At 43.8% G+C, this 137,171-nt stretch overlaps 30 protein-coding genes across 30 annotated transcripts in view; 16 read left to right on the forward strand and 14 right to left on the reverse strand.

Moving 5' to 3' along the window:
- Positions 1-6,485: 6,485 nt before the first annotated feature.
- K441DRAFT_668395 (uncharacterized protein) lies at positions 6,486-7,343 on the reverse strand. The gene has a single exon (XM_067649998.1). The coding sequence runs from the start codon at positions 6,895-6,897 to the stop codon at positions 6,670-6,672; it is 228 nt and encodes a 75-aa protein (XP_067498418.1). The 5' UTR covers positions 6,898-7,343; the 3' UTR covers positions 6,486-6,669.
- Positions 7,344-7,660: 317 nt separating this feature from the next.
- On the forward strand, positions 7,661-8,899 carry K441DRAFT_690325 (uncharacterized protein; the record flags this gene model as incomplete). The annotated part of the gene is made up of 5 exons (XM_067652375.1): positions 7,661-7,757; positions 7,990-8,015; positions 8,085-8,135; positions 8,177-8,384; positions 8,604-8,899. The coding sequence occupies 5 exons, from the start codon at positions 7,661-7,663 to the stop codon at positions 8,897-8,899; spliced, it is 678 nt and encodes a 225-aa protein (XP_067498419.1).
- A 669-nt stretch (positions 8,900-9,568) lies between these two features.
- Positions 9,569-9,967, reverse strand: K441DRAFT_681505 (uncharacterized protein; the record flags this gene model as incomplete). Its single annotated transcript, XM_067651482.1, has 2 exons — positions 9,569-9,854; positions 9,933-9,967. The coding sequence occupies 2 exons, from the start codon at positions 9,965-9,967 to the stop codon at positions 9,569-9,571; spliced, it is 321 nt and encodes a 106-aa protein (XP_067498420.1).
- Positions 9,968-11,535: 1,568 nt separating this feature from the next.
- K441DRAFT_708571 (uncharacterized protein) lies at positions 11,536-14,579 on the forward strand (the record flags this gene model as incomplete). The annotated part of the gene is made up of 9 exons (XM_067653786.1): positions 11,536-11,562; positions 11,644-11,717; positions 11,944-12,251; positions 12,312-12,590; positions 12,703-13,043; positions 13,080-13,349; positions 13,388-13,937; positions 13,971-13,985; positions 14,545-14,579. 9 exons carry the CDS (start codon positions 11,536-11,538, stop codon positions 14,577-14,579), a joined length of 1,899 nt encoding a protein of 632 aa, XP_067498421.1.
- Positions 14,580-17,444: 2,865 nt separating this feature from the next.
- On the forward strand, positions 17,445-19,034 carry K441DRAFT_668403 (uncharacterized protein). The gene has a single exon (XM_067649999.1). It carries the CDS (start codon positions 17,566-17,568, stop codon positions 18,589-18,591), a length of 1,026 nt encoding a protein of 341 aa, XP_067498422.1. The 5' UTR covers positions 17,445-17,565; the 3' UTR covers positions 18,592-19,034.
- Positions 19,035-19,738: 704 nt separating this feature from the next.
- Positions 19,739-20,671, reverse strand: K441DRAFT_586183 (sphingoid long-chain base transporter RSB1; the record flags this gene model as incomplete). Its single annotated transcript, XM_067644618.1, has 1 exon — positions 19,739-20,671. One exon carries the CDS (start codon positions 20,669-20,671, stop codon positions 19,739-19,741), a length of 933 nt encoding a protein of 310 aa, XP_067498423.1.
- An 881-nt stretch (positions 20,672-21,552) lies between these two features.
- On the forward strand, positions 21,553-22,489 carry K441DRAFT_668405 (uncharacterized protein). The gene has a single exon (XM_067650000.1). It carries the CDS (start codon positions 21,626-21,628, stop codon positions 22,010-22,012), a length of 387 nt encoding a protein of 128 aa, XP_067498424.1. The 5' UTR covers positions 21,553-21,625; the 3' UTR covers positions 22,013-22,489.
- A 589-nt stretch (positions 22,490-23,078) lies between these two features.
- On the reverse strand, positions 23,079-23,303 carry K441DRAFT_737371 (uncharacterized protein; the record flags this gene model as incomplete). The annotated part of the gene is made up of 1 exon (XM_067654324.1): positions 23,079-23,303. A coding segment is annotated over one exon (225 nt), but the record flags the coding sequence as incomplete, so codon positions are not given.
- A 6,658-nt stretch (positions 23,304-29,961) lies between these two features.
- Positions 29,962-32,258, forward strand: K441DRAFT_645904 (cytochrome P450). Its single transcript, XM_067646808.1, has 4 exons — positions 29,962-30,723; positions 30,781-30,971; positions 31,023-31,445; positions 31,493-32,258. Exons 1-4 carry the CDS (start codon positions 30,171-30,173, stop codon positions 31,823-31,825), a joined length of 1,500 nt encoding a protein of 499 aa, XP_067498426.1. The 5' UTR covers positions 29,962-30,170; the 3' UTR covers positions 31,826-32,258.
- On the reverse strand, positions 32,177-33,004 carry K441DRAFT_454007 (uncharacterized protein; the record flags this gene model as incomplete). The annotated part of the gene is made up of 1 exon (XM_067641721.1): positions 32,177-33,004. A coding segment is annotated over one exon (828 nt), but the record flags the coding sequence as incomplete, so codon positions are not given.
- A 451-nt stretch (positions 33,005-33,455) lies between these two features.
- K441DRAFT_586213 (glycoside hydrolase family 16 protein) lies at positions 33,456-34,857 on the reverse strand (the record flags this gene model as incomplete). The annotated part of the gene is made up of 5 exons (XM_067644620.1): positions 33,456-33,727; positions 33,811-34,227; positions 34,333-34,392; positions 34,441-34,637; positions 34,691-34,857. The coding sequence occupies 5 exons, from the start codon at positions 34,855-34,857 to the stop codon at positions 33,456-33,458; spliced, it is 1,113 nt and encodes a 370-aa protein (XP_067498428.1).
- A 7,180-nt stretch (positions 34,858-42,037) lies between these two features.
- On the forward strand, positions 42,038-43,225 carry K441DRAFT_700224 (uncharacterized protein; the record flags this gene model as incomplete). The annotated part of the gene is made up of 3 exons (XM_067653234.1): positions 42,038-42,376; positions 42,430-42,554; positions 42,616-43,225. The coding sequence occupies 3 exons, from the start codon at positions 42,038-42,040 to the stop codon at positions 42,920-42,922; spliced, it is 771 nt and encodes a 256-aa protein (XP_067498429.1). The 3' UTR covers positions 42,923-43,225.
- Positions 43,226-43,851: 626 nt separating this feature from the next.
- K441DRAFT_690341 (uncharacterized protein) lies at positions 43,852-46,549 on the reverse strand (the record flags this gene model as incomplete). Its single annotated transcript, XM_067652377.1, has 2 exons — positions 43,852-45,762; positions 45,812-46,549. The coding sequence occupies 2 exons, from the start codon at positions 46,547-46,549 to the stop codon at positions 43,852-43,854; spliced, it is 2,649 nt and encodes an 882-aa protein (XP_067498430.1).
- A 594-nt stretch (positions 46,550-47,143) lies between these two features.
- Positions 47,144-48,235, forward strand: K441DRAFT_668410 (uncharacterized protein). Its single transcript, XM_067650001.1, has one exon. The coding sequence runs from the start codon at positions 47,248-47,250 to the stop codon at positions 48,058-48,060; it is 813 nt and encodes a 270-aa protein (XP_067498431.1). The 5' UTR covers positions 47,144-47,247; the 3' UTR covers positions 48,061-48,235.
- A 676-nt stretch (positions 48,236-48,911) lies between these two features.
- On the forward strand, positions 48,912-50,871 carry K441DRAFT_586307 (ArfGap-domain-containing protein; the record flags this gene model as incomplete). Its single annotated transcript, XM_067644626.1, has 6 exons — positions 48,912-49,026; positions 49,093-49,138; positions 49,208-49,330; positions 49,381-49,425; positions 49,478-49,583; positions 49,642-50,871. 6 exons carry the CDS (start codon positions 48,912-48,914, stop codon positions 50,869-50,871), a joined length of 1,665 nt encoding a protein of 554 aa, XP_067498432.1.
- A 210-nt stretch (positions 50,872-51,081) lies between these two features.
- K441DRAFT_300942 (uncharacterized protein) lies at positions 51,082-51,952 on the reverse strand. Its single transcript, XM_067641034.1, has 3 exons — positions 51,913-51,952; positions 51,734-51,842; positions 51,082-51,604 (listed from the first exon to the last, which is right to left on the reverse strand). Exons 1-3 carry the CDS (start codon positions 51,936-51,938, stop codon positions 51,446-51,448), a joined length of 294 nt encoding a protein of 97 aa, XP_067498433.1. The 5' UTR covers positions 51,939-51,952; the 3' UTR covers positions 51,082-51,445.
- A 669-nt stretch (positions 51,953-52,621) lies between these two features.
- K441DRAFT_300996 (HET-domain-containing protein) lies at positions 52,622-54,299 on the forward strand. Its single transcript, XM_067641035.1, has 2 exons — positions 52,622-52,914; positions 53,330-54,299. Exons 1-2 carry the CDS (start codon positions 52,860-52,862, stop codon positions 54,154-54,156), a joined length of 882 nt encoding a protein of 293 aa, XP_067498434.1. The 5' UTR covers positions 52,622-52,859; the 3' UTR covers positions 54,157-54,299.
- A 2,770-nt stretch (positions 54,300-57,069) lies between these two features.
- K441DRAFT_586501 (NAD(P)-binding protein) lies at positions 57,070-58,220 on the reverse strand (the record flags this gene model as incomplete). Its single annotated transcript, XM_067644631.1, has 3 exons — positions 57,070-57,547; positions 57,598-57,849; positions 57,907-58,220. The coding sequence occupies 3 exons, from the start codon at positions 58,218-58,220 to the stop codon at positions 57,070-57,072; spliced, it is 1,044 nt and encodes a 347-aa protein (XP_067498435.1).
- A 4,508-nt stretch (positions 58,221-62,728) lies between these two features.
- Positions 62,729-63,212, forward strand: K441DRAFT_668421 (uncharacterized protein; the record flags this gene model as incomplete). The annotated part of the gene is made up of 3 exons (XM_067650002.1): positions 62,729-62,840; positions 62,871-62,888; positions 62,943-63,212. Coding segments are annotated over 3 exons (252 nt in total), but the record flags the coding sequence as incomplete, so codon positions are not given.
- An 8,652-nt stretch (positions 63,213-71,864) lies between these two features.
- K441DRAFT_668422 (DUF500-domain-containing protein) lies at positions 71,865-73,855 on the reverse strand. Its single transcript, XM_067650003.1, has 5 exons — positions 73,728-73,855; positions 73,569-73,672; positions 72,389-73,452; positions 71,944-72,334; positions 71,865-71,889 (listed from the first exon to the last, which is right to left on the reverse strand). Exons 1-4 carry the CDS (start codon positions 73,768-73,770, stop codon positions 72,313-72,315), a joined length of 1,233 nt encoding a protein of 410 aa, XP_067498437.1. The 5' UTR covers positions 73,771-73,855; the 3' UTR covers positions 71,865-71,889; positions 71,944-72,312.
- Positions 73,856-78,009: 4,154 nt separating this feature from the next.
- Positions 78,010-79,831, reverse strand: K441DRAFT_668424 (uncharacterized protein). Its single transcript, XM_067650004.1, has one exon. It carries the CDS (start codon positions 79,346-79,348, stop codon positions 78,275-78,277), a length of 1,074 nt encoding a protein of 357 aa, XP_067498438.1. The 5' UTR covers positions 79,349-79,831; the 3' UTR covers positions 78,010-78,274.
- Positions 79,832-79,971: 140 nt separating this feature from the next.
- K441DRAFT_668425 (putative translation elongation factor EF-1 subunit) lies at positions 79,972-83,326 on the forward strand. Its single transcript, XM_067650005.1, has 7 exons — positions 79,972-80,201; positions 80,265-80,285; positions 80,354-80,485; positions 80,534-80,647; positions 81,449-81,490; positions 81,542-81,724; positions 81,776-83,326. Exons 1-7 carry the CDS (start codon positions 80,105-80,107, stop codon positions 82,993-82,995), a joined length of 1,809 nt encoding a protein of 602 aa, XP_067498439.1. The 5' UTR covers positions 79,972-80,104; the 3' UTR covers positions 82,996-83,326.
- Positions 83,327-83,491: 165 nt separating this feature from the next.
- On the reverse strand, positions 83,492-86,448 carry K441DRAFT_681520 (uncharacterized protein; the record flags this gene model as incomplete). Its single annotated transcript, XM_067651483.1, has 4 exons — positions 83,492-83,673; positions 83,747-86,101; positions 86,152-86,256; positions 86,334-86,448. 4 exons carry the CDS (start codon positions 86,446-86,448, stop codon positions 83,492-83,494), a joined length of 2,757 nt encoding a protein of 918 aa, XP_067498440.1.
- A 208-nt stretch (positions 86,449-86,656) lies between these two features.
- K441DRAFT_690338 (Phosphotyrosyl phosphatase activator) lies at positions 86,657-88,254 on the forward strand (the record flags this gene model as incomplete). The annotated part of the gene is made up of 3 exons (XM_067652376.1): positions 86,657-87,306; positions 87,359-87,710; positions 87,766-88,254. 3 exons carry the CDS (start codon positions 86,657-86,659, stop codon positions 88,252-88,254), a joined length of 1,491 nt encoding a protein of 496 aa, XP_067498441.1.
- Positions 88,255-88,902: 648 nt separating this feature from the next.
- On the forward strand, positions 88,903-89,915 carry K441DRAFT_681522 (uncharacterized protein; the record flags this gene model as incomplete). The annotated part of the gene is made up of 3 exons (XM_067651484.1): positions 88,903-88,915; positions 89,073-89,390; positions 89,758-89,915. The coding sequence occupies 3 exons, from the start codon at positions 88,903-88,905 to the stop codon at positions 89,913-89,915; spliced, it is 489 nt and encodes a 162-aa protein (XP_067498442.1).
- A 3,654-nt stretch (positions 89,916-93,569) lies between these two features.
- K441DRAFT_586230 (cysteine proteinase) lies at positions 93,570-96,679 on the forward strand (the record flags this gene model as incomplete). Its single annotated transcript, XM_067644622.1, has 5 exons — positions 93,570-93,944; positions 93,999-94,185; positions 94,237-94,504; positions 94,553-94,889; positions 94,943-96,679. 5 exons carry the CDS (start codon positions 93,570-93,572, stop codon positions 96,677-96,679), a joined length of 2,904 nt encoding a protein of 967 aa, XP_067498443.1.
- Positions 96,680-101,875: 5,196 nt separating this feature from the next.
- On the reverse strand, positions 101,876-105,394 carry K441DRAFT_668431 (TPR-like protein). Its single transcript, XM_067650006.1, has 6 exons — positions 105,287-105,394; positions 104,194-105,233; positions 103,519-104,083; positions 103,135-103,467; positions 102,425-103,081; positions 101,876-102,365 (listed from the first exon to the last, which is right to left on the reverse strand). Exons 1-6 carry the CDS (start codon positions 105,304-105,306, stop codon positions 102,131-102,133), a joined length of 2,850 nt encoding a protein of 949 aa, XP_067498444.1. The 5' UTR covers positions 105,307-105,394; the 3' UTR covers positions 101,876-102,130.
- Positions 105,395-105,908: 514 nt separating this feature from the next.
- K441DRAFT_690344 (uncharacterized protein) lies at positions 105,909-107,304 on the forward strand (the record flags this gene model as incomplete). Its single annotated transcript, XM_067652378.1, has 2 exons — positions 105,909-105,933; positions 106,112-107,304. The coding sequence occupies 2 exons, from the start codon at positions 105,909-105,911 to the stop codon at positions 107,302-107,304; spliced, it is 1,218 nt and encodes a 405-aa protein (XP_067498445.1).
- K441DRAFT_668436 (dipeptidyl-peptidase III) lies at positions 107,242-109,959 on the reverse strand. Its single transcript, XM_067650007.1, has 8 exons — positions 109,745-109,959; positions 109,482-109,683; positions 108,633-109,425; positions 108,535-108,584; positions 108,044-108,482; positions 107,914-107,987; positions 107,832-107,855; positions 107,242-107,713 (listed from the first exon to the last, which is right to left on the reverse strand). Exons 1-8 carry the CDS (start codon positions 109,861-109,863, stop codon positions 107,327-107,329), a joined length of 2,088 nt encoding a protein of 695 aa, XP_067498446.1. The 5' UTR covers positions 109,864-109,959; the 3' UTR covers positions 107,242-107,326.
- A 27,053-nt stretch (positions 109,960-137,012) lies between these two features.
- The window catches only part of K441DRAFT_301461 (uncharacterized protein), a 639-nt gene continuing 480 nt past the window's right edge, over positions 137,013-137,171 (forward strand). The window contains exon 1 of the mRNA XM_067641036.1: positions 137,013-137,171. This exon is cut by the window's right edge and continues 480 nt beyond it. Coding sequence (XP_067498447.1) covers positions 137,124-137,171 — 48 coding nt within the window. The 5' untranslated portion in view covers positions 137,013-137,123.

Below are 137,171 nucleotides of genomic sequence, written 5' to 3' on the forward strand. Positions count from 1 at the left end.
TAACTAGCGGAGTGGTTGCCTAATAGATTAACTCTAATTGTATTCTAAGAATTACTATAAGAAAGAAACTACCTAGGTAGGAACTAAGGGTCCTTAAATATATAACCGTACTCCTATAAAATCCTTCTTATATGTAATATACGTATGCTCTATCTACTCTGTTACAGATCCCGCAGATTGTATAGATTATATAGATTACGTTATATAACCTTGGTTACCATTCCTCGTCATATAGCTCTATTGGCTCCATCCTGGACCGTGCCTAAATTAACTAACTAGCTTCTTTTAACTCTTCTCTAAGTAGCCGTAATATTATACTTAAAGCGTCCGTAACAAGAGTTCCTTTACGGCTTATACTACGAGCTCTATAGTCTCTTTATCTTTAGTAAAAAGGAAAGCTTATACTATAAAATTAATAACGTGGCTAATATAGTGAATTTAGTAGTAAATAGCAATCTAAAAATGGAAGCGCTTTTATAGAATTTAATAGAGCTTATTATTACTGCCGTGGCTATTACCTATATTTAGTATAGTTAGTAAAGAGCTTAATAGTAGTAGAGGTAGAGAATAGAAACCTACTAGTAATATAGCTAATCTACTTTATATTAATCTTATACTCCTTAAGTACCTTAATAAGTACCTCTACCTATTACTTACTACTATAGCTTTCCTTATACTCTTATAGAGCAAGTATTGCCTTTAAGAGCTACCTAGCTTTATTAATAAAGTAAAGTATTACTACTTAGAAAGCTATCTTATTTAGTACTATCTAATAGTTAACTATAAAGTAAAGCTTTAAGAGAGCTGTAGAGAGATTCTTTCCAATAAGATCTTTATAAACTATAAACGTTTTACTAAGTAGTTAAGGCACTAAGTTTCGCGACTTTGTAAGTAAGCCGCCTTTGCCAACTAGTATATAATTATAGATATATAAAAAGGCCCGGAACTTAGGCCATATAATAATTAAATAAGGAAGGTTATAAGTAATAATAAGGTAGCAGAGAAAATCTAAAAAGTCCTTGCTTACAGCCTCCTTAAGGATTTTTATTACTTTTAGATCCCTTTTAGTATTATCTAGTTCCTATTATTTTGCGAATAAGGCAGCTAATATAGCTTTAGTATTAACGTTAGCTTTAGCCTTCTTTACTATATAGAAGATTCTATACTTAGTTTTTAGGTAACGCCAGAAAGTAGTAGCGCTAGTATTGTCCTTTAAGCACCGCTTATAGTAGAAGATCTCTTAATTAGAATTATCCCGGTTAGGTTTACTAGCTAGAGGCTTTAATAAGGCGTAAGACCAGAGCTCCTTATCCTCTCGTAACTTCTTCCTTTTGGTTTTAGGTGTGTTAATTTGGTGGTGAGGATCCTCATGGGCAAGCGTTATATTGTTAAACTTACGCGAATTATAATTGCTAAGGAGGGAAATCGTGTCAGTTTCTTCTTCTCGTGGTTGCTTTTGGGTGGAGGCTTGCGTAGGTATGCGTTGTAAGGAAGACATAGTAGGTAGTGATTGAAAAGGAGCTCTAGACGAAATACGCGTTAACGCATATGCAATAACTTTTCTTAAAAGCCCGCACAGACGTTTTTTATATGTAAAATAGCAGGCTTGGCGCTTTTTAGTTAATACCGACCATATTATGGACATGTCTATGTAGCTAAGCGAGCACTGCAGCAGCACCCCTGCATCTTAGCAACACTAACATCATTAACATTCACAAAATTAAGCCTTGCTTGCTTGCTTTCTATATTAGTCTTATTTAAGAGCCAATACCTTATTTACTTAATTTCTAATAATTAATTGTTGCTGTTAATAACTTAACAACCTATACGCTCGTCTAAACCTTCGCGAATTATCCGTAAAAACCTTAAAAACTTAACCAATAACGACACACTTGACGAGCTAAACTCCTTAAAGGTTACCTACCAGTCTCCCTCACCTTCCCCTACACCTTTAGGCGATACGCCGGCGTCACAGTCTCCATCCTCTATAATGGCGCCTCTCTCCGCGGCTTAACGCGAGACTTTAGCCGCTAAAAAAGCTAAAGAACGGCTTTAGTAACTATATAAGGAGGACCTAAGGATTAGAAGAGCTTAGGTAAAGGAGGTTAAGAACTAGGCAACTAACTAGAAAATAAAACTCCTTTAGGAATAGGAGGACCGTACCAAAATACTACGCGTTTAAAAAGAATAGGAAGATTAGGTGACTAAACTCTATATATTAAGCCTCGCTACGGTAATAGCGAGATTAGCTACGGCAGTATTATCCTTAACCCCAATTAATAAACTGGGTAAGTTACTCCTATCTATAGCTAATATCCTAAATACCTTCCTCCCTAGCGTCCTAAATAAAGAGATACTTAAGGTATTTTAGGGTACTTTCTTACCTAATAACCTCTCTTACCTTTAGATACACTAGCTCTGGTCTAAGCCTTAGAATAATATCCTTATTATTAATAGCGTTCTTTTTATAAGACTAAAAGAAGGGATAATAAAGGACTACCTATCCGTTAAAGTGTGGGTAGAGGGCTTCCTTAACTATATAATAATTTTAATTATTATATATAAGAATCTTTCGGTAGATCTTATTCCCTAAATACTTACCTTCTATAATTAAGTTATCTAGCTATCTACTACCTACTAAATTGCTCCCTTAATAACTATGGCCTTAAAGCACCACTCTATAGTTATTTAAAAGAATTAGTTAGAGCTAGCTAACTAAAAGATCTCCAGTAACTTCCTAGATATTTATTGCAATCCCAGTACTTATAAATCCGCATCTATCTTAAAACGCGCGTAAGTAAGCACTAATATCTTAAGGACCTGTTATAGCTTTAATAGAGGGAAGTATAACCTAGGTAAGGATTACAAGTTCCCGCATACCTATAGTAAGTACGGTGGCCTATATACTGCGAGGAATTGCAAGTAGTAATTACTAGAGGAAAGTGTTAATAAGGAAAAAGAAGAGGAGGAAGAGGATTTTATTAAGCTATACCTATACTCCGCTAAAACTATGCTCTACCCTTATAGTACGGGTAGGCTAAATACTATACTATTATTTCCAGTCTTCCCGCCCTCCTCTCCTCTATAGGACTCTCCCTCCTCCTTAATTATTTAAGCGTGGGGGCGTTATCTATCCCTATACCCTAGTAACCTCTAACGTAATATTATCGGTATCCTAAAGTTTAGATACCAGATTGGGGTAGACCTAGAAATTAAGCTCCTCTCCTAAAAGAACTAAGCCTTAATAGCTATAAATACGGTCCTAATTTTAGAGAAGATTAGCGCCGATCTAGATATAGGCAGGATTATAATAGTAACGTCTCCCGTTATATCCTTGCCGCTAGGTTTAGTACCTAAAGCGGATAGGGGATAGTGCCGTATTTATAACTTATCCTTACTATCTAGCCGATCTATTAACGACTTAATCCCTATAGCATTTGCTATACTATAATATTTAATAGTTAATTAGGTTCTCTAATACGTTATATATATAGGCCGTAGTTATATAATTATTAAAAGGGATATTAAGGACGCCTTTCGGAATATCTTATTTTTTATTAAAGCTTAACGCCTTATAGGGTTCTCCTAGAAGGGTGTAGTGTATTTTAAACATTGCCTCTTATTCGGCCTTTAAACTACACCCTTTTTATTTAATCTTTTTATAGAGGGATTCCACTAGATACTTATCTAATATATCCTAAACACCGCCTTAAAGCACTATCTAGATAACTTTATCTTTATACTCTTTAACGCTTTTATCCTCCCTTAATTGCTTAGTATATATAACTAATTAAGTAATAAATTAGGCATCCTATAAAACAAATTAAAGAATATTAAAGGCACTATGGTTAAAGTCCTAGGTTATATTATAGATACTCTAAAGTCTAAGTTACGTCTTTCTCCTTTAAAACAGGCTACTATAATTAAGGAGATTAATAAAGCGTTAAGTAGTAGATCTCTAACGCTAGTTTAGAGTTAAAAACTAGCTAGTAGACTCGCTTAGAGCGCCTAGGTAATTAGGCTTAGGTATTTATACAACTGCTCTATCTAGGAGTTTATCTCTACTTTTATAAAGGCAGGTAGTTATCCTTACTAATGGCTAACAGCTAAACTTCGCTAAGACTTGTTATAGTAGAGGGATGCTCTTACCCTTTTAAATGGTATCCTCTTCTTTAATAATACGGATTAAAAATAATTTTATCTCTTCTTAGACGTATCCGGGATTCTTAATTATAGGGCCTTTTTCTTCCTTAAGGATTCTTAAGGGACAATATAGCCGCCCTATTTAGTATCTCTACCCTAAGACGATTCTTTAAGCTACTACCTTAATATAAAACACCGCCTTACCCTAATTAATAAGCGGGAGGTTTAAGCGATTATAACCTTATTCTAGCTCTAGGCAACGCAGTAGAAGTATAGTTTAGTCTATATCTATACGGATAATATAGTAACACTCTTAGGATTCTAGAATATAGTGGTAAAAGGACTAGGTAATTACCCGCTCCGTAAAATCCTCTAACTAGCCGTAGCCTACAATATTACGCTCTATATAGAGTAGGTTTCCTCTATAGAAAACGGGCTAGCTAATACTCTATCTTGTTTTAATTGTGATAGGGTGTTATTACTATACCCATATTAGGATACTTCTAATTTACTATTACTATACGCTTCTTTATTATATTTAATCTAACGCTAAAATAGGAGACCTAGTTCCTCTTAAAGACCCCCTACCTAATTTCTGGATTAAGGTAAAAGCCCCCTTAGAATACTTCGGCTAACTATTATAGTATAGCCTCTCCAATGGAACAAGAGATTTATACTATCCTATAATTAAGAGTTAGGAGGGCTACTGCGACTTTTACGAAGCGGTAAAGTACCTAGCGCCCCTTTACTACCTAGGAGAATAGATTACCTAATAGATCTTTAGTAATGCTAGTCTAGGAATAAGCTATATTAAGCCTACTATAGTTAGAGCCTATATCTCCGTAATTTAATCCTACTATATTAACGCTAATTATAACACCTCCGTCTTTAATAATCCTATTATTAAGAGGATCCTAGACGGTGTAACATTTATAAATCCCTCTATTATAGCTAAAAGATTGCTAATTACCAAAGATATTCTCGCCTAATTAGTTACCCTAAATGCCTAATCCGTTAAGGATCTTAACTTTAACGCTGCCGTTACTATAGCCTTTACGGGATTCCTTTATTTAGGCGAGATTACCTACATTAAGGCTTAGAAAGATAGCTACGCCTTCTCTACTATAAAATATACTAGAAATAATATAACGCTGGTAGAGGACTATATAATATTATATCTAAAGCGTAGTAAAACGGATATTAATTACTAAGGAGTCTTAATTATAATTGCCGCTTTAGGGCAACCTAAATGCGCAGTTTAAGCTATAAAACACCTATTTAAAAATAACCCCTAACCTAGAAACGCCCCTCTCTTTTACTTTAAGAGATTGGCCTTTATAAGCTACGCGGTTAGAAATAAGCTAAAGTATAAAGTTGCCGCTCTCGGCCTCTACTCTAAGCTCTATAACAGACACTCGTTTTAGAAAGGTGCTGCTTAATATACTTAAGATAACGGTTTTATAGACGGCTAAATATAGCAACTAGGCCGGTGGTCCTCACAAGCGTTCTAGCTTTACTATTTATTATCCCTAAAAAACCTATTCTGGCTAAGTATAAACTTCTAACGTAGAACGCCAATACCGTTCTTATTATTACTCGCCCTAGATATAATAGGCGAAGGTATTTAGGCATAACGGCGTGTAGGAGTGCCTATTTTAGCACTCTAATACATTAACTTAAATCTCTCCTTTCCCCCCCTTTTTTATTTTTATTTTTTCTTCCCCCTATTTTACCTTGTATAGTACAGGCGCTGCGCTTCTAGGTCTATAGGCATTACGTTTAGTTAAGGTAGGGCAATCCCCTATAAATAGCCTTACGAATATACCCATTCTTAATTAATACCTTTAAGCCCGTACCCACTAATTAGATTAATTAATCCTCTTCTCCGCAAGCGTATAAATAATAGATGGACATGTCTATATGGCTAAGCGAGCACTACAGCAGCACCCCTGCATCTTAGCAACACTAATATCATTAATATTTACAAAATTGAGCCTTGCTTGCTTACTTTCCCTCCCACTCGCACCTTTTTCTTTGGTTGCATATTTTGGGCTTTGTAAATAGATACTGCAGCGATATACTTGCGCACGGGTCCATAGGCATCACGTTTAGTTAAGGCAGGGCAATCCCCTACAAATGGCCTTGCGAATATACCCATTCTCAATTGATGCCTTTGAGCCCGTACCCACCAATTAGATTAATTAATCCTCTTCTCCGCAAGCGTGTGAATAATAGATAGGAAAATTAATAAACAACTTTCTTAATATTAAAGTTTTATCACCATATTCTATTCCTACCCGTTCTTACCACAGGTGATTATATTAATTATAATTATGATTAATTAGATTATATAGTAATCATAACTTATATAACTAATAAAAGTATTATATGCATCCCTATTTATGAGTTCTGCATTGTGATCAAATATCACCACCAGTTATATATGGCTCATTTGTTTTCCTCCCATACCCTGGAACACAAGACTTTATAAACCACTCTACCCAGACGCTTTTGCATCCCACAATATCAAACCTCGCTCGTCCTGAAGTTCTTGCCCAGAGCATTCCGCTGAGGCCCTGGACGAGACGGGCTGTGCAGGGATTTGCATGGATGCGGAGGATCTCGTGCGCGGAATCGAAAGTAACGGTACGAAGCGTGTCCGGCAGAGCACGGAAGGCTTGCCGCCATTCCCAGCATAAGGGTCGATGCTAGGTCCACCAGTTCCTCTAATCTCGTCTGTGGTGAGTTGCACATTTTCTAGTGGGCATAGAAGAATAACGCGTAGATGTTGTAACCGTAGAGGTCGGTCGGTTTGGCCTTTGAAGAGAAGCTCGGAAGTCTCCTGATCAGTACCGAGAAAGCAACGGGGGACAGCCGGCAAGCGGAATATAGGGGTACCATTCTCAAACCAGGTAGTGAAATTTTCCCGACGGAGCTGATGGGAAAGTTTCAAGGAAGGACAGCGTGTATGTATTAAATTATTTGTTTCTGGGTTGACTTCGACAGGAATCCAGTATCTTGGGAAACAAGACTAAATATCTGACGACGAAGCTCAAGAGGAAGTCGGGCAAAGGCACCTAAAGGGGAAGAAATATTAAAAGCCGACTCAACCATCTCTTTAGCTAAATATACTATATCTAGATATATGAAGTTTACAGAAGTAGAGATCAAATATAATTACTGGAAATGAAGTGTAGATGCAGCAGGCGGTTCCGTAAAGTCTCCTTACTAAGCAAAGCACTGCATCATCATGATCTGCCGTTCGACGCAAAGAGGTAAAGGCTCCGAATTTGTCCGAATATCATCTGTATTGGCCTAGTCCACGAATCAGTGTTATTGTTCATTTGGCAAGCCGCAGTCTGGTGAGTGAGCTCTGGTGAGTGAGCTGTGGTGCCGTAAGCGGGGAAATTCCCAGGGACCGAGGACCCTTACTAGTCAGCTGCAATAATACAAATATGGCTTCCTTCAAGTGCTCCATTCGTGAGAATCTCTTACATCGCTGAATCTAGATTTAAAGATGGCTTCTTTTAGTCCGCAGTCAGCTATCACTCCGGCTCTTACTCGTCTACGGCAGGTCGCATTCGTAATGGAAGATCGAGAGGGCCAAGTACCTCGTGGGAGGTTGGTAGAAGTCCGAAAGTTAGCAGACTCCTCATTAGGCATAGCGGCTTGGCAACCCTAACTTTCCTGCCCAGTGAAATTTCAATAGGCTGAAGATGCGAGACTGGCTTACCTGAAGCTGTCTGACCGGTCAAATTTAATTTCGGCCCTGAACCGAATATGACTTGTTATACAAATATCCATGTGATTGCTGATGCTGAATTTTTCCATGGGCAAATGTTCTAGGAACTGAAGTTGTCTATGTCGACCCGGTAGCGGGACAATAGGGATTGAAGAACTTCCTAGGTAAGATCGCCTCATCACCCATGTATATTCTCAAGTGGAATTGCTACTACCATTTTGCAGTTACTGTAGGCGGTGATGTTATCGAGGTATATCATTTGTCTCACCTTTCTCGGCCCTCCTGATTGAGACATGGGTCGTCTCGCCAATAAAACAGAATACAACTGCTGGCAGGCTTCTCTCAAAACGCGGCGAAGGTGGCTATATGGTCATAATGCAAACTGAGGATGCTGCTAGACGGCGGGCATACATTGAGCCAAAGGGATTGGGCAGAGTCATTTTCAGCCATGAACAAGATAATGCCCTCTGTGTTCAATATCACCCAAAGGGAATAAAAGGTGCAACATCAACCTGTACGGGCCTACTACCATAGCTAATGTTTTTACTAGGTGGAGTGATGCCCGAGCTCGATTCTCACCGCGCTACACCTTAGAATCCCAACCCTGTAACATTCCGCTTCTCTCCGTGGCACGCTTGCGGACCTGATTACAGCTCATATTCAGCTGCTATGAAGCGACGATCGCATCTCCACCTTCATGGCGTTGTATGTTGACTAGCACCAGGAGACGTGGACCACGAAGCCGCGTCGAGGGAATGGGAAGACATATTCGGGATTCCGCGCAGCCGAGACCTCTTAGCATTCACCAATGCTCAAATGGGATTTATACGTGGTGTAGGAGGGCAGCCAGATGGACTGGCGTCTATTACGACCGGCGTAGAGGGTCGGGATGAATTCAATGCTATCCTGGACAGGGCAAGGGAAGAAGGGCTATGTGGGGATGGGTGGATAAACATACTTGGTGTGAAATTGTATTTCACCTGTATGGGTGAAGGAGCTAAAACGAAACTATAGCACACCGCAAAGAAGCTCTGCTCTGCAAGTTCCTGTCCCTTGTGTGTTTCAAAAATTGCTCACTCTGGCAGCTCATCAGAATGTAATGTTACTGTGAAGACGATGTGTAGCTGAACGAATATTCAGAATCTTGGATGAACCTGAGCGAGTATTGGCATATGTTTTGGATTTTCTGGAAATTCACTAAATGCCGCCTATCACGACACCGTAATCCACGTGACTTTGAGATTGGCCATATCAAGACCACCAGGCTAACGATAGGAGTGGTAAGAATATGGCCAAGTCTCGAAGGCTACGACCATACATTAAGTCAAACAAGAAATGTCGGTATTCTGAGTTAACTGTTCACAGCTTATAACCCCCTAGGCCAATGCGGCTGACGGCATTGCTTCAAATCCATCATATTAGAACTAATTAGCAACGGCGGTCTCACTAACCGTAACCGAAGTGATTCAGCAAGAGCCACCAAATCTTCGAGAAGGTGAAGAATCTAGGTTACTATTCATATATCAAATAACCTCTGAGTGACTCACGGTGAGTTCACAAGAACTCGCAATGTAATGAAGAAGAGTTAAAGATCTAATCTAGTAACAGGCAGATCCTTATCGTTCCATACTCCCGTCCGTTGTAAAACCCTGGCCCTGATTTCTACCCGTCAGCTTCCATCCACTAACTTGAGCCATCTCCTTCTCTGGCCTGCGTATGGCTTTGAATCAACATGCCACACAAGCATCCCTTGTAGGTCGACAACTCCCCAGTGTCTGGACGGCGGAATAGAGCATACTGCTCGTGGGGTCCTTCGTTGAGGAACCGGTCCATTGGACTCAGTCCTTGAGTACTAGTACTCTGCGTCATTCGAAGGACTTGTGTATGGTAGGGGCAAGTGCCTGGTGGGCCGTCGTTCACAGCTTGTGCTGAGCTTCCTCTTTGAGCGCCTTGTTGTTCGGTGCGAGCCCTAGAAGACCGTGTAAGCTCCGACCACTTCAACGCAGCATAGCTGAAAGGAAAGATGTGGAGCAGGGTGAGTACTTACGCTGTGACATTGTTGTTCTGATTATCTGGAGCCATCAGGATAGAAGAGGTGGGACAGAATCGTGGAGTGATAGAATTGAGTAGCAAGAATGAGGGTTGGATCTTGAGGTTGGAAGACTTGAGATTTTTGAAGCATACGGTTTGAACTCAGTGGAGGGGGGCAATTTCCTTTAAGTATCTCAAGATCTAAGGAGGGGCCGGGCGTACGATGATGATGGCAGGGCATATCCCTCATTGCCCTGCACGGGTGAAGGCAAAACTGTCCACGTATGTTACGTGGATCGTTCGAAGGAGACGGCTGAACTCGAATTTCACGGATTTACTTGGGCGGGAGCCATGATCGGAGATGCTGACGACTGGGGAGGGTTGCGAGAGGTGGCTTTACACATTCCCATGCATGATTGGGCCGGCCTTACCAGACTCTGAAGTGAGATTGGGTATTCGTCTTTTGCTTTCCTCGGCAAACATGGTATAGTGAATCATGCTGCACGGCGGAGGTTGGACCCAAGGCATATATTTTCCTAGACTTCCATCTATTATTGGACTTGCCTTTTACAATTCCTGTTCGGATTGGATAGTCTCCTTTTGTATACCTGGGCAACCAGACCGCGGGAAATATTTCGAGAAATAAGACACCTTCTAAGATCTGCCCTGTCTGATTCTTAGCATCGGATTGGGCATTCTTCTTTTGTCGGCCTAGGCAGGCAGGGTTCAGTAGAATTAAACGCAGCTAGGCGAAGCTTCGCATCAACCATTCCGCCAGGTGGCTGATCCTTTGATGCATAGCCGTGGGAAATGTCTCAAGAGTTGCTGATAACTGACAATGGACTAACCTTCACGATACAGGGTCCGGCGCTTCAACGGGTTCTCCTCTCTTTTATTGGACATGNCTCTTCCTTCTGCACACTGGCGCTTCCATGGCGGCGGGCAGTGTGCAACCCTTCCCCCACGACGATGGTCGGTCAAACCTATGATCAATGTGTAGAGATATCTATTGGGGAGTCTTCTTTTGTTCACCTTGGCTTTACAGGGGGCAGGGGCCTGTGCGTTCTCGCTTGTCTGCGCCTCAGATGTCCGGATTGCCCTTTTTAGGTCATGTTTGCATTTTGAGTGACAAGGCAAACCCGCAGCCTTGTCCCATATGTCAGCCGTCGCCGCTGACTCTCGTGAGTGGCCGTTCTCCTTTTGCACGCCTTGGCAGACGGTTAAATTTTTAGGGAGCGGGTTTGCGTCAGCCATGCACCGCAAAAATCCAGATCCCACACGTTACGTCTCCTCTCTGTCACAACTGCTCCTCTAGCTTCTCCAAACTTCATTGCTATTTAAGATACTAACAAGATCCTTTCTACATCTTCCCCGCCCGAGGGCTCCTTTTACTTTGGTAAAGCACGACCGTGCACCGCTCTTTGAGATAACTGCCAGGTTGGTTCAAATCCTCTTCCAACGGCGCAATCCTAATATTATAGATGGAACCTACACGCCCGCAAGGTTTTGCTCAAGTCAATGGTCGTGATGCTCCGGAAGATCCATGGGAACTTTGGAAGTCGACAATCGAGCAGCTTTGGATGGTGGAGAATAGGAAGCTCCCTGAGATTGTCAGCCTTATGAAAGACAATCATGGATTTGATGCAGTGTGAGTTCATCTTCTACCCGAATTGGGTTGGAAATCTTCATTGTAATAGTTAACACATGAATGATGCGGGGGTCACCAGTACAAATACCACTTCAAGAAATGGAAGTGGAAGAAGAGCCCTCCGTCGAAAGCAAAGTCGGCTATTGCGGCCTAGTTGCAAACGAGAGCAGCGGCGGGAAAATCATCTACTGCTATCACTTTCCAGGGAAGACCGGTTGATTGAAAGAATATACGACGACACCTCAAGGAGGCTGCTCGGAAGGATGTTGTCTTGAGTCGTGACTTGGAAGCAAGCCAACAAATTTTGTTCGGCCCGACTCTACCATTTGGCAATAGGATGTATGATCTAGTAAGCAGCAAATATTGTCTTTTCCCTTAGCGTTCTGACAAGTTTTAGATTCCTGAATTGGAATTTGCCCTATGGTGCGTTACGGTTGTTACGAGGAAAAGAGATTGATCGCCTTTCACCTTTGGGCTACACCACAACAACACCTCAGAGCAACATCGCGATTGCTACACCACCGGCAGGTGCTCCTTCTCCAAATGGTGTACACTCGCCAACCTCAACAGCTCTGAATATGAAGAAAGCAGTTGATCAAGTCCATCTTTTCATTAGCGGTCGGCATCAAGATCTGATTCGATCCATGGGCACGGAAGAAAGACAGCAAGCATGCTACGTTGCTCTAAGTCATGGACTTTTGCTAATATAATAACAGGACAATGTCCACCTGGCTATACCAGTTTTAGTTTTTCCTTTCAAAACTGCGAAACACTGGGGCCGAGGTCCGCGAGATTGGACAGCAGAAACCTTAAACTTTGGGACATACCAAGAAACCGTACAAATATCCTTGTCAAGCACTCCGAGCATGATTATGAACGGAAATTCTGAGCAATGGGACCACTCTGAGCTATCGCCATTCAATGCCAGCGCATCACATATATCATCCAGACCATCACAAATACGTCGGTGGGTTATTCATGTAACTCAGGATGTGGAAAATTATGTTTCTTCACCTCCTCAGGAGAGTAAAATTCAGGATCCTCAAGGCGAGACTACCTAGACCGGCTGGCCCAACGCTTGGCATCAGCCGTAGTTCCAGGAAAAACTCCGGAACGGCCTCGAAAATAATGATTTCAGCAATAGAGACGGAATCCCTACCGGTTGCACTCCCGCAAGCGGTGAAGGCTGCGAAAAAGTCTCCTAACGAAATGCTCCAAGAAGCATTTGGCTTCAGTATTATTGGTCGTAACATTGACCTAATGGGTGGTCTTCTAGATCGAATCGAGTTGTCAAGCATAGATGCCAGTGGGCATTATCTACTCCATATGGCAGCAACCTATCTTGACGGATTAAGAACTTGTTGTGATATCCTAGATTTACTGCTTAATAGAATCGAGGCTGTGTTTGGAGCTGCAGATAGACACGTCAACGGGCTCTATATCAACGAACTTGGTTATACTGTACTTGACAGTTTGATGGTCACCATTTAAAGTCACATACATCTGTGACTCCAGGTGTTTGATGATGCATTGAGAAGTGAGAAGTGTTCCATAGCAGAAGATATCGACATCTGCGGACGCTGGGACGCTGACTCTGATTGTATCCGTGCTCGTCTTGCGGAAGGAAAATCAACGATACCTTTTTCCTGGAAACACAAATTCTGTCACACATCAGCCCAAGCTATCTGTCAACCGATAAAATACGTCCTATTTGGCTTCGCCAAAAGGACCGGTCTTTTTGGGCCAATTGGGCGTCGGCACTATCTGCCACTCCATTTCGATGCTGTTTGATTACTTGTGGCCCGAGTGGCTCATCCACCAAGCATTGCCCCCACTGTGGCCTTAAAACGCAGTCGCGACCCCTACATACCCTAGTTATGACCCCGTTCTACCTTGCTCGCTCCGGATGCGAGGATGAGGATCTTTTCGGGATTCTGGGATGTTTGCTGGGTCTTGTTGCAGGGGGTGCCGATGCCTCTTTGATGGCCGACCTATCGTTGACGTTACCTCTTGGGAGGGAAGTGCCACCGAGCTTTTGCGGCCACAAGGAAATTTCCCCAGCAGATCTTGCTCGCGGCATTGCCCCTTATTTTCCTGCCCCTCTGCCTTTCAAAGCCGACGTCGGCTGGCGGTTATTCTGTCATATTATGCGGCAATGCGAACAAATAAAGGAAGTGGAGCGGATGCAGCCCGGAAATATTCCATATCACCAAGGCTGCGTTTTAAACGCTGACGACTGCAAATACGGGAAGAAAAAGATTTTTATGCAGCATTCTCACCGCCACCAGCACCGATTTGGAGAAAACAGAACCTTAGCCATACTCTGGGCATCTGTGCAAGCGGAACTTGCAACTTATAGACGCCTTCGTGAAGGTGAGAGCTGACTGTCTGAAAAGATTAACTTAGAAATAATACTTCAAAGTCTGGAACTTGGGCTCGAGCCTGCCATCAGGCTAGTGGAAGAAGGCTTGATAAAGCCTTTCTGTGTTTGCGGTCGACTCTATAGCCAGGACTACCGTCGCCTCGCGGTCCGGGAGATAAGTAGGCGTTACCTTGCGAATCTTGATGTGCGGGGTCGTGCAACATACAGGGTATTGTACTTCTGAAGGATTGAATATTATATTGCGACATTCGTCTCCTAGGTACTGAATGGACTACCTGAACTGTTCCGGTTTTTAGATGATGCTCTACTTAAGCGCGATGGCAGCTTCCTATTGTTCATTTGCTCTTGAGTGGCTGGCCACGGAATGAAACAGAAATTAAAGATACTTTGAAAGAATTGGTTATAGTAAGTCTGACCGTGGTCTTGTATTTATTTACGATTAAAGGCAGTGGTAGATCGACACTCCTAATTGATACGCGCACACCCCCAAGTGATATACTGACCACCCCTTGATTTAAGATTAGCCCCCACCACATCTAGTTAGAACGTCACGTGTGTCTAACTCGTATCACCCCCCAAGATTATCTCATGAATCAGACCCCCGGGGAGAAATTGCGCCACGACGTAGCTAAGGGCTAGCGCTACGCTTGTGGACCTTACCCTAGTCCTATGGACTCCTGGACCAATNAGATCGCACCGAGAGGAATTTCTCCCCAAGGGTCTGAGAGCTTATGGGCGCCCTTTATATAAGAACTCAATGTTTTTTATTAGGCGACGACTCTTCCATTACAACGCTGTATCTCAACCCTTTTATAACGTCTAGTTATTATAAAAATACTATAAGGTAGGAGCTCTTTAATTTCTCTATCTATTGCAATAAATAACGACGTCGTAGCTATATTAGTTAGTCGTATTTTCGTTNGTCNTATTTTCGTTAGTTGTATTTTCATCGGTCGCAAAAATCGTCAGTCGCAAAACTCGTCGGTCGCAATCTTACCTCACTGCTCTGCTCGAAGCTCTGCACGAGGCTCTGCTCGAAGCTCTGCACGAGGCTTTTCTCGAAGCTCTGCACGAGGCTTTTCTCGAAGCTCTGCACGAGGCTTTTCTCGAAGCTCTGCACGAGGCTTTTCCCGAAGCTCTGCACGAGGCTCTGCTCGAAGCTCTGCTCGAAGCTCCATACCTTATATACTTCTCTACGTCTAATTATCTCTAAAATACTACAAGCTAAAAGCTCTTTTTCTTCTCTATTACCTCTACGTTATAGTAATACTATAGCTCTATTTTATAAGAAGTTAGACATAGGCAGTTGGTTATTTTAGTCTATTTTATTGCAATCTTGCCTTACTACCAAAAATTACATACTTCTCTATGTCTAATTATCTCCAAAATAGTACGAGCTAAAAGCCCTTTGTCTTCTCTATCGCCTCTATATTATAGCGATATCGTAGCTTTATTATATAAGAAGTTAGATATAGGTAGTCGGTTAGTTTTGGCCTAAAATCTACAAACATTCAATTCCAAATCTAACTTAACTTTTGCGACGATGTATCTCGCCTCTTAATACTCTAGGTATAGGGCTATAATATATATTTTTAAAGATATAATTACCTAAAGAGCCTATTACATCGAANAAAGTATTAATAACTATTAGTTGGGCCTTAGTAGAGCCAGTTAAAGTTAAAATACGCGATCCAAAACAATCAAATCTCACCAAAGCGACGCCCATAAGCTCTCAGACGCTCCGCAGAAGATTTTGCTGGGTGACAGGGGTGCGCAGGGGGCTGATATTAGTGCGCTACCCTGATTGGTCTAGGAGTTAGCAGGAGGTCTGTGTCACCGGAATAAATCTTTTGCGGAGCGTCTGATTCATGAGATAACCCCAAGAAGGTGTTACGACTTCCAGAGTTTGCAATTGATGATACCAACGAGTTTGCGAAAGGGCAAGGCTATGCGGTTACAAAACTCCGATCTAAAACTGACAAGCAGACACCACCAACCGTGCGTAAAATATGGCTTGGGCGTATCCCATGCGCCATTGATATAGGCGTAGCGCCCTAACGGCGCATGGGATATTGGCACCTCAAAAACGCGCTTTACAAGCTCCCGCATGACAGTGTCCTTTGACAGGCTTGTAGAGGTCGGGGGGCCTTGCCCTTTCAGCAGGGCTTTGCTGAGGGGTTCCTTTTGGTGCATCCCGACTTTGATTTGAACTCTACTAACGTAGCTTATGGGCTTTTGACGGGTTTGAATATCAAAACTAATGCCTCAAATGCTCAATTGCAGGCATTTTCTTAATAAAAGCCATCACGCAGCATTATCTACGATATTAATAAAATGAAGCTTTGGTTTTATATAATCAAGGCCTTTGAGCCGTTGCTGCCTCAAATGTAATTGTAGATGCCTCTGCCGTCAATTGCGCAGCGATTGCAAGCGCTTTGGCTGACGCAGCTTGATCCCTGCCTAAGCTTAAATAGGCAAGCGGTAAGATCATCCGTCAAAAGCCCATAAGCTACGTTACTTGTACTATAATTGAAATTAAGACCTGGTGCAGTCACAAAAGTTGCATTTTGAAAGTTTTGATTTTCGTGATGTTGATGCATACGAGTCAAACACACGTGACGTTCTAATCAGATGTGGTGGGAGTTTATCTCATAAATCAGACGCTCCGTAGTAGATTTTAGTTACGGAGCAGGGGAAGCACGTTCCCCCCCTTTAACGGCTCCCTATACCCCCCTCCTAAAATCTTCTAAAGAGCGTCTGAGAGCTTATGGTCCTAGCTTTGGTGGTACTTGAATGTTTTAAGAGCCAACTTTCGTGTCTTTTTGTATACCATAACTTAGATATTCTAGTTATAATATATTTGTTTGATGTAATAGATTCTTTAAGTATTTATCTCCTTAGTTATATACATTATAATCCTATATTTATAATAATAAGGGGAGAGATACAGCGTCGCAAAAGGTGACCCTAAATTCTCAAATGCATCCAAATTTTGCGATTTTGGTAGATTTTAGACGGATTTTGGCCATAACGCGACCGACTGCCCATGTCTAATATTTTATATAATATAGCTACNACNTTNTTATTTAATGCAATANATAGAGAAGCTAAAGAGCTCCCACCTCGTAGTATTTTTATAATAACTAGACGTTATAAAAGGGTCGAGATACGGCAGTGAAAAAGGTGACTTTTGGTATGTTTTGACGCTCCGTTACCACCAAAGCGACGCCCATAAGCTCTCAGACCCTCGGTGGAAAATTCGTTGGTTAATAAGGAGCAGTATGCCCGCCCGTGCGCGTAGTGCACGTACCAACGGTCCACCGAGGGTCTGATTCATGAGATAAGTGGGAGTTAAGCTAAATCAAGGGGGGTGTCGTTGTATCAATTGGTTAGGGGTGTCGATCCACCACTGCCCATGATTAATGGATCGACTAAAGGGAAAGGCCGACATAAGGCCGAGGGAGCTTCCTCGTTGCTGACTCCATTACATACCCCTCTCGAGCTGCAACTTTCGCGCTATCTCGTATTTCGTATTCGAAGCAATAACTCTTACCTTCCTTCCCATGGCTGGCATCATGGCTCTATTCAAGGAAATAATGCTGCTTCCTTACTGCAACCATGGCCACCGAAACCATCCTTGAGGCTCATTGCCTCTGCAAAATCTCTAAGTTCTCCATCTCTGTCTCTAACGAATCGCTCCCTCTGCCTACGCATCTTTGCCATTGCTCAATTTGCAGACATACTCACGGTACCCTCTGCGTCCTCCACGCCCCAATCCAACCTCCAACGGTCAGCCTCACGTCATTTACTGTCTATGCGTCTTCTGAGAATGTTACACGATACTTTTGTAGCACTTGCGGCACACACATGCTCGACTACGCCAAGAGTGACGACCAGTGGTACATTGCAGCTAGTGTAGTTGAAGGTCCGGAAGCGCTATGGAAGTTTTCAGACCACTACAATCTAGGAGGGACAAAGGATGGAGGACTCAGCTGCTGGCTCTCTGAGGTGGACGGAAGAATAATGAAGAAGTGGGTAACATCCCCGACAAATCCAGAGTCTGAGACCGGGGATTGGGAAGATGCTGTCACATTCGCGTCTAGCGGACCTCCCGATGAGAAGCTGCATGCATATTGCCACTGCAAAGGCGTTGAATTCTACATCGCCCGTCCTTCTGGAGACGTCAGCACCGATCTGCCTCCTACCCTTACATCCTCCGACAAGACGAAATGGTATGCCTCTAACGACGTCTGCACGAGCTGCCGCCTCGCTTCAGGTTGCGCTATTTGCCAATGGGCCTTTCCCACCGTCTCTCATATAACTCTAGCCGACGGTTCGCCGTACCGACGCGTTTTTGGGACTCTGAAGGAATATCACAGCTCGCCAGGTATCTCGAGAACCTTCTGTGGTCGCTGCGGTGCAGCCTGCGCGTACCATGCGGATGATAGACCGAAGATGGTCGATATAGCTGTTGGGCTCTTCGATGCGAAGAGTGGAGCTAGGGCTGAAGATTGGCTTGAGTGGCGGACACATAAATTGTCTTTTGAGGAAGATGTTGTCTGCAAAGGGCTTGTGGACGGTTTGAAGCTAGGACTCAAAGACTGGGCTCGTGGTAAGGACGGGCCCAGCTCTGAATCAAGCTAGTAGCACATCAGCCAACGAGCGTAAAATGGGACTTTGCTAAGGGTATGTCGTATTGGATCAAGTAAATTTTTGCAGGGCAATTCAGTCCTAAGCATGTTATGGGCAATGAATAAGAACTTCTAAGGTTGTGAGAATCCGTTGTAGTAATTTTATTCTCGTTAAACAAATTATCTAACCCTTTATATCTGCTTGAATTGATTGGAGGGAAGTATTTATTGATGATTTTTGAGATCTTCTATATTCTGTTAGCATACTTGATTTTCCAGTGGCAGCACGTATTTGTTTGCTCTAAATGGTTATGAATTCCTTGCTTCAGCTGATATGCAAAGCCACGTCTTGTCTAATGCGAGTATTACGCCATTTCAATTCCGCCTTGTCACGTCCTTTGTGCATGTCTCGGCACTCGTATAGAACCCTTCTAGAAGCTCTAGCTTTGTTGCGCCCATCAATCTTTATGCGTTGGTAGAGAATTCGTATTTCTTCAGCTCTACTTCTAGACACCTTCACCGGCGACGGCACGGCCTATAAGACATACAGTTGTTTCTGGCTTGGCCTCTTGAAAGAGAGTCTCGGGTGTTGGGACAAATTTCGTTTTCCAGCACCTCTAGCGCCGCAGCTGAAAAACTTTTCATCAAAGTCGTGAGAAGTCAGCGCAGGCTGAGAAGAAACACTGGGTTAGTAAATGTGAATCAGCCTTGGTGGCTTGATCGTGCAGTGCTCGGCAAGTGATTATCTTACCTGAGGCTTGCCGATACTTGAAGTCTTAAGTTGTCCCCAACCCAAACTATCCCAAGACATTTCGCGAAGTCTAATACGCTGAAGACATCTGCAGAGCTTCTGAGAGTGTCAGCAAAATGCAATTATTCACTGGCAGTACTTTGAATTGTTGAAACATTGGAAGTCATGGTCTTCGTTTTGGTAATGATAGTGATGAGGAAAAAATTAGCAATTTCATTAAGTGCATTATGAGATATGGATGGAAATGCTCATGCAAGTGTGAAATATAAATCTTTCTGGTATCACCGAAACAGGAAACTGCATCTCTACATCCATCCTAAACACTTCAACGCCATTTTATCACTCTAAACCTTAAGGTGCAACCCTCTACTAATGAATAACAGGTAGAAGTATTCTCCATACAGAAAAATTATACAGCCATGACCTGCTCCTTGCCGAAGCTGTCATCGGAGACGCTCTTGGCCGGAGTGGGCCGCTTGGATCCCATGGTGTTTGAAAGGGCAGGGAAGCAGTAGCCAGGATGGAAGATTGTGAGAGCGGCAGTCGCAATGGTGATCATGACACCGTCAAGGACGATGAACTCAGTTTCGTTGCGCATGATATCGTTGCGCCAGCCACCAGACATCTCTGGGATACGGTAGATGCATCGAGTGAGGATGGTGATGTATGCGACAACGACACCAGTGAGGAAGAGCTGGAACTTCAGGTCATGGCCGAGCGCTGTGGCGGACGCAGAGAGTCGGCTGCGGTTGCAGTAGACACGGACGAGGTACTCGGTAAGGAAGAAGCCGAAGATGGCGAGGACGACGACTTGGAAGATGATACCGGCAAGCATCAAATCGCTTCCAATGTTAATGGCGTTTGAACCGTGGGCGGCACTGGCAGCAGTCCCTCCACCGGCGCCCTGGAGGACGAGGGAAAGTATGTCGCAAGAGATGAAGATCCAAGTGTACCAGTCTGGTCGTATGTGGGAGAACTCTTCGCCGAAGGAGTAGACTAGGTGTTTCAGAGTGAGGTAAATGCCGGCGGAGATAAAGGCTGGAGCAATGATCAAGCAGCAGATCTGTATGTTGAAACCGGCGGAGCTGAATGGGTTGCTATGCATTAGGATTCGTCCCACGTAGCCGATAGCTTCGGCGAGTGCGCCCAAGCTGAGCGCGATCATGAAGGTCCATGTTCGCCATCTGATGCCCTGAATGAGCTGGGCCACCAAAGCGATACCGAAGAAGGCACAGAAGAAAGCATTGGCGCCCAAGCTCGGGTAGTAACCGTAGATTGTGCCTTCGACAGGACACTCTGGGGTCACCTTGGTGCAGAAATCAGGGGCGGAAGGAGCAACCATTTTGGAGGAGCCGGGGATGTTTGTGTTGGAGATGTGGGATGTGAGATGCGGAAAGGGAATGATTTTCAGAGGAATAGTAGAAGCTTATTGATGAAGAGATGATGATGAGAGTAAATGGAGAGATGAAGTTGTGGATCAACCCCCGTTTAATGCTGTTCAGAATGATTAATGGAGGTGGTACCAGACCATTTTTATAGCTAGAGATTGCTCACGACGCAATTTCTGATGCACCAAGAAAGGCACAGCCCTAGGGCCGTATGGGCGAATATCAAAACTGACAAGGACTGACATTTGCCCGGCACCATGGTCCAATGGGCACAATTTTGGATCAAGGTGCTGACATAGCCCCCAACAGAGACTTGGCTTGAGTACCTGAAGCCGCCTTGAGATCGCAAGCTTCGTCGAATTTGGTATGTACGTGAGTTGTTTCGGACGTAAGGCTGACCAACGAGGGGCGAGTTTTTCGACGCCCAGTGGGGCTTTTGTCTGGTTGGTGCGCAAAATCATTCTACCTTTGGCAGGTCGATGACGACGCTGGAGGCTTGGTTGGCGCATTGTTGCAGTGAGCTTGCGCAAGTTTCCACTTCGCTCACCGTGTCATGCCAGATTAGATCTCACGCGGAGGAACCTAATGGCCGGATATTTGCGCCCTGCTGTGTTTCGACCCAATCCCAAGTAAACTCTCGGGGAGAAATACCTTGGTGTAATATGATTGGTTCAGAACTTGACAGGACTAGGGTCTAGTGATTTGATTAGCTTAGGAGTCCACAAGCGTGGCACTAGATCCTTGGCGTCACGCCGTGGCGGGATTTCTCCCCGGGGTCTGATTTATGAGACAAAATTTATTAATGTTTGGATAATGAAGTTTCTCCTACGCTACAGTTCTTCCAAAAGGTTCTTCTATAATTGAATTTCAACCTAGTATATCACAAGAGTCTCTCCTACGCTAACGCAATGGCCCAAGTCGTTGTCGATTCATGGCTTTGTTGTCAGTGTGGTGGCGCTAACTTGATACCGCTTATGGAAGGACACTGCCCTGTATGTGGCCACGAGATGTGCTCTATGTGCTTGGTTCCAGGTGGCTCCTACGATGATGGATATGCGACAACTGGTCGAGAATGTGATGCCGAAAGAGAGGTGTATAATGACGCATCTGTGTCTTCTGATCACTCTGAACGGGAAGAGGTAGATATTGGGCCATTCCTAGACCCAGGCAGCCACTTCTCTTCACTTGAGACTCTCGAGGTAGAAGTAGTGAGGATTTGTCCCACCTCCCGATATTCTTATTCAGACGGCATTGTCAACGCACGAATCGATCGCGAACACGGTGCTGGAATTTAGACCAATCTTTGCTCGACGAGGTTAATTCCATACCACCCGGGGATGAAGCGGATATAAAGCGCAAACGCAAGAGTACTAGACGCAGATCAACTCAAAGCAAGTCGATAAGGCAGTCTCACACCGTACTAGAAACAGTAATCCAACTTCATCCAGATTCTGTGGCATGCTTAGATCTAGATAACTCCCTGCACCTCGAGTCTTATCTCCGCATTAGCGAAATTGGCTCCCTGCATATTAGGAATAATGGGGAAGCGCAACTGGCCGTCTTCAAGAGTGGTATGATGGCAACGATCTCGGAGTTGGCAATCTGCGCAAGTCGGGCAAGTCGGGGCCACACACATTACGAGCTGATTGACGATGAAATTGCAACACGCAAGACCGCGCGGGTTATTGTTATTTAGCTTCGCCAAACAAGGATTCCACCCCCCTCCCTTTTCCCCCAACTATCACCTTAAAAATAAAAAGTCTATATATGTCCAAGTTCGTAAACCTCCTTACTGGGAGGGAAGTGTTTCCCTCCCATAGATGAATATAGTGACTTGAATCTCAAACGCTATTGAACAGGACGACTTGTCCAACCCTTATCACTCTTTGTCCTTTCTTTGGGAGCTGCTTTCAGTTTCTTAACGCGTTCTGTGTTAAAATTTACGGCTTTTGTAAGTCCCTTAGTCTCTACTTTTTCCTCTTCCCCCTCTGCATCTAAGCAGACTTGCTATTAAGCAAGCAAGCCAAGCCGGAAAGCCTTAACTTACTAGCTTGAAACTTTTCGCACCTAAAGCTGGCTTGCTTGGCTTGATAGGTCGAAACAGTCGGCTTACTTGGCTTGCTTGAAGGCTTGTTTAATTTTATATAGAAATTTTAGAGTAATGTATAAAATTAAGCCTCCAAGCCACCGATTTAGCTAAAAAGCTCCTCCGCAGCCCTAATTTATAGTTATTATAATATTGCGAGGCTTGGTATAATGGTAAGGAAGGCTTCGATAAAAAGGCTTCAGTAGGGAGAAAATTTCTACTATTAACTCCAACGGTTAGCTACTAGTTATACTAACCGTGGTGAATTTACTACCTTAGCTATTAGATCTTTTAAAGCCCATTCTTATATAGCTGCGATTTCCCTGTAAGGCAGCAATGATATGAGGGCGAAGCTTCAAGCAACGCGGCTCTAGTAGATTACCAACTTCACTAAACGCCCGTTCGCGGTCGTCGCCTATAGCCCGTATAGTTAATATATCAAGAGCCATCTGTGCGAGCTTTAGCCGAGTCGTTCGCCCCTGCCACCAGTAACGTGGGTCACCGGGTTATGACGGTCCACGTAGTTTGTCGAACGTTAAGGTCACTATCAAGTACCACCTTATGACTCACACCCTGTTTCTTGCCATCGTATGTCTTACTATCTATTTTCTATTACCTATTCATTACCTATCACCGACTGAGTGGCAATGTCGACCTGGTAGCGATTAAGTAATAGTTCCAAATCGTCGTTAGTGTTGTCGTCAGTGTCGTCGTTAGTTTTTTGCCCTAATGCTATGTATATAGAGAGCTTTTAGAGCTAGCTTTAATTAACAGAGTTCTTATAAGTGACTTGTCCGTCTAATAGTTATAAGCCTGGGCCATTTACTACATTATCTTTAATTTAAACCCCTAATTACCCTATTGTTAACTAAACAGTAGAGGCTTTAAAATGTCCTCTTAATAATCCGAAACCCTTATTACGACGTATACTGTGATTCTAGTAGGCCTAAACGATTAGGACTAATAGATTAGTATAGTTAAGTATAGAGCTAACGGTAAGAGTATATGGGAGTATATTAATCCGGATATTAAGAAAAATAATCTACCTAAATATAGAGCGATTACTATTAGTTATTAATCCTTAGAAGACTACGTTCTTAGCCCTTAATAAAGGCGAAAAGGAAGAGCTTTAAGCTTTATAAAAATTATATAACTATGCTTATAAGCAGTATAAGAAAGAGGAAGTAGCCCTTAAGTCTTTACGCACCTATATTATTAACACTATTTCCTATAACTACATTAACTATACCTTTAAAGGAAATACCGTCTATAATATCCTTGTGTTACTTAAGCAGGCAGTTACTTTAACTAATAACGCTTAGAAGGTTAATCTAGCTACCTAATATTTAAAAATAAAGAAAGCCCTAAAGAGTTAGAATATCGAGAAGTGGCTCTATAAGTAGGAGAAGGTGTATAACAACTATAAGAAGGTTAAACTACCTAAGGTAGATAGTAATCGACCAGTTAAGGACTTCGTGTATACCATTAAATCTGTCTTATTAGGATAGTTAGAATACTAGAAAAACAAATTACAGAACTTTAAGAGGAAGAAGGAAAAACTACCTACCCTTTAAGTTATTATTAAGGTCTATTAAAATTATTATTAATTAGACTTAGCTTAGAAGGCAAGGAGCTAGTAGGGCTCCTATACAGTAAGCTTTAAAGGAGAGCCAATTAATAAGCCTAAATTAGAAGATAAATTGGAAACTAAACCGGAAGCTAATTTTTTAAGAAGGATAGATAAAAAGGAATAGACAAAGCCGTGTCTATGCGGATTGCTATACCTATAGAGGAAATGCTTCTACCTTATTAAGTTAATTCAACTATTAGGTTAAAAACTAAATAACTTAAAAATATAGTTAGTAGAGCAAAAGCTTACTAAGGCTTTACCTAAATTTAAGGCCTTAATCAACCGATTAAGGAGCTAAGCCTTATCTAATAAGAAGCTAGAGAATATAAAGAATATAGAGTAGAAGAGCTTACCTAGTAAACTATACGGAAGCTTTAAAGTCAATTAAGCTAGAGCTTATATTATATCTAATTACGCTCTCTATAATAGTATAATTCTTAACCCTATAACAACCCTATATATTATTAATAACTAAGTAAGATTTATAGGTAATATCTAACTAGCTAGTAATTAGTTATATATAAAATCCGGTATAGAAACTATTAAAGGCTTTAGAACAGCTAAAGTTACAGTTATTACCCCATTAGGAAAGAAGAAGATTTATCTAAATAAGGCTATATATATACTAGGATTTTATATAAATCTAGTCTATAATTAAAGACTTAATAAAAAAGGTGTCTTTTGGTATAATAAAGGCAACTACCTCTACCGTTACAGTGGCGAGAAGTTTATATATTGCGGATATTACTATAGTTAGATAACCCTTAAATATAACGAATTAAAGCTAAGGACGGAGGACGCGTCCTTTGCGGCTAAATTAACGAAACCTCTACCGAATTAAAAGGTAGACGGACAACTTTAGTATAGTCAACTCGGATATACAGGAAGTGCTACTATTAAGCAATTACCTAAGGAAGTAACTAGGGCGATTCTATAAGGCCCTATAACAATTAAATATAAGACCTATATAGTTAGCAAAGCTTATAAGATTATATTAAGAAGAATACCTATAAATAAGGCAATAAGGCCCTTCTACCATATACACGTGGATTTAATTTAGGAAATTAAAGCCTATAATAGACATAAATATATAATACATTTTCTTAATAATCTGATATAAATAAATAAGGTTAAAATATTTACGTAGAAGTTATTAACCACCTAAGCAATTATTAAGTATTATAATGTAGTTAAGCAACACTACGGCTTTAAAGTCGCTATAATTTATATTAATAACAAGTTATCGCTTAGAAACAAATTCGATAACTAGATAGCTAAAAAGGGTATTATAGTAAAGTACTTAGCTCTAAGTACACTAGAACAGAACGGTCCTACGGAACATTTTAGGGGGGTAATTATAATAAAGTCTTAATATATGCGAATTAAAGCACGACTACTAGAAGAACTCTAGCCTAAAGTCTTTAAAGTAGCTGTTGGTTACACAAGGGGGATATCACGTAGCTACGGTTCGTAGATAGTATGATAATTGTTCTATATTCTTCTTAAAGAAAGGGGTAAGGAACTTAAGGTTCCTCACCACGCTAGTGCCGCGGCGGCACGTGATGGCAACTTGCCGCATGTAACGGCAACTTGCTACACATGACGGCAATATACCTCATATAGTGACCATTTGCCTTTATTCCCAACAGTAGCAGCGTATATAATAAATAGGATACTAAGCCGACGGCTTAACTGGAAAACGCCCTTTAAAAAGCTTTAGTTAGTAATAGGTCTCTTACTAACTAAGCTAAATATAGCTTACTTACGTGTCTATAACTGTAGAGTATACCTACTTAAATATAACATTCCTTATACCTAAAAGCTTACTCCTAGAGCCTATATTAAGTATCTAGTAGGGTATAATTTAATGAATATCTTTTAAATATATATACTAAGCGAAGGGAAGGTAATTTATACTAGAGACGTTATATTTAATAAACAACTTATTTATAATAATAGCCAGCTAAATCTAGTAAATTTACTTTAGAAGAAAGCTAATTAAATACTAGAAGTAATTAACGTAATTAACCCTAATAGGACGCTCTAGGAAGACCTAGTAGATGACATAAGTAAGGACAATAAGATTCTAAATAAAATTTAAGTTAAAGATAATGGAAATCAACGCGTGGATTCTCGTGGAAATTAGGACCGTAAGGAGCTAGATACTTAAGGCGATAACGCAATTATAGTAAACACCTCTAAGACTAATCCTTTACCTGGCCTTCCTATACTAGAATTAACGCTAGAGCCTTAATTGATTTCTACTAATATAGAATCCTTAAGCACCTCTAGATCCTCCGCTCTATTAACCTATTAACGCCCTAGTTTTAAGTACATTGAAATTAACCTAGAGGAGTTAAAGAAGAAAGACTTAGCTAAGGTCTCTAAGGATAATATTATATAAGGAAGAAGATTAAAGAAGCTAATAAAGCAAAATAAAGCCTATTTAACTTACCTTAAAGAGGTAGATACCTTCCAACCGTTTTAAGCAGCCTTTTATATAGGGCTTAAATATTAAAGGAAAATATATTATAATAAGCTTCTACTTCTACCTAAGAATTAGAAGAAGCTACTAACTTACTAGTATAAAGTAGAGTTCCTAGTAGCCGCTATAAAGGAGTATATAGACCTAGACAATCGTAGAACATTTAAGGTCGTAGATAAAACACTATTAATTAAAACGGTACCTATTATCTAGGTATTTACTTACAAAATAGATATAAATAGATACCTAACAAAATTTAAAGCCCGACTTTGTGTTAGAGGTAACCTATAAGAGTTAATCTATAAGGACACCTATGTAGTAACTCTAGCAGCCAAAGTCTTTAGAGTTCTCGCAGCAATTATTACAGCATTTAATTTGGACGTTTAGCAAGGCAACGCTGTTAACGCGTTTATAAACAGCCTAATTAATAAGATAGTCTACATTAAGTGTCTAGATAGATTTGCTATTAAGGGTAAATATTTACTACTATATAGAGCTCTTTATAGACTTTAATAATTGCCACGTCTTTAGTATAATAACTTTAGCAATTAACTCATTAAATTAGGGTTAAAGCCCGTTAGTGGAGAGCTGTGTTTTTACTATAATAACTTACTAATTGTATTCTTTTATATAGATAATATCTGCGTCACCTTTACTAAAGAAAATTAATTAGAGCTCTAGAGCTTTAAGGAAGTACTTATAAAGAAGTATAAGATAAAGAACCTAGGTAAACTATCCTAGTTCCTAGAAATTTAAGTCTTAAGAAACAGAAGTTAAAGAAAGCTATAGCTCTATTAAGACTCCTATATTAAGAAGATTACTAATATATTTTACCTAACTAATATACGTTTAGTTAGTACACCTATAAGTACTAATAAGCTTCTACCTAACCCAGAGGAAGCTTTAAAGTAGGAGATCTACATCTACTAAAGGATAGTTAGATTACTACTCTATATAACCTATATTATAAGACCTAATGCAGCTAAAGCTTTAAGTAAGCTATTAGAGTTCCTATAAAACCCCTTATCTCTTTACAACGCTATAGCTTAACGAGCGATTATATACCTATATTAGAATAGGACTTTGGCGATTAAATACTTAGGACAAAATATAGGAAGTTAAGCCTTTATAGGGGTAAGCGACGCGGTATTTAGAGACGATTTAATAAGCAGACGTAGTATAGAAGGATATTTGTTCACCTTATTCGGAGGAGTAATTAATTAGCGCTCTATAAAGCAGACACTAGTAATAAAGTTAAGCACAGAGGCAGAACTTACGGCTCTATCCTATATAGGAACTAAGTTAATTTAGTAGAGTCGCTTCTTTAAGGAAATTGAGCTATCCTTAGATAAGGAGCAAATAATCTACTGCGACAATTTATAGACGATTTAACTGCTTACAAAGGACGGATAAGAGCTATCTATAAAGCTTTAATACGTCGATATATACTACTACTAGCTACGCCAAGAAGTACATAATAGCCGAATTAGAATTAATTGGATACCTACCGCTACTATAGTCGCAGACGGCTTAATGAAGGCCCTACCGCGTCAGAAGTACGAGGCGTTCGTTTAATAATTGAATCTCGTTAATATTAAGGATCTAATTTAATTTAATTTAGATAATATTTTAACAAGGTAACTCTATAGGGGATTTCTTTAACTTAACACCAAATTGGTATCGTGACTTTTTCTATTTTCTATTTAGCTGCTCAGTCAAGACTAAGCAGCTAGGGGGGTATGTCGAACGTTAAGGTCACTGTTAAGTACCACCTTATAACTTACACCCTGTTTCTTGCCATCGTATGTCTTACTATCTATTTTCTATTACCTATTCATTACCTATCACTGACTAAGTGGCAATGTCGACCTGGTGGCGATTAAGTAATAGTTCTAAATCGTCGTTAGTGTCGTCGTCAGTGTCGTCGTCAGTCTTTTACCCCAACGCCATGTATATAGAGAGCTTCTAGAGCCAGCTTCAATCAACAGAGTTCTTATGAGTGACTTGTCCGTCCGACATAGTTATGACGGAAATCTAACCGCATTTAGAGTTATGATGGAACACCAAAATACTGCCAAATGCCGATTTTCAGGCAAATCGCTAGTAAAAACCATCGCAAAGCATTATTTTATTATTAAACCCAAATGAAGCCTTAACTATATATAGGAGAGAGTTTATATCGACTTTTTACAGTGTATTAGGCAGCTGATTGCTTAGATAACCGCGAGTTGGCGGATTAAAGTCCTCTGAGGCCCTTAAGCGACGAAGAGCGATATGTTCCGGCAGAATACCGAAATAGGAAACCGCTTTTCCTAATTAGACAGGCGGTTAGATTTCCGTCATAACTACGTGGACCGTCATAACCCGGTGACCCACGTTAGTGCCTTTTTTATTTAATTTTTTATTTTAAAATTGTAAAAGTTTATTATAACCCTTTTAAACTTTCTCTCTTTTTTAACTTTTTAAATTTATAATACTTTTTTTATACTTTTTAAATAAAAATTTAAATAGAGAGAGTTTTAGTAAAGTAAATTTCTATAAGCTATTATATTTTTAAGAAATTTTTTAATATCTAGTAGGTTTTAGTGGGAAATCGGCAAAACCTAGAGACTTTTAACAAAAGACTTTAGATTTTAAACTCTAAAAAAGTATCGCAATTACTAGACTATATATCTGTAAGTAGCTTCAGATATTTTTTTAAAGCTCTAGAATTAATTATGTGACTTTCGTATAGCATTTTGGCAAAAAGTGTCATTTTGGTGTGACCTCTGCACGGACACTTTTGACGAGGTACTGTAGGTGGCGGCAAGTCTTCAAGGGGACGCTACTAGACAGCATTACTATCGAACTAGGTTAAACCGGTCCGATAATAATAGCCAACTAGGACAAATGCAGAGCCATTGAACATATGTATTATCTCTCTGTCTAGACGCCATGTTCGTACAACATGATCAGACCACGCAATATTTATTGGTTGTGGGGTGAGCAACATTTGTACCCCACCTGTATGCCCCACCTATCTTCGTGCATATGTTCCCAAGGTCCGTCTTCTGCGGGCCGCCGTCTAGTAATCTGGCTCTTCCGCCACCAACGATCTTGTTTAACTGCGGGGATTACAGCCATCGAGTACAAATCAAGGCCAGCTCTTCCTTCGTCCCAAGGTTCCTTCCCAAGGGACACTTCAAACTCGGAACCTACCAACGCACAAAATACCTTTGTTATCTTACCCTACAACTCTAACTATAGTGCATTATGGGCCTTATAATGGCGGCCGATGGCCAATTACTTCATTACCTTGTTGGGGCGGTTTCAACTGCTCTTGTGTATTGTGCATGGAGGGTAACTACCAATTACTTCGCTCTTCGATCTCTCAAAGTGCCGGGCCCATTGATCGCAAAACTTACCAGCAAATGGCTCTTTGTCCATGATACTGCAGGCAATAACGCGAACTGTGTCCAAGAGATACACAAGAAATATGGGGGCAATGTCGTACAGATTGCTCCAAGGGAGCTGTCGTTTTCTTCTGCCACCGCTATTAGGGATATTTACGGACCGTCCACCAAATGTTTCAAATCAGAGATTTATTCGGCCATGGGGCGTGAGGCAATTTTTCAAATGGTGGATCATGAGAGGCATAGAGAGCGACAAAAGAAAATAATGCACATCTTTGGCCTCAACGTGCTGCTACAGCTGGAACCTATGATACAAGAACAAGTCTCTAGGATGATAGATCTAGTTGAGAAATCAATTGGGAAGCCTTGCGAAGTGCTTTACATCACACGCATGCTCGCTCTGGATATTTCTGGTTTGTGCTTCTTTCCTCCATCTCGAGATAGGAAAGCATTTCTAACATATTAAACAGGTGAGGTCCTTCTCGGTAGGTCCTTCAATGCCCTTCAATCCGAAACAACACCATTCTACGTCCAGATGGTTGAGAATGTGCATCCTGTGTGGGCTTTGGAAGGAAAGGCTCCCTGGCTGTTGAGATGCATCGAAAAGATTCCACTGAAATCTGTACAAGAGTTTCTTAGTGCCTCAGAATATATTTATAGCGTAGGTAACATCCGAAGAGCTACTTAGTAATTCATTACTGATATCAAGGAGTACGGCGAGGCTCAAATGAAAGAGTCCATCGAAAGGTTTGGGCGCTACGCGCAAAGACCAAATCTTATGACAAAGATGCTCGCTGGAGATCCGGAAAAGGGTATTGAACCTCTTTCGGATAAGGATATTTCCTCCGAAGTCAGCAATTTGATATTCGCTGCAACAGACACCACTGCTCTGGAGATGGCATATTTATTGTACGAACTCGCCTGCCATCCAGAATGGCAAGAAGCCCTGAGGAGAGAAATCCAAGCCTCCGGCGTTAAAGAAGCAGACTTCTGCTATCTAAAGCTACAGCACCTTCCTATCCTGAATGCCCTCATCCAGGAGACCTTTCGTGTTCACCCGGGTGTCCCTCCTGGCCTTCCACGAACCACGCCCAAGCAGGGACACATGATAGATGGAATATTTGTACCTGGAGACGTAAGGACACAGTATCTCTAAATTTACTCCGACTAACACTCTTCCAGACTATTGTGCACGTTCAGGCACTCACTGTGCACAGAAACCCCAAGGTCTTTCCAGATCCTGAGTCTTTCAAGCCGCAGCGCTGGATTGAGACAAATGGTGGGACTTCTGAGATGCGCGAGCACATGTTTGTGTGGGGTTACGGGAACAGGATCTGCGCAGGGCAGAACATGGCTACAATGGAAATAAAGATAATGGCTGCTCGCATAACTGAGAAGTATACTTTGAGATTGGCGGGTGAGAAGACACATGACGACATGGTGATGATGGATCACTTTATCGGATTCGCGAAAGGGCATAGTTGCCCCCTGGTATTTAAGCGGCGTAAAGATTAGTTGATCTAGTAGATAGCCTCATTCCCTCCCCGAAAACGGATTTAGCCTATACGATTTGCTCGCCAAAGCAAAGTAATTTAAGTTCAATGACATCAAAATGACTGAATGTAAGTGAGTACGCAACGCCCTTCGGGGCCTCGAAGTTAGTTTATAGGAGATAGTACTCAGTATCGAACTTCGGCAAGGCACCATTAAAACAGGCAGTCCGTAGATAAATGCTCGAAAATATAATTATCATCTGGGTATATATCACGATTAGAATAGCATTATATGGCGGCCACCATCTGCACGGATCCAGTTCATATTTCTAATTTCGCTCTTAATATTCCAATAACTTCCTCCACAGCGCTCCTATAGCACCAGACCTAAAACCAACCCAAAGACACCCACACCAGCTCCAAATACAACTCCACGGCTGGCCGCTGCACCCGTGAAAAGAGGTGCGCTCGGTCCAGTGTAGCTTGCACTAGGTGCGGCCGTTCCGGTTGCGGCAACAGTCATGTTCGAGTATCCGTATCCGCCTGAAGGCGCGACATACGATGCTGAGGGTGCAACATACGATGCTGAGGGGGCGACGTATGGTGCTGAGGAAGCGGCATAGGGTGACGCGGCGCTGGCTGGGACGACAGATACAACTGGCAGGGAAGCGGCAGAGTAGGCTGCGTAAGCGGATGAAGGTACGGGAATGACTTCCATGGTCAGCACTTTGGTTGAGTGCAAGAGTGTTGTGGCGGGCATGGATGCCGCGCCGTATGGGACACCGCTGGAGATTGGGACTGTGGAGCTGTAGGCTGGAGCAACAGAGCTGTAAGCTTCAGCAGGAGAGCTGTATCCTGCCGCGACGGGTGAGGATTCGGCGAGGCTGAAGTGGATCGAAACGGAAGAGCAGGCTGTTGTGTACTCTGGAACGGCCGTAGTGTACGGCGCGGGGGTAGAAGTTGGCACGGTCAAAGTCACAGTAGTAGGGTAAGGCGCGCAGTGCTCGCACACCGTCACCTTCGTCGTGAAACCAGGGGCTGGGCCACCAGATGTCTGCTCTCCAGGGCAGTATGTCACAGTCTGTGTGATTACGGAAGTTGTGAATCCAGTCGGGCAGACGTCTACGTAGGAAGTTGTGATTACGGTTGTGATAGTTTCCTTTGCGCTGGTACTTGGGGTAGGAGCGCCATAGCTGCCGCTTGTGGTCGCATAGACTGCTGGGTCGGATGAACTGAGTATCGCCGAAGAAACGGGAGCAACATATGAGGATGAAGTCACAGATGAGCTTGAAACAGTGCTCAAGGTTACATATGACGAGAGACCGGCCGAAGAGCTCGTGGCCACAGAGGAACTTGAGACTGCGTAGGATGCCACTGAGAAGCTCGAGATAACAGAGGAAGCTACAGAGCTTGCCGCTACAGATGAGCTTGGAGCGCCGTAAGATGAAAGAACTTCAGATGAGCTGTAGGCATTCGGTGAGGTCAGGGTACTAGAGGGCGATGGAGCTACGAATGAGCTGTAGGCCTGGGATGAACTAGAACTTGCGGATGAACTAGATGCCTTTGACGAGCTAGAGGCCTTGTAGGATGTTGAGGTGGCGGATGCACTGGAAGACTTCAAAGTGCTAGTTGCCTTGGATGTACTAGCCGCCTTAGAAGTGCTCATGGACTTCGACGAAGATTTCGCAGTTATGGTTGCCGGTACTGACCCAGAGCTGCTGCGGCCATTGGCATGTAGGGTGGTAGGGGGAGGGGAGATGTGCTAGCGACCGGAATTTTAGAGACAGCTTCGAGGATGAAGAGCTGGACACAACGGAATTTGCACGATAAACTTTGAACGAGTTGATCTCCCAGTAGCTCTCAGTAAATTTAGAAGGGTTGCCGCCGACGTATGCAACGCAAGAATCTAGGCCATCCTTCCCAGCTGCCAAGACAACCAGAAGATTCAAATAGGGGGTGTTAACATCGTATTAACAATGGGGGAGTTTTGGAGTTTAAAGAACTTACGATAAGCGTTCCCAGCCCAGTCACCGCAGAAGGTGGTATCGAAAATGAATGTGTGGTTGTAGAAATGCGAGTCAATATCGCAAGAGCCAGCGAAATTGGCCTGAGGAGTTTTAAACTCGGAGGTATCTGGAAGTCCAACGCTTATGCTGGGTGGGATCGATCCACGTTGGAAAAACCACATCTTGATAGCAGCTGAAGTCCACTCCACAGCAAACACACCACCGTTGGCATTGTTGAAAGCGGTGCCATAAGTGGCAGAGACGTTTGGTGTAACACCGCAGCCTGAAGTTGAGTAGGAAACGTCACAGATATCGCTTTTCAAAGTGCCGCTCTGGCCTGATCCGGCAACACTGCAGCCATCAGCCGTGTGCAACACCATCAAGTTGTCTGTGTTCGTATTTACGCCCTCAATGATGTCTAGATAAAGTCAGTCTTTCTAACTACCGGAAAGCACGATACGTGTCAAGGGGTGAATGTATATGGCCTAAAGGTTTCATATGTTGGAAAGGTGTTGCAGCCTACCAATTTCTCCATTCGCAGGCCAAACTCCAGAACCCACAGACCAGAACGCGGGCCACGATCCTAATTAGGTCAATTTACTTCTTTGAGTTATTGACGTCCAGTTCATACCACAGATACTTCCAGGCATATGTTGAATATCCGCAATAAATAGACCGTGTGTGTAACTCTTCTTCGTCTCGATACGCACGCTAGGCCGTCCTTGGTCACTACTGGTATACTTGTTCGTGGAATCAACGCCCAGCTTTGCCGACGTAAGGCTTGTGCTGATTAACCCGGTAGATTTCGCGTCGTTATAGTCAAGATACCTATGTTTTGTCAATAGCATGTCCCCAAATGGTTGAAGCGTAGAAAAGCTCACTTGACATAACCGTTGGTGGGATCTTTATTGCTGTTGAAATTAAAGCCATCAAAGAAATTCAAACCGGAGTAGGAGTCTTGTAGTGTGTAGGTAGTAGCAAAAACACGAGCAACAAGAGTGGATAGAAAAACAGAGCCAACACTCAGAAAGAATGATGAGGAAGGCATCCTGATAAAAGAGAGACAGGTATGATTAAAAGAGTGTACGTAGTTGGACTACAATAGCATGAGCAAGTACGAGAGAAGATTCTGAAGACCATGTCGAGAATGGGAGATTCTACCTATATCCGCCCCTGGCATCCATCTTGGTCTCTGCTCTGCTGACACCCTGGTTGACAGCCATCAGGGCTCGCGGCACAATGGCAGGTACGGAAACCGCCTGGTGGACCATGGCACGCCGGAGGAAACAACCAGTCGGTGCTAGGCTAGAAACTTTCCCGAACCTGTATTCGGTGTGTGATTAGAACACCGATATCCTTGGGCCTCTCGTGCCCTACCACTCTTCGTAACCGTGCAAGCGACAAGCTTTAGTGGCACTTCCGTAATAATCTAAGCTCATGTGGCTGCCTTATGGCTGCTTTTGGGCGTAACCGCTGTTTTCAGGAAGGTGACGAATCCTCAAACTCGCGCTGTGAGTGGACAAAAGGGCATGAATGAAACGCCACGTTCAGGAGGCCACGACGACAACGTTAACGCCCGTGTTTTTGGAGGTTGGAAAATATACCGTTTTTTCGAGAAAATTAAGATCGTCGAACCACCTACCGCATAAAGATCCCATGCAACGGTAGCATTCTACCATCAAGTGATCTGTGCACTGGCAAAATAACAAATGGACATCCCAACTTAATCCGATTGGTTCTATTAGGCTGGATCTTATCGATAACTGTTGGACGAATTGTACCTCGTACGCCTCTCACATACTTAGGATTTTATTAAGTCTATTAAAAGGTAGGTAGACTTGGTAGAGCCCTTAAAAAGATTGTTTCTGTAGCTATATTAATAACTGTATAAAAGGGAGGGGTAAAAGAGAGATATATGTAGATAATATTACGTGATAACATTAAGAGGCCACTAAAAGATAGAACGCGAGTACGAGCTCCGGTGTCCCTCCAGCAAATTTCGCTACTTTGCGTACTAGAGAACTTCAAGTTTAACTCCTGCGATTAAGCTTAAAAATCAAAGACTTTACCTTTCTTGCCTATGCACAGTCTGTCTTCCAAGCGCACAGTATCTACGCTGGTGCACTTGTGTTGAACGGACGATTAGGAATGAGAACTCTGTTTATTAAAGAGGGCTCTAGAAGCTCTCTTATATATATTAGGTAGGTCCAAATACAATGACGACGACGTCGTCATGTAGTAGGTCATAGTTTAGAGAAATAGGTAATGAGACGTTTGATGAGACATCCGAGCTTAAGATACGAGATAACTGAGATATAGTTCGTATAGACGATCTAGGTCGTCAGACAGTATTACAATAGTAGTAAGGAACTTCGATTTAGGTTAACATACCCCCCTAGCTATATAGAGCCTTTTGGGCTACTATAGAAATACTAAAAAAAAGTTAAAAGAAATCCTCTATATATTTACCTTGCCTAAATATCTTTTAAATTAAATTAAATTAGATCCTTAATATTAACGAGGTTTAATTACTAAATAAATATCTCGTACTTTTAATGAGGCAGAGCCTTTATTATGCCGTTTACTGTTATGTCTGTAGTAGGCACCTATTTAATATTAATACTTCCTTTATAAACTTCCTAGCGGAGCTAGTAGTTATAGATATTAACGTGTTAAAGCTTAGTATTAAGCTCCGTATTACTTTTAGTTAGTAGTTAAATAGTCTATAGGTTATTATAATATATTATTTGCTTCTTATTAGGGTTAAATCCAATTTCTTTAAAGAATTGTTATTACTAAATTAACTTAGTAGCTGCATGCGATAGGGCTAAAAGCTCTACTTTTATGCTTAATTTTATTACTAACTTCTGCCTCGTAGATTGCTAGTTAATTGGTCCCCTAAATAAGGTAAATAGATAGCCTTCTATGCTCTTTTTACTTACTAGATTATTGCTAAATAATATATTACTTACTCTTGCAAAGATCTAGTTTATTATATTCTCCTTTAAATACTTAATTATAAGAGTCTTAGTTTAATTAAGGTAGGTAATTGCCCTTATAGTAGCTGCGTCGTAAATTAGTAACGGATTTTATAAGAATTCTAATAGCTTACTTACTGTTTTCGCTATATCTAGATAAGTAATATTTACTATATAGAGTATAGATCCGACTTTCCTCTAATAGGCGTAGGTATCCTACTTAAAGGCTTGCTCCGGATTAGGCTTAAGTTCCTTAATACCCATTAGTATATATATTTTATAATAATCTTTAACTTTAAAGCTTATTATAATCTTATTAATATAGGAGTCTTAGCTAAGCTAGAGCTTCCTATTCTTTTTATTACGGATAATTTAAATTTTAAGGAACTAGGTAAGGTTACCTAGGTCCTTTATCTTATACCTTTTTATAAGATGCTCCTTAAAAGTTTTAAGCTTAAGTAGGTCTTTCTTCCTAAATATAGCTATAATATTATTGACGTAGAAGAAGATTATTAGCCAATCGTTGTAATATAGGCAAGACTTCTCCGCCACTAGCTTTAAGCCTTCCTTTTTTAGTGTTGTTATTAAGTTACTATACTATAGTAGAGGTAATCGTCGCAATCCATAAAGCGCTTTTTAAAGTAGTAGGTATTTGCCCTTAATTAAAAATCTATTTAGATACTTAATATAGACGACCTTGTTAATTAGGCTGTTTACGAATATATTAACAGTATCGCCTTGCTAATAGTCCAGGTCAAATATTACGATAATAGCTATTAAGGCTCTAAACAATCTTGCTGCTAAAGTTGCGGTATAGGTATTTTTATAAACTAACTCTTGCAGATTACCTTATGCGCAAAAACAAGCTTTAAATCTTATTAGATATCTGTTAATATTAGTCTTATATATAAATACCTAGATAATAGGCACTGTTTTAGTATAGATCGTCTTGTTAATAACTTGAAACGTTCCTTAATTTTAAAGGTCTATATACTCCTTTTAAGCAACAGCCGCGAACTCTTCCTTATATTAATGTTTTTAAAGCTCCTTTTAATTCCTAGGCGGTAGTGGGAGCTAATTATAGTATAGCTTTTTATAAAATGTAAGCCCTATATTAAAGGCTAATCTTTAAGCTAAAAGGCTCTAGTCGGTGATGTTAGTAAAAAAGCCTATATAGATCTTTGATCGTCCTTTAAGTCTCTTTCCTTTAACTACGTTTTACTCTCCTATATTACTATTAATCTTCTTTTTTAGCTTAGCTTTATTAGTCGGAACTAGGATATAGTGCGGCTTCTTTACTAAGGTATTTAAGGATAGTAGTAGAGGCTCCAGTAAGTTAGGTTCTAGTGTTTTATCTAGAGTAGGAAGCCCTAAAGCTAAGTTATCTTTAGAGCTTAAATCTTATTACTTACTACTCTTAATATTAGGCTCTTCCTTATTTCTACTAGATTCCACCTATTATCTCCCTTTGGTATTAACTTAAATCTTGTCTTAAGTCTTATTGCTTTTATTAGATAACAATTCTAATTCGTCTTAAAGATCCTATATTTAATGGATATTAATAATTTCTAATATTTGATTAGTTTTAACTTAGAGTATATTTGCTAGATCTAGCTATAAGTTATTATAAAGCAACCGCTTATTAAACTTTACGTCTCTAGTTCTAATAACCTTTTTCTAACTAGGAATATAGATTCAGAATATATTCGTCAAATTATACCCTACTAGATATCCTATATAGGCCCTTAGCGCGAGCTTATTTAGGCGTAGAATATTATATTTAAGAGGGTAGGCCCTACAGCTGTAAACTTATAGGTGGCCTATATTTGGTTTTAGTGGTAATATACCTATAGCTAACTAGATTCTTTTAAAAGGTATTTACCACCCGAGTCTTCTACTAGGCGTTTAATTAAGTAGATAGGTAGCTGCTTTATAAACTTTAAGATATAGCTCCTCTAGTAAATAGGCCTTAATTCTTATACACCGAGCCTTTTGTATAATTACCCCCCTAGATTATTCCGCTGGACCGTTCTATAATTAAGTATTAGGTGCTGATCTTTTAAAAGTAATTTCTCATTCAGCTGCCTATTCCTTAAATTCGCCTATAAGAGACGTCTCTCTATCTATGTAGATAATGGCTACCTTAAAGCCATATTGTTGTTTAATAACATTGTAATATTTAATAATAATTTGGGTAAGGGATGACTTTTTAGCTATTATCTCTACCTTATTTATTCGCGTTGCGTCGTTAAGGAAGTATACCGCGTACTTATCGCCATTAAATATAACTATTCCGGGTATTAAATTAAGGTGGATTCTATAGAAAGGAACTAGCAACTAAGTTAGTAGTTTTCTTAATATTACCTTATAAGCTTTGCTTACTCTATATAATTTATATTTTACCGTTATTAGGCCTTTTATAATCGCGCCCGTTACTAACTAAGGTAGTTACTTAATTGCGTTTTTTCCTATATAGCCTAATTACTGGTGCTATATATGGCCTTCCGCCTAATTTAGCAAAGGCTTTAATAAATGCTTTATTAGCTTTAATTAAGTTATAAATAAAGCCTCTTATAAGTCCTTTAGCTTATTATATTTAACCGTTTTCTAACTATAGTAGTAGCCATAGCGGAAGTACGTCTCGTTATTACTAGAGAAGATAGTATTCTCTTTATTATTCTAATAAACTCCCTTATTATTAAGCTTTTGGAGGCATACTAGGTTAGTATAAAAGCTTAGTACATAGGCTGCTTGTAAGAGCTGCATCTATATCTTACCCATTAGGCGGTTAATTATAACTATAGCTGTGCTATAGCCTATAATCTCTTCTATATTTAATCCTATATAGAGCCGATCTAATATAGGCTCAATTTCGCTAATAAATCTAGCTTAATTATTAATGACGTATATAGTGGTTCCTAAGTTAAGAATAAAGCCGTTATAAAGCTTATAATTAGAGGTTGTGTTATAGGCTCCTATTTAATAAATAGTAAAAGCTCCTCTACTAGGCTCTTAAGAGCTCTACTTATTGCCATCCTTTAGCTTCTTATTAGCTTAATCGTCCTTTTTAATTTACTTAATATAAGCCTTAATTTCAGGTGTTGTATTAGCGATCTTCTTATCTACCTTTTTCTAAATTTTGTTACTTGGTTTAAACTATAATAGGTAAGGAATTAACTCTACGATATACTAGTATTTATTAAAGTAGTAACGTTTTCCGCATAGGCACTCTAGCGGCAGTTGCCTTTCCTTCTTCTACTTATTTGCTAATAATTAAGGTTTTAATTTGGCTTTAAATTTGGTAACTTGTCTTTAAAGGTGACTTTAAAGGATCCTCCTTATAGGGTTTTGCCCTTCTAGGCGAGGTCCGTACAACGGTGGTTTTAGTATATTTTAACCAGTTTAAAGAAAGTAGGAAGTGTCTTTTTCTTCTACTTACGCTTATTAAGCTCATTCTTCTAATATTTTAACTAGCTTAGTGTAATTAATTTAACTGCGTATATAAAGTCTTTTACTAAATAATTACTATCTACCTTAGGTAGAGCTTGCTCCTTACACTTAGTATACACCTTCTCTTACTCTTATAACTAGACCTTAAAGTTCTAGTTCTAAGGCGCCTTCTTAAGCTTTATATATTAAGTAGCTATTTAAAGCTTTTAGGCGTGGTTAGTCGGAGTAATTCTCTTCTTAAGAGATACTAAGATGTTATAGGTAGTGGTGTATTTAAACGTATAGATGAGGTAGGTACGTAAGATAGAGCTTAGGATATAGCTGCGTAATGTATTAAGAGCTAATAGCTGTTTTCTATATAGCTTTATATTATCCCTATAGTCGGCTTTAAGTATACAGAGCTTCTCCTTCTCCTCCTTATCTAGGTCCGCGATCTTCGTCTTCCCCTAGTTATTAGTATCCTTAGGTAAGGCACGAATAGGTTCTTTAAGCTATAGTAGATTGGTCTTAGGTGTTAATAGGTTAATATACTTCTAGAGATGATTATTATTCGCTTTTAACTTAATAACCTTAATCTATTTGTCCTAATTATTTAGGCTTATAAGGATAACGGATAATATAATAACGGGAGGGGTTTCTTATTAAGAAGTTATTATAGGTAGTTGTCTATAATTAAGATAATAATTAAAATTAATGGGAATAAAGGCTTTGGAATTAAAGATGATATAGTAGACGGCCTAGGCTTATAACTGTTGAACGGACGATTAGGAATGAGAACTCTGTTTATTAAAGAGGGCTCTAGAAGCTCTCTTATATACATCAGGTAGGTCCAAATACAATAACGACGACGTCGTCATGTAGTAGGTCATAGTTCAGAGAAACAGGTAATGAGACGTTCGATGAGACATCCGAGCTTAAGATACGAGACAACTGAGACATAGTTCGTATAGACGATCTAGGTCGTCAGACAGTATTACGATGGTAGTAAGGAACTTCGATTCAGGTCGACAACTTGGCTATTTATTAGCGAAATCAGATGCCCGCCGCGCGTGCGAGACACTGAAGGTCGTACAGGCTGTACCAACATGATGAACTGAATAATGATTGAAGTTACGAGCTTCCAGTGCAGTCCTGTTTCCCTCCAGTCTCCGGCGCGCTTCTCCAAAAACCTGAATGCACCAAGCATGGTCGACAGCTCAATCATTCCCGCCGCACCTGCTCCGCCTGGCTTCGTTTCTAGCTTTTGGCGGCTGGACACCGAGGACCGAAAGCCTTACAGTTGTGAATGTCATATTTCTGATTGTCTCAACTTTAGCTCTATGCTTACGCCTTTTCACTCGCATCCATGTTATGCGTCTATTTGGTATTGATGATTGTGAACAATTTCTAATTTCCCTTCACACTGACTGCTCGAAGCTTTTATGCGGTTATTGTTTTAACTTGCGTCCACGAATATAACGATACTTGCTTTGGCAAGGGCAGCTGTTCACTTGCCCCGCGTTTTGAAATTCTGAGCTAAAATCCACTAAATTCAGGGGTTATCTGCCCTACAACGTGCTCTTTGTTAAAAAAGTGAGCAACCGCGTGCCATGGGGCTTAAGAAAACCTGTCAGCTAACCTATGCAGTGATTGACTACGGCTTGGGCGAGCGCATTAGGCATTCTCGCCCGAACTTCTTTAAGGTTGGAAGCTCTGCCTTCCATCACTTACTGTCCCATAGAAGCGCGCTCCTCTTCGTTTCCTCTTCATTGCATCTTTACCTCCCCTACTTTCGGCGTGGAATGACTATGTCTTGTAGACATGGATGATTGCCGCAATCTAGTCATTAAAGTCTCCATTCTCCTTTACCGGCGCATAATTCCTATCGAAAACTTCCGTATCCAATGGTGGGTGACACTAGCCATCACCGTCGGATATAGCATATGCGTCAGCATATTCTCCTGCACACTGATAGCAAAATCCTGGGACCTAACCATCACAACCAGCCACTGCATCAACACCAGGGCATTCTACATCGCCAACGGAGTCTTGAATGGCGTCACCGACCTAGCTGTCTTAGCCTTACTGATTCCAATTGTGAAGGGTCTCACGCTTTCGAGGAGAAAAATCGGTATTTCCGCTTTATCTGCTGTCAACGTTGTAGGTTTCCTGCCATGCTGTGGTCTATTCGGAATCTACCCGTCTTAAACAAGTGCGCTGCAGCACACCTCGAACAAAGGATGTGCGTCGTGAGTGTAATTCGCGTAGGATTACTCGTTGACTACCTCAACCATGGCTCAACTGATCCGACATACTATATTCCCGGCGGTTACATGGGGTAAGCCCTTTCACCTGCCATCTTTTAGCAAACGTCGCCAGCCAATCCTAACTCCCTGCAGCTATATTGAATACAACTGCGCCATCGTCTGCGCCTGCGGAGTAACCTACAAGCCGTTCTTACAGTGCAACTTCGGCTTCCTCCGGAAAAATCGCAGCAGCAGCGTCCCCACCACACGGTTCTCGCGCTCCGTGACATCCAAGAAGCTCACAGATCCTCGCTCCGAGTCATTCAAGACGGTGCGGTTGATGGACGACGAAAACGAGGATGAGGAGAACCCAAATAATATTGAGCTAGGTGTGATGTCCGGGCCTGGCTGGCGCTCAATGCCCAGCACGCAGTGCAAAAACAGGGACTCGGGGAGCTAGGAGCAGACAGGCGGGCACCACAATGCAGCAGATGAGTGAGGTGGATACGAATTAGGCTTTATGAACGCTGTATTAAAGATTGGGTATACTAAAGGATTTTGTAAATATTGGATTGGGAACTCTGGAGGATATTTGTCTGGGAGCATTTTGCGGCGTTGCGATACGAAAGTCTCATTCATTACTTGTCAAGATATGGCTGCTATGGTTGGTTTATTCGGATACTGCGTTCAAACGCTGCTGCTACTAGATGTCCAATAGAGAGCTTTACAAATTTGAATCAAATACATGCCAATACACTCCAGTATCTTTACTCAGCTCAAAAGTTACGCTGGACGAGTGCCCTGACTCGTCTTAACCCTTGACTCGTTACCTCAACACGGCCTCTCGTTGTTGCCTCACAGGTCATCACCACACATTCACCGTCCAAAATAGCTGAGCGCATCACTTGTCAACATTTGCATACAGATTAAACCACTTCTATAATACAGCGCAAAGACGCCCTTTAGGAGCGTAATCATCACAACCAAAAACCCATTACTCATTGCCCGTGTCTCCCACACAATTAGGCGCAGGCTCGCAGCCACACCATGTTCTACCCCTAACTAGTACTAATCCGCGCAGTCGGCCTCCCCAGGCAAACACTCACAAGCTCAAAAATTGCACTGCAAGATAAGACCTCCCAAGCGCCCAAACCCCGCATAGTGGTATCACTGGCCCATTCACCGAAAAAAAGAAAAAGAGCAAAAACACAACAGAAACAACAGAGCAGCCATCAAACCGAACCCACTTTTCCCTTCCCTTCCCTTCCCATCCCATCCCTTCCCATTCCATCACATCCCAGACCGTCTACAGAATCAGAAACCTCGCACCGCGTCCGGAGCACAGGTCCCACATCCCCATCCCCATCCCCATTCCTATCCCTAAGCCCATCAGCCCTCGTTCTTCCGCCGTAAATGCTCCTGCAGCACCATCATATCCGTGCGCGCCGCCGGCTCGGCCTCGAGGATATCCTTCAGATTGCGCATGCGGATCTCGTCCATATCGGGCGCGGCCTGCAGCATCTGCACGACGACGGGGGCGTCGATGAAGCGGTCGAAGATCTGGACCGCGAGGCGGTTCGCGTGGTGCGCGCCCGGCGGGTACGGGCTGCCGTAGTTCGCGCCCACCGGGGTGTAGCCCGTCACCGGCGAGAATTGCGGGCCGGGGTGAGGCACCGAGCCCGGCAGGGGCGGGTAGCCGTGGTTTGGTGCGGCGGGAGTGGCTAGGGGACCGCCGGGGACGGTGCCGTCGAGGGTCTGGTGCAGGCTCGGGGTGTTGTCTGCGGAGTTGGCTGGGGTCTTTGTCCGGGCGATGAGGGCGAGGAGGAGGATGTTGTGTGGACGCGGTGTCTCGACTGTGCAGTACTCGAGCATGTCGAGGAAGGAGGGGAGAGGGTCGGCGCCGGCTGCTATGGGTATAACGTATAGGTCTCGCGCTGCGTCGTGTCCGAGTTTCTCAGGTGGCACGACTCCCCAGCGTCCTCGCGAAAAGAAATAGTCGAACAGTTTGTCGATGCGGGCACGGCCATCTTTGTTGACAGGGCTGATGAAAAGGACGGCAACGTCATTGGTCGCGCTTCCACGCATGCCTGACACATAGTCGTTACCCTTGGAATGCTCGATTCGACCTGTTATTGGTATTGTGGAAGGCAGGATCTGGTTCCAAGGGATTTTCTGCCCAACATCACCGCCGGCAACGAGGCGCGTGACAGCAGCGAACGGGCCTACGGCGGGCATGTCGACAGTACCGTGCCAGCATACTGTAGAATCGCCGCTGTAGTCCGCTGGAGAGTACATCTCCTCGTCGTTGTCTTCGTCTTTCAGCAGACGGTCAACATCTGCATCGTCACCAGGGCCTTCTTGCTGCTGTGAATGAACCGTAAATGAACTCTGACGCCTATGGAAAGCCTGTTGCTCCTGGTCGGGAGAACGGACATGTCGCCATACCTCTTTCACATCGAAAGCGGATGAAGGATGTCTAGCTGACGAAGCTGATGGAGGAGCTGAAGTATCGACGGTAAGAGGACGCGTCTTTCCAACATCCTCAGGCAGCTCCACTCTCATTGGGCTTCCTGTATCCATTGGAGAGTCAGTATCACCCGCTGCTTTCTCCTCCTGAACACTGTCACGATGGCGACGCTCTGGGACAGTGAATACAGACTCCTCTGCACCACGATTTGCTTGATTATCGTCATCTATTAACTCCTCTCCTTTATGGGTCTTGCGGATGCGGGGTCCCTTCTCCTCAACCAGGACAACCTGCTTGTCATTTTCCTCCCTCAGGGCTGCATATTCTCGCTGTTTGTCCTCACTAGCCATATCTTCAGAAGACATTGTGGTAAGTTCATGAGCCTTTAGAGATCCAGATAGGATCCGATCAAGCAAAGCAGTGTTTTTCTTCACATTGAACATGATAGACCTAAACTTGATGGTATAGGGCGAATCATTTCCAGACGGAGCGCCATGGTTATCCACCATTGCCTGGTCCGTTTCCATGGATAGTCGGGATGAGATTGAGCTGGGAGTTTCGCCATCCGGAATCCTATATCTCCGCTGTTTAGAAGCTTGTTTGATTAGATCGGCTAACAACTTGGTGACCGAGTCAACCATGGCCCTCCGGAGGCTGGGTAGAGAGGCCGATTGCGATGAAACAGAACGTTGGGTTGGCTTTTCATGCCCTTGCACATTTGATTTACGCCTCTTCGCCTCGGTGCCATCTTTCTCAGTAACTGTTTCTCTCCGCCGCTTCTCCCCTACAGGCGACTGGGGTTGACTTCGCGGTGCATCCGGCTTTATGGTCTGCTAGAATAGGTTAGTAAAATGTCAGTATTGGAAGTCCCAGAGCTCTTACCTTTGCTTCCCTTTGGCCGTTAGCACTTTCTATGGGAGTCACATCGTACTTTGTCGCAGGTTCTGGCGCTGGAATGGCAGCAGGTGGAGGCTGAGGCTGGGACTGAGGTTGAGGCTGAGGCTGAGGTTGAGGTTGGGGCTGAGGCCTCGGACTATTGACATCTTCTTCTATCTCAGACCGTACTTCGCTCGGACGAGACTGCTTGGCAGTCGTGCTCGCCTTGAGGGGTTTCTGGCCCTTCTTGCGGTTCCATGGCTTCTCTCCTCGAGCCATAGCAGCCAGTAGTTCGACATGGTCCTCTGGTCTGCATTGCTCACAGTAGTATGTCCTCGATTCCCATTCATCGCCCTCCTTAAGACCCAAGCACTTGACGTGTTGCCAGGCCTCGCAAATGTCGCAAGCAATCATTTGTCTTCCTTTGATATCCCTCTGCACCCCGCAAACGCAACGGATAACAGCGTCATCCTCTCCCTCGTTCTCGGTTTGCGCCGACTGGGAACGGGCGGCTTGGGCCTTGCCACCAGCTTTGCCTTTAGCAGGTCGCTTTGGCGCAGGTTCCTCGAGAGGATCTTGATTCTTGGTATGATGACCCTTGTTGGCGCGGCCGGATCGTCGTGGTTCGTCTGCAAATAAAGTATTAGCGTATGCGCCGTATAATGGTTGAGTATTGATATATAGCTCGCGCGAGGTGCGAAACCTCAACATAGGCACACACGGTGCACTCTGCTTACCGGCCATGATGGGCGACACGTAAATTGGGTTTCAACAGGTGTGGCGAGAAGTTTATAGTTCAAATAGCGCGCAAAGCTTCACGACTCTACTACGGAATTTGAATCGTAGATAGGTAATACAAAAGGGCATGCGGCCACAGAAATAGACAACTAGACAACGGCTTGCAATGTCCCCTCTCCCGAATCAGCCTTTGCTGCTTGTTGGTGATGAACGACAGGCGGATGCCAGATGATGGCTGAGCCTGGCGTCCTTTGCAACAACCTTGGAACTCTCCCTTTCTTCGCGAGGTTAAGCAGGCGAGGATCAATCACGAGAAGTAGCTCGACGGAGGCAGGTCCCGAACGACGCAAACAGAACAGACAGATGCGATTGTCACTTCACGTCAGATGGCGATGGGTGTTGTCGCGAAGACGGCGGGCGGGCGGGTTGGTGTTGATGGAATGATGCGAAGAAGAGGCGCAACACCTCGTTAAAGAATGCGGAGCTTTTGTACTTTGCCTAGCGCCTTGGCATGANATCAAAAACACTAATCTACTTTAGGCAGAAGACTAGTGCAGGCCTCGAGCTTACCGTCGCCGTCAGATCAGCAAAGCGTAGTTAACCACCTCTCGCATCGTTCGCACAGCACACAATCTACATACTATACTCGCCATCGCGCAAGCACTATTTATTCCTGCTTTTCATCTCAGCATACTGCACTCCACATGGCAGACGTTCGCTCAATGCTCCGCCAGGAGCGAGCCGCTCGCCAACAAAATGGCAAAGCTGTAAAGGTATCCGCTGCGCCCGCACTTGCTCCAAGTGGGAAAAAGCGAAAAGCATCCGACGATGATCTTGGGGAAAGGAAGAGAACAAAAGCTGAAGAAGCGAAAAGTCTCCCAGCCGGCTTCTTCGACGGGGATCCTGGCAAAGCTAGGGAGGTTCAAGACGCCAGTCTACAAGACACCCTGGCTGCACTTGGGAAGGAAGGAGCTCCCGCAGACATTCAGCAACAGCCAGCTGACGCAACACTATTGACCGAAGCACTCTCATCATTACCCGCTGGGTTTTTCAATGCGTTAGCGCAACAGCAACCCACAACTACCGATACCGTAGACGAGGACGAATGGGCAGCGTTTGAGCGGGACGTAGCAACACCACCGCCGGAACAACACGTCGTGCCAGCGTTGAACGCTTCGGCAACTATCGAAGCTGCGCCAATATCAGCAGCTGAGCTCGCGGCGCAAGCCAGGGATGATCAGAACGCCCAACGGGGAAGAAGAGACGCAGAGATTGAGGCGGAAAAGGAAGATGCTGCGCGATATCTAGAAGAGGAATTCGATGAGATGGAAGAGTTAGAGGCAAGAGTCCGGAAATTGCGAGAGAAAAGGGAGGCATTGCGACAGTCACACGAGCAGGAGAAAATGGATGATGTGGTTGAAGTGGCTCCTCAGCCTCAAGATGACAGCGCGGAAGACGAAAGTGATGACGATTATGATGAGGATGAATGGGATAGCTGGCGATTTCAAGCCCCTTGAAATGCCGGACCATAATATGCTATCAATTACCCTGTTCAAACCTGTATCCTAGATCTGTACTATATCATAACGAACCTCGAGGTATTCCAAGCGATGCCTTTTCTTAACATGCGCAGCCCAATCTTCACTTTCGAAGCTAGGCGTGAGATTGCGTTGCACTTGGTCCAAGGTTGCATCTGGGTCGCAGTGAATATTCAGGCCACTGTAGGCCATGACGTACGTAGGAGACTTTCAGAAACTGACCGCGAATGTCAATTTCATAGCAAAGACCACTGAAGACCATCGCGGCTCTAACAAGAGCTTTTGGTGACAGTCGATTCTCCCACACTTTGGAGCAACCTTGGTCGTTGCCAGCACCACACGGGAAAGATCAGTCACTAAGGGTATCGTAAGCACGGCCAAACAACTCTCCTTACTTTTCACCATAATGATTGCAAAGTCTCTTAATCATGAAGATGCCTCAGCGCCGTTACGCAATTCTTCAAATTACCGTTGCTTGAAGGAGTCCAAGGTTCTCGCTTCCTGAGCTCTCTATTCACGAATTCGGCACTACTGTGATTGTGTATAATGCAAGCACGGCTTAGAGGAGTAACAAATAGTCTTTTTTTTATTTAAATAAAATGCCGCCTAAGGACGGTCAATCTTTGACCTATCAGAAGCATCCAAAATTTAGGGCATCAATTCTGACGGCGCCAAGCCTCCACGTCCGCTTATTGCTGAACGTCGCCCGCAACTGTCCTACATCCTAGAGCAGCCACAATTCCCCTCCACACGTATCCCCTCGGCTTCTATAAACCCCGCAAACAGAAGAATCCAACACTCCTTAAAATACCTGCTGCGAAACGACGGAAATGTCGAGGCGACTAAATCCGGGCGCTGATCGCGCCGCGCAGAACCAACAAACCCTAAAGAGCCTGGTGAAATTAGAATCGAACAAGAGCTGTGCGGATTGTAAAAGAAACAAACGTAGGACATTTCTCTTCTTCCTAGTACCCTCATGAATAAATTCCATTGACCGACCTTTAAAAACAGACCCAAGATGGGCTAGCTGGAATATAGGTATCTTCATTTGCATCCGGTACGTGTGCTTATCTGCAAGAAAGAGACTGAGGACACTGCGCATTACAGGCGCTGACCAAGTCTACAGATGTTCTGGAATACATCGAGGCATGGGAACGCATATCAGTCGAGTCAAGTCTGTGGATTTGGACTCTTGGACGGATGAACAACTGCAGAGCATGCTACGGTGGGGCAATGAGAGGGCCAACAAGTCAGTGCAGTGTTTGTGAAGAAATCATGAATCATCACTGATATACACAGATATTGGGAAGCGAAATTAGCACCAGGCCATGTACCTTCCGAGTCGTAAGACTTCCTAAAAAGCGCCGTTCTACGTCGTGGATTAACCCCGCCACAGGAAGATCGAAAACTTCATACGAACAAAGTACGAGTCAAAGCGGTGGGTGATGGATGGTGGCATACCGGACCCGGCGACACTGGATGTTGAGGGAGACGATGATGTGGTACGTTGACCGCAATACGCTCCGTTTCGGAGTATAAATGCTGATAATGGATAAAAAGCCATTAAATGTCGTTCAAGAGAAAGCCAAGTTGGAAAGATCAGTATCACAACGTGCAGCTGCTACTTCCAGCCAGACCATCCAGCCACCAGCCAGACAGCAGCAGAATGTTGATCTATTTGGTGATGATCCTACTGAAGCGCCTCCTCGACCGAGTACTACCGGACCATCGATCACTAGACCTGCTCCACCAAAAGCAGAACCCGCTTCACCCAGGCAGACGAAGCCGGCCGACTCGTTACTTGGGTTGGACTTCTTTGGCAGCTCGCAGTCTGCCCCTCCAGAGAGGTCTTCAAGCACAGGTCCAGCCACGTCGTCAATGCCATCAAGGCCAGATTTGAAACAATCAATACTTTCACTCTATGCTTCTACCCCAAAGCCATCTTCCCAACCTATGGTGCAGCATGGCCACTCCGGTTCCTTCGGAGGACTCCAATCCTCAAGCTCTCAAAATCCACCACAGCAGTCCGGCCTAGGAGGGTTGAACGACACTTTTAGCAGCTTGAATTTCAGTTCGCCACCCGCTCAACAGCAGCCTAAGCCCTCCGCTTTCTCCGACCTCGCCAACTACTCAAGTCACCGTTCCACACCATCTTCCTCAGCTTTTGGCGGTGGAGGGAGCTTCTTCGACACCGCTCCCAAATCCCCACCAGCCAATAAACCACCTCCACAGAAGCAAAGGACTTTTAGCTCGTCTAGTGGCTTCGGCGACTTCGAATCCTTCGCTCCCACCACGACTACCGCTCCCCCTAAGCCAGCCGCAAGCTCCAGCTCAGGTATGGCTGACCTATTCGGTTTCTCGACGCCAGCCCCCGCACCCTCCGCACCGCCCAAACCAGCTGCCGCCCCCCCATCAACCAACCTAAGCTCCGCCTTCAACCTCTCTTCCCCCGCCCCACTGCCGCAGCAGCCTAAGGCGCAACCAGCGGCCGCATCTAAGTTTTCGGGCTTGTCAAATCTGGATGCCTGGGGGACAAACGAGGCGTGGGGTGGCTCGAGCAACACTACTACCACCACTTCACACACCGCCGCGCCGAAGTCTCCTGGATGGGGCTCCGCAGCGAAAACGACGTCGCCGCGAATCAGTGCTGATGAAGATTTTGGTGGGTGGAGCAGCGCGGCTCCAACTACTACGACGAACGCCAATGCTCGTGGAACTGGGCCAGGGACGGCACCGAAGCCTTTAGGGGGGATGGGAGGAGATGATTTGTTTTCGAACGTTTGGGAGTAGGGAGTGTTTTGGGGTCCGCACGTTTAAAGGGAGTTATAACGATATCATGAGGGATAAGGGATGAAGGGTTGGAAGGAATAGGCGGTGTTAGGAGAAACTGGTTGCGATAGTAGAAGTGAAAATGATAAAGCCTAGATCGCCTAGCAGAATTGGTTGCGGTGTAGCCGAAACCTCTAAGTGATCTAGAATACGGCTGAGATCTTCTCTCATCTTCGAGTCAGTCGTCCAGCCTAGAGGTTGCTCTAGCAGAACATCAACGTTAAAATACATCGAAGATTCTCACGGACTAGGGGCTAGTTAATAATACAACCCCGCTCCCCCAACGCCAGAAACCCATCTCGCACCCGCGTACAACTTCAAGAAAACGCCTGATCCAATGCGCTAACTGCAATCCAACTCTCCTCCCCACTGCGGGGGGAATATGATACAATCTCCGCCCTCACCCTATACCCCTCCCCTCCACTTCCTCTCCTCACCGTCTTTCCCTCCTATCCCCAATCCCTACCCCCGCCATCCAGACCCAGCACCAACTCTCCAAGCTCCCACTCCGCAGACAAGGAGGAAGAGAGGGGATCTAGAACACCAGATGCCAGATCCAGTAGAGCACCAGCGCAGCGGCGACGATGATGCCCGCGAGCTTCAGGATGGCGACCTTGTTCCCGGACTGCGCCATGCGGCCCAGGCGCGTCGCGCTGCCCTTCAGCGAGCCGGAGAAGGTCGAGAAGGTTTCGTTCTGGAGAGGCCGTATGTCAGGTCAGTGACGGTTGTTGGGGGGGACGAGTGGGCAGGAGGGCGGAGGCATGGGCTTGAGGAAGAGTGGAGAGTGGAGGGTGGAGAGTGGAAGGGGGAGCAGAGCACGTACGGCATCGTCGATGATGTGCTGGTCCCGCGCGTTGTCGTAGATGTCGATCGTCACGCCCCGCAGCGCGGAGACTTTGGAGGCTAGTTCGTCGAGCCGCGAGTTGTTCTGCCTGGGGGGGTTCGCAATCGCGTTAGCTGTCGTGCGGTTGGGGGGTTGGGGCTCGGGCGGCGGAGAGGTACCTTTCGCGCTCGTAGGCGTCGGACATGGTGGATGGGGTAGAGAGAGGGAGGGGATTAAGCGGAGGCGGGCGGTTTGGTGGCAATAGAAGGATCCAGATGGTATTCCTTAAGATCTGAAAGCTAATTTATAGCTTATTAGAGGGAGCTGGATAAGGTCTAAGGGCGTGGGGACTTGTGGATATGTGGATGATGTGGTTTGGGAATTTGAAGGTTGCTCGCAACTGTTCCCGATCGTGATGGCTGTGCCAAGCCTGCGCTGTCTTGGTTTACGGTAGGGCTGGGATCTAAGGAGGAATTGGCTCCCTGGCGCTGGCGCATCAGTTTCGCTAGCGCCTGAGGAACGCCGGCGTTGGGAATGGGCAAAATTCGGCTCCCTAACGCTAGGGTGTTCAAGCGCCAGCGAAAAGTATGTATCAGCCTCGAGCCGAAATATTTTTGACGTTGATGATCTGACTAAAAGGGCCAGAACATCGTTAGTTCTATTCCATTAAGGATATTTTTACCGTTTGATGATCCACTTCGTTCCCGGAAGCAAAGAGACGACTTTACGATCTTCTCAGGGCACTCCACTCCCTCTCTAAGCAACTTTCTTGGTCATTTGCTTGAGTGCTCATTTTTAAAACCTCAGTACATATGCTCAAACACCAGCTCTGACCTTCACCTAAACATTTTAAGGCTGGCGTTCGTGTCGCGATGCCGGATCACTCACTTGGGACTTCAGGCTCATCTGGAGCATCCTTATTACCATGTCCAGGCTGCGAGAATGAAAAAATATCATTTGAGGATGACGAAACCCGACTATGCGATAGATGCTACTTCAAAAAGGATATTGTCCGCTCCTGTGTTGAGCGTGGGCATAAGGCTTTTGCCGTCAAAAACCACCAAGAGATGGTCATTGGCAAGACATTGGCAATTTCAACCAAGAAGACAAGGCGCAATGGCGCAACATGTCCTTGAGCTACACTGGATTTCACACTATGTTTGAGGTATTCGTACCGCCTGGTAAGACTCACTCAATTCACGTTCTAAAAGCAATTGTACGAGATAACCGCGGTACTTTCGCTCGTGCGCACTATAGAATTGATGTTGAACGGACGATCAGGAATGAGAACTCTGTTTATTAAAGAGGGCTCTAGAAGCTCTNTTATATACATCAGGTAGGTCCAAATACAATGACGACGACGTCGTCATGTAGTAGGTCATAGTTAAGAGAAACAGGTAATGAGACGTTCGATGAGACATACGAGCTCAAGATACGAGACAACTGAGACATAGTTCGTATAGACGATCTAGGTCGTCAGACAGTATTACGATGGTAGTAAGGAACTTCGATTCAGGTCGACAATTGAGGACAATCTCAGCATTTTAATTTGAGCATATAATATGCAGGATTAAGGCTAATTCAATCATTTCCCAGGCCAACTCCGTCCTTTTAATGACATTCCAATTAAAAAGATTGGCTTCGCCACTTTAGAGGAGCAGGTTGTCATAGCACGTCATTGGCTTGACGTGTGTCAGTCTACTCACGTTTGCTTAACGCAGCCCTCGCCTCTTCTCCCAAAGAGGCTCATCGATGTTAGTCCACAGGATAGTCAGACTCAGGTCGCGCTGTACGAGTCCGCTGGCCAGACTGGGCGATATGCCTGTCTCAGCCATTGTTGGGGTGATAGTCAATCACTTTGCAAATCAACTGAAGCGACCCTTGAGAGGAATAAGCAGGCCATTGAATGGGGACTTCTTCCAGCTACCTTTCGAGACGCCATCGAATTCACGCGTCGTCTGGGACTGCGATACCTGTGGATTGACTCTATCTGCATCATCCAAGACAGTTCGGACGACTGGATCGAGCAGTCGGCCCTAATGGCTGATATATACGGGAGGGCTTATGTTACCCTCTGCGCCACATCATCCGCAAGCGACGACAATGGCTGCTTTTTGGCTACTCCTGAACTTTTGAGCCCTCATCGAATCCCCTGCAAGTCTCGCAATGGCACGGAATACGAAGTCTGTGTTCGAGGTTGGCCCGAACTCCAGCATATAAGCTCCTGGGAAACGCAAACTCTCAGGGGCACCGATGCAGCGGCAACTAAGACGAGACTGGGCTTTCCCTTTCTGGAAGACTTCTCCTCTCTAAACGACTTTCCCTCTCGGAGCGACTTTCCCCTTCTGACCCGTGCTTGGTGCTTCCAGGAGCGATTACTTTCCCCTCGCCTACTACATTTTACTAAGGGAGAAATCATGTGAGAATGTGGCGAGCTTTCCACCTGCGAGTGCGATAGTAACTGTAATAACAACGGGGTTAAACCCCAGTTCTTGCGGGACCGCAGGTTTAAAGAAAAATACAAGCAGTTATTTGCTTGCCATGACTATGAGGACTCCCCACTTGCAGAGATATGCTGCGGCTGCGGCTTCACGAAGCACGAGCATAAGCTCGTGAGCCTCTGGCACGAGATAGTCCAGCACTATTCCGAACTTGACCTCACATTCGACCAGGACAGGCTTCCAGCTCTGTCTGGTGTTGCCAAGCAGATGATGCAACTACGGCCAGGAGACGTATATCTTGCAGGGCTGTGGAGGAATACCCTCCTGTTGGATCTTGCCTGGTTCGTTAGGGATCGGGTAACAAGGCCATTAGACTGTCTAAGTCCTTCGTGGTCGTGGTCAGCAGTTGTCGACCTGAATCAGGTTATCTTATCACCGACTCAGCTACTTCCCATTGACTCAGTCATTGACTCGGTCATTGACTCGGTCACCTACCCCTTGTTTCCATTGCCACCCCCTTACCCCCTTCTCGTTCTCATTTCCTACACCTTTCCTATGTATATATAGAGGCTCTAGAGCCACCATTCAATAGACAGAGTCATCATTCTTTTCTTACAATCGGTGCACGGACTTCCGATTGACAGCAGTCGAAGACCCAGTGACATTTGCGTGTCCTATAACGAGGGACACCTTGTTTGACGATTGTGTCATACTAGAGGCAGCAGTGACACCTGTGGGTTCAGATCCCGCAGGTAAAGTCATTGCAGGACATATTATCCTCTCGGCACCTCTTTTCGAGGCTCGGTTTGAGGTGTGGCAGCACAATGAGGACGCTGAAAGGTTAGAATTTACCTTGGAAGGCAACGGCTATCGAACAGATTTCGCCCTCGACTGCATTTCTGATTATGATACTGGTAAACTTAAGTGTTGTGATGTGTTGACTGGCGTCAGACTCTGGGTTTCGGAAATGAGCCGGGACTTCTACCTAGTATTGGCGCCAGTTGAGGCTGGCCCCGACGGTCTCGCAACATATCGACGGGTAGGCCACGTCTGGCAGCCAGGCGAATACATCAAAGAGAACTGGTACCCACAAGGCTTGAAGCCAAGAGTGTTAAAGATCATCTGATAGCCAGGGATGCTCGGTGGACAATTCCTCGGATAGGTTCAGGGCTCCCAACGATAACCTTATTCATTCATTTATCGCGATATGCTTACCGTTATGAAGTGATATGGATACGATATTGAATCTTATGAATTTTAGAGCGTTGGTCGTAGTCGGTGAGTTATAAAGGGGTAGTAGAGTGTTCGCAAAGGATTGTAAATACGCCTATTATTCTAAAATATACGCACAAGTAAAATTTTGTTAATTTATATTAGGATAGATGAAGGATCTATTAACGAGCCTATTGGTCCGAGAAGCAGGAGGGGGGTGACGATTTGGGAGAACTCCGAGGACGATCGCCTCCCTCAACGCCTTGCCAAGCCTGGTGATATTGCTTATTAAGTCAATATCGCGATATTATCGNGATAATGAATATCTGGAGGCCTTAATGATATGAATACGATAAGTGGCATGAATATACATCCATTCATTACTGGGAGCCATGGATAGGTTAAATGCTAAATGCATCTGGGGCTATTTGCGAACGGCCCTTTACCACGTCAATGTTAGGTGTAATAAGAGGTTTAACACGGCACCTTCTCTATTAATCGAGACTTTGAAGCCTTATGCATATTATATTAGATTGTTATTTTATAAGTAATAATAATAGTAATAAGATATAAGAAACTTATGATAAGATTAATAACTTAAAGTTATATTAATAACTTAAAGTTATATTAATAAAAAAAGGCATATTTATATCTTAAGAGAGCTATTATAATAGCTTAAGCTAAATAAAAACATTAGTTTATAAGATAAAAGACTTAAAAGTATATTTAACTATTAATTATTTCAATTAAAGGAATAAGCTAAAGAAAAGAAGAGATTATAAAAGCAAGGCCTTTTATATTACTAATATGTGCTTAAAAGATTAAGTATTAAAAGTATTATATAAATACTTTAAAAAGGACTCAATACTAATACTATTATAACTTAATTATTTAAGGTATTTAAACTTTAAATTAAGGGCTTTATTAAGAAGACAAGTTATATAAAAGAGTAATATAATTACTACTATAAGGCTCGTGTATTATAGTGAGGATATAAGGTATAAGGCCCTTATTTTCTTCTTACTTCCTTAATTAATATAACTTAGTTTTCTATTGCGCTGTCTTGGTTTACGGTAGGGCTGAGATCTAAGGTGGCAAAGCCGAGGTCTAGACAATGACATTCAACGTGCACTACTTAGACCTCACCCCAATACTGGCACCATACTGCCCCCGAGGTATACGGTGGTATCATTTTTCACTAGGTTTAAGTGCTTGAACCTAATCAAACGGATCCGTAAGGTATGAGATATCCTAGATTGTTAACAGAGGATTCTCAAAGCAGTAGTCCAAACTACAAGCCTATCTAGAGCTGTAGGACGACGCCTTTCCCTCGCCATTGAAATCAAGTCCTTATTCTAGGACTATTGCATTTACATATTAGTTTGGTCAAAAAACCTCGGGTCATCGCACTGTTCACAGATCAAATATTCCAGAAGCCTGTAAAACCCCTTATTATTAGGGTGACGATGCCGCCACTGAAACCTCTATGGTATTCTCTATGGTATTACCCGTATTCGAAACTTGAAAAATCGAAACTAATGCCGCCAATGATATTTCCGAACGCCAACGCTCGCCATGCCCATTCAGTTTCTGTTCTTGTAGACGCGAATCAAAACTCTTAACCCAAACTATTTCTTTAGGAAGAGAAAGTGAAGAGAACTACAACAAGCTCCTCACTAACGACTAGTAAAGCGTATAGCCGCCGTCAATTATGGCGTTTGTGCCCGTCATGTAGCTGCTCGCGTCTGAGGCAAGGTAAACGGCGAGGTTGTTGAGGTCGTCAACGGCTCCGAGACGCTTCTGGGGGGTAGCATCGACCCAGATCTTCTTCTGGGCATCGAGAGTGGGAACACGGTTGAGCGCAGTGTCCATGTATCCGGGGGAGATGGCGTTGACGCGGATGTTGTATTTGGCCCATTCAGCAGCAAGAGACTTGGTCAATTGGATGACGCCAGCTTTGGAGGCGTTATAGCAAGATTGCTCCTGCGGATAGTTGACGATAGAGCCGGACATGGATGCAATGAAAATGATGGATCCCGGTCTTTGCTGCCGGATCATCTCACGGCCAATGGCTTGCGCGACGAGAAAGGAGCCGTTAACGTTGATATCGATGAGTCTTCGGAATTTCTCGGCGGGGTAGTTTTCAGCTGGTATGTTAGAGCTGAGAAATGTTAGTGCCGAAAATTGACAGTATAGTTGCAGCGAACTTACTCAGCAATACCGGCAGAGTTGATCAGGACATCAATGTGGCCGTAGTGTGCGACGACATCCCCAACGGCACCTGAGATGGCAGCTCCGTCACGAACATCGACCTGGTAGAATCGGACATCGACGCCAGTCTCCCGCGTAAGCTGTTCGGCAGCCTGTGCACCGTAATCCGCTCCGACATCCATGATGGCGATGCCTTTGACGCCGACTTCCGCTAAGCCCTGGGCCATGTTGTAGCCCAATCCGCGACCGCCACTGAACGTACGTTAGATGAATTGAAATAATGGAAGAAAATATTGGATTTAAACGGACCCAGTGATAACGGCAACCTTGTCTGTCAGGGTGAATTTCTTCATAGTTGGTGTGAGCCGGCTGAGGATTGACGGATCGAGAGCGACAGCGTGTTTCTGAACATCGACTCCTGGAGGCTTGACGACGGCAGGCTCCTGCGGAGGAAACATATGTTCAGCCCGAGCGCCATCAGCATAAGTGATGACGGGAACAGTCTCAGCGCTGAAAACCTCTGCGTTATTGCGACCGCCAACCTTGGAGAACGGACGGATTGCAGTAACGGCAGCTGGGGTGACGCGCTTCGCAATAACGCGAGGGAAGGATCGAGAAAGCATCGTCAATTCGGTATGTGTAAGTTGTTAGGGGATGTGTGGTATTGAAAAGATATGCTGTGTAATTTGACGAGTGTCGAGAGTGTTGAAATGCGAGGAAAGAATTTGGGAGGAAAGTAGAGGGTCTTCTTATAATTCCCAGTGCGCACTAGCGAGAACGATGAAAGTATAATGGAGAAGAGGTAGAATTTTTTGTAAAGCGTGATCAGGAGGTGATTTAAGTCTGACGTCTGATGTCTGACTCTTCGTAGAACTTTGAGCGAAACAAGTATAGCCCACGGCGAGGTATTGATAGAGTTTAAGAAAAGGGTATATTCGGTCAGGACATATGAAAATTCACGGTACAAAGGAAGGTGTGGATATGGATATAGTCAACGAAAAAACGGAGGGGCGACAGCATACAGTATTTAAGGAAAACTGGAGCACGGGAAAAATGGAGCCAATTCAATCCAAGGATAATCAGGCGATTAGTTTTGGTGGCTCAACGGATTGTCCGGGGCAGGCGATTCATATTATTAGAAAAAAAATGGTATTATGGACCCTTTCCGTGCATTTTTCTTTCCCGAATTATAAACGGTTTACGAATCTGCCAGTTTTGATGGCCGTGCTTGGCCGGCCCTGTAGCAGATCCCAGCCAATGCATGCGTCCAGGCCGCTAGAGCACCCGCGACCTGCAGCCACCGCTGGGCATTCTCTGACGATCCAACCTTACAGTAGGTGACTGCTAGAGCTGTGCCCTGAAATCAATTTGTCGTGGCCCGTCTTCTGGACTTTCACAATAATTCCCCCGGACTAAGAAGAAGTTTTTCTCTTCCGCTTCTTCCACTCTCGCAAATATTAACTTATTTGCGCAAGGGTCGGCGGCTGAGGAAGCAGGCGAAAAAGCTGCTGTGCGTCATCTGACAAGGAACAATCCCACTCAGGAATCTAACCTCAACACCACAATCACACTATGCCAAGGCCTCACGGTGGCTCATCTGCTCTATCTACTATCATCATTCAATAAACCCCTACTGGCTGACTGCATTTCCCTATCAGCATTACCATGAAAATCCAAGATATGCTCATGCAGAGCACATGCGGTTCCCCTGTACAAGAACGATTGGCGTTGATAGCGCCAGCGACGAGTGTGTCACCGTCCTGCCGCCGCTGCATGCGGTTCCCCTGTACAAGAACGATTGGCGTTGATAGCGCCAGCGACGAGTGTGTCACCGTCCTGCCGCCGCTGGGGATTTAATGTTGCTCTGGTCAGGATGGTGACAGGATGGTGACAGATGGTGGCAGGATTACCACATCAGGCTCTTCCAGAGCGTCTCAGCTACTTCTGAAAAGCTTAAGGGCGCCCACTTGCCGACAGTCCGAGGACGCCGTTACGAGCAGATTTGCAGGTGGACAAGCAGAAATATCCACAAATATCCCAGATGTACCTGGGAGTGGGTACCCGCTCATGCAAGCATCATGCTCCGAAGCATTTTATTCCCGCACCAAAATATCTTTATTCTAACCCTCTACTATACACAACCATGATGATGACTCCCAAACTCCAAATCCCAATTCCACTCACACAGCACCAAAAAACACCCAACTCCCCTCTCTACCCATCCCCATATCCCCCCTTTTCTTGCTCTGAGACCTTGTGGATCACACTACTCGTAATCACCCGTTGGAGGCGCGGCGTCTCAACCCTTCGCACACGGAAGAGCCCACGGCGAGGTCCCCCCTTCACCGCCCCTCATCCCCCAGCAACCCATCCTACCACAGCGTTATGCTTCCGCGCCGATCCAACGCCGCTCTTCCGCACGTGGGAGCACGCCGGCTTTGCTGGCCGGTAGTCCAGGCCACGAATCTGCCTGCCAAGGCCAGCGTACCTTTCTCTATCCGCCCACGCTCGCCAGGCACATGTGCTGTACGATCATCATAATTTTATTGTCTCAATAGCGTCGCTCGCTCTCTCTCTTCCCCCCCGCCTCGACCTGCCTGAGTCGAGGGCCCCGTGGAATGAGGCCATCGTGCGCCCTCCACTCGGGGTCGGCCACCCCACGCTCTGGGCAGCTGGGGGCAATTGGGCGTTAGGCCGGTAACAGGCAATAAAGTACACGTCTGTCGAGCAGAATTAGAGTTATCGGGGCTCCGAGAGGCCGAGACCGCTGCTGCAGCTCGGCACACAAGGGGATCTGTGAGGGCAGCATTGGAGTTCCCTCCACGCGCGCCCAGTCAAAGCTCCGCTGGACCCTCCGTGGCGACATGCGTGGCTCGGGAAGGCGTCGCGCGCCCCAGGTGCTTGGGAATGGGATTTTCTCAAATTGCGCTTTCGAACTCTAAACGCGCTGTTTGATAGCTGCCGTGCATCCACATCAACACCAACAACATCAACACCAAACGCCTCCTCCAGCCCTCCCCGATCCAGCAATCTACCCTACCCTGCCTCATACACCCTCTCTGCCTCTACACAGAACCGCCATCACCGTCCCCTTTTTTTTTTTTTGCAGAACCCCCAAGCTCCATCGCGCAATCCCACACGAATCATGCTCACAGTCCGTGAACCGGTCACCTGGCCTCACAACGCGAACGCCGCGATCGTAGCATCAGGAAATCCTGCTCTTGGCATAATTCTTGGCACACCGTGCGGCTCCGCGATCGGCACAGGGGGTTGAAGGTGCGGAGACCGGGGGGGATGGGGGGCTCGAGCTCCACGAGTGCTGTTTTCGGTCTGCGGGTGCGCGGGTGGAGGGTGTGTGTGGGCGCTGAGGCCGCCGAGGCGCTGGTCTCGTGACTAGTTCTTTTTTTCGTGCGACGCGTGGTTGTGGGGTTAGCGCTGGGCTATATTGTACACCACCTCGTCAATTCCGGTTGTTAGCGCTTTTGATTAAGCCACCAACTAACACGAATTCAGTCTATCCGGCTTGGCAGCTGAATATTAGAAAGAGACTGCCGAACAACCTCACCTGACAGTCAAATTTGAAGCTTTTCGACGCCTCTGCCAGCCGCATTGTGATCAGGTATATTGGTGAGCTCCACGCGGTAAGAAACCTAACTCAGGAAGTCTACTAACAACACGTCTTCTAGTTTCCTACCCCTCTTCTAAGCCACCGACGCGTTATTTGTAACAATCCTCAACTTCCTTAAGCCTCTATCACGACCTTCCTTAAGCCTCTATCACAACCTTCCTCCTCTATTACGGCCTTCCTCAAGCCTCTGTTACGACAATTGCCAGCTCTTACGTCCAAATAACCTTTCCGGCGGTAATCAGTTCAAAAATGGCTTGCTTTTATCCTAGGTAACTTCACAGAAGTTAGAAATAGGCCCTTAGATGTATTAATCACGCTATTAAGACGGATATTAATAGCGGTAGTCACAGATAAGGTTTCTAAGTTTAGGTAAATACTAAGTCTTAGCGCAATCGTAAGGGACTTTAGATGGCTCTGCAGATTTAAGTATAAAGATATTTATCTACGCCTATTATAAGGTAATACCATCCTTACCACTTTTTATACTAAATTTGCATATTCCTATAACAAGTCCTAACTAAAATCTTTTAGATTCTATCCTCAAAGGTATCCACCATGCTATCTTCTGGGTACAATCCTTCCCATACGGAAGGAACTCCAAAACCTACTTTACCTAATCCTAAAGCTCCACTGCGCCTTCCTAGCTTTAGAAGCTTCTTTAGCTTATTTGCTCCTTCCTTACCTAGTAATATAACTATGCCAAATACTCCCTCTGTTCGCTCTACTGCATCTAGTTCTTCTACTCCAACACCTACCACCCCCAACCATCGCATTCACCGAGCAATTGCCCGTCTTAATAGACGGGAGAGACGCAAGGAATAGGAGCGGGAGGAGCAAGCTACAGAACGTATTCAACATCGCCAACGGCTTTAGGAAAGCAACGCTCGAGCGCTTATTCCTTACTCCCTAAGATACACAATCAAAGGCCTCTATTACTATCTTCAAGAACCTATCTCTCGCATTACTACATTGGTTAAGCAACCATATTCTACTGTCTACTACATTATCAATAAAGCGCAGACCCCAATATATGGTGGCTATCAAAATGCTCTTACATACGGCTCGCCAATTCAGCGTTAACTAGTTAATTTCCTAGAGTCAAATACTTAGGCGCGTCGCCTTACCTACTCAGAGCTTTCCTTCTACGCAGGAGTCCCTTATTCCGACTCTACAGTCGCCCAATATCTTAAAAAGGAGGGCTTTTAACGCTACATTACTCATGCAAAGCCCTGGCTTACTACAGCTCACTATCACGCCCGGTTAGCATTCGTATTAGCTTACCGTCACTTCTAAAAAGAGGATTAGTGGAGAGTTATATAGATAGATAAGGCAGCTATATATCATAGTAGGCACCAGCGGCTCTATGTTATTAGAAGACCTAATAAACAATATCATCCTAACTACCTCCGTCCTAAGTTTACTAATATACCTTATACAATAGTATAGGCTGCATTCTACGGTATAAAAAAAGGGCCTCTACTATTTTAGAACAAGGAAGAATAGGGCAATATTACGGCGCAGGGCTTCTTAAATTACATCTATCCAAAGCTTAAAGAATTCTACGACTTCTATAACGCTAAGTATAGCATATATTTCCCTAATTACGAATTTGGAAGTACCCTAATAATTATATAAATGGATAGAGCTCCCTATTATAAAGCTTGTATTACCATAGCTAAGTTCCAGAAAGACAATATTAAGTTACTTCAGTAGCTAGCAAACAGCCCAGATCTTAACCTAATTAAGGCCGTTTGGAATTTAATAAAGACTCAATTAGCTAAGCGGAAGCCTCGCCCGTTAACAAAAAAAGCAATACAAGCAGCCATTAAATCTAAATAGGAGAATCTGGAGGCCTGCTACTTTAAGGAACTAGTTACTTCTATGCCTACACGCCTTTAGGCAGTAATTAAAGCAGAAGGGGGACCTACCAAGTAGTAGAGGACAGTAGAAAGCTTAGAGGATAATTAGGATCTTAGAGGACAATTAGAAGCTTAGAGGACGATCAGGAGCTTAGAGGAGACATTTAAATAGTCGTTTAATTGCTAAGCGTTAATTTTAACACTCATTTAGCTACTATAACTTTAGAAATATTCGTATATAGGCAGTCTACCATACAATCATTAGTTTTAAAAAGCTTCATAAATTTTTAATATTAAGGTCTTTTGAAGCTCGCTGCCAAGACGGGGAAACTCATACTAATCTATATGAGGATTTCCGCCCGAGAGGCGTCACTAGTAAGGCGCTAACAACCGGAATTGACGAGGTGGTGTAGGTTGAGTTTGTGGCGCGGACAGGCGATCAAGCTGGCAGAATTCGGCAGAATTTGGTTAAAGCGTCGGGTTTCATCTGTCGAGTGTTTTACCGAGACAATCCTGCTATAACTGGGCTAGTCCCGTTACACTCTTGCTATTATAACGTTAGGTTGCCTTACCGATTTTTATTGCTTTATCTACGGTCCTACCTTTTATACGCCTTTTCTTCTACCTATTAGTCTATTAATATAAGCCTAATATAGCTTTCTAATAAAAAAAACTTAATTAATATTACTAAATATATTGGAGTATTATATAATTTACGTAGCATAATACAACGGATATATTTAAAAAAAAAAAGGCAGGAAGTTAAGGTCGATAGCGTTAGAGTACGGTTAAGATATCGCTAGACTCGAATCGTTATAGCCAAAGCTCGGTTCCGTGAAGTTGTTCCTTTAAACCCTTGCTAAGTAGGTATGCCAAAATCTTAACTTTCTGCGGGACATACTCTAAGATAGATGAATTAGATACGAAGATAATTCATCTTTGTCGCTGAGCTCAGTGTTAGTTAGTTATATACTTACTAACGTAGTGCAGCTCTATGCTTATTTTATCGACGAAGCCACCAATTCACTAGCGCTTGCCGACGGGCTGGCATACAGAATGACTGGGCAAACAATATAGTTAAAACCAACTATAGAAACTCTATGTAGAGAGAGCTGGCACACTAAGAGTACCACAGCGTCCCTTGCGAAAATAGTTGATGCAGAGCCAGCAATTACTAATTCCAGGCCGGGGCCGTTCTGCCGGTCTTTTATTCTTCTTTTTATACTGCCCTAACGGCCTTTTATACCTTAGATTCTAACAATAAAATACACCCGCCTCCTTTACTGTTGGCCCTTAATTTCTTAAATATGTACTACTCTATAGGCTTCTAGAGTCCTTACCGCTATTTTAAAGCATGGCTAGTAGAGCTACCTATTACTAATACCGCTTTTTAGAGCCATTCCTGGACGCTTCTTCTTAATTAGGTTAATATACGGCCTAAATTTTTAGTTGCAAGCTGGCCTTCCACATTTTACTTATCCCGAATTTTTAGCTATTTACGGTTTTTTCTATCCTTTAGAACTTCGCTCGTAATAACTTAGGTAGAAGAATATCTTATTATTATTTGTAGGAACTAGAGCTCTTGCTACACCTGGCCCAAAAAGACCAAAACCAACTAAAAGAACCCTGAAAAACACCTAGAGAATCCCCCTGAGATGCATGCATCGTAGGGGAGGCACACGTCAAACGACGGTAGCTCGCACTCGCGCGCGACCGCTAGAACTACGCCTAGCAATGGCCCTCTATAATAAAGACAGGCGAATACCACACCACAAAGCGGAAATACCTCTATTAAGAAGGCATCTGATAAAATATAAAGCCTATTAGACACGTCTAGTATCTAAAATTATAGGGGAGTAACCGTTAGCTATAACGAACTAATATAGCTAGCAGAATAGCTCCGCTAGTCTAGTGAACCTTAGGCGCCCCTTTAGTAAACCCTTAATTAAATCCTCTAACGGCTAAGCAAAATTAAAAATAAGCATAACCCCCCCTTACCGGCGAACCGTACCTAGGCCGCCGTAGCTATGCTTTTACAGCATAAGGAACCTACCCCCCTTAAGTTAATAACCGGGCATATAATTATAATATAACCAAATATAGAATAAGTAGAGGGGCTTAGGGGATAATTAGAAATAGAAGTCCTTATAAAGATATATAAAGAGGTTTATAACGCTGTTATAGTCCGACACCTTAAGAGCAAAAATATTAGAGTCACCCTAAAGGACTAATAGGTAAAGGAACGAGCTATAAGGGTAAGGGATAGGCTAGGAGAACGTATTAGTATAAAAGTACTCCGTAAGGATTACCTAGTTAAAGTCCCAGCGGTTCCTATAAGCCTTAGGGTAGAAAAGGGACGCTAGGCGGATAACACAGCAATTATATAAGAGATAGTAAAATAAACGGAACGCCTTATACTAGGACTCGAAATCACCCGAATTTAATAGCTTTAATAGAAAAATGTAAACTAAGTATATAATAAGAATAATAAGAGGATATAAGGGTTACCGGAGACTCGCTAGGGAGACGCTGGACGAACGCATGGCTCCCTTATTGTTAGTATATATATACTAGGAATGCAAAAACTCCTTATCTAAAAAGGAATAATTATAAATAGCCTTATATATAACACAAGGCTCTATAACCATAGACTATACCTAGAACGATGCTATCGCTATATATAATGGGGATATACCTAATCTATATGCGCAGTATAGGTGTGCTACGGCCACTATATAGGCCCCCATGATACGAGATATTACTTAAATTAAAACTAAATAAAATACGCGAACTGCTACCAAAGTATATATAAGGCGTAGGAGAGAGAAGACTATATTAAATACAGGAGACGGAAGGTAAGGGCTTAACAGCTATGGGAATAACTGCACGCTAGGTTATATAAATGGAAATAATAGGCGATAAGCTAAGGGGACGTAGGTGCTTTCCTAGCGTTTCCTACCTTTAATACTAGAGGGCTAGGCTAGCTATTCTAAGCCTTAACGGGCCAGAAGCGACGCTGCGCGACATTACCAGACCAATTAGGAATATAAGGGTTACAGGGGACATAAGGGAGAGGACGCCCTGTAGGAAGACCCCTATAGATAGCAATAGTAGGCTTAAGACCAGGATAATTAAGAATTAGACTTAATACGGTAAATATAACATTTGCAGCCGACCTATAAAGGGTATATAGCCAACTAGTAAGAACAGGGGAAGAACCGGTAATAATAATAGATTTAGATATAGAAGCGTTAACAGGAACATAAGATATGGGAATGGAAAGCTCTATATAAAATAAGTAGTAACTAAGGTGTAGATATAAGAGACAGAAGCTCTAAATATCCTAGAGAAAGTGGAAATAGAAAAAGTGAGGAACAAAGGAGAGTCGAAGGACCCTTACTGGGGGTCCGCCACCTATCTATTATATAGTATAACTNCGGCAACACAAACCACCGCCTTATAAGGCCCCTACTAGACAGTCTAGACCTAGAGAAACACTATATCCTTACTATATAAGAGCCGTATTATAATACCTTTATATAATTAATATACTGCCCCTAAGGATTTTAGCTCCTATACGAACTAAAAGCAGCCATATATGTATGCTTTATAATTAATAAGGCTATTAGCCTATCCTTATGGTTATAGCAGGCAGTTAACCTAGATATTATAGTTATAATAATCTAAACATATAGGGGACCGGTACAAATTATTAATGTATATAACCCTAGGGTTGAAGGGGTCCTATAAATAGAGAATATTATATCGGTAATAAGCTTACTGGAAACCGAAGGTATAGAGTCTATCCTATTAGGAGATATAAACCTCCACCACCCGCGGTAGGGGGGTATTTATATTACTGCAGACTAACAGTTAGAGTGCCTACTAAGAGCTATAGATATCTAGGGCCTTAAGCTAGCCACCCCCCCAGGAGCAATTATATGGCAATGAGGCACCGCTAGAAGTATAATTGACCTTATATTTATAGACGAAGGCCTATACCAGAGACTTAAAAGGTGCAACCCCAAAGAAGAATAGGCACTTACCCTAGACTATATCCCTATTTAGATATAGCTAGACCTAGATACTAAAGCGCAACTAAATAGAAAAAGATATGTAATAAGGAAGCTTAAGATAAATAGTTTCCTTAATATAGTTAAATAACAACTCTAAGACCTAGAAGAAATCCACCCAATACCAAACGAGCGAGGCCCATTAACTACCCCTAAGGAAATTAACCGAAGACTAGAAAGGATCTAGGCAGCAATTAAAAATAGGCTAAAAGAGTACTGCCCGATCTTAAAACCGGGCCCCTATACGCAATACGTATAGTCTATATAATACGCAGTTCTAGTTACTAGCTAATAATAAGTAAGAAGGAAATATATAAGCAGCTATAACCCTAAAGACAAGAGATAATATAAAGATATAAGAAACCAGCTAAAGAATACCCTAAAAAAAGAAGTAAGGAATAACTGGAGACGGTTTATAAACGAGTATACTTCTAACCTAAGCCTCCCCTATAATAAGGGCCTTTGGGATATAGTAAAATGGGTAAAGAAAAAGGCAGGGCGCCTAGTAGAAGACCTATACCTACTACCCCTATAAAGAGCAGGAGAATTATAGGCTATAAACGACAATAATAAGAAGGCAAAGATCCTTATAGAAAGGTTCTTCCCCTAACTAGCTCTAGTAGACCTTAGTAATATTACAGGCGAAATACCGGTAACTCGCCTATAGGTTAACAGCGATATAATAACAGAGGAAATGGCTAGAACTATTAGCCGCCTTTTAAATAATATAGTACTAGGACTAGATAGGATTCTAAATAAGGCCCTAAAAACCTATGGGCCACTTATAGCACCTTAGCTTACAGATATAGCTAGAGCATGCTTTGCTATAGGCTACTACCCGCGACTTAGAAGATCTATAATAACGGTTGTCTTATAAAAAGAAGGTAAAGCAGATTACTTAATCCCAGGAAGCTACCGCCCTATTGCCTTAGAAAANACCCTTAGNAAGATCTTANAAAGGGTAATAGCGGAANNNATAGCAGANACGGNANANNAANACGCCCTACTACTATAAAGCTAAATAGGGGCAAGAAAGAACCGCTTAACACTATTAGTACTTACGCTACTCGCTGCCACTATTAAATCTGCATAGGCGATGCGAAAGGACTTTATAGTATTAATGCTTAGCCTAGACATTAGTGGTGCCTATAATAATATACCCTATAAGCGTCTTCTGCATATCCTTAGGGTAAAGGGCTTCCTAGAATGGATTATATAATTTGTCTAAGGGTTTATAGGCTAGAAAGAAACATTACTAGTCTTCAGCGGATACTAGAGCCCCCCTATTGCAGTTATAACAGGAATACTACAAGGATTACCCCTCTCGCCTATACTCTTCCTTTTCTTTATAAGTAACCTACTTAACTCTTTTAAGGAAGGGGCGACCTAGGGGATAGGCTTTGTTAACAATACAAACCTAATTATATACGGGCCAACAGCTATAAAGAACTGTAGAACACTAAAGAAAGCCTATAATACTTATATAGAGTAGGCAAAACGTTATAAAGTCCAATTTTTACTAGAGAAATACTAGCTAATCTATTTTATAAGAAAACGCAACTAATCTGCAGATCTCTAGCATATAATTTATATCTAAGGCTTTAGGGGTTAACCAGTTTAGGGCCTAAGGGTATTAGGAGTATAGGTAGACAGCAAGCTCCGGTAGAGCGTATATACGGCGTAAGCGGCCTATAAAGGCTAAGTATAGTTTATCGCTTTATCTAGGATTGTTAATTCTATATAGGGTCCATACTTCCAAAGGTCACGCCTACTATATATAGCAGTCGTCCGGCCAACTATAATATATAGATCCAGTATCTGGGCCATTAGAGAAACTAAGAAGGGCCCCCTAAAATTACTCCTTAAACTACTTTAAAAGGTCTAAACAGCCTGCCTTTAGAGTATTATAGGCGGGTATAAGTAAACGGCCATAGTACTGCTTAAGAAGGAATCCAATATTCCCCCCCTATAGTTATATATTAAAGCCGCTATAATATAAAGAACGTAAAATAAATGTAACTCTAATGTTATAAAGTATATTAAGACACGCTTAAGTAAACTATAGAGGGACCCTAGGGTGCCCCGTAGGAGAATAAACCAATAACCCTAAAGTAGGGAAGAGATATTAGAGAAACAGGTAAAGAAAGCAGAAGAAGAATAGTGCCGCTTTAGGGCCTAGGCCTATATAGAGGAGGAAGGGAGACGCGTAAGAGGTTAGTAAAGATAATAGTAAGATAGAGAAAGGAGCTAAAGTAGAATACGCAAGAACGCCGGAAAACCATCTACCGTAATATAATACTGGTTAGACTAACGCTAAAGAGGTAAATGGGAGTTAAAGGTATAGAGGCTGACTTAGGCAAGACGAACCTAAGCTATAGTATAGTTAACGCTATAGGGGGTAAATACCTAAGGGCTCCGAGAAGGCCTAACAAAGGCAGAAAATATAATAGCAACACTTTTAAGAACAGGAATAATAGGACTAAAAGATTGGCTTTACTAGGTAGGTGTCCTAGTAGGTAGCCCGAGATGCGAATATAGCTAGCTAAGACAGACACCAAAACACATAATACTGCTATGCCCCCTACGCACTAATTAAGAAATAATACTCTTAGCAGCTGGCACAGAGAACTATAATACACTACTCTTAATATAAAAAGGCCTTAAGGCGGTTACCTAGTAGCTTATTAGTTAAAATATGCTAAATTAGTTCTGGGTTGCAAGGGAAATAGTAATAGAAGGTAAGGAGGCGAGTAGCAGGTGCCCCCTAGTAACTCTATAGTAGTAGAGTAAAAGTTTATAATACTAGCGCGTCCGTAGGCTTATTACGGCAGCAGTAGTTCCTAAGGAGGTTAAATAGTAAGGTAGTAGAGCACTATAGGCGACTCGCAGGCGCTAAGTAGGCGAGTCCTAAAAGGCAGGGAGATAGATCACAGGGTTTTCTCATTTTTCTTAAATAGAGTTTTCTCCCCACATATAAATAAGGAGTAGTCTACGTGGGCCCAGTAGGGATCCAAATCGGACGTTAAGCAATGAATTATTATTATTATTATTAATAACTTAGGTAGATATATTTTGCCTCTATTCTTAGCTAGATTACCTTTCTTAACGGGGTTAAGCCATAACAAGGACAGCTTATTGGCCTTAGAATGCATCTGTAGAACCCTTATTATAATAGCTATAAGTAATTTAGAGGTTTAATATCCGGGAATCTTCCTATATCGGGTATAGCTTTGCAACACTCTTTATACTAATTAAATATCGCCTTTAGGGTAAACTGCTTTCTTTAACCCTTATTACTAAGAGTACTAAGTAGGACTATAATAATATCTTTAGTAAGGATTAGCCAGAACGTAGAGTTAAGAGGGTAGAATCTAATAGCAACAGCCTAAAGGTTTATTATGCGAGCAGGCCTTATATAAAACCAGTACTAATAGCCCTTTCTTAAATAATCGTCTTTAAAAAAGTTATTAAGGATATATTAATTATATTCTAACCACCTTTAAATTTTACTTCCCTGGCCTATAGCAGAACTAACGTATAGACCTAGTCCATGAGTTTAAGAGCCCACTCTTGTCTCTTTACCATTATTAAGTATAATACTCTCTATAATAATGTTAATGTATATAATCTAGCCGCCTAAATTATTATCTAATTAGCGGGAAGGTGCTAGTAGGCTATTAATTACAACCTCTGGCTTTCCTAAAGCTACCTGGGCTTGCTTAGGGAAGTGAGATAAAAGAATGTTAAAAACTTTATTAACTTTAAGCTTGCTGAGTACAATCCAAAAATTCGTTAAAAGCGGTGCATTCGTGGACGACTCGGCTTCCTTTGAAAATGGATTCGCCTTGACAAGATCGCTTAGGCGATGGATTATGCGTCGTAATCGTTGTCGAAAACGTTCCCCGCATTCGATTGAAATTGGGCCGCGGGCTTGTGCGGGGTCTGGTTCGGATCCAGAGGTAATTCTTTCGAAAACGTTTTTCGTGTCAGACGAAGCATTGATATGATTGCCGCTCCAAAGAACACCGTCTGCAAAATATCCCTCCTTTTGTCTGCTATTCTCTCTACCCGTGAGGTTAAATAGTGGCCGTCCTGGTTATTGTACGCACGGCCTGTCGCAGCGAACCTAAATCATCCAAGATATGGGGGAAGAATGAGATTGCAAAAAAGCCTGTCCAGGGGGGGTGTGCAACTAGAAGTGCCCTATATTAAAGTCGTTCCCTTTTTGCCACTATAAGACTTTATAAGAGGTATTCGTAGAGCTTGTTATTATTAGTGGCGTTATTAGCTATTAAGCAGTTAAACTTATATTTAAATTAATACTTCTAAATAACCGTTGCTAAAGCTATTGCTACGTTCTTAGCTATATACGATCCTCGTATCGTAAAAGTCCTATAAGGATTAATTATAACTTGCTGTGAGGGGATCTTGTAGACAGGGGGCTATAAGGACACGATTGGAACAGGATAGATTGGTGAGAGAGACGAATCCTTGAGGAGGTAAGGCCTCTGGGATCGTGGAGACTATATACTACGGGCACGTGCCTCCGGCACGTGACCGGCGACCATCCGAGGGGCGTCCGGGGGTTGTCCTGAGGGCAACCCGAGGTGTCCGCAATAATATCCCTTACACTTGCTACCTTTATTAACTAAGTAGGCTACTACACTTAAGTAGTGACATTCTATTTGTCGACGTCTGGGTATCGCAGCTGATATGGATTTTACTTTATAAGGTAAGGAGGTCTTTAATATTAAGGCGTCGGCGCTTAAAGGTTACTCTATCTCAGTAAGCGACAGACGGCAGCCGAGACCTCCTAAATATAGCGCGGGACCGGTGCGGTCCGCGGGATAGCTATTTGGATTTGTTCACGGATGCAAAGGGCGAAGTGGGAGAGGTTCGAGGATATAAAAATGGATAGGTTCGAAATGAAAGTCCTCCAGACGCCTTGCTATGCCCCTCCAAAAAAAAATAGACTCGCTCTCTGACAACGACCTAGAGGATGTATATCCAACGCCGTACGGAAACAAAGCTTACAGTGATCGGTCTAGATATATTGAAGGAGACTAGGGATATATGGAGGGTAGTGACAGGAGCTCTGGTGGTAAAGAATTCGTGGGTGTTCGTTGGGCGTCGTAGTATAGTGTTGTTGGTTAGATCAGATTGTTTCGACGTAGTTGCTGGAAGACTCCGTTAGCAAATGGCTAAATTTCAAGCATCCTGCATCTGGTTACCTTGGGAATATTCCTTCTCGATTTCCAATCCTCCCGGTCCACCAATCCGTCTCATTTTCTGTCTTCTTCAAAATAGTAATAACCTCGCCCTTCTTGAAACCCAAATCACCCGGTTGATCCGGTTCAAAAGTAAACTTCGCGATCGCCTGGCCCGGTCCCATCATGGCTTTCTTAAACACCGGCTTCGGCGCTGTAGGTCGGGTCGGCCTTGGTTTGCCATTGAAATTGAAGTCATCGCTGAAACCGCTACCACTACGATTGCGGCTCTCGAGGCGATCGAAGGTTTCGTTTGGATTGGCCCGCGTGGTGAACGAGCGGTTGACTCCTTGCGAAGGAGTGCGGTCATAGACATCATCTGCCCATGTGCTAGAGCGTTGAGGCTTGTCATGATAAACGTAGTCATCACCATCAGCGGTTGCTCCTGTTCGGTTCGTCCTGACGCCCTCACCGTACGCGGATCCTTTCCGTCCTTGCCAGACCACGTCTTCGTGTGCATCATCGTATACGGGGATGTCGTTGTACATGGCGTCCGCACTCGCAGCACCTGCGACACCAGAGAAAACCCGCGAGTGCAAGACCCGCATGAGCGGCTCTGCTGCAGGTGGAACGGGAACTTGGCCGTTGAGAAGCTCCTGCGCCGTCCACCGTCTGCCGTAGAGTTTCTCGTTCGCATCTCTTCGCTCAATGATCGCGCTACCTTCCAAAGACACACCGGCGAACAAGCCCTTGGTCTTCGAGTATGAGAATATCCCTGCGACGCTCTTCAAGCTAGCCGCGCCTGCCGCTTCTGCATTTCGCCCAACCGGCCCTGCAGCTATCGAGACATTGCCTCCCAGTGTAATTGATCCGGCCTGCGCGAATGTTTTGACCGCGGATGCGTCGTTAAGGATGAACACGAAATCGGTAAGCTCGAAGCCAATCTGTCCGCCAAATCCGCCGCCCAACGTGCCGATGGCCGTCGGTGCGGACCAGGTTCCGTCCGTAAGACGCGCAACAACAACACCGGAGCCGAAGCGCGCAGTACCTAGGAATCCGGCTTTGAAGACAGTAAGGATTGCGAGGCCCTATACAGATTTGAATCGTTAGAAGCGAGGTCTAGCTGCCTAAGACTGGATTGTTTTTGGGGGGGATACAGTGGAATTGAAAGGTCGATCTCTCCTCCAGGATGAGGGTCACACACCTTCGCATTTGCAAGTATCTGAGGCGGAATGATCTTGTCTGGTCCGAATGATTGTCGTGGGTCAACGAAAGACGCCAGAATCTTCCCAGTCTTTCTGCATTCGCCTGAGCACCCATCAGCAACGTCATAGCCAAAACCGCCCAGTGGGGTAATACGCACTTCTCATAGAAGAGGGGAGCGGGTTGTTGATTCCTAGAGGCATCTTGAAGGAGGTATAGAGCTCTGCTAATGATTGCTTGTAGAGAATTTTATAGAGGCAAGGACGGCTCTTGAGACGTCGTCTCGAGCTTTTTCGGCTTGGGCGGAGGGCGGGGTGGCTGTGCGACAAGGGTGACGTTTGGGCTGGTAGGCTGGGCTGTCGTGCGACCACCGACATCATTGTCAAATCCCTACCAATTTTTTGATTGATTAGACCTGCAACACATTCTCCAACAATTCAGTTTTCCTTCTACAAATTAATGCTTTACTACTACACTTGGCGACACAGGAGTACAGTTCCTCGAAGTCACCGCTGGTTTAAGACGATACCGCAACTGTTGTACGAAATGTATCCAGGATGCCCTGTTCGGCCACAGCCACGATTTCATTGTCCCGACACTGCTGACCGACGACCGCCTCACCACTACGCGTCAAATATATACAGGTATTCACGCGCAAAATGGCTTTCGAAGCGGCGGTATACTTTCTGTGGATTGGCATTCGCCTCTGCCAAGGGAGCTGACGAAGCCTTACAGAAAAAGGAAGAATGGAAGAAGAAATCTGGAATTCGCGCAGAACATTAAGGGGCCGTTCGGTTGCAACTCCATATTCAATATGGAGGCTCCATATTTAACCGAAATGGAGCTCAAATCTGAATATGAGGTTGTCGTTCGGTAAATCTGACGACTTTTGAATATGGAGCTCCTCCATATCGGTAAGCGCGTCAAATTTGCAAGCTATACTATATGCAGTAGTTGAAATGAGGTTCTTGGCACCATTTCAATATGGAGCTTCGAGCTCCAGTTCCATATTCCATATTAATATGGAGCTCCCACATACGCGCTAAAGTAATGACTTCTTGTAATATGGCAGCTCCACACGCCCCGATTGTAATACTGCAGTCGCATTTGCAAGCCTTATATAACGTTATTATCTTAATCCTTGTGATCGTAATAAGCTTGTTTTCGGGGCGTCGCAGGCGTCGCAGTAACTCTACTACGGCTCGTACGGGAGGTAGGCAAAGATGTAGGAAACGTCGATCGCAGAGAGGGCGTTGGCCGAGGAGGAGGCTCCATTACTACACCAGAGTAGGGAGTCGCGATAGAGGCCTGGTGGCAGAATGGGGGTCATTCAAATCGCTCACTGACGGCAATCACGCATTATGCGAAGTCAAATATGGAGCCTCATATGGAGCCTCACCGAACAATCGACTCAATTACATATTCAAATGAGCCACGGTAGTAGCCGCCACTAATTACAAAACGGGTGACACTAAAAGGCGCACGGATTGACAGATTATGAATATGGAGGCGATTTGCAACCGAACGGTCCCTAAGAAGAACCAGGCGCAGTCCGTTTAATTGTTTAGTAAGCCACAATCATTTTGGACAAGCTTTGAATGCCTCCGGATTGATTTGTACAGGTTTGTTAAGTAGAGCGCTTTTCGAGATTTAATGTAACTTTTATGAGGCTGACAATAAATCGCCCCAAGGCGTCCTCTCAGGCCGGGTTGGAGGGGTGAGTTGGAGTAATTGGTAACAATTAAGCCCCTCACGCAAAGCATCGGACCCTTCAGTCAAGAAAGCCATTCCCTTGGTGAATCAAATTCTACTCGTTAGTTTTTAATTCGTTCTCGAGGTCCTCAAGAGTCTGCTCATTGGGATGTGGGATAACTGAAAGATGGGCTCACCGCGCCGCAATGGTTTCAACACTCATCATTGTACAAAATCCAGACGGGAGAGAGAAGGCAAAATCCTAACATCACACCAGCTGCCTACATCGTTTCAGGATTAAAGAGCGCCAGAGGTCAACGAGGGAGAAGTTTGGTGGTTGGCTCGTTTCACAACTGCATGCCTCCGCGTCATTCAACTTCAACTTTAGCTTCAGCCTTTTCATATAATCTCCTCGCCCAACGCACCAGCCTTACTGGATACTTAAGTTAAAGCACTTAAATAGATCCCGGTTTGAAACCGTCGCCCTCCTCAAATAAGACTCTCAAGATACGTTCTGCCCATTCCACCCCGTAGCTGAGAAAAAGGTGGGTTATTGGGCTATTTGGTGTCTCGATTTTGCGGGCAAAGTCTTTATTTCAGGTGCTAAGATGTTTTACCAGATGTCTCAACTTGCAAGGTAAAGCGGATGGCTTTCACCTAGTATAATGAGGCTCTATGGCAGCGCTTGAGCGGAGGAGGCTCCATGTAGACATCTTTTAACACTGACCAACGTGTGCCGTCAAGTTGGAAAATAATATCAAACAACATCTCGGTCTTGCAAGCTTAACTTCGAAAATAATCACTCTTTACAGATAGTGAGAAAAACCTCCAATATTTCAAATGGGCTTAAAAACCTTAAAGCAGCTTTGTGCGGCTTATTCTACTTCTTATAACTCTCTGTCTCTCCTGCTACGCCCAACCAACCATGCAGCATGCCCCTGAGAATGCCACAATCGATACCACTAGTGAAACCGCTGACAATAAATGCTAGTATCGGCTAGCAAGAAAACTCTTCACGCAGAGGAACTGTGGACATTCTCCAAAGCTCTCTTTTCACAATCCTCATCTGTACCTGGACTGTGCGGCACCTCGATATTCCCGCCCAAGTGATAGCAAACGGAGGAGGCTCTTCCGGAATATTTGGTTCCGGAATTCTTGCTCGTCCATGCCGTCATGGAACGCAAAATGGCTTTCGAGTCTCTGCAACATCTGAAAGGCTTTAATAGCGCCTTAGTTAGTGACCGATCGCGGTGGAATGCGCTCAAAGAAAAAGTCCGAAAATTGTGTAAACGTTTACACTCACGCTCGCCACCGGATCCAGTCGCTAACTCTCTCATGCCACCACCTTCTTCTGAATGTCAGGTTCCTGTCATGCGGAATCACACCCACGCATACTACGCCAATGTGGGTGAATTTCATCTCGCTGTGAGGAGCGAGCTGACCGAATGCTCCCTTTCCCTACGTTGGCTGAGCGTTACACATGGATGATTGCCATTATCCTGTCTCTTATCCTACCACCGCTTTCAGTTTACAGTGGCATTTTACAATTGCGGGCAATTCGCGAACGAGCACACTTGTTTCCCCTTTCACTCTGGCTCAGTACTATAACAGAAGCAAACAGTTCCTAGATACGTTTGCGAGCACATATCAAGGCAATATGCTTTCTAATTTAGTTGGAAAGTGAATCAAGGTGGGCCAAGCTGTGCATATCATGAGCTCTTCGAGGTGGCCCCAGTCTTTCTATTTCAGGCTTTTTCTAAGAGAGCGGGTGCTGCAGAAGAATTCTTATTTGTCTGCCAAGACAACTCCACTGTTGGAGTGTCAAATTCGAGGGTATTTTCAACCTTGGACGCAACACCCGAATACTGAGCCATTCAATCTTCCGCAAATAATTTACAACATGCCAGCCCCAGCTCTCACTGAGAGAGCTGAGTTTTCTCTACGGTACAACATTGTTCACCAAAATAATCTAAAGTGTAATTTCTACGAGGGTCTGAAATACAAAGTGTTACGGGTCACTCGCGATGGCTCATTACTCCTCTATCCTATAGCACGACTTAGTCAGGGCTCCCAACGATAACCTTATTCATTCATTTATCGCGATATGCTTATCGTTATGAAGTGACATCGATACGATATTGAATCTTATGAATGAATGTATATCCATAAGCTTATGAATATATATATATATATATGATTTAGAGCGTTGGTGGTAGTCGGTAGTGTTGTAAAGGGGTAGTGTAGTGTTCGCAAAGGATTGTAAATACGGCTATCGTTCTAAAATATACGCACGAGCAAAAATTTATTAATTTATATTAAGGTGGATGCCGGAGCTATTGATGAGCTTATTGGTTGGAGGGGCAGAAGGGGGGTGACGATTTGGGAGGACTCCAAAGACGATCGCCTCCCTCAAACGCCTTGCCAAGCCTGGTGATATTGCTTATTAAGTCAATATCGCGATATTATCGCGATAATGAATATCTGGAGGCCTTAATGATATGAATACGATAAGTGGTATGAATATAAATTCATTCATTAACGGGAGCCATGGTTTTGTCTTTTTAATTACCTTGTTTCACCATGCTATTGACGCTTTTGCACTTAACTACGTGGCTATGTCTAGATAGGAATACCATAGAGCACGAGAATACTGTTGTAGTTAATTTCCTAATGATCAAAGGGTCCAAAGAGGACTTGGAATAAAGACAAGAGGCTAAAATGGACACCCTGACATCCTGCCGGCTGACGGTCCGCATTTTGCTCATTATGGCTGTATCGACGGTTCTCAGCCACCTCGTCCACCCGTGTCGAACAGGACGATCAAGGATAAGAACTCTGGTCTATTGCAAGAGGCTGTAGCCTCATTAAATACACGAAAATGAGTAGATCAAGACACCCCCGATCTAAGCTTGATATGGTGTAGTGATCGACACCGGGCCGACAACCCGGCATAGTAGTGCCCGATGTCACAATGCTACACCACTGCGTTAAGTCCCCACCCCTCGCTTCGTCTCCTTAGTTCTGCTCATACTCCTTCAGAGCAACATCCCATGCTGATTTTTGATACGTGCCCATAGAGCACCGCTGGGGCGGCGGGATATACCGTCTCCTTGTCGCAGTATGTATGGTCTCCTGAAACGCCTCTTCTACATACGGCCCCATCGGACGGGGTCCGAAATACGGAGGCAGTGTGCCGCAATGGCCCTTACAGCCCTCCCCTCCTTTCGTGACGGACTGGTGATGACACTCCCAGCCGCCCTGCGATTGAACGACGTCGTGAACGCGCTTGAACCGGAGCAGTTTCGCGTCCCACTGCAGCCGCATCTTGTTCGGGCAGTTCTGGTCGACGCAGGCGGGGTCCTCGCAGTCCGGGATGCTGGGCACGGGCTGGCTGGCGGCAGCTAGCGTCGCCAGTGCAGGAGGGCTCAGGTAGCTTTGTATCTGGTCCGTCAGCTCTGGCGGCAGCTTCTCCCCGGCCACCTTCCACACCATCATTTCGATTGCTTGGATCCGCTGCACGGCGCGGAGGAAGGTGTAGGAGCGCGCGAAGTAGTCTCTGTTGAGCCACAGCCCGTGTTTCTGACGCTCAGCTTCGATCGAGCTAATGGCAGCGGAGACGTCGCTGGCCTCGATGGAGGTTGAGGTTGGGGTCCGAGATGCCCACCATCGCATGGATAGCGCGAGCAGTGCTTCGTCTGTGGATATGAGTGCTTGGATGATGTCCTCCTCGCTATCTACGCCTTGGGCGCGGTGGGTGGCGGAGACAGAGGTGGCGCAGTATAGGGATGGTAGGAACGGGAGCGAGGGTCGAACGGCGAGGATTGCGTATCCTAGATCGGCTAGGAGTCGGAAAATGGGACGGATGCTGTCTGGGAGGGTGGAGAAATGCTGTATGATTGGGATAAGGGATTGAAGGTGGTTAGCGCGAGCGCTTGGTTTGAGTTCCGAGACGGGGTAGCTGTATATCTCGGAGCGGAGAAGGGATATAAGACTTGAGATTTGGATTGGCGGATATGAGACGTTGGATTTAGTCTGGAGGAGAGCCTTGTTAAGTTCAGCGGAAAGCATGGCTGGATTTCTTGAGCTCATGACGATGACGGCAGAGTAAAATTCTATTCTTGGGCGAAAGGAAGAATTATATGTAGGAAGGAAAATATAATGGAAAATGATAACTCGTGTACTTCGAGTGGAAGTGCAGATGTAATGTATAGGTTCGAATATGTCGACGGCTACGCAGGGTGTTAACGCGACAGCGCCTGAATATATTGACCGGCGTTGCGGCGCAGTACAACACTGCCGTGATCAAATAAACTTCTGAATGCCTGATCAACTGTCATTGCTCAATTATTTACTGTGGCAAAGACTTGGTGGAGGCTGGAATTGGGGATGCCTGATGTGGCGTAGTTGCTGAGCCACAGCTTACATGAGCCTATAAGGCAGCAGTTTAAGAGTAGTTAACCAGAATGAGATTCTAAGCGTTCTTTATAGGCTGCCTATGGAATATGAATCCAGCGTTCTGCATAGCGTAACTAGTTTCGAGTACAATAATGAAGTCTTCAAAGGAGAGCATGAATATGTGAAGGATGGATGGTTGTTTCTCCAAGGTTGTGACGTAGATTTGGCTACTAGACCACGAACGAACTAGCGCGGGGAATCGTGCCCTCGGGACGTTGATTTCGAGTGGCTGTTGGATTTGACAACATCACGCCAACTAAACCCTGGACATATACCCTTTATTGTTTTGACCTCCCTCAAACATATACGACAACCTTTCCTCGGCCACTCCTCCTCTCATCTACACAAATTCTCTAATTTTCCGGAGCAGAAAACAGTACTCAGCTAACGATGCCCCCGAAGACCGGCCATCAGAGGGTAAAACAACTCGACTATGATGAGGACGGCCTGTACGATGATGATTATTCCGACGAAGGGGGAGGAGATGGTGAGTACCTAACCATGGACTATAGTACAAATAAGGACATCTGCTAATTAGCGCCGCGTTCAGGGTTGGGTCCCGAAGATAGAGGTACCACAGCTCACAGTTTACTCCACCACTTCTGAAACAATTTATACTTATTTCCCTCGGGACCTCAGAGCAGATGCGGCAAGGCACAGTGCAAGTTAAGGCAGCTCTCGACCCTAGCATATCGGTATCGGATGTAGAGATACAGGAAGCTTTATGGCATTATTACTACGACGTTGGCAAATCCGTTACATACCTAAAGAGTAAGATAGCGATCACTTCAATTAGCGCATTGAGCTAATTGGGCTTAGACAAGCATGCTCCTGCCCCTAAAGCTGCCACGCAAGCAAATAAACCCAAACAAGTGTCTCGATTTGATCAGGCAGCAAACTCGGCTGCGAAAATAGAGGGAAAGAAGGCCTCGGGTAAGTCAAATATTCTCATTTCAGACTCGAAGAAATGTACATGCTGCCCTCCGGTGCTAGTTGGATCTGGAATGTATCCTTGTCTTGTAGCCAGCCAACATCGCATTTCAAGAATCCTACTAAGCTCAGATTGGTCTTAACACTGTCCAGGCGCAGTGTTTCCATATCCAATTCCACGCCAATTATCATATGAGCATGTGGCGGTCTCTGCGGCTAAGTTCTTCCATGAAACACCCTGGTTGAATGTGCCAATCCATCGCCGCGGAGAGATTATGGTGGAATCCCTGTATCCTCGTGGTGGACTTCTTGGAGGTTCTTCCAAACCTTCCAAATTAGCCGCCCTCGCAGCTGCTCGTAAGAAGAAACAAGAAGAGGGAAAGGCTGCCTCGGGCCCTGCAAGCGCTGATGGACACCCTGACAAGGAGCCTGATAGAGCTGTCGCTCTTCTTGATCGGCTAAATATTAAAGGCAAAGCAAAGGAGAACGCTTCGCCGATCCTTGGATTGTCTGAACGGCCAGGCGAACTGCTGAAATCAAAATCGGCTCGAACTAGGTATCCAGTTCGCAGGAAGAAATCTCCAAGCCCACCGCCTGTCCAAAGGCAAGAAGAACCTTCCAGTCCAGTATCAGAACCTAGCACCATTGTGGAAATCCCAGATCTCCGGGCCCCTCCATCAACATTCGCTGCTACAATGATCGGTACTAGTCATATAGAGTTCCAACCACGATCCCCGGAGGGCAGCATGTTTTCATTACCATATGCACATGAAAAAGTGTTTACTAATGCGAATCCATTTGCAGGTCCTAGCCCGGACGACATTGTGACGAATGCGCAGGCGAAAGGTGCGCGCCGCGCTTGATTTCGACAATGGTTCCTAATCTAATGTATAACAGGCCACAAACCCAAGAAAGGTCACTCAAAACAGGCCAATGGAGACAAATTAATCAACAAACTTGCTGAGTCTGTCTCCTCCTTGACAGTTGAAGAGACTCCAAAGGTGAAAAGCAAAAATCTCAACGTATTGCAAGAGTTCGAGAACTCCAACATGAAGAAAGCGGCAAGCTTTGTGGTTATCGGTAAGGCTTCAAATCCTTGGAAAATTAGTCCAGTAGACTAATTCCACGTAGGCCACGTTGATCATGGTAAAAGCACTCTCATGGGCCGTCTTCTTTACGATCTCAAAGTCATTGATCAACGTTCTGTGGACAAACTTCGAAAAGAAGCTGAAACCATTGGCAAGTCATCCTTCGCTCTTGCCTGGGTGATGGACCAGACATCTGAAGAGCGAAGCCGTGGCGTGACTGTTGATATCGCAACAAACTATTTTGAGACCGAAAAAACGCGTTTTACGATTCTGGATGCACCAGGCCATCAGGATTTCATTCCTAACATGATTGCCGGCGCCAGCCAGGCTGATTTTGCGGTTCTTGTCATAGATGCAGGGACGAATAGTTTTGAATCTGGACTAAAGGGTCAAACGAAAGAACATGCATTACTGGTACGAAGTATGGGAGTTCAGAGGCTCGTCATCGCTGTTAATAAGATGGATACTATCTCCTGGAGCCAAGCGCGATTCGACGAGATATCCCAGCAAATGACCGCTTTCCTAACCGCCGCCTCATTTTCTCCCAAGAATCTGGCTTTCATCCCCTGTGCTGGCCTTATTGGAGACAACATCATCCGGCCGCCCCCTGAAGGCACCATACCCGGAAACTGGTACACAGGCCCCACCCTCGTCGAAGCGCTCGACGCCTCGGAGCCCGCCAAACGCGCCCTCTCCCTCCCCCTCCGCCTCACCGTTTCCGACGTCTTTAGAGGCGGCATCATGAACCCGCTCTCCATCTCCGGGCGCCTGGACGCCGGCTCTCTCCAGGTCGGCGACGCGGTCCTCGCGATGCCCGCCGGCGAAACCGCCACCGTCAAGGGCATCGAGGTCGAGGGCGAGCCCGTCGACTGGGCCGTCGCGGGCCACATCGCCACGCTGCACCTCGCCGACATCGACGCCGTCCACCTGCGCCTCGGCGACATAATCTGCTCCCCTGCGGCCCCGATCAAGAACGTCAAGGCCTTCCAGGCTAAGATCCTGGCCTTCGAGCACGTTGTTCCGATGTCGGTCGATGTTTTTAGGGGCCGCATGAATGCGCCAGCGAAGGTTGCGAGGCTAGTGGCTGTGCTGAATAAGCAGAGTGGGGAGGTGGAGAAGAAGAGGCCGCGGATTGTGCAGCCGGGCTCGGTGGCGAGAGTCGTGGTTGAGATGGAGCGCGAGATGCCGCTGGATTTCGGCACGAGGATCGTGCTAAGGGCGGATGGCGCGACGGTGGCGGCGGGGTTGTTGGAGAGTGTGTGAGGCGTAGTGCATGGCTTGGCGTTTTAGGTTTGAGTGAGGTTCTGGTGGGAAAAGGGCTTCGGGTTAGCAGGCGAGCTGAGATGGGAACGATGTGCATATGGATAAAAAAGGAATATAGGCGATCCTGGGTGAGGTGGTAGGCTCGGATGGCCTCCACTTGTCGGACGGTTTTTCATGATATCCTTGATATTCAAAAATCTCAATATCATGTCAAGTAGGACACTTGTGCGTAAAGTACCCATTTTTGGACTCTAGAAACGCGGTGAACACAGCTGGCAGATAAATTAGATGCCCTCCGATCAGATTGGGATATCTCAATGTACACCCACAAAACTCCTTCTCCAGGCCGTAGCGTTCCATAAATGTCCTCAACCTAAGCCAAACCAGTAACCATTCGCCAATCCTAAAACAATTCCTGTGCACCTAAATCCTTTCCACCGGGGTTCCGTAAAGCAATGACACTCATGAAAGCATACAAGTCGTCCCAAAATATGATTTACCGCAGTACGGGAATATCCAGAATCCACTGTTCCGTTTCCTCTCCGCTTGTCTCGTCGGCCTTAATGGCCATCTTCCGAAGATAAGCGGCCTGCTGCGTGATTTCCTCGACATTATACCGCCGTAGGATACCGCCAGGTCTGCAGTATCTCTTGAAGATCTTCTCGAAGACTTGAGGGCCTGGTAACAAAACCAGTATGTGTCAACTCCGCACGAAGGCACGTTGCCACGAAACAGACAAAGAGCCGCTCACCTTGATAGATTCTCAAACCATCCAAAAGAGCCAAGCACTGCTCATCCGTCCACTCCGGCCCCTCCGGCGGCATCCCTCCGCCCTGCTCCGGCCGCCTCGACCCATCCCGGTCCTTGAACACGGTGACGCGCTCAAACGGCACGCCATTGGCATCCAGATCCACCACGTCATAAATCTGGCTTTTCATACGCAAGTGGTCGTGCCGGTAGACATCCGGCTCGCAGCACATGCGCGCGACGTGCAGGAGGTGCCAGTGCGTTTTGCGCGCCGCGAGCTTGGCGGCATCTTCGCGCCGGCGCGCCGCCTGCTCTTCCGCCTGCCTCCACGCCTCGTCCTGCGCTTCGCGGGCTCTTCTAGTCGCGATGGCTTTTTCCTGGCTGCGGAGCTCGGCGCTTAAAGCTTTCGCGATGGAGCGCAGTGGTCTGATGACGCCGTGCCTGATGGGTCTGACGATCGCAAGGGAAGTGTCTGGTTTCTCGGGCCATTTTTTGACGCTGGCTTCTAGGGACAGGATTAGTTCGATGAACGCGAGGACTGTGGCGAGAGAGTCGGTGTCTAGAGCGTAACCGTCGTTGGAGGATTCGGGGACTTTGGTAGAGTAGTAACTGGTGATTTTTACGAGGAGGCGCACGAGAGACGGAAATGTACGGGCGTAGATATCTTGTACAAGCTTAAGCTTATCTTCGTTGGTACTGTTCACTTTGAGGTCATTTATAATTTCATGGATGTTGACGAGGGAGTTGAGGAGCCCTTCGTCAGTTTCTAGGCCATAGCCCGTCGCAGCCGGCTCGAAGAGTTCGCGGGTGTCTCGACACTCTCGAGATATTTCCTGGCCTGTGTTGGTGGCAAAGGGGTGTTTGCTCTTTAGGTCTTCGATGGTTTTAGCCACCTTTTGTAGCGTAGGCATTTGTCCGTACAACTCTTCCGTCGTATCCTCGTTGCAGCTTGACAGGCCAACCTGATCATCTTGGACTGCCATTTGTTCTACGTATTCTTCATCTTGACTCTCACTCTCGTCCTCTTCCTCATCCTCAATGGGATCGTGGGATACTTGACTGGTAATCTTTTTGACTAGGTGTGAAGGCTTGCTTTTCAAGCGGCCACTTGCTTCGCCTTTTAAGCCTTGCGCTCGTCTTGGTCCGCTCCGTATCTGCCGTGCAATATTATTGGATGGTTGCTGATGGCCACCAGCTGTGCTTTCCTCCACTGACGCATCGGATTCCACTTCCCCCTCTTCCTCTTCCTCCATATCTTGGGCTAGTTGTTCCCCTGCCCTTCTGTTTCCTCGAGTACTATGTGTGGCCTGAGGTTTGGTCTGTTTCCCGAGCCCCTTTTTTTCTCGAGCTCTATTTGCTGACTGTGCTCGGGTTTGTGTTGCAAGCACAGCTTTATTTGATTTACTTCCTTGGCTAGCAGTGGCTCTGATGCTTCTAGTCTCCCTTGAAGATGCCGCGGGTATGTCGGACTTTTGTAAGGCACGAGGCCTCCCACGCTTGGCAGGATTTGCTTTGTTGGCCTTTTCATCGTTATCTTGCACGTATTCAGCAGGATCTGCCGAACGCGTGTTGCTATCCGTGAGACGAGGTCTACCGCGTTTAGCAGGGTGATTGGGAGGATTGGAAGCCTCCATGGCCGGTCCTTGTTTGGAGCTAGACTTCGTTCCATTGGAGGCTTTCGCAGGTTCCCGAGCCTTTTCCAAACGGGAAGGTCGCCCACGTTTGGGAGGTTGGCGCTGCGCGACTTCGATTTCCTTGATGTCGTCGTTAGACTTCCTTTTCTTGTGCTTAACCACCACCTCAACGGATTTGTTCTGTTCGGTTGTCCCTAGCTCGGTCATGGGGCTTCCTCCACTAAGGCGACTGCTTTTTCGTCGGTGGCTACTTGAGGGTGGGCTTGATCTAATCTCGAAATCATCCTGTTCAGTGCTCTTAGAAGTCCGACGGACTGTAGGGAAAGCCGATGGCTGCGGTTCATCACGATTTAGATCAGGGGTTGCATTCCCAGCAGTCTTACCGCGCCTACTTGTGCCTTGTCCATCTCTACCCTCTCGGGTAGTATTGGCCTTGCGTGGCGTTGGTTGACTTGAGCTAGGGAGGTCATACTCATCTCGCCTCCGTTGTGGATATTTTGTGAGATTCTCGGGAGTCTTGGTAGGTTTCCGTAGTTTACCGGAGCTCTGAGGATTCGAGCCTGGCCGAGTGACAGGCCTTAGCTTGCCTGTAGACGCAGTGGGGGCAGCTGCAGCTTCGCCCGCTCTTATGGGAAGACGATGGCTGGTATGTGTGGGCGGGGGTGATGTGCTAATGGCACGAGAGGAATTTAAGAGGTTCGAGAACTCGGCGGCGGTTGCAAGCCCTGCAGCTTGTTTAGAGGTGTGAGAATAGAGGAGAATGCTGCTCTCGTACTTGTTTCTAGAATCAATTGTGTGGAGACAAGTTCCTGTTGAGAATCTTTACTCTCGCTCGGACTCTCGCTCGGAGTAGGAGAGAATAAATTGTCGTCTAAAGATTCTAGGGTTAGGGTTAGGGCAAGCTCGTTAAAGGACTGTGGAGTAAGATACCCACTGGAGGATTATGAAATTTACTACCTAAGAATAGGTCCCAGGGTTCCTCGCCTTGAGGGTTATTCTCTCCATTATACTCTTCACTGTGGGACCTGGTTGAGGAGGGCAGCTCATCTGAGAAAGCGGACAATTTGGCCATATCGAAACTGGGTATATTAGAGCAGTCTATAGGTTGAGCGAATACATTCGTATAATAGACACGGTAGTACGGAGGTGATGGTGGGAATGAGAGGTGGGGGCGGTTGGGGTCGTCGCGAGGGCCAACGCGCTGTCACGCTTCTTGGCAAAATTACTGGTAGGGCTCCTTCAGTTCTTTGAAGGTCTATCAGGCGCCACCTGCAGACACCATGGCCGGCACAAGGATACCCCACCAGCCTCTGGACATTTTAGATCGCAAATTAGAGCACAACTTTGCTCTGCCGGTGAAGCGAATACATGATGGAGATGATGTTTCATTCTTCCTTGCGACAAAGGCATATAACGACATTATGACATTTCTCTTTCAACTAAATGCATCTATGTTCCCTCGAAAAGTTGTAAAAGAGGGAGAATCGCGGTCTTATTCTGTCAAGGCTTGGGAGCTTGAAGATTCCGATGTACCATTATCATCAATAGTTCAGAAGCTCCGCCAGCTTCTGGATAGGCTGGGTTCTTTCATCGATGAAGCCCCTCCGGACACAGGACCGCGCAGGTTTGGCAATATCAGCTTCAGGAAATGGTATAATATTGTCAAAGATAGGCTTCCTAGCTTAATGGACGAGTACTTGCCCCTTGAAGTTCTTACGTTAGGTGAACATACCGACCAAGGAGCATTGGCCAAAGATGAACTACAAGCGTATCTACTTGGGAGCTTTGGTAGTTCTCAAAGGCTGGATTATGGAACCGGGCACGAATTGAGTTTTCTGGCATTTTTAGGTTGTTTATGGAAACTTGGGGCGTTTCCAAATGCCGAGCCCGGAGTGGAAGAGAGGGCAATTGTGCTCGGTATTATTGAACCGTAAGTCTTGCGCACTGATGCATGTTCTAAAGCATTTTTAACTTTGTGGCAGCTATTTACAGCTTATTCGGCGCTTAATTTTGACCTACACTCTCGAACCAGCAGGGTCTCATGGTGTATGGGGCTTAGACGACCACTCGTTTCTCCCTTACATATTTGGGTCTGCACAGCTCTCCCCCGCAATCAGCACTCCTGCAGATGTTGCCGCCGAAGGATCTTTGCTTGACGCTCCAAAGCCGCCAGACGTAGCCAAAGCCGCGGTGGTGGAGCGAGAAAGGAAGAAAAACATGTATTTCAGCGCGGTAGGTTTCATTTACGACGTCAAGAGGGGTCCCTTCTGGGAGCATAGCCCCATCCTTTTTGACATCTCTGGAGTAAAGGCTGGTTGGGCGAAGATCAATAAGGTAAGACGAGTATATTGGGCATTATTGAAAAATTCTCCTGACAGCAACTTTTCAGGGAATGTTGAAGATGTACAATGCAGAGGTACTATCCAAATTCCCGGTAGTGCAACACTTCCCCTTCGGATCTCTCTTTTGTTGGGAGAAAGACCCAGCAGCGGTCCCCGTAATTGCGTCGGTTTATACATCTAGCCAGCCATCAATACCAATATCTCCTCCGCAAAGCAGGAGCGTTCCTTTGAGGGATTTAATGCAAGAAGGAACTCGGGCACCTTGGAGTAATGGGCCTGGGAAGATGGCTTCTTTGGGGGGAACAGCGGCACCGTGGGCATCACGCCAACCTACCCGGGGACCTGTCCCTGTTCCAAGTGATCCCAACCAACCTACAAGAGCACCTTGGGCTGCATCTACTGCCGTATCGCAGCCTTCTTCTGGTAGCGCAACAGCTGCGCCGTGGGCGAAGCCGGAAGGATCCGAGAATTATTCCGCACCGCAAACCGCGATGCCACCGGCTGGGGCGCCCTGGGCTGGCCAGGGGCATCCGTAGAATTGATGTAGTGTGGCCTGTACTATGGCCACTTTTAGTTTCAAGTGGATGACAAGTAGTGTAACACGTGCATTGACGCTGAGAATGTTATGCATTGTGGCGGAGTCCTGGATTGATGTATTTGGGAAAGCATTGGGATTTTCCCCCAACGAGTAACAAATAGTTGACAAGGACCCCACGGAGGGAGACCTTTTATTGGGACGTATCACTTTGTTTGATGTAGGTGTAGGCTGGAGCACGAGAGGTTGTAAGCGATGGCTGTGTACATGGGCGGGAACCCAAGGACGTCTCCAGAAAATTCCAACGGTTAACTTATGCAACACGAAGGTGAAACTGGACTTCTACTCCTCGAATGATAGTTGCTGGTTATAAATAGCACCGACGATCTTGGCCGTATGTTTAGCGGAAATCTGGGGGTGACTAGCTCTAGTGGTTCGGCGGTGGGCGTGTCTTTCCTTTTTGGCCGTCATCCCTAGCTCTTGCTCCTAACAGCAATAACTACCTCGCCGCCGCCGCTGCTCTTTAGCATCACGACATCTCTTCTGCTCGTTCATTTTGCAACTGCAACCTGTTCGACGTGCCTGAGCTCCTGTCTGAAGCTATATCTATCTACCATTGAAGCTTAACCAATCTCATCGATCCAACGTCATGCCTGGAGTTCGTAAGTAGCTCCCTACACGAAGCTCTTCCTCGCCCATAGCTTCCTCAGCCTCACTTTCACCCATCAACCTAACACCATCCACAATGCTTCTATGGCCCAGCAAACACTCTATAGCACTCTCTACCATGCACCTGCACTACCAAAATCGGTAATCCAGCTAACCAGCGTCGCGCAGCACCCGACGCGCTCGCCCAGGTCAAGAAGGCCTTCAAAGGCATGTTCAAGCGCAGGAAGAACAAGCAGCAGCAACAACAACAACAGCAACAACCCGCCGCCACCGCCACAACCACCGAGGCGCCCGAGGCCACCCCGATTGAAGCCAACCCGCCGGCTCCGGCCCCTGGGCAAGCACCAGCACCAGCGCCCACGACCACCACCGAGACACCTACAGAGGCCCAGCCGGCCGCACCGGCCCAGGGCGAGCCTAAGCTTGAGGAGGCAGCGGCGCTGACGGAGGTCAAGCAGGCGATAGAGCGTGAGTTGGATTCCCTTTGCGACGTGGACGTGGCGGGCGGGCGGGCGGGCGCTTCGACGGGGAAGGGTGATGGCTGACGCCAGGCACGAGGCTGACAACGAGGGCTCCGAGGCACACTGGAGGCGGCAGGCACGCGTCCGGCAAGGGAGCAGGCGGTCCACCGAGACAAAACATCTCGGAACCGCACTCCCTCCCGAGCTCAGATCTGCCTGGCGTTCCAACCTCTGCTCTCGCCCTGCCTCGCCGCCAGCCGCCAGCCGCCAGCCCTACCCAGTGCATCCGCTCTCTTGCCTCTCCACCCTCCCCATCGTCCCTCCCATCCCTTTTCCCACCCGCTCCCACCTCGCTAACCAACCCCCCTTGGCAGCCGAGCCCACCACAGCCGCCAAGCCCGCCGAGTCCGAGGAGATCGGGGCCAAGACGACGGACCCGGCTCCTGCCGCCCCGACCTCCGCCGCGGCTCCCGGCATGTCGGCCACCTCGGGCCCGCTGGACGATCCTGCGTTCGAGCCGAAGGAGAAGTAGAGGGGGGGAAGAGGAGAGGGAAGGGGGCGGTGTTGTTGGTTGATTGGGGAGCGGGGATGGGTGTTGTGGGGTTTAGCTGTGGAGGCGCGATGCGGAAGGGGGTTGAATTGCGTGCTGCAGCGGCTGCGTGGGTGCTGAGAGAGCTCATTTTGGGATTGGGGGGGGTTGGGGATGGATGGAGGTAGATGGGCGGGTGGATAGTAATGGGTAGGGGGTGGTGGTAGGGGGCGGTGGTTTTCCTTGTTCATTTTTTCTATACCCCATGGCTGTAGCTAGTGTGCTTTCTCGGGTTTGCTTCGACAAAAACTTAGGTCGAAGTTGTGAGTGCCTGTGCATGCGGATGGCTTTGGTTGTGGTGTGGGTGCGGTGACTAAGCGCGTGAGATGGATGGAGACGACGTAGGTTTTGCGTGGTTAAGTCGACCATGCTGGATTTTGCAGTGTGTTCAGGGCACTGGCACGTGGCTTCAATGGTCGATTTCTTGATCTCCATATGCCCAACAACAGCAGACCCTTACCTGGCCTCTCCCCTAAACAACAGCACATCTTTTTCACACGGCATCGAGCTGACAAGTTCACACCGCCAGAACTATGCAGCTCAGGAGCAGGGCAGTAACACTAGGGGACACGTTGACAGACCGGTCCCAAAGCCTCGACCTAAGTCGCACATCAACTACAATCACAACACGTGCCAACACAGCTAACATGGCCGCAAAAGTTCCCGCACACAAAGATTTTCCGCGCCCTCGTGGTCGTCCGCGCGAGAACCGAACCGATTCTAAGATTGGATCTCCGAAAGTTTAAGACTAGGCCAGCAACACCATTCTCCATCCCGAAAATTCCATTGTGAGTCTGCTTACGGATACCGAACCAATTGGGATGAACATGGAGCTTCCTCTGTTGCCACTAGAGCCCCTTGACCGACTAAGTCGTCTTTAGAGCCTTCTTCAGGGTCTCCGGGGCCGTCTGCGAATCATTGCGAAAGTCTTGGCCGGTGCTGTGGTGCTGGTGCTCCTGTTTGAGCTCCTGTCCTTTGGAGGGCTATTTGGTCCTAGATCACTTGTGACTGCGCTCGCTAGCAAAGGGTTAGGAGGAGCTGTTAGGGCGTTTATAGATGGTTTTCAGAGAGGATACGAGTACTGGGGTGAAGAAGCCATCATCGCAAGACGGGAGACGGATGCCTGGGCGAAACTGTTCTAGGCATTTGCGGTGGACGTTCTTAGGGTCATCGGCAGAGGAATTCCGGATGAGATCGTCGTTCTGCCCGAGCTCAGACTCTGAATACGATGGCAATACGGAGGACCTTGAGAAGGCATCTGGTTTGGGGGCGGAAATGGAGCTATTGATATATCTCGACGTCGAAATGAATGATAGGGAATCGGGGGAACTTCGGGGGAACTTCGGATAAAAACCTTATACATTCAACTATCAAATATTAGGATCGGTGAGGTATCTATGCAGTGAGACGATGGTCAATCAGCAAGCCTTCCAGTGGATCGTGTGGAGCACTTTACTCACCCCTCATAGCATGATATTGTATGCTATGATCCTTGATGGATTTTGAATTGCTTTCGGTGACCGGAACGCTCAAGATTCAGAAAGCAGCTAATTTGGGGATAATTTAAGGTGTATTGACTGGCTTTCTAAAGTGCCGTGGCTTAAAGTACTCAGCAAATCAGTTACTTCTCAAAGACATCCAGTTCCTATATGGTCTGCAGTTCATCTTAATATTCTGGGAAGCGAACTTAAAAATATCCCTTTCCACGCTGGTTTGCGTCCACGCATATCGACAAGGGATTGGCCAATCATAGGCTCTCGTTCGCCTAAGAGCTTGGCGTTGATACTCATGTTCATAGGCTTGGCGCCAAGCTGTGGACGCCAGCGTGTGAAGGGATACAGTCGTAACTAAATCAAGGAGTGCCTAGAAATTCAATGTAGATGCTTATAGGGAGGGTTCAGGGTCCAGCTTGCAGAAACAAATTGTTCAGCCAGCCACGTAATACGGTATTCATGATCGGTGGAACAGAAGAAAGATGACTTGACTGGTTAATCTGGCCCTGCGCAACGAGCGACTAGCATGCGAAGCTAGTAGCAGGGGCTGAAGAGCGGTAAAAGAAGACGTAACAAACGTGTTAGGCCCATCGGACGCACGCAAAGAGTATATTGAGGTGTGATATAGATGAGAGGTTGGGTTTTCCAGCTTCCTTGGCACCATATCTGAGGTGAGCATGATCGAGGGAGCACGGTAAGGGCGAAGATACTTCTCCGCCGTCAGCCTTACTGGATGCAGATGCATATGCAGGGACAGCCGATACTGAGGCACTATTCGCCCACCAGATACCACGAGAGTGGCACAACTAAGACATGATTTTCGCTGGGTCGATATCAGAGATGCATACACTCCAACCAGCTTCCTTTCGTCCTATACTGATTCCTAATTGATTTTTGGTCGTTGACTTCACAGGCAAATCCCCAACCCTGCTTTGCAATCCGCCGCCACGCCCTGACTCGAAAGAAGGCAAATCATACCATCTGACGCCCTCAACTACGGCCGCTTCTTCGAGCTGCAGAGCGGTATCTGCCTGAGGGGGATCGGTGCACCTGATAACCGACAAACGCACCTCGTAGCATGCAGAGGCGGTTCTGAAGCAGACTCACAGGTTTGGAGACTCTTCCAGACCACGTCGATAAAGGGTAAAGGGTTGTCAACCTTGCCTTTTTCCTTGCGAGGATTGTCAATAAAGCCGGTGAGAGCACCAAGCCGTGGAGCCGTCGGAGGTCGAGTCCTCAAGCCCTCAAGCCAGCTCATCCACCGTCCCAAAAGGTAATGATGCCGTCGCTGGCGTCACAGGCATCGATGTCACTTCGCAGGGTCACTTGCGTGGTTGAGGGCAGAGACTAGAGTCATCCTAGAGATGAAGTGTACGTTTCTTTGCGTCGTTTCTTACATCGTTTCATGCGTCGTTTCTTGCATCGCGGCGGTGAGGGCGGTCAAGATGGCCAGGCGGCTGGGCTTAGCGTGGCTTGGTGGGGCTTGGTGCTGCATGGGCTCTTTACCAACGGGCCTCTGGCTGATGCATCCGACGCCATCCATTCTGGCCTCGAGCAGGCCGTCGCCATGCATGAACAACGCCAATGGAGCTACAGTCGCTCCCGTACATGCCATGCGTGTGGTTCGCTGCCTTAAGTGCCACGACAGGCATCCGTCCGCCTTCTGGCGCAAACGGGGAAGGGCGTCCTGTGCTCGATGCATTCTCGCTCCCTCCGTGCTGCATTCTCCGTGGTTAGCCCTCTTTTGCACCGAATGCGAACCCACCCGCCTTACGCTTTCAAAGCGGCTGCGCCGATTAATGCTGCCTTTACCGCCCCCACCCGTTACTCGAAATGCTGTAGCCATATTTTTGTTGCGAGCTTGTCAGCCGCACCCTTCGTTCTCTTCTCATCGACCATTTATAATCCTTCATGATTCCCTAGATGGCAGCGGCTCAGACTCTATACGATCCCGTACTTCGGTCCGCCAGTAACTATCTCGCTGCGATCCCGTCAACCCGCAATGGCCTCGCAGATATCGAATCTTGACGTCGTCAACACCACCAGACCACACTCGAGAGCACACTCCATTGTGAACGAGGGTCCACCACTACCCAGACCCAAAATGAAGAAACAACCGCCCCAGAAGAGCATTGACGAGTTCTGGGACAAGTTTACCACCAAGCATCCTGGCAAGATCTTCACCATCCTCCCGGATAACCTGTACGCCAAACGAGCCGCCGCACATGCCCCAAAGGGTGCCATACCCGGACAGAATGCTGTCGCTTCATACCAGGAAGCTGCCGACGCTTGCAGGGCAAAGGTGGCCAAGATTGTGAAGGAGTGTCGCAGGATCAACCAGAAATACAGGGATCCCCACTTCGACATCGAGTTGGATTTCAAGCGATCGCAGCTAGACCCAGATATACCGCAAGATTGTTTAACAGCATTGAACGAGGGCAAGACAGAGTTCCAGCCCATGTCAGTGAAGAGAATTGAGGTGAAATCCGCGGGATATCCGAGTGCGCCGTTACACCTCGCTAACAAGCCGCAGGACATTTTCGAGAAACCCCAATTTTTTATTGAAGGCGCCACCGCGAACGACGTCCGACAAGGAAACGATGGCGATTGCTGGTTCATGTCAGCATTATGTACACTTAGCAACAAGGAAGGTTTGATTCAGAGAGTTTGCGTCGAAAAAGACGAGCAAGTGGGTGTATATGGCTTCGTGTTCCACAGAGGTTAGTACATGGAACCTTTAGGACCTGGGAACTAGATCTGACAATTCCCAGATGGAGAATGGATTTCAGAAGTCATTGACGACAAGCTATACCTTATCAAAGAAGATTTTGATGACGCCACTCTCGGACGACACCAATGGCTGGAGTTACAAAATCGAAAAAGTCCGGAGGAGGAATACCGCACAGTCATGCAAACGGGTTCAAGGGCACTTTATTTTGCTCAATGCAGCGATCCGAACGAAACATGGCTGCCACTGCTCGAAAAGGCCTACGCGAAAGCGCACGGTGACTATTCTGCCATCGATGGCGGCTTTGTCGGGTAAGCTCCTCACTGTTTGTGTCGTAGGCTATGACTAACAAGTCATAGTGAGGGAATTGAGGACCTCACTGGAGGCGTTACTACGGAAGTGTTTGCCACAGATATCCTCGACAAGGACAAGTTTTGGAATGAGGGGCTCATGAACGTGAACAAGACATTTCTCTTCGGCTGCGGGCAGATGGGTGGTATCTACGGTCAACGCAAAGGCATCCAAGAGAAGCACGCATATTCCATCATGGAAGCCAGGGATATTGACGGCCAGCGGCTACTAAAGCTCAGGAACCCCTGGGGTAAAACAGAATGGAACGGACCGTGGAGCGACGGCTCTGAGGAATGGACCCCGGAATGGATGCAAAAGTTGAACCACAAATTCGGCGACGATGGAGTGAGTTTCCATTTGATGCTCCTCTTAGACAGGCGCTAACGGACTTGTTTTAGGTATTCTGGATTTCATATAAAGATCTTCTCAGAAACTATCAACATTTTGACAGGACAAGGCTCTTTGGCCCGGAATGGACCGTTTCTCAGCAATGGACTAGCGTCAATGTGCCTTGGTCTGTTGACTATCTAGACACCAAGTTCAAGATAACTCTTTCGAAGCCAAGTGCTGTCGTCATCGTCCTTTCGCAGCTCGATGACCGCTACTACCAGGGCCTTGAGGGTGAGTATGAATTTCATCTCCAATTCCGCCTCCACAAGGACGACGAAGACGAATACATCGTCCGAAGCAACGGCACTTACTACATGAAGCGGTCCGTTAGCTGCGAATTGGATCTCGAAGCCGGCAACTATACTGTTCTATTCAAGATAAAGGCTACCAGGTACGCGAATCCAACACCACAGCAAGTCATAAGGGAGACTTGTGTCAAACGTAGAGAGAAGTTACTCTCGATTGGCCTCAGCTATGACCTCGCACATGCAAAGGGACAGTTCAGACAGCAAGAGAGGGAGAAGCAGCGATGGGAGAAAGAAGAGAAGAAAGAGAGGAAAAAAGCGGAAATGAAGAAAGCCCACGAAACCCGCCAGAAGCTTCATAAGAAGGCCAAGCTACGGCAGGAGAAAAAGGAGCTAAAGCATGCGGAGAAGAAGCCGAAGAAAGACGGAGCGAATGCCCAGATGACGTCAGCAGAGCAGCTGGTAAAGAAGCTTCAGGACGTTAATGGACTTGGTATAAGCGTTGATGACGATACCCACTCGGACCGACTGTCAAGAGAAGAAGGACCAAGGCCTATTCACCCGGCCGTAGCCCAACATCAAAAGCCTGTCAGCACAAGTACTATTCCCATCGACCGGCCTAACGAACGCTCGCCAAGCCCAGGTGGATTTGCAGGCAGGAGTGGATATAACCAAGGCCGAAGCGGATACAACCAAGGCCGCGGCGGATACAATCAAAACCAGGGACCGGAAGGCGGTTTCAAGGGGCGCGATGGCTACAATGGCCGAGATGGCTACAACGGCCGCGACGGGTATAATGGGCGGGATGGCTACAATGGACGCGACGGCTACAATGGACGGGACGGTTATAACGGCCGTGATGGCTACAATGACACCGACTCTCCTGATCCCAACCCCGGCGAGGAAAGCGGTAGGCCAGGCACCCCATCCCAAGTCCAGCGCCCCATCTCCCCCAACCCTGGACGTCGCCCTGCTTCCCGCAACGCTTCTCCCGCTCCCTCGCGCCGTGCCACTCTTTCCCCCATCCCAGGCATCCGGCCCGGCATCCACGTGACCGGCGGCGAAAGTGACGTGTTACACATTTTAGGCCGCAGCGGCCTGTCCGTTAGCGACGTGAGCGACGATAGCAGCTGGGACAGCGAGCTCGACGGCCCGGACTCCTCCGACGATGCCGATGCCGACGACGACGCAACCCGCATCTACCGCTTCTACCCCGAGGCTGTCGACAGGAAAGATGAGGAAGACGAAGAGGACGAGTTCGAACGCGATCCATGGAACGCCGTGTGCGTGGTCGGTTTGCGGGTGTTTTCGAAAGACACGGATGTCAGCATTGAGGTTGTCAAGCCGGTTGAAGGGAAGGGGAAGGAGAGAACCCTGGATGTGGATGACTCAGCTGCTGATGCAACCAAGGCACATGAGCAGAAGAATGCTTCTGACGAGGCAGCGCTGGCTGTGGTGGGGAGTGCACCAGCGAATGAGGAGGTGTCGAGGCAAGGGTAAAAAATTATCAACACCAGCATCACTAGTTAGCTATTAGCGGTTGGATGAAAGGAAAGATTGGGTAATTTGCTAATTGCTATTTCGGGGAGGAGTTTTCTGTTCGATCTTTAAGTGTTGGGTTTGGAGGTGTTAGGATTGGAGCAAAGGGGTAAAAAATTAATGGCGGCGGGCTGTTCGGTTTTTCCTTTCCTTAACGTATACATGTCGATGATGGCCTGCTAGGACTTCTGCTTTTGCTGGGCTTTGAGCGATCCCCCTCAATTTGCACATATATCCCGGGGACTTGCTTTTGCTTCTCTTTTGCTGAGATCTTGGGGAGTAATACTGTACGAAGTAGTTGGTAATGGTATTAGATAATTTGATGTCTTTATTGTGAGTAATCCAAGTAGGCAGTGACTTATCGACAACTACTCCGGGCGCTTCTACAGGAGACACTATCGAACAGGACGATCAAGAATGAGAACTCTGTCGATTGAAGCTGGCTCCAGAGGCTCTCTATATACATAAGGTATGCCCAGGCAACAGAAACAGGTGGTAAGCAGCAAGGCGGTAAGACGACGGTAAGACGGTGGTAAGGAAATCCGATTCAGGTCAACAGACACTTATGTGGGCTTTCATCCGGAAGCCTTCCATAAAGGCCTGAAGTATACCTTCAATTCTTTCGGATAACTATTTGAATTTCCCACGCATCCTATGCTAAAGTCCTTTGAATCCATAAGAACCCAAAGACTGACAGTATTCTGCCTCAACTCTTTGCAGGAAGCTTGGACCACTTCAGCCTTCAGCTGTAACTCACATCATCATCCGTTGTCATAATTTTAGTTCTACTCTTAAGTCAATACCATGAAGCAACAAAGTCTTCATGAATACTTCAGTTTAGACGAACTCTCCTCCTGGACTTTCCTTCCTCAACCTGCCGTACCACGTGAGACCGTATCTACGACCTTGCAGGTCTTCTCCGCAGCTGCCCCATCAATCTCAATCTCGAAGGCGGAAGCAGAGAAAACTATCTGCAGCTTTATTTCCCTGATAGGTTATTGAATCAGCCAGCAAGACGCTTATCCGTGCTTCTACTGGAAACACATACACAATGAGGACACTGTCTATGTCCAACAAGCTTACTACTGTTGGGTATTCCTCTTAGCCTACCACTTCAGTTATTATACGTCTCCCGTGCTATCTCCGACAAGGTTTTAGCTATATTTTACTCGAAGAACAAACCCATGATTCGTAGGAGTCTGTACAATGGCCTCCTGGCGTTGGAGAAGTTGAATCCGAAAGCTATTGCTCATCTAACTTTCCTTTCGATCTAGCTTGATGATATGCCACATAGCCCACGTGAGAGTTGGCATCCTTGCGGTCAGAGAGTCGTCTTTTGTGCCCGTCCGCTTAATCGATATGATGGATCGATCATCGAAGAATGGAGGTCCGCCGCCAGACATCTTGCACTCAACATGCAACCTTCTGGGTTGACCCTGACTTTTGTATGCAACGCAAATGATGTTGAGACCGCAAATGATGTCAAGACAGCAAACGATCTTGTCGAACCGCTTATGAGGGTGCCTCCGCTCAAAGAGTGCGCCATCAGGCTTGCGGATGATCCAACAAAGGCAGACCTCCAACAATTAGCCCCCCACCTTAACTTAGAGACGACTAAATTATTTCCGGGGTCTTCCTTTAGATTTACGGATCTGCCGGATAAATTACAGTTGCAGGTTCTGGAGTCTTCTTACCTTAATCTTCCTAATCCTGTGTACTACCTCCCGCAACACGATCCCAAGTTCAGGTATACCTGGTGCTCCGCCAAGGCTGGCTGTGGCGCTTGCTTAGACAGTCATGAAGCGTGCTGTTGTTCCACATTCCATGCTGCGTCTTCTGCTCTATGTACCTGCTGGACGCCCACGCATCTTTTGCCGTTAGTAAAAAATAAGGAAGGAAGCCCGACGCACCTATTTCAGCCAGAATTCCTTCTACATACGACCAGAGGAACTGGTCTTACTTGGAGGCCAGTCTTGTTCTGCCCTACAAACAGTCAGATGTAGATATGTGGGGAGATTATCAGCAGTGATGTCACTGGTTAGGTTACTTTATTGGATCGGTTCGGTTATACCAAAATTTAAAGCCTAACCGGTTAGACGATTTTATTGGCTTAATCTGGATCGGTTCTGAAGCTTTAGCGATAACCAGGTAACCAGGAACCAGTAAGGCCTTAGTGGTAAGGATTTGGGTAAGGGCGAACGTCACCTAAGGGAGCCAAGCCTCGTCTATTGGCTTAAAATTGCCGTGTAGCAACGCCCGAGTTAATCCGTTNGAGGCTTTNTAGATNANCAGATCGATTNNATNTAGTTAATTTNATNGAGTTNATGAAGTTAAGGTGGTTANTCCNAACCGCNTTATCCCNATCGCGTCGCCTATATCACGTCGCCCATAACGCGTCGCCTTTATTATTACTACCCTTATTACTGCCCTCATCGCGTTACCCTTATTACTGCCCATATACTGCCCTTATTGTTTTATAATTAACGACTAATTGTCGTTTAACACCGTGCCAAGACTCGCGATAGTAAGTACGATGTTCTAATTTGCTCATTAATCGCTAATATCACTGCTGACGTCCTGCAAGCTTTATAGAATCTCTATATACTATTTCATTACTTTATACAACTCCTCCGTACCTTCCTTAAGCACCTTTACCGCTTTATACACTATATTACTCCAAAATCTATATATTTTATCCGGTTGATCTGGTTTAACCGGTTACATAACCGGTTAGTAGCCTAAATCCGAATTTTGGATCGGTTTTGGCCTCATTTTTGTAACCTAACCTAACCGCTGACATCACTGATTATCAGCAGATTCTGCAGCCCCTGGACAAGTTGAAGGGCCTCAAAGATCTCCCCACTCACCTGAGCATTGGCCTTGAATTACCTTACGCGAAGCGTATAAGGGAGGAACTAGAGGAACAGCTAGAAAGGAGAGTGATGGGAGAAAGCTATTCCAGCAAGGCGAGGGGTAAGATCCGTCACTCAAAAACGGATTAATGGTCCAGTGGTAAAACCGTGAAGTCGAAGCGCCAGGTATTCTTACCGTACCTCGTACCAGAAAGGCATTACGATTGTGGTATCTTGTTGTTCCTTTAGGGACAATGCATTTTCTACCATTGGTACATCTCAGCAAAAATCGACTACGGCTCTGATCCAAAGGTAGAAATTGAGTTTGTTCAATATGTTTGTAAGACTGCGTGCTCAGTTACTATTTCCTTCCAGCAATTCCTAACGTGAATATAGAGCTAAACTGAAATTAAGACAAGCAAGGCTGCGAAGAAACGCTAGGCATTAATTAGGAAAGTCCTTGCGGAACCTCTAGCATGGCCTATGTCTTGCATGTACACCGTCTCTTTGCATATTGATCTTACCGATCAAACGGTGCAGGTTCCCACCTATTGATGAGCGCCGTCACTTCGGCGCATTTCTACCTTCTTAAGGTATAGTCCTAGAGAGATAAGGTAGAAATTCGCACCGTTTAACTAACGCGATCTAACACCCACTTACAACGAGATGCAAAGAGACGGTGTAAGAGTCATTGTCTAACGCCTAGCCTGAAAACATTTTGACGTACCCCCCTCAGCGCCTTCGTTTCGCCAGCTACCAGGCCCCGGACGCGAAGCCAGGCTTTGCGCCCTACAATACCACGGCTGGCATCACGACGACCGACTTGGCGGGCTAATTCGAGCGCTAGCGTCTCGCCTAGAACCTCCCAAAAAGTAATAGCAGGGTAAACTAGTCTGTCCACGCGAAGTCTGTAAACGGTCGCAGCGTCATTGGGACACGTTAATTGCGGCTTTATTGGAATCTTCGGCAATGGCGGCATCGTGATATTAACAATATTGTAGGGTGTCAGCCGGAACTTGAGGCTATATATTGTCCTAATTGGCGCTGCCAATAGGGCCGGTTCTTTTGGTGCCCAGTTGGGGTCGACACAGGGCGACTGGCGGAGACTCGCAAATGCAGTATCTAAGGTGGTTTCTGTCCTTGTACGCACTCACTCCATAATTAAAGCAAAACAGAGACGCGCTTGACAGTGCTGCGGAGAGAAGCTAAGAGACGGATACAGAAAGCTTTACAGAAGACCAGTGATGGCAATAACTATATAACCATAATCAGCCCCATGATTCCGATTATTATATAATCAAAGAAAGTGATTCTGATTTGATTATATAGTTATATTGATTACGTCTTTCAGGCACGGGCCTCCACGTGATGTTATCTACACGTGAGTTATCACGTGTAGATAATATACTTGCCCCAGAGTTTACCCGGAGCTCCCCCCTAGAGCTGTAACTCTCCCTCTTTTTATTCCCGCTATTTCCGCAGTTGATTATATAGTTATATCTACGTAACATAACTAGTAGGTGCGATTATGATTAGGTTGGTTATGTTCCTACATAATACAACATAATCGTAACTAACTGATTATTGCCATCACTGCAGAAGACAAGCTACTTGTTATCTTGAGCAATGCGAGATTTATAACTATGGCCGCGCCGTTAAGCCTTGTTAAAGTATGCCTTGTAGAGAAGCCTCAGGTGCAGAATCCGTGGCTCTTACGCCGTGCGAATGGTCGGATGGGTTAGTTTTGTGATTCGAGTCATTTCAATTGGCATGGCTGGCCTCGTCACTGTCTTTCTCATGATTGTTCCGGCTGTGTTGACTCACACTCAGAGTTGGCTGCGACAATATTATTGGATTTAGACTAATTATGTGCCAAACGTTCAAAACTTAAACTGAAAAGACGACTGGAAGTATATGTTTCTCTTTATCTGAAGGGCTTTGAAGAGGAAAGCATGCTGTAATGGAATTTGATGCGGCTATAGACGTTGAAGCTCTATTCAGACATTGTAATCGTGTCCATGAATGACTAGTTGGGGTTGTGCAGTTTACCAATTATGGTGGCTTCCAAGGATGGAAATGCAAGCCGCTCATTTCTTGTAAGATTACGAGGCCCAGTTACGTCGCTCGGCGTAATCATTTTCAATGGCATTCTCATTCTTGAGCATCTGAGTTATGATGCTGGTACAACCGAATATACGGAAGGCGAGTTTCCGAAATATTATCTGGTGCAATAATGTGGAAACACGGACGCAACCTTAGTGATTAGATGGGAGCATTAATAGTTTCACGAATCTCTCGTAAACCGTGGTATTTTAAACGAATATTCTTCAGCTGGAGTGTTTGGGGCCAACCTAATTACCATGTATGAAGTTGATGAACTACTTTTTTTCTTCTTCATATCAGGGTTTTTTGGTATTGCATCTAACAGTATCAGAAGTCATTCATGATCTAACTAGGCACGGCCTGCTTCTTAAAAGCCTCGATCTGTTCTTCCCCGTCTTAGCTCCGTCCGCACAACAATTGGAACTCGAAATGAGTTAGTAGTCTTAATAATAGATTTTTACCACAACATCCAAAGACACAATTTCATAAACTCTTTTTCTTCAAATGGTGCATCCTTAGCTTCTGGTCGTAACTTTCCCCTCAGCTCTATAGCTTGTGCTTTGCAGCTTTCGCTCTCTGCTGCCATCCCTTTCTCGGAATAAAGAATAGCGAGCCTGTACTTGGCTCGTGCGAGCTGTCCCTCTCCCTCATTCAATGTTTCGGAAATTGCAACCAGTTGCGTGAGGAGTTCACTATTTGAAGTAAGCCACCTATGTTTGCAGAGCATCGATAGGAGTTCTGATTGACTTACATAGCGGAAGCAAAGTTTCCCTGCCGGTATAGTAGGCCTGCCACATCGTACAAGGAATCACACGTCTTTAAGCGATTGCCGAGTAAGTTCTGGCGGAATGTGAGCGCCTTGGAGGCTAGGCGCATAGCATCATCAAGACAACCTTGGCTGAGGCGGATACGGGATAGCAAGACCATATCACCAGAAAATCGAGGGTTTCCGGTCTGCAGAAACGTCTCATCCGTAAAGTTCTTGAGCGAGGGGCATCGTTTTAGCATCTCTTCCGCTTCTTCTGGCTTTCCCATTCGCAGAAGTAGACTGGACATGTTGCTGTAAGAATTCCCGATGCGATCGCTCTGCGTACGGAGACGGATATCGATCGCTCTTTGATGGGTGGCATAAGCTTTGTCTAGCTCTTCCATCTCCGTGTAGGCTAATGCTATGTTATTGAGGCTGGAGGCGATAAGTGGGTCGTCAGGGCTCAGCCTTCCTTGACGGACACTGAGCGCGCTGTCGAATGGTATCAAAGCCTTAGCCGGATTATTCATGTCCAGGTCGATCAGGCCAGAGAGATCAGTCGCACTGGCAAATGCGAGAGTTGCTTTGTCTTCAAACGCTTCAAGAGCTACATCCACGAGATTTCTTGCCACGTCGTACCATTCCCGTTCATAGAGATACCTGTTGTTGTCAGCGATTTGGATGAGGCAATACTCCGTGCGGTTCCCATTTACCAGCTGCATCGTAGGAGAAGCTCTCCATAAAGCTGCACATTCTGGGATCGGATTCTGTGTCGCTTTGCTTGTTTGACCAGGTGATCGACGTGAGGAAGGCATTTCTCGCATTTCTTCCAAAATTGGAACTGGTGTCCGATGTCTTCACTCCAAGTATCTGGAAACCCCCAGCTTAGGATACGAACGACAACGTCGAAATACTTGCTTTGATCATCTTTGTTGAGCCTACGTATGAGGGCTGCTTGGATAAGTCGGTGGATTGATAGGATGGCATCTTCAATGCTTTTGTCTATCAAAGCGGCCTGGAGAAGAACCTCTTCCGCATCACCAAGACTAGTTGTATTAGCTCTCTGGGGAAATTTGTCTAGGAAGAACATAGCTTACTCCATTTCATCATGCATAAACTCGAATTCCTCGTCGTCTAGGAGCTTCGATCCTTCGGTCAGAACTAGTTCGTGGATAGAGTCTGGCTCAAAGAATACTAATAGGTTAAGCAGCCTGCAAGGATTACCAGAGAGCTTGCTTAATGACATTTCCCATACAGTGCTTAGCGTGTGGTCATATTCGCCGAGGCCTGTCTTCCTGGAGTCAATCTTGGCCGAATTGCGCTCATAGAGCGGAAGAAAATCTTGTAAAGGAAGTTTTCGCTGAGATATAAACCCGCCTATTTGATTGAGAGCAAGAGGGAGGCCCCCTAGAGCACGCGTGATTCCCTTCGCTTTCTCCTGGTTTGATGGCAGTTTACTGTCCAGCCCGACCATGTGGAGTAGTACGTCAGATCCAGTATCATCATCAAAAGGCTGCACATGAAATCCAGCGGGAGCTAGAGTATGAGAAGCATTAAAATCACGTGTTGTGATTAGGACTGATCCATGAGCATTTACGGGCCATGCAGCACGAAGGATTTCGAGATTGTCGGCGTTGTCGAAGATCAGCAGCCAGGAGGAACCTTAAAATGTTAATGTTCGAACATCTTAAACAATCCCCAATCCTAGCGAAGAATGGTTTCATGGACAAGACATGAATTAAACAGTATTAGTAACCAATATTGTAACTTACGAGTTTCTGTAAACCAACTCTTGACCTTCAGAATTGCGGCAACAGCATCCTGGATTTCTTCGTCACTCTTGACAAGTCCTAGATTGCGCGCAATATCTCGAAAACTTTGCCCCATGCTGATAGTGTTGTCGGCGGCAACCCATAAGATTACATCGTACTGGTCACGATTTCGATTGGCATACTGTAATGCAATCTGAGTTTTTCCGACGCCGCCCATGCCATAGAGAGCAAACGCTTTTAGGGATCCAAAGCTCTCTTCACGGTCCAGAGCTTCTTTGATGGCTTGTAAGGCCTTCTCACGACCCCAGAATCTCGGGTTAAGTTCAAACGGAATATGATGGCATTTGATCGCCTCATCATCCTGAATCTTACTTTTCTTGAGCGCCTCCATGACATCCAAGACTTCTTTATATTTGACCTCATCGATCCTCATCCGGGCAAGGTCGGCTTCGCCCTCGACTGTGGAGGACATTCGTTTAATACGACGAACCGTCTGGCCAAAATCTTTGCGGAATTCTTCCCAGGCCCCTCGGCGTAATAGGACATGAGGATGAGCGCGGAAGAAGTGTATAGCACGAGCATAAAAGCATATCACTTCTGTGTACACGTCGAGGAGAGCGGCTTCAAGAGCTCTGTTCATTGGAAGGGTATTCTCATATGTTTTGAACCTTGGTAGCGTAAGGCTGAGCTCTTCGAGCATATCTAGGACATCTTGGAGTGTGTCTCCAGCGGAGGATGCAAGAGTCAGCATAAGCCGAATGCTGCCCCAGACTAGTGCTGTGAGCTTGGCATCTGCTCCGAAATAGAGAGCAATAATGGCCGAGAAATCGTCCACGAATTTTAACTTTGGACCAAGTCGATTCATCGAATTCAGAGCCGTCCTTTCCTGAGGGAGAAGAGACTCGATGGTTTTGGCGTGATTGAGCAGGTCCTCAAGAGACTCTACCTCAATGATATCCTGGTAGTCGTCATTCTCTTCAAGCTCCTCTCGATAGCGCTCTAGGGCTTTGTGCCATAGTGGGCTAGCTGCCCTTCTCCCCCTATTATCCATTAGCAAATAGAGAATTTCTCTTTGACAATTTGATCAACGCACTTAGGATCGCCTTTCGTCATTTCGGTGAAGTAGATAGGTAAAGAGTCTCGCGGGCAAGGTTTGCCCCCGCATTATAACCTACCTTTTGCGGCGCAGCCGATGCGGCACGGTTCTAGGATAAATTTAGAACGCGCAAACCGAAGAGATGGGGGCCTTCAGGTAGACGAACGGTGTCCCTCCCTGTGTGATGTCGCAATGTGCTTCGAATCGCTGGGGTCGACATTTCTGTAACACGCTTCAGTGCTTTGAATCGACTACTTAGCTGGGGGCGGCACGGAAGCGGGAACGCACAGGACAGGCAAGTTAGGGAATGGAGCAGGGCTTGGCCGTTGCACAACCCCAACTGGATATAAACCGAGGCCCCTATCCAAGCGCCCTTGACCTCGTGAATCAACCAGGATGCTGAACCGCGAGCTGCTGGGAGCTCCAGACGCTACGTTGAAACCTGCCTCGAGCTTCGGGTCGTGCGAGTGCACTGCCCTTTGATACAAAACATGTCCTTCGCCTGGATCATGTTGTCGTCAGTATCACTACTGCGTAAATGATTTGAACGAAGCCCGGCCAGGACAAAATCCTTCCCTACAGACTCTGCCTCAACGTCGTAGTTACATCTAGTCCGTTTATGGAGAGCGAACGAAGAGCTACTAGTATGTATATCGTGCGCCTGTTCTTCGTCAAGGCTCTCGTACAGGCCGGATACTCCACTCTCAAGCCCACGATATTGCGAGATTAATGCTAACTGAATTCTAGACCTGAGCGCTGCTTCTACACTCAGGATCCTCGACTCAACCTCCATTTCACCCTGCTCCTGGCATGATTGGCCAGCCGCCGGCGATTTCCTTCACGTACAATGGTATGACTGGTGGGTTCGCTACCAAGTTCGGAAACAACCCACGGAGCTGTTCTCGGTCCTACCAGGTTACACTCCTAAGTCGAATGAACAATGGACAAACTCAATTGCTGTCCTTGGGCAAGAGATTTCACGATACATAACAACAAATGACTCAGTCAGTATTGACGAGCTCAGCGCACACCTAGTTGAAGGCAATATGTTACATTCAGCAAACAAACCCGAAGCTCTTATCATTACTAAGAACCTCGTATTTGCCATAATAGGTTGGCAGACTATGTTATACCGGCCCGATATGCACTCTTGTCCTTCTACACAGTTTGCTATTGGGAGTGACATGGGTACCCATCAAGGTCAGGCTTACCTGTGCCCAAAGCAAAGTCTCTCAACCTGCAAAAAGCGCATGCACGAATTTCTTTTGGGATTTGGGGTGCTGCTGCCTCCGCGTAATTTCAACGCACCCCAGTCTTCAGAGGATAAGATGGCGTTTAATGAGGTGAAGACCGCCGCGGCGGCATCATTCAATGCTCACCTTCTCACTTCTATTGCGGGAATCAACATTGAGTGGGTGGACAGCCTGGCCTGCCATTTGGAGTTTGATCCGCACTCAAGCACACTCTTTCTCTTCCGATACCCATCGTTCTGTGCAGCGAATTTACCGCCTGGGGAACACTCATCTCCTGGTAGGAGCGTCATCCACGCATGTGCAGCTCCATACGCCGGCGCAAGGCAATGGGCAACAACGGATGAGGTCACCCAGATGCTGCATGAGACAATTCTCTCCTACCGCCTCTTATTCGGACAGAAAAAGGCCGCGCGTAAACTATTCCGGAGGCTCAGACCATTTGAAGGCATCCCGGAAGAAGGCAGAGACAATCTTCTCACGCTGCTTTGCGGTCGGAAACACTATCAAGCAGCCGTGGTGGTTCCCGAGCGAGAGAGCTATGACCTCTCTTGTGACTTCCCCATTCTCAGGAGCAAACTCGCTATTTTGCACCGCCATTTGGAAAACAAAAAGCCGCGGACCTGGAGGGCGCTCTGGCAGGACAAGCGTGACTCGGCGTCATGGCTCACTTTCTGGGCTGTGATCATCATTGGTGGCTTGGGCATCATTCTAGCGTTTCTTCAGGTCGTACTGCAGATTGTTCAAATCGCTCAACAGGCATAAATTCATAATAGCGATGTCCTCATCAGACCTCTCGCTCTGCCCAACTTTGGACCACACCTTCAATGGTTGGCTCATACTCTTTTAGGGTTACTTCGTCTCCATCAAGGAATGTGTTAGCCTGAACGAACACCCACTTCGGCTGGTTCTTGGCAAGAACAATCTTCCGCCACTCAAGATATTCGCCATCTACTCTTGATAGCTCTTCATAATATTTCCGACATTCAGTGACATCAGCGGTGCATCGATACATGTGTAACCTCAGGAGCATACTGCCTAGTGCTGGCTTCCCATGAGTGACCACCTTGGAACGGTCGACGCGCACGAGAAGTCTCTGTTCGGAAGGGCTGCATTCGATGGTCATGAAACCGCCGCCATCTGTGAGAAGGCACTTGAGCATTGCAAAGTGTGCCTACATGAAACCGCCGCCATCTGTGAGAAGGCACTTGAGCATTGCAAAGTGTGCCTATTGACCTTAGTCAGCTCTCTAAAATCAAGGCTACAACGCACCACACGACGTGGCCACAAACCCTGCTATGTGCTTGTCCCCATTTCTATGGCCGTGAAATGTTAGTCTCTGCATCTCAACAAGTGGTGAAACGGGGGTCTCACGCCGTCGTCGATATTGAAGTTCTGCAACCCTCGAAGTCCGTCTACTCCCAATTGGAGATACACATTATATGTGACTGACTTTGGCTTAGTACAACGGAGTCTCATTACTAAGGGGTCCTGAAGGACTCACGGTCTTCGGCAGTAATATCCGAACCGTCGGTGTATCCAAACAGCTCGAGCAAGTCTTCATCATCCATCAAATACGCGCCTACGAGCTCGGCCCTGCACTCGTCAACAGTAGTTGCTAGATCTCCAAATTGACCAGTCCAAGTCTGTCCAGGTGCATAGTATGACTTGATGGGTTCCCCCGTGAGGGGATTAATAGGAGGGTTACTGATGTCGAAGTTGTACTTGTGCTCACTCTCTTGAACCATCATTTTACCGGTGCCATGACCTAAGAGCTCATGGAGGACAACCCACCAGTAGTAGGCAGGGTACTTGTGTTTTTGGAAGGTTTCGGCTTCAGACTCGTCAATGAATGGACAAACATCTCCTTTTTTGCTTTCGGCGCTCATGCGATTGGAGATTATTACGTTTTTGAAGCCGCATTCTTGGCGGATGTCGTTGTACTATTATTAAGTCAATTATATTACCTTGATTTGCTGGATGATGAATGCCCACATTTGGCAGATTAATGCCCGGAAAGATGATACTAGAGCAATACGCCAACGCTTTATTCTAATCAGCCGAAAAATCAAATCGCACGGGATCATACGTACTATGGATACTCGCGAAGTCAGGAGGCTCAAACAGCGCCTTTTCAAAGGGCCCTTTCTCATCATTCTCCTTAGTACCTTCCGCCCATGGGAGCTTTTTAATGAAGGTTGCAGAGTTTTCTACCAATTTCGTCAAAGCTTTTGTCTCCTCGGTGTCTGATATGGCAACCAAGCCCTCGAACTCCGCTCTAGTACCATGCGGATCTCTGTAGGGCTCTACAAAGCCGAAAATGTTCTCAACCCGTGGTGCCTTATCCCTAATCCAGGTGCGTTGCGAGTCACGATAGGCATGCAAGCTTCCGGTTTGGAAGCTTTCGATGTACTGAGCAAGGAACTCTCTTTGAGTTTCATTCGCCGCATAATTTGATGCTGCAGCAAGAGAGGAGCAGATCCGTGCCAGCTCTTGGGAATGATCTCCGCGGTGCATCCGCACAATACCTTTGGAATCTGGCAAAGGAAATTCTTGAGAGATCTCATCTTTCTCAACCGAGGCTTGGAGGACCTCGAAGGTCGTTCCGGCTGATTCCACCCTTCGAATACGTGTGTTCTCTGGGAATACCAAGCGCCCTTCTAATGCCTGGGATACGAGGGCAATCTCATCTTTGCTAATGATGCAAGGGCCGGGGTAGTAGGCACTTTGCGCAAGATCTCCGGGGTAGCCCAGGCTGAACGGTGGAGTGGACAACATTGGTTCAGCAATTTCATCGTAAAGCGCCTTCAGTTTGGGGGATTTGGTAGCTAGCTTCTTCAAAGATTCTATGTTCAAGTTAGGAACAAATTTTTGGTCGCCAGAGCCCTGTGAAACATCAGTCTAACCTGTCTATAGTGAAGCCGAGACCTTAATATACGGACGTAATAATTCCCAATATTAGATAAAAATGTGGCAGCATATTCGAGGAAGGCGTAGAGCTCATTTGACGTTATTTGAACTTCATTAGCCACACTTTTCCAGTCCCCCGCACAGCAAGTGTAGAGCTCCATAATAAAGTCATATATGCCTAGTGATTCTGGAGAAACCTGCCGGAGTATGATCCTCGTGCCATGCCAAGCGGCCCTGGGAAGAGTCAGGGAAATCGGGATTCAATCAGTGTTGAACAAACGAAAGCATCTCGTACCGCGACATATGATGAGCATAAAGCCTTTCGTTCTGCGACAAACCGTCGAAAACTTTCTGGATACTTAGCTGGTGGATTCGGGGCGAGGGGACGGCGTTCTGCTGTTTGCCATTCGCCATAGCAGCGGTTACAGTCTTTCGGATATATATGTATTAGGTGCTTCACATAGCGATTTATACGTGGCGCCTTTGCTTTTTCGGTGACGCCATCCCAAGTGTGGTAACAAGCGTTGATTTACTAGTATTGATGGCCCGGCTGAGCACCCGCTGAGTCGCTGAGCCGCACGTGACCCTAACACACCTTGTCATGGCGCCACCTGCAGCCAAGCCGTGGATATATTCGAATATCTTACGGAGGTCGCTAACATCTAAATTTGCACCTTCCTAATTAGGAAAATTGACTTACTGCCCTCTGACCGCCCCAAAATAGAACCGGCAGAATTTATCTGTACCCTTAACTCCTTTATTACACCGACACTAGCGCTACTAAAATCGCATAATCGTATAAACGATAACCTATGACTCTTCCTAAGTTTTAAGATTGTTAAACTAACTATGGTCTTCTATGAGATTGCGACCAGGACCTAGGCCCTGGCTATAAAGGCCATGGGAGCTACCTTAAATCAAATCAAAAATATTATAAGAATTAAGCGTCGATCCCTTTAGTATTTGATTAAAAAAGCCCTTAATTACAGCTGGAATCCTATTACAAATCCCCTTATAATTAACGGCTACGTTGTTGACGCTCCTTATCCTAGCAGAAAAACCAAATATACGCGCGAATTTAAGCAGCAAATCCTTAAGAAGGTTACCTCCGATTAATATAGCAGAGAGAAGTCCTGCGCCTATATTGCTGCTAAATGCGGCTACTCTACCTAAACAATCTGGCGAGTCCTTTAACGTTATAAATATTGCAAGACTAAGCCTATATAAAAGCCCGGCCTTATACCGGCTATAATGGAAGCTCGCTATTAGTTCGCTGTAAGGCAGTATTGCCAGGGTGTACGGTAGGGAGCAGGCAAGCCGAGCATGAGTCACAAGGAGAGTCGATGGAAGAGGACGATATGGTAATGAGGGTAGGCAATAGCCTAGTACAGAGACGAACCGATAAGGAGGGAAAGGGCTGTAAGCCTAAGGAGCTTATAAGGAGGTGCCAAGCCTAGCCTTCGGCTAGGCCTTAGCTACCCCTTAGAGCTCCTAGGCAATGCAGCCGAGTAAGGGTCCAAAAGTACCCTTACATTCGCTTTACAGTATTAAAATTAGATAATTAAGGATTAGAAGGCCGTGATTTAGAGCAACGAGATAGGCGTTATTTTGGGCTATAGGGGAGGTAGGTATAAGCTTTAGCGTTTAGCTAAATAAAAAGTTAATAAACAGTCTATTCGACCTTGCTAGTAAAAGGCCTCCAAGTTTATGTTCTGGGGCTGCTTCTTATATAATTAGAAGGGTCCTTACTATATCCAAAAGAAGGAGATTAAAGTGGAAAAGAAGGCGGTAAAAAAGGACCTTTAGAAAATTAATGACGTAATTAAGCCAGAGCTTTGTTAGGCGTGGGCGCTTACTACTAGTATAAGTTAACTAGGCCTTAAAAATAAGCTAGGAAGGAAGCTATTATTCCGCCTTACTAAGGATACCGGTGCTTTTTAGCGTAATAGCAAAAAGGGAGGCATTAATTGGTACCGCTATTTTATAAATATCCTTCTTCTAAAACTTATTCTATTCGCAATTAAGTGCTAGATTAATCGCCTAGATATAATTATATAAGAGGATAAAGCTGCCCCTTATATGTTAAAGCACTAGTAGATCTACTTTAATGCAGCAAATATTTAGCAATTACTTTAGCCTAGTAATTTACCCAATTTAAATATAATTAAGCCCTACTGGAATTATATAAAACGAGTTACTATATAGAAGGGAGCACTATAAACTTGTGTAGAAGCTAAATAAGTATAGTAGAAGGTATGGGGGGAGCTTAAGTAGTGGTGAATTTAAGCTTAGATAGAGCGAATTCCGCGTTATATATAAGAGGTTATCTGCTATAGAGGAGGCAATAAATATCGCAAGGGAGTAGCTAATTGTACCTAAGACTGGAAGGCGTTAAAAAGGTAGGATTGATATTATTATTAGGTTATTGCTTATATGCGGTAGCAGGTGCTTATTAAGCTAAACAGGCTTAATTAGAATAAGTAGACGCTTTTAAGGCCTTAGCTGCTAAAGCTTTTACTACTTATATAAATGGGTCCTTATTTACCACACGAACTTATTAACTTAGAACCTCTATAGGACAATTAAAATCTAAAGATTTGGCGACGACGTTAACCTAAATAGGCACTACTTAAACCGCCTACTAGCTTAAAGATTTCCTTCTATAAGGCTCCTCCTAAAGCTTTACTACCCGCTAATCCTCCTCCTCCTTTTACTCCTTAATTAATCCAAAATCGGCCGAATATAAAGGGAAGAAACTCGACGAAGCTAATATTTAAAGTTAGCTTTATAGAGCCTTAAACTGGGTAGTAGTAGTAGTAGTAGTAGTAGTAGTAGTAGTAGTAGTAGTAGTAGTAGTAGTAGTAGTAGTAGTAGTGTTAGCAGCAGGCTTTAAATGGGCACAATAACTAACACTATAAGGCGGCGGATATTTACTAGGTTATAATTAACCAATCTATAAAGTGGGCAAGGAAGGATTAAAGTAAAAGCTCTAAAGGCTTTATAGAAGGCTTTATAGAAGGCTCTATAGAAGGCTCTACGGAGGGCTCTACGAAGGGCTTTATAGAAGGCTTTATAGGTAGCTTTACGGGAGGCTCTGCGGCAGACTCTACTAGTAACTTTACTAGTAGCTCTGCCAGTAGCTCTATTAGTAGCTCTACTAGTAGCTCTACTAGTAGCTCTACTAATAGCTCTACCAGTAGCTCTGCTAGTAGCTCTACTAGAAGCTTTAAAGGCTCTATAAAAGGCTTTACTAGTAGCTTTAATAGAAATCTGCGCTAAGCAGAGCCTTTTATAGAGCCTCCTCTAGAATATATTTAACACTAAGACTCTATATAAAAGCTTGCCAAGAAGGCAGAATTAAGGCCTTAAATTAAGGGCGTAGAGGACTCCGCTTAAGCAGTAGAGGCCTTAACAGAGTTATTATAGGGCAGGAAGCTACGCCTACGCAGTTATCGTCACTTTTTAAATAGCTAGTTCATTAATTAATTAATTATCTATATATTGCCTTTTATTTAAAGCTTTAAGAATAAATTTAATGCGTCTATTATTGAAATTTATATTCTGCCAGTGGGCGGTAAGTCAATTTTCCTAATTAAGAAAGTGTAAATTTAGATATTAGCGACCTCCATACCCCCCTGGGTAATTAAGCCGCTAATACACGCATACCATTAGCCTATTGGACCAGCCATACGTCCGCATATTTACCCTATACAAAAAGGTCACTTATCTGTTCGCTAAGCGGCACTTATATATATATATAAAATATAAAAAATAAAATCCACCCCCCTTAAATTCTAACTATACTAGTAGCGTTCTATTCTAAAATGGCGTTAATTAATTACGTAGAAATTAACGTTGTAAATAATACTAAACTATATACTAATATATAAAGCGCTCTCTGTAATAAAGCCTTATAAGAAATACTAGGATAGACTTATTAATAAGCTAGGTATATAGATAATAATAATTAATAAGCTTAACATATAGAGTAAGTACCAAATAGATTAACTTTAGTTGTATTCTAAAATTTACTATAAAGAAGAGAACTATCTAGGTAGGGACTATAGTCCTTTAAATATATAATACTGCGCCTAAGAAATATATTGGTAAGGGGGGGGGTATTTAGGCAGTCTCTTTAAGCTTAGCAACGTGTTATATAATAGCGTGCGGGCTATTATATAGATACCTTCTCGGGGCCTTTAAGCCCCTAAGCTTCTTCCTTATAGAACATTATATGTATTATTTCCATCAGCCTGCTTAGCGTCTAACAAAATATACTAAGTACGTCCCTTATATTCCTATATTTTGAACTTATAATATAACTAGCTATATAACTTAGTTACCTTTTATCCTATAGCTTAATTAGTTCTAGCGCCTTCCGTACTATCTTACCAACCTATTTATATTTCTTTTTAGTAGTTTTACTACTACCGATAAAAGGTCCGTAACAACTATCCCCCTTCTCTCTATCTTTGTCCTTAAAGATATCCTATATCTCTAAGTTATTAACTAAAGGTATAGTATTCCCGTTCTTAATTTAGTGACATTTTTAACTTATAATAGCTAGCTAGGTATAGAAAGCCGGTCTAAAAGGTAAAAAAGGTCTCTGTTTTATATATATATATATATTTAGGCCTTTATAGATAAGGTAGGCATTTTATACCTTAAAGGGGTCCTTATAAATAGAAGATAAGTAGTTAATTATCTTTTCTTCTAAGATAAAAGGGTCTACTAAGTTAGTAGTATATTGTGGATGTAGATATATCTAGGCGTCCCTACTAGTATAGCTAAAGATATAGGCTATTCTAGCTTAGGGGGTAGAAAAGTAGTCTATATTAACTTTAAGCTTATTTATTACAGACCTTATATTAGTAGTAGTATAACTACTAAGGAGAGATATAAATAGGTTAGTTAAGATAGTATAAAAGGCGCTAGTATTATAGTACTATAACAGATCTGGTTAGGGGCTTGGTTAATCCTTAGCATATATATATAGACGTATCCTCTTCTACCTTTAGCTCCTTATCTTAATATTTAAGTCTATAGACTACCAATTATATAGGCTTGCGCTCGTTATATTACAGTGCTAAAGTCTTAATTAATTAAGTCGCCATAATAGCTAAAACTAGTTAAGCTATAGGATAATGAGTAAGTAAGTTATATAGTAAGTTATATTATAAGTTTAGAATGTAAAAATATAGGAATATAGAAACGTAAGGGATGTACTAATATACTAACGTACTTAGTACATTTCTTAGGCGCAGTATTAGATATTTAAAGGGATATGGTCCCTACCTAGATAGTTCTCTTTTTTATAGTAAATCTTAAAATATAATTAATCTTAATTTGTTAAATAACCTACTCTACTAATTATATTTATATTATTGACTTCTTATTTACCTATATACCTAGCCTATTAATAAGTCTACCGTAGTATTTCCTATAAGGTTTTATTATATATTTACTACCTAGTTATAGTATTAATAAAGTTAAATAACATATTACCTAAGATAGTATTAGTTATAACGCTATCTATAGTATTAACTACCTTAAGGTTAGGAGGAGATACTAGTATATAGGATAATAATTTGTAAGAAATTACTATAGTATAGTTTAAGCAGTTTATTAAAGAGATAAATAACAATTAAGGCGCACTACTATAGTAGCTAGAAAGTATAAAGAAAGAAAATATTAAAATGTTATTAATTAAAAGATTCTTAAAAGGAAAACGTAAAGGTTATTTTAACCCTTACTTAGGTGCACGCCTAGGAGCTTTTAGGGGCTATTAAGGCTAGCCCTTGGTACCTCCTTATAAGCTCCTCAGGTTTACAGCCCTCCCATTCTCCTTATTAGTTCGTCTCCGTATAAGGCTATTACTATACTTATTACCATATCGTCCTCTTCTATCAACTTTCCTTATAACTTATGCTTGGCTTATCTACTCCCTACTATATACCTAGGCAATATGCCTTATAAAAAGTATAATTAAGCTAAAAGGATTTTTTATATAGATATAACTAAAGATTTACTATAAAGGAAGCAAGTTAGAGCTTATAAGTAATTAAGTAGCGTATATAGGACTATTCTTAATAAGTTAGGCATTAGAGTGGTTTATACCCTATCTTATAGAAATATAAGCTAATAGGTTAGCTACTGCTAATTTAGAAGCACGGTATATATTATTAAGCTAGGAAGGATTTTCTAGTAGACTAATATAAATATATAGAAATCTAGAGTTAATAGCAATAGCTAAAGGAAAGCTTTACCAGCTTATATAAAAGGGGCTAGGAATAAACTATATAATATAGTTCTAAACCTTAGTAGCCTAAACTAAGTAGAACTAAGGGGTGCTAATAGCGTAATATAGACGGGGACTAAAAGCCAAAGTTTAAATAACTATAATACTAATAGACGACCTAAGCAATATAAGAGAATTAAGTAAATAAACTATTAAAGTGGATAACTAGCTATATTAAAGTAATAAGTTTAGCAGAATATAATAGGGACTGACGTATATAAGAAAAGCACTATAGTAAGTGTTTAAACTATAGTATAACGTAGAGCTAATAGACCTAAGCGGTATTAAAGAAACCTAAAGGTTAAGGATTAAGTAATTATGAGACTAGGGAATAAAGGTTAAACTAGGGATTTTAGCAGCAGAAGACGTTTAGGCGAACTTTATAGTAGAAAAAGTGGTTTAAAAGTAGAGCTTATATAAACTATAGAAAATAAGGTTATATCGCTATAGACTATAAAGGTAGTTAAAATAACTATATAGTAAAGGGAACTAGACTATTAGACAATATATATATATAAAGGGATAATAATATACTATAAGGAATAAAAGAGTATTTAATTAAGAGTTTTGCGTTTTACTATAATAATATATACTAAGTTTATAAAGACGCTAAGGATAGCGCAAGCTATTAGCTATAAGAGCCTAAGTTAGAGTTAGATAAAGAATAAGATTAACTTTATAAACTAGATTAAGACCCAAAGGGTATATTTAGCCAAAGGTTAACAGAAAAAGTTCTTATAGATTAGTTTTATTAATAACTAATAGTATCTAAGGATTGAGATAGTTAGATTATTAGCAGCGATAATAAGGAAATAAAGGTAACTTACTAGGAGTATATAGACCTTAAGGATGTAATAATGGGGGTAGAGACTAAAACCACTATAGAGTAAGGTTTAGTAACGGGGATCGAGACTCTTTAAGTGCTTTTAACTCTTCTTTAGTTAGCTTATAAATTAAAAAGAACTTTAAACTTATTCCTAGTTCTAACTTTATCCTATAGTCCTATACTATATACTTTAACAGATTCTTACTTTCTAGGCTCTATAGCTTTTTACCGTACTTATAGTATCTCTTTAGTATATAACTTAAACCTTACTTAGTCTCTTCGTATATCACTCTAACTTAGTACTATATTATCTTAGTTACTATACGCGTCCTATATTATCGTATATCTCTAATATTAACTTAGCCAATAACCTGATTAATCCTTAGATTATATTTCTATAATTAAGGCATTCCTAATACTACCTTATCTCGTCCTAATAGTAGAATATTAAAAGATATTTTAATCCGTCTCCCTTTAATGGCTATCTAAATAGGTCCTATTTTAAAGTTAATAATACCTCTTTTATAGGCTATTAAATCTCCTAAAATTATAGCTAGTAGGTAAAAGCGCCCTTTTTATCTATACGGTAGCCCTATCCGCTTAACTATTACTAGTAAGATATAGTTCCTTATTACTCCACTATCTATTAGTGCTTTAAACTTTTAATTTTACCAATTAACTTATAAATTTAGGTGTTATCCTTAAATTCCTTTAAGGGTTTAAGGTTTTACTACTAGCTCCCTTTAGTCCTATAGGCCTCCCTTTTCCCTAACTATTAGCCTAATTTTATTTATACTTAGTTTACTTTTAGCTAATACTTAATTTCTTTCTTTTCCTTAATATACTATTATAAGGGTATAAAGGAGCTTTAGAGCTGTTACGGACGCTTTAAGTACGATATTATAACTACTTAGGGAAGAGTCGGAAGAAGCTAGTTAGTTAATATAAGTACGGTCCAGGATAGAGCCAGTAGAACTATGTGACGAGGAATAGTAACTAAGGTTATATAATATGATCTATATAATCTGTAATAGAGTAGACAGAGCACACGTATATTACGTATAAGAAGGATTTTATAGGAGTACGGCTGTGTATTTAAGGACCCTTAGTCCCTACCTAGATAGTTCCTTCCTTGTAGTAATTCTTAGAATATAATTAAAGTTAATCTGTTAGGCAACCACTCTACCAGTTATTATTACGTTGTTAACTTTAATTTGTATTACCTATATACCTAGCCCATTAACAAGCCCACCGTAGTTCCTGCTATAAGGTTTTATTATATAATCACTACCTAGTTACGGTATTAAATATAGAAAGTTAAATAATATGCCACTAAAAGCAGCCACCATAACGCTATTAACGGCGGCAACTACTTTAAGGTTAGGAGGGGACACTAGTATAGCGGACACTAACTCGCAGTAACCTATAATGGTCGGATAATTATAAGAGATAGTTAACTAGTTAACAGAAAATAATATAACGTTAGAAAATAGGATTAACGGGATAGGCGTAGTAAAGGTTAAGTTACTATTAATTAAGAGATACTTAGGAGAAAGATTAAAGCTTAAAGGATTCCTTATATAAATGTACTTTAAGGTCGCGTAGGAAGGAGCTAAGCTGGTAATACCTATGGATTAAATAGCGTATGCGGGATTGTTCTTAATAGAAAGGGCACTTAAGTGGTTTAAATCTTACCTTATAGAAATCTAGGTAAATAGAATAATAACTACGAACTAAGAGGTACGGTTTATATTCTTAAGCTGGAACGGGTTTATAGAGCGACTTATATAAATATTTAGAGACCTAGAGGCAGTAACCACAGCGGAAAGAAAACTCCAAGATATTACGTAATGGACCTTAGTAATTAAGTATATAACGTAGTTCTAGACGCTAGTAATATAAGTAGAGTGGAATAATAAGGCGCTTATAGCATAGTATAAATAAGGACTTAAGGCTAAAGTCTAGGATGTAATTATCCTAATGGAAGATACGGATACCCTATAGGAGTTAGTAGATTAAGTAATTAAGATTAATAATTGGATCTACTAAAGGGAACAGGCTAAGAGAGGCTAAGATAGAGTTCTATAGTTATATAAGGCGCAGAGCACGTAATAACTAAAGCTAAGTTAGAAACTATAGTATAGCGCGGAGCTAATGGACCTAAGTGGTACTAAAGAAGCCTATAAGAGATAGAGTAAGAAACTATAAAAACTTAGAGGTTAAGGATCTAGTAATTATAGGACTAAGGAGCAGAGGCTAAACTAGGGATCTTAGCAGCAGAAGACGTTTAAGCGAACTCTATAGTAAAGTTAGTGGTTTAGAGACGGAGCTTATATAAATTGCGGGAAATAAGGTTATTTTGCGAGGGATTATAAAGATAGTTANAGTTACTATATAATAAAGGGAACTAGACTAGTAGAAGATACACACGTATAAAGGGATAATAGTGTACTATAAGGAACAAAAGAATGTTTAATTAGAAGTTTCGCGTTTTGTTATAATAATATATGCCGAATTTATAAGAACGCTAAGTATAGCGTAAGCTATTGGCCATAGGAGCTAAAATCCTTAGAGTATAGGGGAACTAATAAACTATTGCGCAGATCGGACATTAAAGACAATAAGTTTAACATAGGCGAAATATTTATAGACAATAAGGAAATAAAGGTAGCTTACTAGGAGCGTGCAAACCTTAGAGAAGTTATATTAGAGGTAGAGACTAGGACCGCTATAGAGCAAGGTTTAGTAACGGGTGTTATAACACCGTTAGATACGGTATCTATTGCTTTATAAGATAAAAGGAAGAGTATTTTATAGAGACCAAGTAAGCAGATAACTGCTAGTGCTACTTTATTATTTAATAAAGGCAAAAAGCTAAGGGCTTAAGATTCTTAAGATAAGATAAAAGACGACTAAGATTCTTAAGATGAGATAAGGCATACCTAAGGACCTATAACGGATAGAAACTAATAGAGTAGGGCAATAGCTTAGTTTAAAGATATACAAATAAGCTTAGGATAGAGTTTCCTATAGGTATAAGACTCTTAAGACGAGATAAGTGAGATTTAAAACTCTTAAAACGAGATAAGAACACCTAAGCTTAGTTGGACTAAGGTAGGAGTAAAGCTTAAGATAAAAGCGAGCTTAGAATTAAGAATCCTATAGAACTAAAACTTCGAGACATAAATAAGGACTATTAATAAGATTAGAGAATCTATAGTATAAATAGTAACTAGACTAAGAGATAGATATATAGACCTAGAGGACTTACTAGGGGAATATAGCGTTTAGCCTAAAGATTAAAGAGTTAATACTAAGATTAAAAAGCAAGAAAACTTTAAGGATCTACTTATAAGACGCGAAAAGAAAGAAACTATAGAGGAATTTAGAGCGAGAATTACCTTATAGCAAAACTAGAAACTAGATAAGAGATCTAGTATATTAGGACGTATAAGGGATAGAGCACTAGTATAAAGAATTACTAATAGGCCTAAGGCAGGCACACTAAGAGCTAAGTGGCTTACTAAACTAGAATAAGAAGAGGATCTAGGGATTCTAACTAGATTTAAGGAACGATATACTAAAGGCTGTTACAATATAGTAATAAGAAGATACTTCCTTACGGACGAGCCGTATACACTCTAGCAGCTATACCAAAAGTGGTATAGATAAAGGCACAACGATAAGTAGGAAGATTTCTATATATAGTTGGACGAAAAAGTTATCTAAGACCACCTGATTATAGAGAAGGCCATAAATTATATTAAAGGAGCCTTAATTATAATATTAAAGGATCTAGAGGAGCGTTTAGAGGACTAGAGAAGTAAAAGGCGTATCTTAGTACCTGTAAATAAAGTCGCAACGTTTAGATTAACGTGAGAAAGGTTTAAACTTAGGGATAAAAACGAGCCAAGAGTTAACCTAAGACACTAGGTATATTATATGCTATTATAGATTATATATATAGATAATACGTATAATATACATAAAGCACTAAAGAATAAGCACTATAAGTATCCTATAAGAATGTATTAGATAACGGAAGAGCAGAAATATAGAAATACCAAGTATATATATAGCTGGCATTTAGTAGAAGTTTAGGAGTTAGGAGACTTAATACTTTAACTAAGAAGATTCCTTACGGAAGAATACCTAGATAGATAATAGTAGTAGGAATGCCTAGAGAACACGTGTCTATAGTATATTAAAGATAAAAAGCAAACTAAGTATTGGCTAAAGTTAGACCAAGTATAAATAGGATTAAGTAGCTAATAGTTAGGAAAAGAAGAGGCCTACGGGACTAGAGGGAACTAGTAGTAAAGCCTTAAACCCTTAAAGGAATTTAAGGACGGCACCTAAATTTATAAGTTAAGTAGTAAGATTAACAGTTTAAGATACTAATAAATAGTAGAGCAATAAGGAACTATATCTCGCTAGCAGCAGTTAAAAGGATAGGTTTACCACATAGGAAAAAGGAGTATCCTTACCTATTAGTGACAATTTTAGGAGATCCAATAACTTATAGAGGAGGGATTATTAATCTAAAAATAGGACCTATTTAGTTAACCATTAAAGGGAGATAAATTAAGATGTCTTTCGATATATTACTATTAGGAAATAATAAGGCAGTACTAGGAATGCCTTAGTTACAGAAATACAATCTAAAGATTAATTGGGTTATAGGTTAGGTTAATATTAAGGATACTTAATAACGCAAGATATAATAATAAGCTAAGTTAGTATAGTACTAAGTAGGAGCAACCTATAAAGAAATAGAAAAAGGGCTAAGCTATATACTAAAGAGATACTATAAGTATGGTAAGAAACTATGGTTACTAAAGAGTAAAAAGCTGTTAAAGTATATAGCATAGGACTATAAGATAAAATTAGAATTAGAAATAAGTCTAAGGTTCTTTCCAATCTATAAGCTTACCAAAGAAGAAGGTAGAGTATTAAAAGAGTTTATTCAGGAAAATCTATAAAAGGGATACATTAGACTATTATAGTTATTAGCGGGTTATCTAGTACTGTATAATTACAGCACCTGCTATACTAACCGCGTGCTTACGCGGTTCGATACACCAAGTACGCGTTTACGCGTTCGGTTCGCTTACGCGTCTGGTGCACTCCTGAAACACTAGCTTAGGGGGGAGGTGCGTTAGTATATAGACCACGTAGCCCACCTCAATAGAATCGACAGTCACCATCCAAACAAGTATACGATACTACATGTATTTCGTGCCCGTGGATACGACTCACTTATACCATTAAATTGATACTAACACTGATTAGTGAGCGCGCACAGATCAGGAGATACGCACTTGCTTGGAAGACGTCTGACGCTCCACCTTGCAAGCCCCTATTTCAGTTGAAGAGAATTAAAGTACTCTAGATTTGGAAGACGTCTGACGCTCTACCTTACCTAGAATTACCTTAAATCTACCCTGGTTTTGGAAGACGTTTACGCTCCACCTTAATTAGAGATATTGACTACTGTACTAGTAGTTAACGCGACCACGTTAAGAACGTGATTACACTAAGAACGCGACCACCCTAACTACCTTAATACCCCGGCCTCCTCTCTGACCCCTTACGGAGACCTCTTACCCTCCTACAAACCGTTATGGGCCCGTTAACTGATTTTACGGACCCTTACAAGACCTCTCCCACCCGCTACGCACCAGAATATATTACACAGTATGGCAGATATTAGTAAGCAAGTTAGTGAAGGTTAAAAGAAGTGGAGACAAGGAGTCGACCTTACGTCTGCGGATGACGTTAACGACTATATTTAATTTAAAACCCTTAAGTACAAATACTTTAAGTTCATGAACGACGACCTATAGGAACAGTACTAGGAAGACTTCGCGGACTTTACGGAAGCTATTTTTAAGGCCTGCAACCCTACTACTATCCGCAACCTACGAACCCTTTTACGTTACTAAGGCGTATGGGTTAAAAGGGATAAACAAGTTACTATAGCACAGTCTCTATATAATATAATATATAAGGAGGACCAAATAGAATAGACCAAGGAAGAAATCCTAGACCAGTTTAATACTACTAAGGAACTCTTTGCTTCTTCTAAACTTAATATAATCGCCGGCCTTATACCTAACCCTCTTAACTAAATTCGTCCTATAAACCTAAGCAGTTTTGGAATTAATTTTACGGGCCAAAGCACACCTAGTACTTAAGTTACGGACTGTAATACCCCTGTAACCTAAATTACGGACCGCAATACCCCCGTAAACCAAAATACGGACTAAAACCCTTCTGTTGTTTAAGCTATAGATCTGCAACCTATATATCCGCAACCCATAAATCCGCAAGCTATAGACCCGTAAACTACTTAAGTAAAGACCTACGGTAAGGAGCTAGCTAACCTAGCTAAGCTCTACACCGACGAATCCAAGTACAGCGGTGAAAATAATAACTTTAACTTTAAACTGACCATCTTTACAGACCTCTATTAGAAGGCCGATATTCCTAAATAAGAGTTTAGCTAAGCCTACTCTACTATGCTGCGCGGCCTAGTACTTAACCACTATTATACTAACCTCAAGAGCAACCCCCTTGGTGTTCCCTTTGATAAGCTATACGAAGCTATATGTAACTACTTTAAAGGACTGGAATATAGGCGTGATATCCTTACCTAATAGAATGCGACTAAGTTACGGACCGTAATGGATAAGAATACTAAAAAATCAACTATAGAGTGCCTACAAATCCTTATTAAAGACCTCCGCTACCTACAGTACGGTCTTAATATTAAGCTTTAAATGAACGACTTCTTGTATAATAAACTGATTACGGCCTACCAGGAAATGGAACCCTATAAATACGCCTATTATAAGCCCGCAGACACCGTAGCTGGCCTTATTAACAATTTACAGTCCTCCATTACAACGTATAAAGCCTTAAACCCGCTAGGTAGTACTTAAGCTTTTATTACAGACCTGTAAAATCCGTAATCTGATTTAGATGCCTACTTTATAGACCGCCGATACCGCCAGCAGTATCCGCATCGACCAGGTTCTACCTGTAACCTCCACAGTAACTCCTGTACGAAAGCATACCCCCGCAGACAAACCAGTTAGAAGTGCTTTATGTGCGGTAAGGAAGAATGTTGGTCTATAAGGCATACCTAAGAAGAACGTAATAGGTCTAAGAAGAAATTTGATAAACGGATTAACTAGTTCATCTTAGAATACGAAGGAGAGGAAGTAGAAGAGTCTCTTAACGAGTTAATGGAAGCCCTTATAATTAATTTTGACTTAGACGCTTAGGAATAGGAGACCTTAGAGACATTCCTAACTACTTTTGGACCTTTTATAGATAGTTAAGCCTTTAACACTATAACTATATTAGCCGATCGTTCCTTTATACACTCAATTGCACCTAAAAACTGGCCCGCAAGCACACCCGTTAGACCCATTACAGATATTACGGACCGTGAATAGGACCCATTTATATATATCACTACAGAACGCTATACCCCTAAAGAATTCTATAGCATTATAATCGATATAGGTGCCTTTAAGAAGTCTACTATAAGTTACGGACAATACCTTATATATAAGACCACCGTAAATAATAATACGGACATTAATACTATATAATCTGGGGCCGTAAACGTCTAATTCAGCATCAGCTTAACCATATTAATTAAATTAGTTGCAGTTAAGACCCCAATTAGCCTAGTTAACTTCCACGTGGTAAAAGCGGACACCCCTTTTCTACTCTACCTTGTAGATATGGATAGGTTATAGGTCTACTATAACAACGTTACGGACACCGTAATTGGCCCCGTAACTACCCTAGAAAGCAAACATGTTACCCTACTAATTGTACGACGTTTTGGACACCCGTTCCTTATATGGGGAGAGACTTTACGGACCTATATTTAGGAATCTTTTGACTATAACCTATACTACCTCACTAGTACGGAGATCCACCGCCTACACCGCCGCTTCGGCTATTTATCAGCTAAAAAGCTATATAGAGTCCTTAAACGTTCTGGACATGACAACGTTGATAGGAAGGCAATCGACCACCTGACTAAATACTGCTCTTTCTGCCAGAAATACGGACGTTCCCCAGGCAGATTTAAGTTTACCCTTTATAAGGACCTTAATTTCAACCACTTAGTGTACGTGGATATTATGTACATTAACGGCAGTCTAGTATTACATATAATTAATGAGGCAACCCGCTATTAAGCCGCCTGTTGGTTGCAAAATATATCTACAAAACATACTTGGGACATTTTACGGATCTATTGGATTGACACATACCTTGGACCCCCTAAGTATATCACCCACGACGCTAATAGGAACTTTATCAGTAAGGAATTCCAATAGTACACTATAGCTATAGCTATTTTAACAAAAGCCGTTCTAGTTAAGGCGCACTAATCTATTAGACTTATTAAGTAAGCTTATCTAGCTTTACGGAGAGCTTACCAGATTATTACGAACGAGTGTAAGAATATTTAAAAAGAACTGGCTTTACAGATAGCCATAAAAGCTGTTAATGACACCGCCGGCCCTAACGGACTGGTACCTACCCTTTTAGTCTACGGAGCCTACCCAAGAATAAGTAACCTAGACCCCCCTACCCTATCTATTACGGAACGAGCAGCTGCAATATGGAAGGCAATAGCTGAGATAGTTAAACTACGGGCCAAATAAGCTATTAATAACGCCCTATACTACCGCAACGGACCTAATATAACCCCAGTACACAACCTCCCGCTTAACTCTAAAGTCCTTATATAGCGAGAAAGTGGCAATTAAACTGGACCTTACCGTCTACTAGCCGTAGAAGACGAGACCTGCTATGTACAGCTCCCTAGCGGACCGACAAGCTTTAGAAGCACGTCCATAAAACCCTATTTTCGGCCCGAAAGCACCTATAACGTCAAGCCAGACGAACTAGAAGCACCTACCAAGCCAGATAAACCAGAAGCACCTACCAAATTAGATAAACTAGAAGCACCCGCTAAACCAAACAAACTAGAAGCACCCTTACCTACTAAAGAAGTCCCCTAGAAACCTACTAAGCCTATAAAACCTACTATAAAGCGTGGCCAAGGGCGCCCCTAAAAGTACCCCGTAACTAAAAACCCCGTAATAGAAAATTACCTAACCTCCGCAGACACCTCTATAGGTATATCCGCAAAACAATCTCCGCCTATAGATATATTAGTTCTAGTATAGGAAACCCCCTTTACAGATTTACAACGCAAAGAGATTAACGGACTACTTAAGAAGGGCGTCTTTACGGTTATAACGGAGAGAGACGTTCCGCAAGGCGTCCGTATATTTAACTCGCGCTTTGTTAACAAAATTAAGCACCCCGGTACTAATAAAGCCTTTAAAAAGTTAAGGCTTGTTATATAAGCTTATAACGACTAGGGAAAGGACCTTATCCTTATACAATCACCTACAATTTAACGGGTCAGTTAATGGATTATACTTGCGCTTATACCGGGTCTACAGAAAACTAAACCCATAGCTCTCTACTTATAGGACATCTTATAAGCCTACATGCAGTCTAATACCTACCTAAGTAGGGACATCTTTATACGGCTACCGCTTAAGCTTAATCTACAACTAGGAACAATTTTACGGGTTATAAAACCACTTTACGGAGTACCGGAAGCTAGAAACCATTGGTTTAAGATGTACTACCAGCACCACGTCAGTAAACTTAAGATGGAGCAGTTAACCTATAACCCTTACCTCCTACATACCCTATTGAACAGCCTTAGCATCGTTAGACTCTAAATAGATAATACCCTCTTTCTAGCGGACTAAACTTTTGCGGACGCGGAAGAGACCAAACTATAAGAAGCCAAGTTCCTAGTAAAGCCGTAAGAGTAGTTAACTAAGCGGACTCCAATTAAGTTTAACAGAGGCTTAATTACATAAAAGGGCAACTTAATCTAGCTAACTTAGGAACACCAAGCTTAAAACCTGAAGCCCGTTACGGTAAAGCCTATGGACCTTACTAGTTCCCATAAAGAGACCTATAAGACCGTAAATATAAAGGACCAATACGCTGCACAGTGTGTAAGAGGTGCCTATATCGCCATAGTCTATCAACCTAAATCTGCCTATAACTTATCCTTTGCGGCCTAGGCAGTAGATCTGTAAGAAGAAAATGTTAAGCAGCTTAATAAGCGCATTTAATAGCAAATTAATAATGCGATAAGAGGACTTACTTTTATACCGCTAGACCTAAATTTTATTAGCATAATGGTATTTACGGACGCCTCCTTTACCAATAATAGGGACCTATTATCGCAAATCAGCTTTATAATTATACTTACGGACCATAACCAAGACGCAAATATATTACATTAGTCTTCAATTAAATGCAAGCGAGTAACCCGCAGTATACTAGCTTCTGAACTATATATACTAGCCCATAGCTTTAATATAGCAGCCGTAATTAAATCAACAATCTAAAAGATCCTATAACTAAAGTAGCTACCCCTAGTTTTATACACCGATTTAAAGTCCCTCTACGACTGCCTAGTCAAACTAGGTATAATATAAGATAAGAGGCTCATAGTCGACCTAATATGCCTACGTCAGGCCTATAAACAACGCGAGATTACGGAGGTCAAATAGATTAGCAGCGGAGACAACCTAGCAGACGCTATAACAAAGGCAAAGCCATATTAAGCTCTTAAAACCCTAATTAATATAAATAAGCTCAACCTAAAGATTATAGAATGGGTAGAGCGAGACTAACAGAGTATTTACGGTTCAGTTACGGCCCGTTCGGAAGGCCGTACGGTGCATTTACGGCCCATTAAAGGGCGTATAGTTTATTTTACGGACCGTAAGCAGGACTTACGGCCAGCTTAGAGCACCGTTCGGAAGGTAACCCAAAAGGCACCTCAGGAGGGATTTCCTATGTATTTTCTTACGTCTTTTATAGTTCTATTAAGGCAATTACGGAGGCTATACGCAAGTAGTTCCATTTTCCAAGTACCGCCAGTGTATAATTACAGCACCTGCTATACTAACCGCGTGCTTACGCGGTTCAATACACCAAGTACGCGTTTACGCGTTTGGTTCGCTTACGCGTCTAGTGCACTCCTAAAACACTAGCTTAGGGGGGAGGTGCGTTAGTATATAGACCACATAGCCCACCTCAATAGAATCGACAGTCACCATCTAAACAAGCATACAATACTATATGTATTTCGTGCCCGTGGATACGACTCACTTATACCATTAAATTGGTACTAACAAGTACTATTCATACTAAAGAAAAATGGCAAGCTAAGGCTATGCATTAACTATAGACAGTTAAACAGCATTACTAGGAAGAATAGGTATCCTTTACCCTTAATTAGCAAAATCTAAGATAGGATAGGCAACGCGCAAATCTTTATAAAGATAGATCTAAGATAGGTATACTATTAGATTAGGATTAAGGAAGGCAATAAATAAAAGACAGCCTTTAGGTTAAAGGAAGGACTATATAAGCTATTAGTTATACAATTTAGGCTTATAAATGCACTAGCAATGTTTTAGAAGTGTATTAATAATATATTAGGAGAATACTTAGATGAATTTATTATGGTATACCTTAATAATATTATTATCTACTTAATAACTAAGGAAGAACACGGGGAATACGTTAAATAGGTCTTAAGGAGACTATAGGAAAAATAAATGCTAGTAGTAATCGAGAAATATAAGTTCTTTACTAGGAGGACCAATTTCGTTGGATTTATTATTAAACTAGGCCAACTTAGTATAGATCTAAAGAAGATTAAGGCTATAGTAAATTGGTAAGAACTAGAGAACGTTATATAGTTAAGATTATTTTTAGGGTTTTGCAATTACTGCAGAAGGTTTATAGCGTAATAGTTAAAGAACATTAAGCCATTAACGCAACTAATAAAGAAAGAAGAACTATGGGTATAGAGAGAGAAATAAAAGGAACACTTTAAGAAAGTTAAAAAGTTGTTTACCTAAGAGCTAGTTCTTAAGATCTATTAACTAGGATTAGAGATAGTTATAGAAATAGATATATTAGACTATATACTAAGGGCGTACTTTATATAGAAATATTAAGATGGATAGCACCTAGTAGTATATTATAGTTAGAGGATAATACTACTAAAGTTAAACTACGATATTTACAATAAGGAGTTATTAGGTATAGTTATAGTACTTAAGGAATAGAAAGCATTTTTATAAGGTATAGAGAAACCATTTATAGTTAAAACGGATTATAAGAACTTAATAGGATTCCTAACGACAAAGGAACTTAACTAAAAATAGGTTAGATGGGCAGAGATACTTACGGAATACTATTTTAAGATTTAGTATACTAAGGGTACAGATAACACGTAAGTAAATACTCTAAGTCGCAAAGCTAAACTACAGAATAAGGAAAAGCCATTAGGGGCTTTACTACAAAAAGACATAAATGGACTAATTAGATACAATTATCTAAAAATTATAGCAACTTAAGAAGAACTAAATAAGGTTTATAAGTCACTAAAAAGCTTTTAGGTATAAAGAATTCTAAAAGCGTAACTAGAAGATTTATAGATGGATATATATAAAAGTTAAGAAGCGATATATATCCTAAGAAGCATAGCAGAACACTTTATAGAAGATTTCTATAAGGGAATAACTTAAGGACATAATAGAGCCATGGGCTTAGTATTAAGACTCTAGAAGAAGTACGTTATTAACGGAATCTAGGGCTTAGCGCGAAAAGTTATAAAAAAATATCTAGATTGCTAAAGGAATAAACTAATAAGGTATAAGCTATACAGAGGGCTATAACCTATTAAAATACCAGAAAGACTATAAGAGGTCATATTATAAGACTTTATTATTAAGTTACTAAAGTTAAAAGACCCTATTATCGGATAAAATTATAACGTAATCTTAGTAATAGTAGATAAGCTTATAAAGTGGAGATACTTTATAGTATATACAAAAGAAATATCGGCAGAAGATGTCGCTAGAATTTATATTAAAGAAGTGTTTATAAAATATAGAGCACTAAATAAGATTATATTGGATAGAGATCTAAGATTTATAGCAGCATTTTAAGAAGTATTCTTAGCGGAATAAGAAGTTAGAGCAGCAACTTCCACCGTATATTATTTGCAGATAGACGGTTAAATAGAAAGACTAAATTAGATACTAGAGCAGTATTTAAAACACTATATTAATTACGCATAGAATAATTGGGTATTATTATTACCAGTTATATAGTTTATATATAATGTAATACTATAAGAATGAATAGGTATATTACTATTTAAGGCGAATTACGGATACGAACTAAGAATATTGCTATTACTATATTAAGTAAAGAAGATAAGTAGTATAGCAAAGCAGAGAATAGAGATATTAATAAATCTTTATAAGAACTTTACGGAAATAGCGAAAACAGTATAATAGAGAATAAAAAAGTACTATAACGCTAAGAGATCTAAAGGACTAGATCTTAAGGAGGGAGATAAAGTATAGCTACTATATAAAAATTTTAAGAGTTAACAACTAAGTAAGAAGTTAAACTACGTTAGACTAGGACCTTTTAAAATTAAGTAGAGGATTTTACTAGTTACGTTTAAATTAAACCTACTAGCTAAAATAAGAATCTACCCTATATAGTATATCGCAATGCTAGAGCTAGTATACGGGAATATTAAGCCACTAATTTATAAAGTAAACAAGTATAGAGAATAGGAGGAAGATAAATAGTAAGTTTTAAAGATTATTAATTATAAGGATATTAATAATAAGATATAGTATAAGGTTAAGTATATAGGCTATACTAAGACTACCTAGGAACTACTAGAGAATTTAAAAAATGCTATAGGAAAGGTATAGGAGTATTAGAAGAAATTAGGTTAGGTAGCATTAATAAAGAAGGATCGCTAAAGAATAAGTTACTTAAGGGGGACCTAAGAAGAGTAGTTACCAAGCTACTTAGATCTATTTCCTTCTCTATTAGAGGAGAATTTATTCTTTTATTACTAAGTTCCTATAGGCCCTATTTTATAAGTTTCTACTCCTTAAAACGGACCTTCTTATACACCTTCTTAAGACGGATTAACTGAGTAGACGCCGCAAGATAAGACTTAAGGGCCCGTTGCTAAGTATCGGCAGCCTTCTATTTAGCGTCTTAAGAACGGTATAATTTAGTAAGAGTAACGGACAGTTTATTATCTAGCCGCGCAGTAGTAGATTAAATATAAAACCCTAAGATAAATTAATTAGGGAACTAGACGACTATTAAAAGTAATAAGTTATATATATTTAGCGTTAGAAATAGAGCGAACATTATAAGACGAACGAATATTTACTTTAGTGCACTCTAAATAAGAGGATAGTTATTACGAAGATGGGTTCGCCAACGTAATATAAACTAATCCCTCTTTTAAATAGCGAGAATATAGAGATGGTATAATCTCACTAAGAGATAATATTATAGTAATAGTGCGAGTATAACAAACAGTTAAAGAAAAAGAAATTGCTTTAGGTATAATAAGTAATAATATTAACCAAATTAATTAGATGGATATTACACCTCTAGTAAACAACTTAGAGATATTAGAAATCTTTAAGGACGAAGATAAAAAGGAGGGAGATAGTATTATAGACGCTTTAAGTATAATATTATAACTGCTTAGGGAAAGAGTTAGAAGAAGCTAGTTAGTTAATATAAGTATAGTCTAGAATAGAGCCGGTAGAACTATATAATAAGAAATAATAACTAAGGTTATATAATGTGATTTATATAATCTATAGGATTTGTATAATCTGTAATAGAGTAAATAGAGTATACGTATATTATATATAAGAAGGATTTTATAGGAGTACGGCTGTATATTTAAGGACCCTTAGTCCCTACCTAGATAGTTCCTTCCTTATAGTGATTCTTAGTGTTGGACTCACAAGGGGATATCACGTAGCTACGGTTCGTAGATAGTATGATGATTGTTCTGTGTTCTTCTTGAAGAAAGGGGTGAGGAACCTAAGGTTCCTCACCACGCTAGTGCCGCGGCGGCACGTGATGGCAACTTGCCGCACGTAACGGCAACTTGCCACACGTGACGGCAATATGCCTCATATGGTGACCATTTGCCTTTATTCCCAACACTTAGAATATAATTAGAATTAATCTGTTAGGCAACCACTCTACCAGTTATTATTACGTTATTAACTTTAATTTGCATTACCTATACACCTAGCCTATTAATAAGCCCACTGTAGTTCCTACTATAAGGTTTCGTTACAAGAGCAGATTTAAAGAAATAAAATATATTCTATTTAAATTTAGGGGTATAGCTCTTATAAGGAACAAGACGTTGCGTAAAGAAGAGAAAGGAATAACGAGAGAATCTTATAATTAAATAGTTAGGGATCTTAGTAATTAATATATACGTATATACGCACGTGGTATTTAACGGACTTTAGTAGAATTTAATTAATCTAGCAGAACTTAATAGAAGTTAATTAAGCTGGCAGAATTTAGTAGAATTTAGTTAGGGCGTCGTAATTTATCTATTAAGTGTTTTATTAAGACGTTCCTACTCTAACTAAGCTAGTTATATTATAGTACCCCCCCTTTAGCCAAAGGTCCAAAATAATTAAATTTTAGTTAAGACTTATTGCTTATCGCGTTTATATACTTGCATTAGGTAGTAGTATAAAGTTTTACCAATTCTATTATTAAATAGACTAATTAGGATTTTCTATCCCTAGGATAAAAATTACTATTAGCTTAGCTAAGGCGGTAAGTAGAACTAATATCTTTATAAAGGGTTTTAGTAAGGAAACTTTTAACTAATTAGATAACTTTAACCACTGGTTAAAGTTCCTTAACATTTTACGTATTATAATAATTATAAAATAAATGTTATAATATATTTTAAGTTCTTTTTAATTTCGAGCTTCTCACTATTATATTTTATATATTTATATTAGGTGGCAATTATTGGCCAGCGGTAAATTGACACCCCCTAATTGATATGCGGACACCCCCCAATTGATACACGGACACCCCCCACTAATTGAGTTTAGTTCCTTCCTGATCAAGTTAGAATATCACGTGAATTTAAGTTGTTTGCATCAACATCGCGAAAATTAAATTGTTAAAACATAACCCTTATGACCGTAATGCCTCAATTGCGCAGTACCCTGTGAGGCACTGCGTGAACTTATTTGGGTGCTGCTCCCTCTGCTTGATGTCTACGAACCGCCTCTGCGGGCACGCCCGCCCTCGCGTCTGCGCCTGCGCCTGCGCCCGCGCCCGCGTCCACGCGCAGCCCACGTCCACGCGTACTATACCCGGTACTTTGTTCGAATGCTGATGACTCGCAATGGGTCGGTGTATTAACGCGAACAAAGCCAGCCGCGGCGGCCCTCAACAGTTAGAGGCTGGGAGGGAATAGGTAAGGCAAATGCGAGGTAATGTTTTGGGTATGGGCGACGGTCGCGCACTGATGCGGATGCAAACAACTTAAATTCACGTGATATTCTAACTTGATCAGGAAGGAACTAAACTAAATTAGTGGGGGGTGTCCGTGTAACGTGTTCGGCGGGCAAGCTGCCCATGCGGGCATCCTGCCCACCTTAAAACTCACCAAAAATTAATAAATTCATACTTTAATATCTTAACAACCACTTAATAATAAATTTTAATAATTTAGACCTTTATATACGCTTTATAGCTTCTATTAAATTGCATAGTAATTAGTTTTAGTAGTTTTTAAGATATAGTATTTTAGCTTTATTTTAGCCCCCAAATTATAGTATCTTAGAAACCCTAAATTAATTACTATATAACTTTAATAGAAGCTATAAAGTGTATATAAAAGTCTAAATCTAAAATTATTAGATTTATTATTAAGTGGTTGTTAAGATACTAAAGTAAGAATTTATTATTTTTGGTGGTGGGCAGGATGCCCGCATGGGCAGCTTGCCCGCCGAACACGTTATCAATTGTGGGGTGTCCGCATATCAATTAGGGGGTGTCAATTTACCGCTGGCCCAATTATTTACCTTTATATCGCGTTTATTTAGCTAAAGAAGGCCGTAAAGAATAGTTCTTATAAAATTCTTTTACTAGAAAAGGCGTATCGGCCTTAATCTATTTATAGGTTTCTTAGTTTATATTTTATATCCTTTTACTTAATAAGAAGTTTAAATCGCTTAAATCGTTTAAATCGTGTTTTCTATTATATATTATTAATTAAGTTAATAAAGTAAGAACTGCATCAGCATTTTGTTGGGGTACCAAGATCCTGGAGGCCTCCTGCCAGGATTTTGATTTTCTGATCGTCCTGATTGTCCTAACAGGCTCCTACCAGGATCTTTGATTTTCCTAATCGTCCTGTCAGGCTCCTAACAGAAAACTAGTATTTCCTAATCGTCCTGACAGGCTCCTGACAGGAAACTAGTTATTCCTGATTGTCCGTGTCAGGTTCCTGGCAGGATAACCCCCCAAAGCAACACCCTTAGCCACACCCCTCAAGCTACACTACTAAGGCTCTGCACGAGGCTCTGCACGAAGCTCTACACGAAGCTCTGCACGAAGCTCTACATGAAGCTCTGCACGAAGCTCTGCACGAAGCTCTACACGAAGCTCTGCACGAAGCTCTGCACGAAGCTCTGCACAAAGCTCTGCACGAAGCTCTGCACGAAGCTCTGCACGGGGCTCTGCACGAGGCTCTACACGAAGCTCTACACGAAGCTCTACACGAAGCTCTAAACGAAGCTCTGCACGAAGCTTTGCATGAGGCTCTACACGAGACTCTACACGAAGCTCTGCGTACAGAGGCTCTGCACGAGCTTCTGCACGAGCTTCTGCACGAAGCTCTACACAAAGCTCTACACGAAGCTCTGCGCAAAGCTCTATACAAAGCTCTACACGAAGCTCTACGTACAAAGGCTCTGCACGAGGCTCTGCGCGAAGCTCTGCGTACGGAGGCTCTACACGAAGCTCCGCATGACACACATTACTATCGGGTCCCCGCTATATTCCCAATAGCCTACACGTGCCTCTGCCAAGTTACCCCTTAGTAGCCACCTTATTTTTTTACCCTTCCTTACATCCTCCCTACCTTAGGAGGCACTAGAACAGCAGCCAGCAGAGGACCGTCGCTAGAACCAGACGACCGTCGCCAGAACCAGACGACCGTTGCCAGAACCAGATAACCGTCCTAGAGCCAGACAACCGTTACCAGAACTAGACGACCGTCCTAAAGCTAGACGACCGTTACTAGAACTAGACGACGACCTTTTAAACAACTAGCCAGCGAATACGACGAACGACCCAATTGATCAATCGATCGAATTAAACCAGAGCTTCAACATCGGCCCTCCGAATCGAATTAAGGCCTCCTAGGGAGGCACCCTAGACGACCACCGTTCGAATATACAGCTGGCGAGCGGCCGTAGGGAACGATCTGAATTAATTAGAGCCTTCGATCGGGCCGACCCCTCCCCCAAATTGAATTGGATACTGACATAGGCAGGCAGGCAGGAGGCAGGTAGGAGAGGACCGTCGCNAGAACCAGACGACCGTCGTCAGAACCAGACGACCGTCGTCAGAGCCAGACGACCGTCGCCAGAGCCAGATGACCGTCGCCAGAGCCAGATGACCGTCGCCAGAGCTAGATGACCGTCGCCAGAGCTAGACAATAATCGTCCGAACGACCAGCCAGCGAACACCACGATCGATTCAATCGATCGATCGAATCGAACCAGAGCCTTAATATCAGCCCGTTACCGAATCAAATCGAATCAAAGCCTCCTAAGGAGGCACCCCAGACGACCACCGTTCAAACGTACAGCCAGCGAACGCCCATAGAGAACGATTCGAATCAATACAATCAATCGCAATCAAATTAATACGATCAATCGAATCAAGCAAAACCTTCAATCGGGCCAACCTCTCCCCCAAATTACAGATACAGACAGGTAGGCACAAACAGGTAGGACGGTAGGACAGGTAGGACAGGTAGGACGGGTAGGACAGGTAGAACAGGTAGGACAGGCAGGATGGGCAGGATAGGCAGGACGGGCAGGACAGGCAGGACAGGCAGGACAGGCAGGACAGGCAGGACAGGCAGGACAGGCAGGACAGGCAGGACAGGCAGGACAGGCAGGCAGGCAGGACAGGCACTAGGCCTAGTTAGGAAATCAGCATACGGCCGGCGGGAACACTGCCAATTGACGGTTTGGAGCCTGCGCGAGGCTCCTCAGTCAATCGCCCGACGCCCGAGCAACCGTAGAGCTCCTATGACAGACACAGGCGGTAAGCAGGAAAGATTAAATTGAATTATTTAGACTATATAATTAAAATTAATTTTATATTTTAACTACCTGTAAATACTAGAGTGTTAATATACCTTATTTTTAAATCTAGAATTTTAATTATCCTAATTATCCTAATTGTCCTAATTGTCCTAATTGTCCTAATTGTCCTGATGGTCCTGATGGTCCTAGAGGTCCGTTTGGTCCGTTTGGTCCGTTTAGTCCGGGCGGCCTCCTAATAGGCTCCTAACAGGAAACCGAGTATAAGGGTCTCCTGGAGATCCTAGCAGCCCTAACAGGAGCTATTAGGAGCCTGTTAGTACTATTAGGAGGCATAAACATTTTCCTAATGTGTTACTATTATTAATAATTATAGACGGTAGCGGCGGCACTTTATAAGTTATAGGTTTACCTTTAAAGACTATAGCAGGCTTATGTAAAACGTTAAGTATTAGTTTTTTTAATTTAGTATAGGCCCGCAAACTTCTAACTAAGTTTCTTTAAGGGCCGTTAGGTCTTTAGGTTTTATATATTTAGGTAAACTATATTACCTTTAAAGTTCTATATAGGAGCTTATTCCTTATTTATATGCTATTTATATACTATTTAAGCGTATGCTAATTTACTTTATAATAGTTCCCTTAATTACTTTATTTAATTAGTAAAAAATAAGATAGGGACTACGTATTAGGAAATGGAGGTTCCTCTATAGGCAAGGTACGCTTACTTTTTACCCTAGTTTGGCTAAGACTTAACCTTAACCTCGACCATAAAAGGCCTTCTCCCTTACTGCTTTTACCCTTAAGCTCTATCTCCTCTTTTCTTTCTCGCTACTATGCTACCTTAGACTTTAGCTATTAGCCATAAGGCATTTTCTATCTCCTTAGCGTCAGGAAAACGGGAGGGTGGTAGGGGCTAGCCAGGGGCTAGCCCGGGGCTGGCCCGGGGTCATTTCAGCTGGATCCGCTNATCTGCTCATATACACTTATTTACGCTAGCCCGGGGCTAGCCCGGGGCCATATTAGCAACATTAGCAACATTAGCATGTTTTGTACGTTTTGTGCGTTTTATACGTTTTATACATTTTATACATTTTATACATTTTATATAATATTTCCTATAGCTGCAATATTTATAATTATAAAATAAATAATAAAATTCAAAATTTAAAATTAATGGTAGCTATAAGGGATATCTCTCGCAGACTCCAAATNGTCAATTGGCGGCGTTCCCGATGATCCGCCGGCTATATACTAATTTCCTAACTAGGCCTAGTGCCTGC

Source organism: Cenococcum geophilum (assembly GCF_001692895.1).
Source record: "Cenococcum geophilum 1.58 unplaced genomic scaffold K441scaffold_62, whole genome shotgun sequence".
Taxonomy (NCBI): domain Eukaryota; kingdom Fungi; phylum Ascomycota; class Dothideomycetes; order Gloniales; family Gloniaceae; genus Cenococcum; species Cenococcum geophilum.

Bases quoted from the DNA above. Each gene is read 5' to 3' on its own strand.
- K441DRAFT_668436 (XM_067650007.1), bottom strand. From the start codon at position 109,863: ATGGCGAATGGCAAACAGCAGAACGCCGTCCCCTCGCCCCGAATCCAC. The intron at 108,585-108,632 runs GTACGTATGATC...ATTAGAATAAAG, and splicing joins TGACTTCGCGAGTATCCATA to CGTTGGCGTATTGCTCTAGT. The intron at 108,483-108,534 runs GTGGGCATTCAT...ACTTAATAATAG, and splicing joins CGGGCATTAATCTGCCAAAT to TACAACGACATCCGCCAAGA.
- K441DRAFT_668425 (XM_067650005.1), top strand. From the start codon at position 80,105: ATGCCCCCGAAGACCGGCCATCAGAGGGTAAAACAACTCGACTATGAT. The intron at 80,202-80,264 runs GTGAGTACCTAA...CGCCGCGTTCAG, and splicing joins CGACGAAGGGGGAGGAGATG to GGTTGGGTCCCGAAGATAGA. The intron at 81,725-81,775 runs GTAAGGCTTCAA...AATTCCACGTAG, and splicing joins GGCAAGCTTTGTGGTTATCG to GCCACGTTGATCATGGTAAA.
- K441DRAFT_668410 (XM_067650001.1), top strand. From the start codon at position 47,248: ATGGCAGACGTTCGCTCAATGCTCCGCCAGGAGCGAGCCGCTCGCCAA.
- K441DRAFT_668422 (XM_067650003.1), bottom strand. From the start codon at position 73,770: ATGCCTCTAGGAATCAACAACCCGCTCCCCTCTTCTATGAGAA. The intron at 73,673-73,727 runs GTGCGTATTACC...ATGGGTGCTCAG, and splicing joins GCTCCCCTCTTCTATGAGAA to GCGAATGCAGAAAGACTGGG. The intron at 73,453-73,568 runs GTGTGTGACCCT...AAATCTGTATAG, and splicing joins AGATACTTGCAAATGCGAAG to GGCCTCGCAATCCTTACTGT.
- K441DRAFT_645904 (XM_067646808.1), top strand. From the start codon at position 30,171: ATGGGCCTTATAATGGCGGCCGATGGCCAATTACTTCATTACCTTGTT. The intron at 30,724-30,780 runs GTTTGTGCTTCT...CATATTAAACAG, and splicing joins GCTCGCTCTGGATATTTCTG to GTGAGGTCCTTCTCGGTAGG. The intron at 31,446-31,492 runs GTAAGGACACAG...ACACTCTTCCAG, and splicing joins GAATATTTGTACCTGGAGAC to ACTATTGTGCACGTTCAGGC.
- K441DRAFT_300996 (XM_067641035.1), top strand. From the start codon at position 52,860: ATGTCCTTGAGCTACACTGGATTTCACACTATGTTTGAGGTATTCGTA. The intron at 52,915-53,329 runs GTAAGACTCACT...ATCATTTCCCAG, and splicing joins TGAGGTATTCGTACCGCCTG to GCCAACTCCGTCCTTTTAAT.
- K441DRAFT_668405 (XM_067650000.1), top strand. From the start codon at position 21,626: ATGGCCCAAGTCGTTGTCGATTCATGGCTTTGTTGTCAGTGTGGTGGC.
- K441DRAFT_668403 (XM_067649999.1), top strand. From the start codon at position 17,566: ATGGCCACCGAAACCATCCTTGAGGCTCATTGCCTCTGCAAAATCTCT.
- K441DRAFT_668431 (XM_067650006.1), bottom strand. From the start codon at position 105,306: ATGACGAAAGGCGATCCTAA. The intron at 103,082-103,134 runs GTAAATGGGAAC...TGACAACAACAG, and splicing joins CTTCTCCTACGATGCAGCTG to GTATCTCTATGAACGGGAAT. The intron at 102,366-102,424 runs GTAAGTCAATCA...TACTTCAAATAG, and splicing joins GGAAACTTTGCTTCCGCTAT to TGAACTCCTCACGCAACTGG.
- K441DRAFT_300942 (XM_067641034.1), bottom strand. From the start codon at position 51,938: ATGTCCGACGCCTACGAGCGCGAAAG. The intron at 51,843-51,912 runs GTACCTCTCCGC...GAACCCCCCCAG, and splicing joins GACGCCTACGAGCGCGAAAG to GCAGAACAACTCGCGGCTCG. The intron at 51,605-51,733 runs GTACGTGCTCTG...CGGCCTCTCCAG, and splicing joins AGCACATCATCGACGATGCC to AACGAAACCTTCTCGACCTT.
- K441DRAFT_668424 (XM_067650004.1), bottom strand. From the start codon at position 79,348: ATGAGCTCAAGAAATCCAGCCATGCTTTCCGCTGAACTTAACAAGGCT.
- K441DRAFT_668395 (XM_067649998.1), bottom strand. From the start codon at position 6,897: ATGTGCAACTCACCACAGACGAGATTAGAGGAACTGGTGGACCTAGCA.